The following is a 144,179-nucleotide window of genomic DNA, read 5'->3' as shown; positions in this document are numbered from 1 at the left end:
ACTTTTCTTCTCCACATGTTTTCTTTCTTTTTATCCAATCTCTCATCCTCTTAACTACCTTTTTTGACTATTCCACTACTCTCTTCCCTCTCTAATTTTCGTTCTTTCTCTCTTTCCTATAACTTCCCAGTTCACTTTTCTCATAACCTCTCTCACATGACTTTCTCCACGTAAACCATCAATCTCTCTACCACTTTCTCTCAAACCGTCCACGGTTTATTTTCTTTGTAACTGCATGTTTTCTTTTCCTTTAAAAGGGCTACGAGCCTGTTTGTATGGAAAATTTTGCTTGAGAATTAATGTGAAGTTTTTTTGTGAGAAGAGAGTGATTCTACGGTGAATTTCTGGTGATAACGGCAACGGAATGGTTATGACGGCTTCTCGTCTTCAACACTGATTAACTCCTCTTGGGTTCCTCCTTCCCTATTCTCCATACCTTATCTTCTTCGTCACTTTCCCATCATCTTTCCCTTGACCTCATTGAATACATCCCTTCATCTCACCCCCATAATCTCCACGTCGTTTCTAATTATCTCCCTTCTTATCTTCATCAATCCTCACTCATTATCCCATCTTACATGTAAGTTCATTTCCCACACTACATCTTCACCCCTGTTTCATTACACATCAACATATTTTCGTGCCGACCAATTCTTACACTCTCATTTTATCCGCTTCCCACACCTTCTCCTCTCTTTATTCGCACCCATTTGTGGAGCTGCAGATCAACATCAATAAAGGTCATTCAACATCATAACAATTAAGTTTTTGGCTTCCGTCTCTGAGGTACCTTGTGACACCTTAATTTTGAGATAATTTGTGGTTCATGATAATTGTTGATTTTCTCTGAGTGGTTGTTTACCTTATAAATCTGTGTGCTAAACTTTGAATCTCCTACTTCCATTAATTTCGGGATATAATAGGTATTCCCTAATTACCATGGTTAAATCTCTGCCCCATTGACTTAGTCCCATTCTATAGGATTAAACTGAATTCGTATCACCCTCAAGGAATACTTAATTAATATTATTTTGGTGTTAATTTATCAATTTCATGAATTACACTTTTGTGTCCCTCATCATTGTGTAAGTTATCGTTTGACTTGAAAATCAACAAAAGATCCAACTAGAAATACTAATTGGCGTTTAACAATTGATGATACCCATAAGTCATTCTATAATTGAAATATTAGACAATACACTATCAGTAAGCCCCCTTGAACGTGTTGAAATAACGACATTTTTGTTTCAAGACTCTCCATGTCGCTTGGTAATCTTTTGTGATTACAACTCAACCTATTGATTGGGCTCAATTGATCTAGGCTTTGTTGATCTGTACATTGGACTCAGTGATCCAACAAATAGTTGTTGGGATTTTAAAGTTATTAACCAAACTGCTACATGCCGTAGAGGGTCATATGAATAAGGTATATTAGAGGTTGTATGATGTAAGTTAATTACAAGGGTTTTATGAGAAATACTCAGTTCAAGTATAAAAGGACAAATGCTACTGGAGATAACACACCTAGGAAAGTATCAATATGTGCCCCTCCTTTTCATAATTACAAGGGTATTATAAGAACTTCACTCTCCTATGATTCTACGTAAAAATACCAAGAACCATGTGGGAACATGTTGATGGCAAACAAATGTGTGGCTTGAAGAAACTTTTCAAGGAATTATCTAGTTGTGTATCCAACTCCACAAATTTATGATTGTCGACATATTTGGTTTAAGTCAATTACTATAAACCTAAAAGCTATTAGTGCAAATTGCCCTCAATCATACCACTTGATATGTGCACTAATTCTAATGTTCTCTATAGGGACAAAAAGCACTTTGTTTATCCAAGATAGGAACCCTTGGAAATAAGTACCCATACTACTGTCCTCTGAAGTCGGTCTTAGATTGTCCTAAAGTTTCCGTATGGGTTGTATTAGTGAAAGATTAAATGATGGTGAGGCTGCCCAGTCTATGATGGTACTAAAAGGGAGAATTCTTCCTTTAAAAGCGCTTGGCATTAGCTAATTCAAATTTCAAGGAGTTGAGAACTGAAATCTTTAGGATTCATAGATTCAACGATTATTCAGATGTTTAACGTTTGATCCTATATGAGATGGATCAAATGATATTTCCAATATTCATTTATTAAGGGATATATTTGTGCGTGATAGTTAACAAATATAAAAACATAATGTCAAGAACGTTCGTATCTCCTGTATAGTGTTATTAACACTAGGTAGCAATCCCGTACAAGATTCTTGAAAACAGTCTCTACATGTAACACGAGCTGTTGAAACCAGGGAACTATCCATAAATTGCGCTGCCACATGCCATAAATTGGGGCCGTAATGTATAATTGATGTAATGCATTACCCTTTCTTATATGCAAGGAGAAGTTGGGCTTATGTGTATAGAGGCTCTGCCCATGCCTCACACTTTCATGAACGCTAGAAATATTATTTAATAAACTACCCCCTATCTGGACCTGCTGGAGTTGCCAATAAGATATATGGAATGCAAAATGTTTTAACGTTATTGAACCAATATATACAGAACGTTATTTAAGGTATATGTCAGGAGCTGGTGTGAAAATATATACACAATGCAATTCTATGTTGAATGCAGACTATCCTAAATAAGAGTCCATATCAAATCCATCATCTTGCGACTCTTTGACGGTAGAAAGTGACATTTTTGGAGTACACTTAGACGTGATAAATTAAAAACTATAAGAGATCCCATACCCTTGAAAGAAAATGAAACTAAGTCAAAATACTGAGACATTGATTGACATTAGAGATTGTTACAATAAAATATTCTATTCAAAGTCAAAGCTAAGCAGGTTATGCTGTACAACATATAAAAACTCATTTATTAACAGCTCAAGTGTTTAGTGCCATACAGTGTTTATGGCTTACAGGGGTTGGCCTTGGGGGTCAAAGCTAAGATTACGGCAGGATCTCGTTTTAGGCAAAAGTGGAGTAGATCAGTTACTGAGTGATCATATAGTTCCAGCCCTATCAAGTTTTCAAATGCTTAATTTATGCAAAAGTTAAATGGATTCGTCTCCAGATAAATTAAGGAGTATCAAACCTTAAAATATAGGTCGGGACTGAGATGGGAGTAACTGAATGATAATCAAGTTACCCCCAAGGCAACAGTTTTCTATTGCAAAAAATCCGGATAAATTAGCTCCTCTCAAACGATTCATCGAAAGCTAAACCCAAACAATTAAAGATAACCTTTTGAATGGATTCGACTTCAAGTAATAATCAAGAAATATTGGTTGGATTTCCAAATAAGCTTGAAGCGTGGATTACACAAATCCAGCTTTTATATCATACAATAATCAGTGACATACAAAATTAAGTCCAAATAAGATAAACAGAAATAACCCCAACTTATGATCTAATAAGAAAGACATCTTGATATGGATCAGAACCAACAAGACAAAAGCTATCGTTCCACAGAAGTAAATATTCATAAATATGACGAAAATATGATTAACCAAAAGTTTTTACAATAGACGGAAACACAGCAAACAACCGATCCAAGGAGTCCAGACTAACGGAAATTTCCCTATGGATAACTAGTAACCTAGACCAACCTAAGCGGCCCATCGCATAACGATCTTTATATATCACACTAAGACGGTACTTGACCATTTATACAAACAGTTACCACGCCATCAGGAGTCACCATCGGAGGTTGCCCATCTCCAATTTCTACTACGGACTCAACCTCTGCATAATCTAAGGCTCAGCTACACAATGTACATCTCTCTCTCGCTTTCTCTCTTCTCTCTAAGTACAACATGCCACAGTACAAGGCCGAGCAATTCAGCCCTTGCCGCCCTAAACGCTTAAAATAGACGACATACTAAAATACTAAAGTGTTGGTAACTTAGCTCGTAAATGCCTCCGTTAGCTGTACATTCTCCTCAAGACGATTGCACTCCAATCCTTCTCTCTGCATTCATTCAACCAAGAGACATTAGAACCAAATCAGTAAAGCAGCCGATTTCCTCATTAAATCTCTAAACAAATAACTCTTTAAGTCTTTCTAAATTTCACTGCACTGTAATTCTAAGGTTAAATGAAACTCATTTCTATATTATCTATAGTTGCAATATAATGAATTTTCTATTTTTTCTTACCCCCAGCAGCGACCAGTTTCTCCACGCGGGCAACTATGTGTTTTCCGTAAGTATATTTCTTCAGAGCGTTGAGGTGCACTTTAATTCGCGAGAGGATAAGTTCACGCTGTTGGTCATCGCAGGTCTCAAGCACCTTCTGCACGACGTAATTTCCAAATTGATCCTTCATCATCGCCTGAGATCATAAAGAATAACCCATCAACATACAGTCGTGGAATCGAGACAAGAAAGAGATCATGAAGAAAGAAAGAGAGAAAACCTGAAGCGGTTCATTTTCATCAGTTGATCCAAGCATCTCGCTGACCAAGATCTGACGTTCTGCAAGACTGCCGTATGTGAGACACTTCTCCACAACGTTCGATGCAAACTTCTGCTGGCTCATTTGAACAATCTGCCCGGCCAGTTTGGTGATTATAGCGGACCGCTCGTGCGGCTTCCCATGCTCTAGTACATGCTGAGACATAAAACAGAGGAAGTTTAAGGTATAAGGTTGATTGACACAGAATTTACTATTCATCACATCCCAAAACTGTCATCGCTGTCTTCGTCGTCGTCATCGTCATCATGAGAAGAATCAAAAACGATGAGGACTTCATCATCATCATTGTTGAGTGGATAAGAGACACAGCGTGGAACTCATCCTTCCAGTGCCATTCTCACCGCCATCGTTTGCAACTATGATGATGATGCTAATTGGAGCGAGTGAAGAGTGATGATGAAGACTTCATCATCATCATCATCCTGGCATGGGCACAGAATGAGGCCAATGAAGACTTCGCCATATTCCACTCCTCGCCGTTATCTAGGTAAATCCTACACAAAGTAACATAATTCCCACCGAAAGATGGAATTCGAGAGACATCAAACCGTACCTGCACAACATAGTTCCCGTACTGATCTTCTGCCAGCATACAAACAGACTGAAGAATCTCGTCCATCATGATGCGCTGGGTTTTCAGATCATCGCAGTACTCCAAAACTCTCTGCACATACGGCTCAATTTATTATTCAATACAGAAATCTTAGTTTCCAAAAGTATGTGGTGACTATCATACAATCGAATCCGGAAGAAATGCAAATTTGAAAAAGGATTTTCGAACCTGTATCACCCGACAGCCGTAAGGATGGGTCGAAAGCGTAACAACTTGATCATAGAAAGAAGAGATGATGAACTGAATGGCGTCCTGGGGGATGCATTCGATACATTTCTGAATCACATGGTTTCCATTCTGGTCCCGTACGCAGCGCATGATATTGCCTTCAAGTTCAGCCACCATCTTAGTCTGTTGGTCTATGTCCACGACTTCTATAGCCTGCGAAGAAATGGAAGAAAAAAATTAATAAACTATTAAATTTCGGATTGCGTGTTTAAAAATACAGCTTACCTTCTGAATGACTCGACATCCATACATCTGAAGGCTGAGAGTCAGGACGTGCCCAGTAAGTTGATCAGCAAGTTCTCTCCTCTGAGCCGGAGTTCCATGCTCAAAAAACTGAATAAAAAAGAAAGCAGATGAAAAAAATATAATACAACAATCAGAATTTCAAGATATAAATAAACTTTCTCAGTAACAACCTTCTGAATAACATAATTGCCAAAAACGTCAGTCATTAACGAAAGAGCCTGCGGCATTATTTCTTCAAAAACCATGTTCTTCTCCTCAGTTGTAGCCGTCTCAAGCTTCTGCTGAATAAACCTACTTCCGTATTGGTCGGCGCTGGATTCAAAGATATAAAAAGTAATAAGTAATCTATCCCATGAGCTTAAAAAAATGAAATCCTACCTAAATTCAACAACATGACCGGTAATCTCCGACAGTTCAAAGCACTTAGTCTTGTTGCTTTTGAACTCCTCCAGGAGAGACGAAGCGAAACCCTCGTCGAAACCACCGCCGACGTCAGACCGCCAAGATCCGAGCACGCCGCCGCCCAAGTTTCTCATCCCACTTGGAAACCGGCTGTTACGGTCACCAGGCCTATGAGGACTGCCCCCTCCCACTGGAGATCCGGGTATAATTGGGCTAGTCAACGGGCTCCCTCCAAATGCAAATCCAGAATTTCCATAATACCCATGATTCAGACTGCCCAGCTTGTTTCCCTGGAATGGCATTCCGTATTGCTTCTGCGTCGAGAGCAACGAGCCGAGATAAGCTTTCTGCATGTTCTGCTGACCAATCGCATCCAAGTAAGAACTGTTCATATATCCTTTGTCGAGTGACGAGCCGCCGTATGTAGCAGCCACCTGAGCAGCGTATTCAGACATTCTTACATACTGTAAATACATCGGATCCACTGCAGGCATCTGAAGCTGAGAGGCATCATTGAAACTCCCTATCCGACCAAGATTTTGATGAAAATGGTCTCCAACTAAGTTAGATCCTGTTCACAAATGATACCCGTTAGAAAATGCAATCCGGATTAAAAGAATAAATCTTTATGAGAGGTATGGCGTACCCATCATGGGGGCAAACGCAGGATTCAAGGCCAACCCAGCAAAAGGCTCGCAAGGAGCTTCCAAGTTCTGATACTGAACAGGGGACCCAGCGTTGTTGAAGGAATTTGCCTTTGAGAAGGAGCTTGAAGCAGGGTTGGGATTCAACTTCTGACCCTCGCCATAAGATGAATTGCCAAGATGGGCAGACGCCGATTTCTTAAGATAATGATTCTGCTTGACCTGATGAAGGTGTTTGTCGTCGTCACCTCTGGCCAGGCTCAAATTTGACAAGGCATTCAAAATATCGGCAGGCTCAGCCGTCGCAGACGACGCGGGATGGAGAGAAGAAGAACCGTTGCTATTGATCTTCACGCCCACAGGAGGAAGACAAGGGCTGGGGGCCCTCGCCAGAAGCTGAGGATCTAACCCTTCTACGCTCTCTTCGAATGCGCAGCGGCTGGCAGGGCGAGAAGGATGCCTAGAGAGCGAAGAATTTCCTCCCAGATCATCCTAAAAAGAAGATTAAAACAGCGAATAAGGAATTGCCCATCAAAAGATGAACAGGAAGAAGACGATCACCTGAAAGATATCGGCAATGCTCTTCTGCCGGCCGTCGATTCCGAGTCCCGATAGCCCGATCAGGCCATCGTTGCCTCGATCCAGCCATTCGCCGGAGCTCGAGCCCGGCTCGCCGCGATCCTCCTGAGCGTACCTTGCTTGGGCGGCGAACGCCGCCCGGGCGACGACGTCGTCGGCGCGGCCGGCTTTGCGCTGATCGCCGATCCCGCCCAGCGCCGAGCTCCCCGCCTGCAGCCTCTGCGTGAACCTCCAGTCCTCTCTGGAGAGCGCCGGCGGGGGAAGCCGCGGATTGAGATTGACGTGGGAGTAGTAGTAGGAGAGGTAGGAAGGATCGGATCGGATTTCCTCTTCGGAGAGGAATCTGTGGCCGTTCATCCCACCATCAGGAAACCCATCGCCCCCGAAGAGCCGACCCACCGCGTTGATCGAACCCTCCACCGTCGGAGGAGCCGACCCGCTCCTGTAAAGATCGCAAGCTTCCTGGCGACGCTGTTCTCGGAGAAATATCCCCAAATCCTTACCGGATTCATCGCCATTGAAACCATCGCCCCCTCCGCCGCTAGCAATCACCGTTCTCATTCCCATGTCAGAAAGCATTCTTAGGCTCTCCGTGACCATCCCAGGAGGCGAAAAAAACGATGGCGGAACCAGTAATCAGCAAAACCGAAGATTTTCCGAATCGCAGACCACTCTATGTCTGACCGAACGCGGCGATGCAACCCATTGGGGATGAAACACGACTCAAATCAATAAAGTTGTGATCTTTCCTCGCGAAAACCTAATTAGCATGGTACTCGAGGCGAAAAAATCTAGAATACGACGACTGAGGCAAAATCAAAGAGCGATCTATGGACGATGAATCGAATCTGGGAGATCAGAGCTCGACGGCTTGATCTCTACCGCGCACAGCCTGTTGATCGGCGAGGAATTGCGCCATCGCAGGGCGTAGAAATGAACATGAAACGAGTAGCTGAAGGAGAAAGAAGAAGGACAGTGACAGGCGAGCCAAGAGTGATAAGCACGAGCCCTTGTCTCACCACCGCCGTCCGATCTCAAAACGGACGCTGCAGATTCGCCCTCGCCCCCGCTCTCTCCCCTGTCAAGGCAAACACGCCTTTTCTAGGGTTTTATGAGACCAGACGCCAAAATCGCAGAATATTATTATTATAATTAATATACGGTTCCCGTTTCTAAATGAATTGCAATTTTTAATCTGCAAAAATATTTTACTGCTTCATCGACTTTATAAATATATTTTTATTGGCCCCAAATACCTACCCTTAAATTATTAATTCAACGGGAGCTCGCACTTTCCGCAGCAGCCTACCTTATTTTTACAGTATCATAATTGATATTTTCAACGGCTTGGTAATTAAATATCGTTATTGCTAGCTGCAAATCCCTAGATTTTAACCTAATTACGGCTCTATTATTACTATTATTAATTCCACGGGGGATAACGCTTTTCCCTGGAAACCCTAGCACTGTCATCTACAGCGCGTGCTCAACCCGCACGTGCGGAATGGCCTAGGGTTTAACTTTTGGAGCAGTGCGAAATCTGATTGATCAGATATTCAACGGTCTGGATCGCTGCAGTTTCCACGATCTTAAAATGCACCTCGAGAACAGCCTACCGCTTCCTCTGTGGAGAGTCGCGACTGGCCACGGCCACCGGACCATGTTAAATTGGGAGGCATTTAAGTATCTCCGAGGTGTAGGGGACCACCTTCCTAGTATTGGGTCCACTGATCACGTGGAAAGTAAATTCCGAATAAATTAAAATTTGTTCACACGTGCGGCGCCTTCGCAATCAAGCTGTTGACTTAGTCAACGAGTTTATCTTCTTAAAAGTATAGACAATTATTTGCTGATGTAGAAGGGTAAATCTATCAACAAGTTTAAGTTTTATTTATAACCATCCTAAAACAAAGATAGCCATATCATTAATGTTTTATTTAAGTTTTATTTTCACTGCCACATTTCCTAAAACTTATGAAAATGTGGCAGTGAAAATGTCTCATTTCCAGGAAGTCCAGACATCCAGTATATATTTCTATGAATAAGTATTATGCCTGGGAATACCTCTGATACTTAGAGAAGGGTGCTTAATGACGTTTTTTGTTCTTTTCCAAAACCCTTCATTTTCAAGGTTTACTATTATTATTGAGCTTCTATATTATTGGGCATATGCTCACCCGTGTGTAACTGAAGGGGCTTCTCTCGTTGGTCCACTATATATTATCAACAGTGTAGTTTGTTGACCTTCCTTGTTGGCACTTTAGCAGTCTAAGGCTCTATAGATTGGGCTGTTGTAGATTCAAGTGTCTTTGAACTCCTCGTGGGAGCTCTTTTTGTCTTTTCCATGCTGGCTTTGCAGCATGTGGTCCAATACTGCAAATTCTGTGGGAGGAGCTCTGTCCATCATGGACTTTTCTTATTCTTGTCTATCCTCGCAAGCCTCAGTAGATTTAGTAACCTGTAATTATCAATAAACTAATGGAAGTAAAGGAAAACTATCCTTAACTATCATTCCCCTGCAGAGCATGCCCTAAGCCAAGAAGTCAATCCCATAAACTGTGATTGTCTTGGTCAAGAATGACAGGTATCTAATTCTGGGCTAAGAACCCACTTCCAGACACTCACTGACTAAGCTTAATTACAAAGGCAATCATTTGTTGGATAAAAACTTAACTTCTTGATCTATGGAGTCAGTCCACCAGATCGCCATCTCTCTCTCCCTCTCTCTCTCTCTCTATATATATATATATATATCTTTCTCTATATCTCTCTCTCTATCTATCTCTCTTTCTCTATCTCTCTCTCTATCTCTCTTTCTCTATCTCTCTTTCTCTATCTCTCTCTCTATCTCTCTTTCTCTATCTCTCTCTCTCTCTCTATCTGCACCTCTGTCTCTGTCCGTCTGTCTCTCTTTGCCGTAGGTTTAGTTCAAGTACTTAATGGAGTTAGCGCTGGTGGTTAGTAGACAGAGCCACCACACCGAGTCATTACCTCCAACCAAGTCCACTTAATACTTGACACAGAGAACGAGGGGACAGTCTCTTGTCTCATTGAAGAGAGAGTGAGAGAGAGAACTAGAGACCGAGAGAGTAACATTCTTCGCGGATTGGGTAAGAGATATAATGAAACGGGGAGGAGGGGGAGGAGGAGAGGGACAGCCGAAGAAGTTTGAACGAGGATGGCGAAGGTAGAAGAGATCCCCATGAAAACGACGCTAGAAGGGACGCTGCTCAAGGACTCTGACCCATTCCCATACTTCATGCTCGTCGCCTTGGAAGCCTCCAGCCTGCTCCGCTTCACCATCCTTCTCCTTCTCTGGCCGCTCATTTCTCTGCTCCGCGCCGCCGGCCGCGGCGGGCTGGCGCTGCGAGTCATGGTCTTCGCCGCCTGCGCCGGGGTAAGGGAGGCGGAGCTAGCGGCGGTGGCCAGGGCGGTGCTGCCCAAGTTCTACTTCGAGGACTTAGACGCGGCGGCCTGGCAGCGCTTCAGCTCTCGCCGGAGAAGAGCCGTGGTGACGGCGATGCCGACGATAATGGCCGCCTGGTTCGCGAAAGCGCACCTCGGCGCGGACCAGATCTTCGGCCCCGAGCTCGCCATCGGTCGCTTCGGCCTCGCCACCGGGTTCCTCCGCGAGAGAGCCGCGCCTCTCGACCTGGGTCGCAGCGTAAGCTCCACTCCTGCAAGTAACGAGGCCGCCCCGAAGCCGGTTATCTTCCACGACGGCCGGCTGGTTCGCCGCCCGACCGCCGGCTCGGCGCTTCTCGTGCTACTCTGGATACCGCTGGGGATAGCCCTCGCGCTGGTTCGCATGGCTGCAGCCACCCTCGGCCCGTTCCACTGGATCCGACCCATGGCGCGGATCTTCGGCGGCGAGCTGACCGTCCGCGGCAAACCTCCCCCGACCGGCGTTCTCTTCGTCTGCAACCATCGGACCGTCATGGACGGGATCACCATCGCGGCCTCTCTCCGCCGTCGGATCCCCTCCGTCACCTATTCCGTCTCCCGACTGACGGAGATCCTCTCTCCGGTGAAGCTCCTCGGCCTGACCAGAGAGAGAGAAGCGGACGCGAAGATGATCAAAGCCGCGCTTTCCATGGGCGACCTGGTTATGTGCCCCGAAGGAACGACCTGCAGAGAGCCCTTCCTTCTTCGCTTCTCCATGCTGTTCGCGGAGCTGACGGACAGAATAGTGCCCGTGGCGGTGGACTGTAGAGTCGGCATGTTTCACCCCACCACGGCGAGAGGATGGAAGGCCATGGACGTGTTCTTCTTCCTCATGAACCCCCGCCCGGCTTACGAGATCACCTTCCTCGACCAGTTGCCAATGGAGGAGACCTGCGCGGGAGGGAAGCGGCCGCAAGAGGTGGCCAACTACGTCCAGGGCGTTATCGCCGACGCGCTTGGGTTTGAGCGCTCGGGTTACACCAGAAGAGACAAGTACATGTTGCTCGCCGGCAACGAAGGTCTCGTCTCCGCGGCTAAGCCCTGCACCCCGGGTTATCCTCGGATAAGGACTTGATTCTGTTTTCTCGTTGAAGTTCTGCACTTTCTGCGTATTTACTTGTCTCCACGCAGAGAAACCGCGAGGTTGATCTTCATGGAGTCGTGCTTGTTTCTTACTCGCCGAGAACTGTAGATTCTGTATTTTCCCGCGTCGTCGTGATCCCCAGGGAATGACAGTTTCCGAGGAGCGCAGAGACTGATTATCGTTTTCGTTCCCGCGCGTAGAGGATGACAATAGATCGTCTCTCGACTGAGAAGACGTCGCTAATGTTCACCGAAGAACATAAACCCGGGCGGCGACAATGGATAAGGTGATGTTAATGCGAGTCGGTGGGAAAGTTTATGACTTTGTTCGTTTGTGTTTAGAACATGGAGTTCGTCTTTTGAGCGCCAATTGAATTTCAAAACTTCTTTTGCGGCCTCTTTCGAAACGAAATCAGCATCCCTCGTGAGTTAAAGAGTTTTAATTTCTGCGGGTGGGTGGCTCGGTGCAGTCCCTTGGGACCCGGATTGGAATCTAATTTCAGCAATCCAAATCTAAAACGAATCTCTCTCTCTTGCTCTCTCTCACTCGCTCTCTCTCTTCTCTCGTTCTTTCTAGCTATTCTTTATGTTAAAATCCTGATCGTCAGCGTTGCTGCAGACTTGGCGGCCAGCCGGCCAGTTGCGATATGTCCTTCACATCAGATGAACTGGATCTTTGACCAAGTTTGTGGTACCTTTGTGGTCGCATCATAATATTGGAGTCGAGGGCGTTTGAACGTGGATATTTTTCAGGAGTGATTAAATCCATAACACCTCAGCATCTGTATTTTGATACATTTTGATAATATTTTATACTTTTACTTATTAATTTTAGTATACAAATGCTTCGCATTTGGCTTCAGTGCTTGATTTGATGATTTTTGGTTGCTTCTTGGAGCTCCGGAAGATCAAGTTTCGTTCCATATAGATTAAGAAAGCTTTGCCTCCTTTCACATTCTGCATCACTAAACAGATTGATAGTGAGATCCAAGTCGTTCTTAATTAGCAGTCCATAGAGAAGAGTTCCCTTTAGATTAGAGAGCAAGTGTTTTAAAGTTTTCCAATCATCACAACTAGGTGAATGCATCTTTTGACCCGTTTTATTAACCATGAAGGTTATGTCTGGTATTGTTAAGGCAAAGGATTGGAGAGATCCTACAATGTCCTAATCAAAGTACGGTCAACTGAGTCACTTGAAGATACTGATAATAGTGTCGGATCACGAGGGGACGAATGCTTACTATGCGTCATTTTTAACAAGGTAACATGTGAGAGATGTATTTGAACTGTGATAAAACATAACCTAATGAGCAAATCATGTATCTTTATTTGCAAATATAGTATTTAAATATGAGGAGAAATGATCAATATTTCATCCAAGTAGATCAAAATAAAGCTGGGATAGTCAGACAATGAACCCATTTGCATCTAATAATATGAAGATTTGGATTTCTGAGAACCATATCTCACGTTTTGTCATTCTAAGGCATGACTTTCTGAAGTCATGGCATTCATCCATTCATTACTCTTGGACGCAGTAGTTAAAAAATGGTTATTCTGTGTTAATTACCCTGGCAGTTAAGCAGTGTGGGAGTGCGCTTAATAACAAAGTGTGATCATCTCTTGGGGTTTGGCCTCTTTGAGATTTTCTGACGCCGAATGGAAGTTATATTCACAACCTCTTCTATGTAAATATTTTGAAGATTTCTAGTTTTTAAGACAGCGCCTAGTTATGGAGAATGATCTGGTGTGTTTAGGATATTTAGATACGATTAATTTGAGTTGTTGGGATCAAATACAACATTATTTCATGATGCGCTTCATATGGGAATATGATATTCTGAAGGACCCTGACTAGACAGTACTAAATAAATGTTCTAGACATCTAGTATCTTCTTCACATTATCTTCATTCACTAATGAATGAGATGTTAACTCAGTTGTGTATGATGGAGTTGAGTTGAAAGTTTAATCAGTAACTATGCTCCCTTTATCAATGTGAATATCTATGAGGAGTCATCTATCATCACACTTTTCATACATCGAAGAAAAAGGAAAATAGTTCTCAAAGAAAATTACATTGTTTGAGACAAAGAATTTACCTGTAGGTAGTGAGACATCGATAGCCATTATGTCTTTAACTGTACCCAAGCATTTATATTTTTCAGATATCGTCTCTAGTTAATGCACTGTGTATGGTCTTCAGATTTGGATATAAAAAATGCAGCCAAACATCTTGAGATGAGAATACTTTGGTTCACATTTAAATTCAACTTTTTTCATAGGGTGAATTATTATAAAAATTAGGGTTAGTCTGTTGATGAGATAAGATGTAGTTACAGTTGTTTCATTCCAAAATTTGATGGGAATTTTTCCATGACGAAGAAGACTAAGTGTGGTCTCAACCAGATACTTTTGTTCTTTTTGGCAGTTCCATTTTATTTCAGAGTGTGTGGACAAGGCACTTTGTGAATAATGCCATGAGATTTGAGATAGGTGTGGAGAGATTGATACCCTCCACCTCAATCGGAAGCTATTTAATCATGGAGGAAAATTGATTTTTAACTCATTTCTGAAGTTGTATAAATGTTTGTGTTATATCATTTTTCTGTTTAATGAGATAAAGCCATGAGCATTTGATAAATTCATCATAAAAAACGACACAGTAGGAGTATCCTGAATGTGATATGATTGGTAATGATCCCCAGAATTCTGAGTTGGAAAATTTTTAAGTAGTGATGAGAAATATGTTGAGTAGAAGAGAAAGATGGCCTATGCGACTTATATTGCATGAATCACAGATAAAATGTCAATGACGATGTCTAGTAGGAAGCCCAAACTTTTGAAAAATGTTTTAAAGAGTTTGAAGTTGTGGGTGACCAAGCCTTCAATGCTGCTTCCCTGAAGAGGTTCTTTTCCCAACATATGTTGATTTTGGTGGAGGTGATCCAAGTAGTAAAGTATGTCTCTAGTTGTTTCAGAGTGCACACGGATGAGCATGAGCACCATATGGGTGTTGGCTTTAAAGATCAAAGACGGGTGTCACTACATGTCATGTGTGCGGTGGTTACATGACAGACTCGGTCTCCGTGATCCTGAGTCTAAGTATCCAGGATTTCCCCTTACGCAAGTCCATGGCGGACCACTCACATACTCCGCGTCGCATGCATTGGGGCCATATGGTTACCTGTGTATGGTTTAATCCTGGCCTTATATATTTGATCCTATATATTTTAAAACTTATATTTTATCCTAGTACTTACTCTCTTAATGAGTATAGGGATTGTATCACAATGTTACTTTCTATTCTTTACTTAAAATTCAATTGGTCAGCATTGATCTGACTTGGCGACGAGTTGCTGACTCCTCATCCTCAATATTGCTCTCATTCTCTCTCACGTGTTCTCCCTCGTATCTCTCTCTTACCCATTCTCTCTCTATATCTCTCTCTCTCATTCTTTCTCACCCTCTTGCTCACTCTGTTTTGATTTCTCTCTCACTCTTTCTCTTGATCTCTCTTTGGCCCTCTTTCACTGCTCTCTCTCTCTTGTTCATTTTCTCTGTTTGGCTCTCTCTCATTCTCTCTCGCTTTCTCTCTCCCACTAGCTCACTCTCTCTCTTTCCCTCTTGCTCATTCTCTTTATCTCTTGCTCTTCTCTTTCTCTCTTGCTTGTTCTCTCTCTCTTACTCATTCTCTCTCTCTCTATCTATCTCTCTCTCTATCTATCTCTCTCTCTTTCTTTCTAGTTTGCTCTCTCTCGCTCTCTTTCTCTCTATCTTTCTCACTATCTCTCTCTCCCTCTGGATATACCTCATTTCATTTATTATACTTATTAATTTTTTAAATTTATTCAATGAAACCTGAACAGTTCAAATTGAATTGGTTCAGGTTATTCAATCTGAATGTTAGCTGGATCATTTTATACAATCAGACCCAGTGGGTTATAATGAGTCCAAATCATTTTTCTTACCTGAATTATCAATCAGATCTTGAATACCAGAAGCCTTGCCAGTCCATAAATATTGCCACAACAGCTTTAGTTTATGGAATTTCACTCCCTAGAGATAAATGAGCATTTTTTTCATTTCTTCAAAAATATTTTTCCCATTACATCTAGCGATTTTTAATTGTTCCTTTTGTCATAAAAATTACCTGCCCCTCAAGGCACATGTATCTCTGGTTGTTTCTCCAACTATGAAGAACTTCAAAGAATTTTATACAGTAAATATCTTGCTCTGGATCCTTGATACTGATTGGGATTTGAATTCACCTCTTCTACTAATTAAAAGAATAACTCCTCAAGTTAGGTATGAAATATCTCATTAATTTAGGTTGGAAGAGAGTTCACTTCACTTACTGAGCTTTTCACATGATGAAGCTCTCCCTTTACAGTTGGAGTAGATATAACTTCCTCTCCTTGGGCATCTCCTTTATCTTGTGTTGGTTTCCTCTTGTGGGATATTTTACTAAGAACTTTGATGTTTCTATTGTTTACACATTCAATTTTATCCAAATCGGAAGAATACGTCACTAGTTTTTATTTGCATCAAATCGCTATTCAAAGCAAGTGGTTGTGAACACTTTTCAGCGCAATATTTTCTCTTTAACAAAGATATATTTCCAGGATTAACGTGTGAGATTTATAAGAGGGAAAAAAAATCAATCTCTTTGGAAATTTAAGAGAAAATTACAGGTCGCCGTAGATTATTGACATTCTCGGGATCCTACTAATGTAGTTAATGAATTTATTAATGAGCGTCCATGTGCAAGACATGTCAAGAACATAACTCATAAGTCATATAGTTTGTCACGAGATGAAATCTATCCCCATAAAACTAATGAAATGAGAAGCTTAAGCCAAAATTCAATAAGAATTACTAATAATCCAGTTGATCTGAAGAACAAGGGTCCGAACATATTTTTATTAAACTATAATCTTAATCAAGACACCTAAGGCGATACAGACTGATGTGAATCCAGGAAATTTCTAATATGAAATGTTGTGATGCACTTCCTTCAAAAACAAACATTTGATTTCCTGGAATTATAATAATGATTCATATTCTGTGTGACTTACTTTTGTTCAGTTTTGTACAAATAATTTGGGAGCGATGCCTGACATGTCTCACTTACGGGGGTGGAGAATCCATTAAAACATGTGCATATTATCTTAAAGGGGCGTGACAAGGTATTTTCATCTTACTAAACTTAATTAGAGGGGATTCTTTATCTAATCATTTCTAGGGTGGATTAATCAAAATATTCATTGAAAAAATATGTTAACACATAATATATTTATCAAACATTAACCAATTAAGTTTCCAAAATGAATTTGTTTCATGGTGCTTAATATATTGACATGAGGTAATGTCTACAGTTATTTCAAATTACTGACATACGAAAATCCATAAAAATAGTTAATAGTGATGAGGGTTTATCCAAATAGTTAAAAATACATACACTGCTCATATCAAGAGTGAGATCAAGTGAAGAGAATTCAATCATCAAGAAAAATAACAATGAATATTGTTGCCATGGGAGGAGATTCAAATTTAATGTACCAAAATATTTTTCTTATCAAAGTTATTTCAATATTATATATGAAAAAATATATTGATGTGACCGAGAGTATGAGGTATATAAAGAATAGTAATAACAACACATATAACTAAGTTTCTTGTTCAAATGCCTACATCACTCCATCCAGTATAGGCATCTAACGAGTGGCAAAGTTAATTTCATGTAGATAGATTTTTTGAATATAAAAACTATTTTGGGATTGGATATATGAGATCAGTAATCAAAGTGAAGCTTATGTAAGGTTACCATATGTCAGCTTCTAGCTGATCCTGCAGTTGTGGAGCTTCTCCATCTGCCCAAACCCTAGCCGCCAGAGAGAGTGAGAGGAGGAGAGAGATAGATTCAACAAAAAATAGAAACCCTTAACGATGCAAAAAGGTTTCCCAGTATTTAACTGGGTTTACCATTATTGGGTCTCGTAGACCCAATACGATGGATCCGCCATCATAAGGGTATTTCTACAATAACAAGACTTCTAAGGTTTTAATAAAAGAAAGTAGAAATAACATAAAAAAGAACTAAAAGGCTGTCTGCTGACACCATACTATCTAATATTTTCCTATCCCAAATTCTCAATCTTGTAAGAATTCCCTATTTATCATCAATGGCATCCAAGCCTAAGCCTTCTCAATCACTGAAATAAAATGTATTTCACAATTCAAAATATTACTTCAGAAAATGCTCTCCCATCCGGAAACACCATAGCTTTTGTGAATCTGTATGACATATTCTCATCATTTTACACCAGCCACCAAGCCTCCTTAAATATTTTTTAACAGAAAGATGGAATGAAATTCTTCATCATCATGAAGGAATATGATATTTGACCATGAAGTCAAAGTATGAACTATTTTTAAATAAAACTGACTGTATGTGGGAACTTTTTCAGCACATTAAACATCATTGCCCAAATATTCAGGTTAATTAGATGTCATCTAATTATTCAAATGTGGTTGTTAATTCACAAGTATCCACAATGGATACTTTGTATCTAAATTCATTGATTGTTCCTTGGATTCGAAGGGAGAGTGATACAATCAATTTAATATAATCATGACAGAAATGAATCAGAGTGATATGGAAGTTTTTGAAGCCAAATTCTTTGAATTGATAATTACTACTGATTTCATCCTTTAATGTGTTATGAAAAAAGGGAAAAATCATATAACCCAAACTATGAAAACAAAAAGGTCACAACTAACCCACTTTCTTTCTCATATTTAATTAATTTAACCAATTGATACATATGAAAATTACTGACTTTACCCTTTAATTTTTTAAAATATACATATTTTTAGATACAAATTTCTTTTAGTCCATTAAAATTCACAATTACCAAGGAAAAAAATCAGTAATATTAGTTTAGCTATTTCATGAAAAATATTTCCAATTAATTACAAGTATATAATATAATATATCAAATTGAATGTTTAAGCATATGTCATATAAATACGTATAAAGTAAATGATAGCATGGATTATATCCATTAGTCTAATACATGAAATGATGGTAAACGTAAAAAAATACATGATAACAATGCACATTATTATGAGTTAATGGAGTATTTCACTCTTCTTAGTAACACACAATCCATATGTGTTATCACATATTATGTCAGTTGTTCTTGGTACTACAATTTGTAAAGACATGGTTTGAACTCATAGCAAGGAACATTTATGTCAGCAATAAAGTATATCATTCATAATGAAATAATCCTCAACCTGTGGCAACTGAGGAATGAGAGATCACAACGACATTAATATTAGCTGCAAAATTACTCAAAATTATCCTAAAGCATGTGCTTTACATGTTAACAGTATTCCTTAAAATAAATAAAAATACAGTAAAAGTTTAATATCAAGTGATTTTGGATACAACAGTACTTGCAAAAAATAAGTGTAACAAGCAAAGGATCTCAATACTCTAAGGGTAACGATCACGGCAAAACTTAGGTTTGCATTAGGAGCTATATGAGCCTTTCCATTTTCTCTCTTCTCTAATTTGTGTTGCAGGTTTCCAGCCTGAGCTCAATACGAGGAGTGTAAAATCCATCAAATCCCTTTTAAAAATTTAAATAATTATTTATATATTCTAAATTATTTTTTTATCTTCTTCATGAATATAATATATATAATATATTTTCATAAATATAATATATATGTTATGAAATATAAAATTTATTTATTCATAAAATTAATGTCAATATTTATGTTAAAATACCAAAAAATCAAGAAGTTTCAGAAATTTAATTATAAGAATGTAATAATTAATTTAAATTTATAGCATATCTATATTCTCAAGTAAATGAGAATAAGTGCATACCATGTTATTTTTCTCAATAACTACAGATATTGTGTTCTACTGCCTTTTATAGAATGAACCAGCATTCACAATACGGCTCGCCCATGAACATTGTTACACATTGATTTGATAATCCTTAAAATGGTGTGATTAAAAGCAAATAAAATCATGTTACAACATCCAAGTAAATGAGCCATTTTTATAAAAGACCAACCATAACAAAAATAGAATCAAATTTCTTTGGAATTTTAGGGAGTCGTAAAACAAAGTCCATGCTAATATATTCCCATGGTTTTGTTGGAACGGGTAGAGGAGTATATAACCCAGTGTTTTGTTAATTAGCTTTGCCAAGAACACAAGTACGACACTGAGACACGATTTAAGAAACATGGTGCTTAAGACCAGGCCAATAAATCATTCTTCTACTTCACTTATGGCATTATGTTTACCAAAATGTCCAGAAAGGCCTCCTTGATGTGTTTCCCAAATGATGAAATCTTGCACGGATGTTTTCGGGAGACACAACTTGTTCCTTTTAAAAAGATAACCATCAATAAGATGATAATATAGGTAAGTTTCTGAAGGGATGTCTTGGACTTGAGCACATAATTCAGAAAAAAAACATGAAATTATTTATTTAGTTCTTTCAACACTTTCAAAACCAAGAACTTGATTACTAAGAAAGGATAATAGTTGGACATTTCTACTTAGGGCATCCACAACTTTGTTTTCTACCTCCGGCTTGTGTTTGATGACAAAATTGTAAGATTGGATGTCTTCTAACCATTTTCCATGGCTAGCATTCAATGTATTTCGGGAATTCAAATATTTAAAAGCCTCGCAGTTAGAGTATAGGAAAAATTATTATGACAAAAGATAGTGACGCCAATGTTTAAGTACTAGAACCAGTGCATAGAGTTCCTTTTCATAAGTGGAAGATTTAAGTTTATCATCATTTAATTTCTCACTACGAAATGCAATAGGATGACCCTCTTGGCTCAAGACACCGCCGATACCAATTCCAGATGCATCACATACAATTTCAAAATTTCTTGAAAAGTCAGGTAATCTAAGGATTGGAGCTTGGGTCATGTTGGTTTTGATGGTTTCAAAGGATCTTTGGGCATCATACATCCAAATAAACTTCCCTTTCGGTAAAAAAATCATAATTGGAGCCATAGTTGAACTTAAGTCCCCAATGAATCATATATATAAAAAGGTTAGCCCATTAAAGCTTCTAATAACATAATGTCTAGAAGAGAATTCATGCAAATTATATCGTGTAGTAATTAGTTCCAAAGCATACTCCATGATTACATTTAAAACTTTTGTTGTTTCAGTCTTGGTGAAATTTTTATATTCACATTTGTGTTATGATATTTGGATATTCAAAATTGTGGTATTCAAAGTGAAAATTTGATATTCAAAGTAGTGATAATATCTTTTGGTGAAAGTGAAAGTGAAAAATGGAGTAATTACCGCTGGATATTTTCACTTTCACTGAAATCAACATTTTTTTATATTCAAAGATGCTATCTCCAAAGTCAAATAAGTTAAGGTTCAATGGGGCAGTGAAAAGTAGTGGTTCCTAAAACATGGTCATCTGATGGAAAAATTGTTACTTAGACCATTTAGTTCATGTGGAAAATGGAGAATGGTTACTGACTTGGTGTTGTATGGTCCTACAAACTATTAAACTAATAAAATATTTAATTCATTCCTGAAATGCTATTGCTTGGAATTAATCCTTGTATTTCATGATTTCAATTGATCATTTTAATCTTAATTGTTCAAGAATAATCATTATCCTGAAATATTTCCATTAAAATCCATTTGAGTCGTTAAATTACAGAAATGAAATTTAGATCATCTTATTTAAACATCATTGAGAGATAAGATTATGGATATTTTGGGGATTTTCTTCTGGTGGTGTCTGAATAACTCAGGTCCACGCATGTTGGCCTATCAAGTATCCCCTTTCTCATGCCTTGGACCAGTTGGTCCAATTAACTCAAGGATTGTAAGCTGAAATGGGTCGTGGTCAACATACTGAAGTATTTATATTTTTGACAAATACTAAAGACAATTCAACTTTGACCATGAAAACCAATTATAATTACATAAGTAGAATTTTTGAAAAAAAATATGGACAATTTTAATTCAGTTTTAATAAATAATATCAAATTGCAACTCCAAAAACTGCATTATGAGTATACAGATTAAATGATTATTTTTCTTGATTAATGGTGATAGGTCATGTATGGTAACTTATCATGATAAATTAAAGCTAATATTAATCATGTATAACGTGTTATCATTGTTAATCTAGATATATAAACCAAATGAACTCAACAAAAATTACTGAATCATGGACTTAGATAACTTTTTTATTCTGTATTGACCGGCTTACATAGAAAGTCCCTTCACATTTACTTTTAAGAACACTCGGAGACAATTTCATGAATGAGTGGATATTTCAACAGATTGATGTAAATAATAACACCCTACGTGTTAGAGAATAATAATGCACAAGGAAAACATATTTTTAAATGTATTGGAATTCTTGCCACAATAACAACATGTGACAGTCATAAACATAATGGCTCCTTGATAAGTCCAATTTTAGAGGTTAAAATGATTTTTTTTATAAAGATTACCTTATCCTTATAATACTAATTACATAGTAAGAAAGGGTAAAACCACAAGGAGAGGGATTTTCTAAATGTGATTTTTAATTTTGATAAAAGAGTGAAATATTTGATAACAGATATATAATGACAAGGGATAAGGTGGGAGATAAAAGACTTTAATGCCTGGCACAAGTAGGAATGTGTATTGGGACACTCGACATCCCTACACACAGACACATAGATAACATGCATATTACCCTAGAAATACCATGCATAATCATATATATTCATCACAATGCCCATATTTTCATGTCATCAGATTTTAAATTTATCTAGTATCTGTTGGTGCGATTTTATGGATTTTGCCAAATTTTTGGTATTTTGTCCAAATTTTCTGAAATTATACTCAGACCAGAATTACTTCTACTAGTTACAGAAAAGTTTTCTAATTATTGAAGGCACTCATTTGTTGCTACATATTTTCTCGTATTTTTCACAAATTTTCCAACAACTGATTCACTAGAAAATTAATTTCTAGGGTTGAAACTAATATTTTAAACTTAGATGCGGCTCTACATGTCATTCCGCCACCTGTAGTTTATTATTCTGTATTTAACTGAACCAACGATTTGAGATGGTCAAATTGACCAATATGAACTAATCATTGGTCTCTTTATGTTTTGTGGGAATATGTGGCGAGATTAAAGGGCACACAAATTAATTTTAAAAGGCGCATCAAGATATGTGGGAAAATTTTAAAAAATAGAGTATTTTTGTGTAATAAATGCACGTGGAAACATGCAAAGTGGAAGAGTTAAAATACTAACAAACTTACATTTTTATATTTAATGCGTCCGCAGTTCGATGAGAGCAAGACATATGGTGCATGTTTAGATGTGGATCAGGTATATACTCTATCTCATTATCTAATGCTCTTGGATTTCCGATCAGATATCAAGGACACGTGGCTGCACGGATGATATTTCCCAAACCACCTGACTGCATTGAGTGAAGGTGGGAATTTTTATGCCAATCGGGACACGCTCTTCTGAGAAAATCAGCAGCACAGAAATAAGGATGAGCTGGCAGCAAGAGAGAAATAAAGAGATATAAGACAGACATAATTTGCTAATTTTCAAGCCTTGATATATTGATATATTTCCTTATTTTCTTACTCTTTCCATCATGGTTGGATTGTAAAAGAGGTCAGGCAGGAAAAAATACTTCAACCTAGCCTCAATCCTAGTTGGCCTGCAAGGACACAACAGGGTTTCTAAAGCCAAATTTTCTTGCATTACTTGGGTTGATATGGTGGGTTTCTTCTTCCCTTCTTTATTCTATTGTGCTTATTACCAAAATGCCAAGCTTGGGCAAAACATTCATGTTCTAAAAGAGGATCTTAAGGGAGAGCATCATCTTTAGTTCAAGTGTGCATACTAAACTTACAAAAAATAGGTCAACTTTCTTTAATTTTGGATATCACGGTTTAGACCTATCCGTTCATAATAACCTCTCATTGGATGTTTCTGCTCATTCTCCCCATCAAGATCTTGCCCCCCCTTAAGTGAGGAGCAAGATCAAGGAGGTCTGGAACCTTTATCAATATTATTCTTCCCTTAGGTCATAATACTTCAAGAGGATCAAGCCCCAAGCACCAGTCACCGCCCTCTTTCATCCCTGAAGTTACCGAAATCATCAAAAGAAGGTTTATTTCGACTTAAATTCTCTCTCTTTTCTCTTTTAATCATCATCTCTTTGTGCTAAATTTACATATGTTGATAACATAAAGTACATTTCTGATTTTTTTTGTGGATGATCGTCTCCCTGTGGATTGACCCCTCTTTATACTACATTCTCCATATTTTGAAAAAGGGAGATTTAAAAATATTATTGCATAAGCTTAGATTCCACATGTCACTCATATTTTCTTTGATGAAATATTCCACCTCGATGGTATTCTTAAAAGTGTTGTTTCTGATTGTTATGTTAAATTAATGAGTTACTTTTGGAAAACGTTGTGGCATCACATGGGCACCAAATTGGGTTTTAAATCTGATTTTCACCCTCAATCGGACGATCAAACTAAAGTTGTTAGTCAAAGTCTTGGGAATATTCTCCTTTGTCTTCTACATGAACATCATGGTACTTGGGATTCTCTACTTTGTCGCGTTGAATTTTCATATTACAGCTCTGCCACAAGGTAAAATCCTTTTGAAGGTACCAATGGTTTTAATCCTAAAAAACCAATTGATTTACCCCTGAATAGTCTGCATGATCAAACATATTTTTTGATGAATCATTTATCCAACATATTCATGCCTTATATGTTGAGATTGAAAATAAATTATCTTCATCAAATGAGATTCATTAGAAATTGGCCGATCCGCCATCGTCATTTTAAGGAATTCCAAGTGGGGATATTGTAATGATCTAGTTAAATCCAGCTAGGATGCCCAAGTTATATTCTAAACTTCATTAATGAGGAACTGAGCCCTTCAAAAATTTAAAGAAAATAGGGATGAATGCTTATGTTATTGATCTACTTGAGGATTAAAGTATGAGCTCCACATTCAATGTCTCTGATTTAATTGAGCACAAAAGATCAACTAATATTCTCAGTGAGTTGATTGAGCCTTCCCCTTTTCTTCAAAGTGACACAAACCCCATTCCACAGAATATTGAGCATTCAAGTGAGAAAGAAAAAATTGATTTTAGTATCACCAACCAATTTATCTCTATTCCTGAAGGCGGTCAACATAGGTTTCTAGTGAAATGGGCTAACCAATTTCAGATGCTTGTTGGATCTCATTGCCCACATTACTTGATCTTGCACCCCACTTGTGGGAACATTCTTCTACAACACCAATGAGCCCTTCGTTAGAATCAAATTCTTCAAACCTCGGAGAAATTGATGGGAATGAAGACATCATTGCCGCTAATGGAGATCAACAACCATTGCATGAGGAATCACAAGTTGATGAGCCAAAATCATCATTAATCATACCAAGTTAGCCTATAGCATGAAGGAATTCTAGAATGAGTGTCGTGCACTCAATTCCAAGGTTTGTACTCCTTGTCTGAACCTCATCCCAAAGAGGTAACTTTAATGACATCGATGATGGAGCTATTACTGAACTTGAAGATCAAGAAGAAGACATTGACCTTGAAGACCAAGAGGAAATGACAGATGATGGAGACATTGAAGAGGAGGAAAACATGGAAGATATTGAGGATGAATTTAATGACGATGAGACAAGTGATCTTGAATACAAAAATAAAGAACTGGTTGGATGCTATGACGACTTCGATGACCCAGAGGAAGTGCAAGATGATACTATGTTGGTTCATGAAAACCGTAAGGAGCTGAAGAACACTAATTCTCTTAAAGCAGAAGGATTTACCTACAACGCAACAGAAGAATCATGAGCTCCAGATTGAAATCATAAACTCTTGTGACACGAGTTTCCCCAACACAAGGAGAATGTGGGAAATGTTTAACATTCGCCTATGTTACGTTCTCTACCTTTCTTTTTCTATCTATCTTTCTCTTGCCTTTTCTTTTATACTCTCTCTCTCTCTCAACGTTATTTTTCTCTCTCTCCTCACTCAGCCACTTTATTTGACTTTTCTGCTCGCTCATACTCTTAGACGTCCACTATTATTAACTATTTCACTACTCTCTTCCCTCACTAATTTTCTCTCTCTTCTTTGTAATTTCCAAATTTGACTTTTCTCATAATCTCTCTCCCTTACCTTTATCCCATGACTTTCTTCTACGCAAACAACCATCTCACCTCTTCTCTCTACCACTTAATCTTTAACCGTCCATGGTTTATTTCTTCTCTAACTACATGTTTTCTTTTCCTTTAAAGAGTCTATGAGCCTGTCTATAGGAACACTTTTTTCTTGATAATTATTGTGAAGTTTTTTTATTATAAGACAGCGAATTCTTTGGCGATAACGGCAGCAAAAATAGCTATTGCGACATCTTGTCTTTGACATCGATCAGCCTGGGTTCCTCCCTCCCTTTCTCATACCTTGCCTTCCTCCATCCTCTTTCCAACATCTAACCCTTAACCTCACTGGCCACACAACTTTGTCTCACCCCCATAATCTCCACCTCATGTCTCATTTTCTCTTTTTTTCATTTATTCATCCATTCTCATGCCTTATCCCATCTACCTTGTGAGTTCAATTTCCACACCTTACCTCCCCCCTTCTCACACTACATATCAACATCTTCTCTCACCAACCAAATCTTTCACTTCGATTATATCCGCTTCACACACCTTCTCCTCTTCTAATTCATATCCATCCTGGAGCTGCAAATCAACATCAATCAAGGGCATTCAACATCATAACAACCAAGCTCTTGGCTCCCTTCTCCGAGGTACCTTGTGGCGCCTTAACCCTGAGATAAATGTTGGTTCATGATAACTATTGATTTGCTAAATATTGATTGGGTATTTTGAATCTTCTACTTCCATTAAGTTAGAGATATCATAGTAATTCCCTAATTGTCCTTGTTGAATCCCTTCTTCTCCGACTTAGTTCCCTTCTATAAGATTGAACCCATTTGGAACTCTCAATGAATACTTTGTTAATTTTATTGGATATTAATTTAAAATTTTCACAAAATCCGATATCATGTCGCATGTCAGAGTACCACATGGCCTGGGAAATGTCATTCCTTTGTTCGTCACACCCTTCTTAATCCACTAGTTACTTTAGGTCCTACATGACACCATCAAACCCAAGTTCTTCACCAGCCATCAATGCTAAAATCATTACACTCTATGAATACTCACATATTGGGTGCCCCCACTACATACAACTTTACATTCAATTGAAACTTCTCGCCTACCCCGGCACTATTGATCTGCTAACAAACAAGTCCTGCATCTCACTATTCATGCATGGTGTTAGTGTACCTTTCTAATAGTCACTTGCATGCTTCATTTCTTATTAAATTGAAACTTACACATTTCACCAATTGACCTTTTTTTTATTGCCTTTGTCTTTTATTGATTGTGCATGCTGCCAAATGAACTGTTTTTTTGCAGTAATATTCTTAAGATTAAGGTTTAAGGGAATTTTAGTAAAATACTTTAATATATGTTTTGATGAATTTTCAAAGTAATGCATGCCTCAATAGGGGTATTGATCAAGGACAATAGGTCCTCACTCAACTTGATTAATTGTAAGTGAAGATAAAATAACGACCTTAGTTATATTAAAATGTTAGTTAGTTTGACCATAGGTTAGCAGGTAAAATCATAGATTTGGAACTTGTATTTTTTTTTGACATGAAGATAAACACATTATCTTACACTGTTCAATTGTTTGTGTGAATTTGACTTGATTTGATTGGTTTCATAAGTTCAAATTCGTAAATACTACCTTGGGGTATTTAAGGCTGAATTTATTGATGATTTAATGAAAATTATTTACATGAAGATATTTCTATTCAATGGTGATATCTTGATTAAAATGAATTATCAAACATAACTGACATTTTCATATTATTTTAAAGCTAACATTGTTGGCACAACGGCTAGTTTTTACTCTTAACACTTGACTTGTATTTTGAACTTATGTCAAATTCGTAAATATAAATATTTGAAATTAAAGGATCACTAATTCATATTGTCTAATCATAATCAATACTTGTGACTGTTGGGCTATTGAAAAATTACCATTATACCCTATCAATTTTATAAGTCCATAATTACATTTTTGAGCCCTAATTTCAACCCTCTCTTTTCTCCTTGCCCTTTGACAATCGCAATCCAAAAGCTGGAGAGATCTTTCAATACTTGAATAAATTTTCAGGCAGTTTTTAGCATTCCTTCAAGATTATATTTGTTGCTAATATCAATTTGAGTCCATAGAACTTATAATCATGGTTTTTGTTGCAGGGTGAATCATGATTCAAAGGAAAGAAGAGCGGCCTCTGAACTTCTCACATGCTTGATTAACAAATTTTTTTATTGATTTTGAGATTTGGTGCCACTTATGAATAGTTTCTAAAATCTATACAAATCCATATAACATAGAACCACATTGTTTAGTTGTGTTTTGAAAAAATTTCAGGGTTGTATTTGATTTGACCTCTGGAGATTTATTTGATTTGATTTTTAATATTTTTTTTGAAATAAGAGCTGTTTTTAATTGAGTTATAAAACCTAACTAGGTAGAATCATCTCATTTGGTTCAAGACTGGAGAAAATATTTTATTTTTTCAAGCACCAAAGGTCAAACACAAATTAATGAATTTCATCTAAGAAGAAATGTAGGGAAGAAGAGGACTTGAGGAAATAATGACCACAAATAGGGAGATATTTCTACAGGGAGGTCATAATTACATTTAATTTTTTTTCTCTGATAAATTTATGATCTAAAAGTATTTATGTTTACATACATGAAATTAGGCCTTGTCTTAAATAATACTTAATGAATTTTTATACTAAGTTTTGTTGAGGAGAACTTATTGTTTATAAATATGTTGTTCTTTCTAGATATTTGTGGTCAGCCAGGTTAAGGCTTTGCGATGGTCGGGCCATAAGAAGGCTTTAGGGGCCAAGTTGAAGTAGGGCACGAGATATCATTCCATCAAAAACTTTAGGGGTTGAGGAAGATAAAGCTTCATGGAATTTTTCATTTTTTGGTATCCTTGTTCAGCCTATTTCCAAATGATTTTCTTGGGGGGCACTCACACAAACACAGTTAGGGTACATCATCACCTCCGGACAGATACTCCCGAAGAATATTAAGGATTAGCCTAAGCTATCTAATAATAATTGTGTCTCCCATTTTGTCTACCACATTTCCTATGCAGAAAAAACCTAGGTTAATTAAACAATGAAAAATAATTTTTCAAAATAATTTATATAAAAAAAAAATTACGCCCCTCTTTGGTTTTTCTTTCACCACTTAAACTAACATCCGCTTATTGACCCAAAATTTACATGATCAACCTGAGCTCATTTGCATCATCCATAATACATAAATCATGCTCCATGTTTCCATTTTAAGCTGTCAGCACCATTTTTACCGCAACCCAAGGTTATTTGTAATTTTTTATATTTTTTATAATGTATAAAATACTGTTTTATATGTTAAAAACAATAAAAATAACTTGATAAAATTCAGTCCCCGTGCACCCTATAGATTGAGCCTTGATGACATTGTGATAATTAAGGGAAAAATATTAACCGATTGCATTAACTATAAATTATTAACAACACATTCACTCCAAAAAAATATTTCATGAGCGTCCTTCAAAAAAATCATGGTGATACTTTACCTTCACTTACCCAGTTACGAGTTAGTCAAGAAGAACTTTGAAGAGATGACAAAAATAATATAAGAATTTGATGTCTAATTTTAATTGTATTTTTATCATAATTTAGATTATATATAAATACTTCTATGATTTATGCTTTGAATCACACCATTTTAGTGTCACCAAATAAATGGGTTGTTCCTCATGGAGACCTGGTATGAACTTTATATAAAGTTTGCGGTAGTTATGGTGGGGGGGGGAATTAGGGTTGATGACTAATAAAATCAAAATTAGGGTAAATTTTTACATCGTTGTGGATTTGAGTTTAATTAATGAAATTTATAAGCCTTTACTCATAAAAAATTTGACAAGCTAGTGATGAGCAAGGGAAATCTCCAAATGGAATGTATCTTAGGGAATAGCTTCCTCTATATGGTGAATTTAAGAGGATGAGAAGGGACACTGAACAGATGAGAAGGGGCATGTATGGCGTAAGAGGTAGCGATAAGATAAAGAAGGTGAATAGATATAGGGATAGTAACGATTCAATAAGAGTAAGAAGAGTGTTACATGAGTGGTAGATAGTGGATCATGAATGAAGCAAGTGAAAACAAGAGAGTAGGATGGAGGACAACATGAAGAGGTGACAATAAATCAGGATGAGAACTAAGGAGAACTAATAATAAGAAATATCTAATTTACGCTTTACTATTTAAATTAGGGTTTAATATATGGCAGGCAGTTTTGAAGACAAGATGTGATGGAGCTAGTGGAGTGTGACCTAGGGATGAAGGATGTGGATGTGGGGAATGAGGGAGAAAAAAGATGGAGGAAGATTGTTGTATAGGGTTATTCAGGTGTATAGAGGGAAACACGTGAGGAGATCATTAAAACATAAATGATACATGACATAGGTGGAATATGATACATGACGTGGGTGGTAGATGATGATGTATTGTGATGGGTGATGGTGGATAGTGATGAACCGCCTAAGTGTGGATGATAGGTAGATTGATCAACAAGTCATCAAGAGAAACATTACATGCTGCCAATGGTAAGAAACCCCATAGTATAATTTTCTTCATAAAATGATGTAACTATCTATTTTATACAATAATTACATCATTTTATATTAAATAGTATAACATCTAAATGTTCTCATTTCTTTTCCTCAAAATTTTTAATTAATTAGGTGAGATAGAAAATACAAATATATATTATAATGTAGGTGGTAGAGAATAATATATATACATACATATCATTACAAGATATATCCTACATTCTAATGTATAATTTTTTTTTTCTATATCACCCATTTCATTAAAAAATCAAGTATCCTATATAACAATATTATATATATCTTACTATTCCCTAATTATTATTGTTATTAATAAAATCATAACAAAATCTATTGGCTAGTATTTATTATTGTAGTGTTGTTACAACTTCTTTTGCGTAATTTTGATGTATTTTTCTACCATTGGAATACACATTTTCATGAAGCCAATGCATATCATCTATATTTATATATTGTATAATAATACTTATCACCTTTGTTGGCTATGGTACATGGATCATACAATGATTGTGACTGAAATTTAAGTTACATATTTATGCAGTTACAAAACTATTTTTTACTGCAAAATGATTTATTCTTTTATTTAATTTATTTGTTCCAATATACACTAATGTATATCTTGCAATGATGGAAAGTAACCCTCTCTTCATCATATTTGGTTTGTATGTGAACAATGACAACCTTTAATAGAATGGTTTGTGAACCACAATTACACTAGGAATAAACATGTTGATCATGTAAATTATAACTTATGACAAGGAGAACCTACCTCCTACAACTATACATCTCATGGACATGATTCATTGGATCATAGCCTAGGGTCATTTTATTATGTTAGCCCTCTAAGCCTCAAAGCTAACACTCACACATGCAGTTTAGATATGATTATTTAAATGACCCTAGTTCTGGGCATCATCTTTATGGGTATGATAAGTCCAGTCATCTCTGAAAACTGAATCTAGTTTTCTCTCTCTTAAATTCTGGTGAGACAAGTCCTCACAACCGAATTCTATCAATGACTCCTACTTAAGTAATGTATTGCATCATAATGACAAATAATTTGATTGTGGGGATCAGGACAGAACTTATACTTCATTAGTAAAAAATATTTGTATTTATTAGATTCTAATTTTTAAATCACGTCTTCACTGTTGACTCATGAAATAAAATATAAAATCTTTATTAAGGACTGAAAGTCATATCTGAGAAATGGCCATAACTGGAGAGCCCTTATTGTGAGAATGACAAGATTTATGGATATGGAAAACACAATGCACATTGATAAGGAAAAAAATCCTTGAGAAAGTAAAAAATATCATATGAAGAGCTGGTGATAGATAACAAAGGATAAAAAAAATATTCATAAGAATACTAGAGACAATTGAGGTATCAAATTGGAAATAATGTAAGGAACATTTGAGCAAAAATATGAAAAATGAAAAACAAGGATAAAATTACCTCGAGCACATATAATCAGTTAGTTGATAAGTTCCATGGAGAAGAAGTGAGCTCAAAGTTATAACCTTGGTTGCCATGTAGAAAGAAAAACATGGTTAGAGAATGAGCATGAAATATACTAAAATCAAATTTTTTATAATTATTTTTGAGATTTATCATAATGATTATGGGGTTGAATTTTATAATCATTTTTCTAATATGCATTCACATTTTCACCTCGCCAGGGTAAATATATTTTTCCTTTTGATCAAATATGTAAGTCAAATGATGCAGCACTTACATCATTAAGTGATTTGACTCGCAGCATAGATGAGACTACGTCAACTGTATGGAATACTTAGCAGGACTATGTGACTGATATTAGTGAAGGGGAAATGTATTATAGACCTCTTGATGAGGTCCCATGTTGAGGAGGTAACCCTTATAGGAACACCTAGAAGTAGAATCTCCAAGCACTAAGATAAAGAACTAATTTTAGTTAAAAGGAAATAAAATAAATCTTAATAGATTGTATTTATAATTATACCGATATTTCTATCATTCTATGTGGTCTAATTCGTCTATTCTCGAGTATATAAGGACTTGATGCTTATTGACGATGCAAGCATATCATTATTACTTTATTATATGATCAAGAGTGTTGACACGATAAAGTTAAAATTATAATTTACCCGATGAAGTTATATGAATTTTTTGGGTGAAAATTTTAACCAGCGCTCTTCTTGGAGATACCCTGTAACATATATCAGTTTCCATTTTGAAGCGAGCATCATCAAAGAAATCCTTGGTAGATAAATAAGGACCATGAGAAGTCAAATGTCACAGTATAAAGATAGAAAATGACTTATGCGTGGGTAATTGAGTATATTAGTTTAAGAATTATTTTTTTTATTTTACTTATTCAAAGGGCTAAGTATTTAGTTCTCTAGACTAAGACTATAGACAAAGGATTGTAAATGGAAGGCTCAGGGGAAGAGACAGTACCCAAAATAGGATTTGGAAATAGGCCAAACATAGGGAAGAGATTTTGTCTTTACATCCTAGTTCTATTCCTCAGATGGGTGTTCATTTACTTACCATTTATCTAAAAATTTTCATTTCTAATTCAACATCATATTAGGATTTTCTTAACAACTAGAAATACAAATATTTTTGTAGCCATTGATAAATTAGTTATATTCATAATGATTTATCACGTTTGGAATGGAATAAAAATGGGTTGTTAGAGGCTTAGAGCACAGATAAAAAAGTGAAAATATTATAGATTCTAATTAGATATTGAAGAATAAGCTAACTGTTAAATAGGGCATTAGTTAGATACCCATGAGATAGATTATGAAGATTCATATACCAGGAGGCAATAATAAATGTCATTTAAGTTATATTAGCATTTTCTTGCTCGTCAGAATGGATACGAATAGTGCAGTCCTTAAAATTTTGGAATAATATTAAATGAAAATCATAAAATAACTTATAATCCAAAATTATTCATATTGCAGTTTAACGGATAATTATATTTAGTAATTTCATTTGAGTAAAATATTAAGCTAAGATAGACTGAGTTGAATATTCATCAAAATGAATACTTTTGGACAATGTCTTGACATTTATTCTAAAAGAAAGTGACAAGGGGGTTGGTCAGCGATGACGAATTCCTAAGAGAGGACTGTGGCAGCAGCAGCGAGTATGGGACTACGGTTAGAAGTAGCAGGAGACGATAGAAGGCTCCAAAAATAAACGGCGGATGGTAGTGGCAGATGATGCTAGCACTTGCCGACAGTAAATGATGGAGTGTGTCAGAAACAGAGGTAACGGTGAATGAGAGAGGTATGTAACGTCAGCGAATCTATAACTCTTTATCCGATGAATACGCATGATTATGTCTAATTGGATTATGTCTCATAATAACTCGTCGCCTTGAAAACCCATCACAGACTGTGATTCACAGTGTCCCCCTAAATGGACGTGAATATATATTTTATGTGAGAACTTAGAGAAAAGAATGATAATAAATAATAATCAATAGTAACCATCAATTTTCGCGACTATTAGTTCAAAGGTTTCTAATATTTGACAATGCTAGTCCGAGCTCCACGGAGACTTGTGTATGATCCTTCGACAACGGTAGAGATCTTTGCTCCTTTTGGATCGTCGTTCCAGTGGAGCAAGACTAAAACTAAAATCCTTGACGCATTACAGAAATCCCCTCAGCTCAAACTCCATTGATTGAACCCTGGTTTTTATACAAGTCCCGTCGGCAGGCACATAACAAAACGCTAAACTTTAACGTGTTTAGGAGGAAATTGAACGAAAGGCCATAGAGACGCGTCAAAATTCACCAAGTGGGCAACGTTTCTGCACACCTTGTCGATACTCCATCACGTCTGTTTACTTCATAAAGGCTGGGGCCTGTTGGAGGTAGGGACTATCGAGTCGGCAGATCCAGTAAATCTCCTCCTGCACTCGAAATGGAAGATGGGTCCTCCTCGGCAGTCCCGTAAATCTCCTCCTCGGCAGTCCCGTAGCAAGGCTCATGAACTCGAAATTCTGGCCCTTATCGTCCAAGGGCTAGCCCTATCCTCCTCCAATGGAAGATGGGTCCGTCATCTGTCCAGTAGCCTAACTTAACGCCTTAAAGAAGGCTGATCACCCGTGTCACCTGCCTAAGGATGATGCAAACGGTTTCCTTTTTGTTCACGGAGTTCTCGGCGGCTAGCCTACTCACACCCATTCACTGAAAGTCTCAGCTTCTTCCTTCAGTGGGGTCGATGACTTTGACGGTGATTGCCGCACGGCAGCAGGACCTTAACCACACCTTAATGGAGGGATCTCTAGCCGCCAGATCCTTCGGCTCCCGTCTTTTTTCCCTTCTCTTCATGTGCACTTAATGAATGCGCTCGCATTAACTCCTGCAGATGCAGAAAGGAGGAGGAGAAGAACAGGGTAAAAAGAAGAAATAGGAAGAGAAGTTTCATTCCTCGCGTTTCAGATCCCTTCCTTAGCCATGATCCCCCAGATTCTGCTTCGAATCGCTGTGCTCATCGTTTTCATCCCAGCCTGTATCTCCGAGCAGGCCGGAGAGAGCTTCGTTTTCTATGGCTTTGCCGGCGCAAATCTGACCCTTAGCGGGCAGGCCACGCTTACCTCCGCAGGCCTCCTCGAGCTGACAAACGGCACGAAGGAAGAGCTCGGCCACGCCTTCTTGCCCACTCCTTATCGCCTCACAGATTCATCCTCCTTCTCCACCAGCTTCATCTTCGCCATGGTGCCCAAGTACGAAGACTTGGGGGGCCATGGCATTACCTTTGCGCTATCCCCGACCGTAGATCTCGCCGGGTCCATGCCGAGCCAGCACCTCGGCCTCCTCAACACGTCCGACAACGGGAACCAGTCGAACCACATCGTCGCCGTCGAGTTCGATACTGTCAAGACGGTGGAGTTCCACGATATCGACGATAACCACGTTGGGATTGATGTCAACAGCTTGGTTTCTATCAGCAGCGCCTCCGCCGCGTACATGGACGGCGGGATACGCAGAAACTTTAGTCTCTTGTCCGGCCGGCCGCTGCGCGCTTGGATTGAATACGACGCTCTGCGGACGATAATAGAGGTGACGATAGCGCCCGCCGAGCTGCCAAGGCCGATGAAGCCGCTCATCTCTGCCTCCGCCAACATCTCCTCAATCGTGAAAGAAGAGACCTTTATCGGGTTCACGGCTTCCACGGGAGCGGCGACTGAGAGTAACATCATTCTCGCATGGAGCTTTAAGCTGAACGGCGAGGCCGAGGAGCTCGACCTATCCAAAATCCCAAAGCTCCCGACCCATGATCGACGACGACACCTCGTCTTGCCCATCGCGTTGTCCGTGGGGATAGTCTCGGCGGTCCTCGCCGCTGCTATTTCCGTTTTTATCTACTATTTGAGGAGGAGGAAGTACGCGGAGCTGCTGGAGGACTGGGAAAAGGACTACGGGCCGCAGAGGTTCTCCTACAAGGATCTTTACGTAGCCACGAGAGGGTTCGGGGAGGAAGAGATAGTGGGGGCGGGGGGATTCGGGACGGTTTACAAGGGCGTGATGCACTCGACTAAGGCGGAGATAGCGGTGAAGAAGATAGCCCACGAGTCTCAACAAGGAATGAGAGAGTTTGTCTCGGAGATCGCTAGCATGGGGAGGCTCCGCCATAGAAACCTGGTGCAGCTTCTCGGGTATTGCCGCCGGCAGCGGGAGCTTATCCTGGTCTACGATTTCATGTCAAACGGCAGTCTCGACAAGTTTCTCTTCGATCAAAGCAAGCCGAGGCTCAGCTGGGAACAGCGAATAAGAATTATAAGAGGGGTAGCGGCGGGGCTTCTGTATTTGCACAGCGGTTGGGAGCAAGTCGTCGTGCACCGCGATATCAAAGCCAGCAACGTCCTCCTCGACGGCGAGCTCAACGGGCGGCTGAGCGACTTCGGCCTGGCGCGGCTCTACGACCATGGGACCAATCCGCAGACCACGCGAGTCGTGGGGACGCTGGGCTATCTCGCGCCGGAGCTGACCAGGACCGGCAAGGCCACCACCATGAGCGACGTCTACGCGTTTGGGGCCTTTCTTCTTGAGGTGGTCTGCGGGAAGCGGCCCATAGCCGCGCACCCTGACGAGCCCATGCTCGTGGACTTTGTCCTCAAGAGCTGGAAGAAGGGCGCGATAACGGGGGCAGCGGACCCGGCCATGGCCCCCGGGTCCGGCGAGGACGCGGCGGAGATCGAGCGGGTGCTCGTTCTCGGTCTCCTCTGCTCGCACCCGGACCCCGAGTCCAGACCCACCATGGCCCAACTAGTTCAATACTTAGACGGCGACACGCCATTGCCTGAGATGTCACCAGAGCGGCTCGACGCCAGCGCCGCGGCCCTCCGCCAGAGCGAAGGCTTCGACGAGTTCATCATCACGTTCCCTTTCACCTCCGGAACGCCCTCCACGGGCGAGTCCCTCTTCTCGCAGAGCCGCTGACGAGTCCATGAACCTCTTCATCAACTACGAGTTCTACAGTCTGAGAGAAGAAGGGCGGAGGACTAGAGGGGATCAGGAGGAAGAGGAGAGCTCATAGCAGAGCTGGAAGCTGGAGTGTAGAAGAGAGAGGCGATGGCTTCATTGAGCTTCTGCTTCCTGGGGCTCATGGCCGCTGTGATGAGCTCGGAGAGAACCTTATCCTCATCCCCCGGCTCAAGCTTCTGCAACAGGTACTCCTTCACCGAGAACCCTTTATCTTCTGTCTCCGCTTCCTCGTCCTTAACCTCGGCGGCGATTTCACAGGGAGTTAGCGGATCGCCGGCGGGCAGAACGTGCTTCTCGGCGGTGACTTGCGGTTCTTTCGGGAAACTCGCTTCGCCGTTGCAAGGTGTCCTCTCCGGCATAGGAACCACTTCGTCATGAGAAACCGGCGGCAAGATCGAGTCTTCCACCGTCAAAGCTGCCAAAAAAGTACCAAAATTAGGGTTTCGACGAGGAAGAACGACGATCAAGTGTGAAGACCTACTTTGGGTTCTTCCCTGACAGTCTCCTACGACGCCCTTCTCTTCAAGGCCGTCTCCCGCGGAGCTCTTTTTCCTGGACAGTCTGCGCTTCAGTCTCTTCGCCTTGTCCTTAACCTTGGCTAGCATCGACTTCTCATGGCGTCTCCCGCGCTCTTCCGGCGCGTCCTTCGTCGTCCCATCGCATGCACGTAGAACCACGTCGTGGACTTGCGCCATCCCGGCTCTCCTTCGGGAGGAAAAACCTTCTAAAGAGGCTTTAATGGCGGTCTCCCCGCCTTCGCCGCTCCTCCGCCCGCAACCAACGGCGCCCCCCCAGCCGCTCGTTTCCTTTCCTCTCAATCTGCCGGTCACTATTCAATCCAGCTCCGCCCGGGCTCTTTCTTAAGGCCTTCTTCCGCCATCTTCTTCCTGACCGCAGCCGAGTTACTCCAAAGATCCATCTCCGCGAGAAGATTCGAAACCAAGACGAAGCCGGAGGTGTCGCGAGGATAGAGTTCAAGAAGCCGCGCCGCCGCCCGCGCTGCCATCGCCGTGTCGCCGCGGGACTTGGCGGAGGAGGCAAGAGCGCGGAAGGCTGAAGGCGAAGGCCAAGCCTGGAGAAGCAATTCCGCTTGTTCCAAGTGTCCCGAACGAGCTAAAAGGTCGATAATGGCGGAGCAGTGCTCCTCGCCGGCGCCATGCACCAGTTTGGAGAAGAGCTCGGCGCCCTCTGCAACAAGCCCGACGTGCCCGCAAGCGGAGATCAGGGAGAGGAAGGTGATCCGGTCGGGTTCGACGCCTGTAAACCGCATGGTCCGGAAGAGCACGAGAGCTCGGTCGCCATGGCCGTGCATGGCGTAGCCGGAGAGAAGAGAGTTCCATGAGACCCGGTCGGGGGCAGCGATGGCGGTGAAGGCTATCTCAGAGTCGCCCATCTCCCCGCACCTCGCGTACATGGCCACGAGCCCGTTCTGGACGAAGGCGCCGGAGATAAGCCCCGTCTTGATGGCCATGGCGTGTATCTGCTTCCCTTCTTCCAGCGCTGAGCCTACTCCCGCAGCCCAAACGAGGCTGCCGAAGGTGTAGAAGTCCGCCGCCATGGCCCTCCGCTTCATTCTGATGAACTCCTTCACCGCTTCTTCTAAATTACCCACCAAAGCGTTCCCTGTGATGATTGAATTCTGAAGAACTTGGTCGCCGCTTGAATCGGAGACGACGGACTTGGCGAATTCCTTAACGCCGCCGTGTCTGGAGTACAAGCTCATCAGCGCTGAGGAGACGAACGGGTCTGCTTCGATGCCCAGCCGGATCGCTGTGCCATGGACGCGCATGCCATAGACGACGCCGCTAGTTCTCGCGAAGGCCGCCAACACGCCGCTGATTGTCACCTCGTTCGGCTCGATTCCTTCGTAACGCATCTCTCCGAGCAATTCCATGGCCTCGGCGTGCTTCCCGTGTGTCGCGTACCGGATGATAAGCGAGGTATAAGTTACTGTATTCCTGTCAGACATTTCTTCGAACAGCTTCTGCGCATTAGTGATGGAATATCCGTATTTCGCGTAAGTGTCCACCAGAGAGGAAGCCACGACGACGTTGTTGCAGAAGCCGAGCTTAATGGCGACGCCGTGGATAGCGGCGCCCGTCGGCTCTCCGGCGAGAAGCACGGCGGAGATGGTGAACGGAGTTGCCCGGATGCCGGCCGCCTTCATCTCTTTGAAGACTTTCATGGAGGTTTGAGGAGACCCGACTCTCGCGTATCCGCCAATGAGGGAGTTCCAGGCGACGGCGTTTCTAAATGGCATTTCGTCGAACACGTTCTGGGCGTTCGCCATTCTCTTTGATTTGCTGTAGGCGTCGACAAGGGCGGTGGCGACGAAGACATTGCTAATAAAGCCCAGTTTCAAGACGGCAGAGTGAGCGGAGAAGGGCCACGTCGTCGCAGAGATGAGCTTGACGAAATCGTAGGCAGAAGGAGGCGTCATCTCACAGTGACAACCAGACGGCCGCCATAGCTTTCCAAGCCAAAGCTTCGATCTTTATAAGAACCCAGAAGTTGAATTTTCAAGAAAGTCTTCTTGGAAAGCATGATATGCGAGGCAGGCGACCGGGGCGTCTTCGCCTGCCCAGCCTACTGCGAGCCTGCGGCAACCGGGGCGACGTAAGAACGGGCGAGAGTCTTCACGCGGTCGCCGTCGTTTCATCCCTTGACGACGATGTCTTCGTTATCTCCTCTCTGATCGACATGTACTCTCGCTGCGGCCTTGGCCGCGGCGCTCGCAAAGCTTTCGGCGAAGCAAGAGAGAGAGATACAGTCGTCTGGAACTCGATGATTGCAGGCTACTCACGACTGGGCTTACCCTTCGACGCCACGCGCGTCTTCGTCGCCATGGCCGTCGCCGGCCCTCAGCCCGATCTCACCTCATGGAACTCCCTCATCGCTGCGTTCTCTTCACGCGGGCTGCTCAGAAACGCCGCCTACTTCTTCAATTCCATGGAATTATACGGGCTCAAGCCGGACGTCTTCTCGTGGACTTCTCTCATCGCCGGGCTTGTGAGAGATTTCCGTGTTGAACAAGCAATGGAGACTTTCAGAAGAATGGTGGTGGTCGATGGAACAAGGCCGAGGTCGGCGACGATCAGTGCTCTTCTCCCCGCTTGCTCTCTCCTCGCGGATTTGCGGCGTGGGACGGCGCTTCACGCGCTAAGTGTTGTCGTCGGAGTAGAAGAAGATGTGCACGTCGGCAGCGCCCTGCTTGACATGTACTCGAAATGCGGGTCGTTGGAAGAAGCAGTAAAGGTGTTTGAGAAAATGCCTGAGAGAAGTACTATCTCCTGGAACTCCATGATATTCTGCTACGCCAACAACGGGACTCCGTCTGAAGCGCTGGCTCTCTATGGAGAGATGAAGAAGGCCGGGGCGGAGCCAGATCACTTGACTTTCATGGCGCTTCTGACCGCCTGCAGCCATGGCGGGCTTGTGGAGCTCGGATTGGCGTTCTTCCGCGCCATCCAAAGAGAGAGGAAGATAACGCCGAGAGTGGAGCACTACGCGTGTTTAGTGGATCTTTTAGGGCGTGCAGGGCAGGTTTGCAGGGCCAAGGAAGTCGTCAAGGAGATGCCTTTGGCGCCGGATCGGTTTGTGTGGGGAGCTCTTCTTGGGGCTTGTAGAATGCATGGTGAGGTGGAGACCGCGGCTATGGCGGCTGCGCAGCTTGCAAGACTTAGTTCAGAGCGACGGGGGAGTTGCCTTCTGATGTCTGACATCTTTGTTGGGTTTGGGAGGTGGGAGGATGCTGGGAGGATGAAGATGCTGTCCAAAGGCCGGGGATTGAGAGGTCTTCCCGGTTGCAGCTGGGTCACCACGTCATGATCTTGGTGGTCTTGATAATGGAAGAGCTGAGGTTTTTTGTAAGATCGTTCATTGATAAAGAAAGCTAAACGTCTCTGATGTCGGACGACGTCGCTGTCATCGGACGGGTAATTCACTAAAGTGAATGTACCAACGTGAATGCAGATGACCTAAGTAGAATGTACGTGCAGGTCCGACTTGCGGGAAGTTGTCGAGTTTCGAGCTCTGGGGCGGGCGACCGATAATGATTACGGTGACCTTCTGACCTTCATTGGAGCGACGACGGTGATTACGGCGCCGAATGGAATAATTCCGTAGGCTCGCACGTAACGGACGGGCTCGACCCATACCTAGGCGATCGCTCATGACATAGTTTTCTCGGTAATGCCGTCGGTCGAAGCGGCTATCGCGGTGCTCTCGGGTCGGCCAGACCGCGAACGGCGATGACCAGGTGGGGAGGACTCCCAGCTTCACATGGGTTTGCTGCGGCAGCAAAGGGTCAAGGGTATCCTCACAGCAGTGACTGGCGCAGTGGACTCACGGCGCCGCGAGGGTCGGTTACAGCGGTGGACATCGACATCGCAAGGGCTTTCGCGACGTTGATTGGCGTGGCAGATCTGTCACGACCACGGGAAAATGGTCTTCGTGCAAGACAATGGGAGGCCGGCGAATCACTAGGGCGCGGGAGTCCACGGTGGTGACGGTGGGTTTGGGTGCTTCAGTTGATGGGAAATGGGGGGGGGATGGGGGAGGACGATTTTTTCTTCTCCCCTGACCTATTCTCTTCCCCCTCCTTCTCCTTCTCCTTCTTCCTCCTCCTCTTCTTCTTCTTCTTCTTCTCCTTCTCCCTCTTCTTGGTGAGACCTGGACGTGGGCAACTGCCAAAATGAAAATTCAGATCTGAGTAGAATTGTCCCCGTCATGGCCTTACATAGGACCATGATGGGTCCTTACGAGAGGGTCCAATGGTCCATTAAGGAGGGTCCTTTAACACAAGGACCCTCCTTGCAACAACATTAAAAGTAAGAACGACTCAAACGACACGTAGACGGCGATGACGAAGATGAAAATGATGAAGGTGATGACGGAGACAAAACAATAAGACAATAACGAAAACGAAAACACCAAAAGAAAGATGAAATCAAAACAGGGGAAAGATATCGACGCGCTTTTCACCCGGGGTGCGTAAACTCGGGTGCCTTCATTTGCGCCTTGGCGTGCCGGTCGGGCGGGACGCGAGCTGGCTGGAGTCCATGAAGACGATGACGATGGTTTTGACTGTTTTGACGACGTGACGACAATCTCAAACGGGCGCTCTCCATCAAACTCTAGGGAACGACACCTCCGGGACGTGACGCCCCAGACGTGACAGAACGGATGACGAAACATGACGGACAGTGACGTGAAAAAACTTTCTTCACTTGATCGTCCTGTCACACGTCCCAGCGTATGCAAAAAAAACTGTCATGTTCTCGTCACGTGTCTCTCCCCAGGGCGTCCCGTCACGTCCACGTCACCGTGTCGGCGTCATCGTCACCGGTGACGTGAATGAAACCCTTAATGAGATAAATTCTTCTCTCTTGCTCTTCTCTCTTTCTTTCTCTTGAGCTCTCCTCTCTTTCTCTCTCCTCTCCGCTAGCTGGGCTGGCCTTCTTTGCTGAAGTTCTTTGATCAGGTTGCTTCATTAGGTTACATAATCTCCACTCTTGCGACGGCACGTTTCTCTGAAACCTTATGGCGTGGGTAATTTTTGATCTTTGAGACCCCTCTTGTCATTTGCTTTCATCGCAAAGTTTCCTGGGTTCTTTTATTATCTGTTAGGAACACACAGAAATCAACTGATGCATCCCCCAATTAGAGCCCTTCCATTTTTCTTGGCTTCATTTTCCAAGCAAAAATTTGACTTCTCAAGATTATCCTCGAGTCAACGCTCTAAATAGGGACTTCTGTCTAAAATGCCAGGAAATCAAAATGGTTAAAAATAATGATTTTTTTTCCTGTTTAACTTTTCAAAAATTCTGTCACAGCCATCATCCGTAACTGCCGTTCCGCCACGTCACGCGTCGTGGGCACCCCTTCACCGTCACGACCACCTTGTCATCCATCACCGTCACCGTCATGGACCCCTAAAACCGTCACCATCACTATCACATCATCCGCCACGTTTCCATCTCCGTGACGTGTGACGTGACGAATGACGCAAGCCGATCCCTAAACATCTCCATTCTCTTTCTTATAGACCTCCCCAGCTCTGAATTTTAACTCATATTAGTCTTAAAAATAGCATGAGATAATTATGAATGGATAACACATTAAATACCAAGAATCAATCTTAATTGACGCTAAAGTTTCAGAGATAATTCTGAATGCTTTGTTTCAGAAATATGTGACGAACATGAACAGTCATTTGATGGAATTTCACCTCAAGCGTATTTTTTTGAATTCCATCTTATAATTTTATCTTTCGTCAATATGTGAATAAATACATCCCTTTGTCTATACAAGCAAATGTATCAATGCCATATGGCTCTAGATATTATAGAATATAAAACTCTAGATTTAATAATTTTTTGGACCAGTCAATGTGTGCCACGCGCACACTGCGCACCCAGGGTACCCCTTTCACAAGAGAATAATTTACACTGTTCCATCCTTTATGTTTACTTTTTATTTAGTGATAAAAAATAAATACCTGTAAGTGAATAAACATTACACGCAGTTCCACGTAAAAAAGATATGATAAAGAAAATATGATAGAGTAATAAAAATTGAATTACTCCTTTGTTGACCTTTTTAGATGTCAGTATTCTCTAATCAAAATGATGATACTAGACAATATTTAGCATTTTCTTCTTCAATGTGAATAACATAACCATTTATGAATGTTCAAAGTCATATTCAAAATGTTGCAAGGCTTGAATGTCTAAGGTTTTACGGTGGGAGGAACATGGATTGACCATGTTTTGACATCTTGTTGAATTTCTTTTTATTGAAATAATGTATTTAGAGACATAAAAATCTAAACAAATATTCTTCAGAACAACAAGCAAAATCCCTCTGGTAGAGATGTCCAGTAACCAAAATCCCTCTGGTAGATATCAGTAGGTTCGTTGGGGTCATAAAAATGTATTACTTATAACCATGTTGCCATTTCAAAATGCATCTGGGAAAATTTGAAGAAATCAAAACACCTAGTTCATTCAGCATCATCCAAAATGATATATTTAACAACATGCATAAAAGATCTCCTTGTAAGCTCTATGGAATAAGTGAGATGAAACATTCATGGAAATACTAATCACAATTTTTAAAGGTGAACTAGTGATTAGTTAGTCGTAAATGATCAAATGGTACTTTATTGAGTTGCTTATCGATACATCCAACATCCAATACAATTATAACAGGATGAGAATATGGATGGATATACCCTCTTTAATGAGAATTTATTTATATACTTCTTACGTCACTAACATACTCTCAGTGAGGTTTTTGTAATGATTCTTCGTCATAGGATTAAATGACTTGAAATTTCAAACCTTTTTTTTTTCGAGGGGAGTCTGAATTACTGCCATTTCAGCCGAGTCGCCATCTCAACCAAGGGCTTTATGTCTAACTTTGTATCCAAGAGAAGCATAAGTCTCAAAATACCGAGAACACATAAAAGAAAAAAAGTTCACATAAATTCTGAGAAATAAACGATTGGAAACTAGAGTAGTATGCCATCACAGACTAATCAAGAACATACATATGAAAGTCGGCTAGTTACAAGCTAGTTTAAATGCCAAGTTTTTTACCCTCTCAAAATACCGAGAACACATAAAAGAAAAAAAAAGTTCACAAAAATTCTGAGAAATGAACGATAGAAAACTATAGTAGGCCATCACAAAAACTAATGTGAAGTTTTTTACCCTCTTTTTCATGAATTTATAGATTTGAGACGTAATAAAGTTATTTGTTGAAGTACATCCCATCTTCTAAATTAGTTCATAGTCATCATTCTTTATTTTATCACACTGTGAGACATGTCTCTTATCCTGAAATTTCGTTTTTTGAGCTGTTAGACTATTTTTATTTTTAGTGATAATGGTCTTCTCAAAGTTAGCAAAGGCCCAGTTATGTGTTTAACTGCCCACCATGGAAGAGACAAAATTATTTGTTCTTGATGGCAGTACTTAAATGGGAGATGTTGACAAAGTTTGAACTTTATCATTTCCCTAATATAACGGTAAATTATAGCTTATGTAAATTTAATGTGAATGAGAATGGCTGAGGTGACTTGATTCGATGTAGATTATCCAGAGGAAATTCGACAAAAAACTAAATTGTTTCTCGATAACATGTGATGCGTCCATCATAAGATCATATATTAAGTATCATAAAGATTACCCCTTTTCTGAGTGCGAAAATCATCAGGGAGAAACGAATCTGAAAAAGCGGGTAATTGGGCAGTCCTTGGGCTCCATTCTAGATAATACTGAAATAAGAAACGTAAAATTTATTAGTAAATACTTAAAATGTGACATATAAAAGCTAATGAATAAAAAGGTCATGATTAAATTTTTTTTTTTTTTTTTAATAATGGCTAAGGATGAAGAACCTAGGGAGATATAATGAAAAACGCACAAGAATCTATTACTAATTGGGGTTAGATATCTTTTGCCTGTTCGAGGGGATTGTTTTGGAGGCTAGACGACGTAATCTCTCGATTAAAGGAATCCCCTTCAGAGAGTTCAACCAACGCAACTTTTCACAGGTAACAGCTACTATCCATTCCCTAATGTCCGTTCCATTTAAGACCATCATTAAACTGGGACTGCAATGAGCAAGTTAACCGATAAACATGTCTTAACGAAGGACACCTCTGCGCAAGTGCATGACCCATACTTAAAAACACGTCGCTATAACCTTAATCAGCATAAACGGACCACTTTAATGGCATTAAGTGACATCCACCAAATATACACTTGTCCAATCATGAAATTATCCCTACCAACTCTCAGGTTTGACAATATTTTAGACCGCTTTGCCCAGGTTTACTTACAGTTCTATGGCCGGCCTACCTAAGATGACACCTTCTCGAAGGACGACGAAGGGTAAGAGTGAACGAAGTCGTCGAACACGGCGGGGCTCCGGCCACCGTCGTCCGGCGGCGGGATACAAAGCGAAGGTAACCCAGCGCCGCCGTCGAGGTATCGGACGACTTCTCTCATGGTGGGTCGGTCGGAAGGGTTCGGGTAAGAGCACATCAGCCCAATGCCGACCACCAACGCCATCTCCTCCTCCGCATAGTCGCCGCCGAGGCGGCGGTCTACGGCCTCCGCCACCCGCCCCGCCGACCACAACTCCCACACCCAATCAACCAGTATAAGCTCCTCCGGCTGAGCCTTGGGCTCGACGGGGCGCCTCCCGCAGACCACCTCCAGCACCAACGCGCCAAACGCGAACACGTCCGAGCTCGTCGTAGCCTTCCCAGTCCGAGTCAACTCGGGCGCGAGATACCCCAACGTTCCCACCACCCTCGTCGTGCTCGCGTTTCCGCCATGCTCGTGCAACTTCGCCATGCCGAAGTCCCCCAGTCTCCCCCCCATTTCCTCGTCAAGCAGCACGTTACTCGCCTTCACGTCGCGGTGTATCACCACGCTCTCCCACTCCTCATGCAGATAAACCAGAGCCGCGGCTACGTCTCTGATTATCCTCACTCTCTGACCCCACGATAAAGCCCCCTTCGGCGGGTCCTCGAACAAGTGCCCGTCGAGGCTGCCGTTGGGCATGTAATCGTAGACCAACAGTAGATCTCCTCGCCGCCTGCACCAGCCTTGAAGCTGGACGAGATTACGGTGCCTTAGCCGTCCGATGGTGGCGATCTCCGCCACGAACTCTCTTATCCCTTGCTTCGATTCGTGGGCTATCTTCTTAACGGCGACCGCGGTCTTTGCACCTCCGGGAAGAACTCCTCTGTAGACCTTGCCGAACCCGCCCGAGCCCAGAAGGTCCTTGTCTCTGAACCCTCTGGTCGCCGTCTTCAGCTCCTCGTAGGAGAACCGGTGAGGCCCGTATTCTCTCTCCCACGGCTCGACCACGTCGGCGTTCTTGATTCGATAGTAAAGGAAGACGCCGCCTGTGACGGCCGCGGCGAGAAACGCCGCGGCGGCGGAGCAGGCGGCGGCGGTCAAGGTTGGGTTTTTCTTCTTGGGGTGCGGGAGGGCTGGCAGGGAGGAGAGATCGAGGGACTGGGCGAGGCCGTTGACCTGGAAGCTCCAGCCGAAGAGATAGTGCGAGCTCGCGAGGAGCCCCGTGGAGCTCGAGAATCCCACGAACATCTCCTCTAAGAGCACCGGTGACAAGTCTAGGGGGAAGGAGATCAGCGGCTTGGCGGGTTTCCGAGAGAAAGGCGAGACGGAAACGGTGAGGAGATTTTTAAAGCCGTCGTAGTCGATCCAGGCTTGAACTACGCCGCCGCCTTTGAGGTTTAGATAGTGATTAACGCCGCCGTCGTAGTAGGCGGCGGCGGCGGAGGCGTTGGAGCGCATATCGTAAATGTCCACGCCGACGTGGTTATCGTTGATGTCTCCAAACTCGAAGTCTTGGACTGTGTCGAACTCGACGGCGAAGACGTGGTTGCTGGACTTGCCGACGTCGCTGGCGTTGAGGAGGCCGAGGTACTGGCTGGGGAGGCCTCCACGTAGCTCCTTCGAAGGGGCGATGGTGAAGGCCAGGCCATGGCCGCCGAGCTTGGGGTATTCTGGGATGATGGCGAAGGCGAAGGCGGTAGAGAAGGAGAAGACAGACCCGTCGGAGGAGTTTCGGAAGCGGACTGGGAGAGGGTAGAAGGCGCGGCCGATAAGGCGGCTGGTCTCGTTCGTTAGTCGAATAAAACCCTCCGCAGCTATCTCGGCGATGCCGTTCAAGCGGATTGCTTGGTTGCCGGAGAAGCCTTTGTAGATGAACTTGACCTCCTGCGCAGCGATAGAGGAGGTGGTGGAGAGGAAGAAGAAGAACAGGAGAAAGGCTCTGCTGCGCATTTTCGCAGCCGTGGAGTGTTGAAATGGCCTGACGAAAGCCGCGCCAATATATGTCTTCTCGCAGGGAAACGTGTTGGTTATCTACGGCTGGATAAAAAAGTTTGTCTAACGGGCCCCTTAGCTCACATCCCGAACGAAAAAACTCGTCACTCGCACCGCTTTCCTTTGGTGCTTTCCGATCGTGCCGTTCATTCTATTCAACTCTCTCTCTCTCTCCTTCCCTCTCAACGAGTAGTATCGCACTTAGAACTCGGTGCGTAGAACCAGTCTGCTTTCGTCGTCGCTATTCATTTAAGACGATTCACTGAGGTCAAAATTTAATGGCATTCAGGCCTCGGGAAGAGTTTTCTTTTGTAGCCAAAGTTTACTGGCGATGGAGGTCCTGAAAAACCACAGTGCCCTTGTACTCCCGGAAGTCAAAAGTTATCTGCCACTTTCTCTTTCTTCTAGTCTCCCTCTTCCCTTCAAAATCTTTCTCAACCTCTTTTTTGTATCTATGGATTGACGGGCATAGAAGATAATATGTAGAGAGATAGATGGATGGATAGATATATATACTCATGTATAGACAGATATATTGATGAATGGTCCAATCAAGGGCGTCGTGCAGTGCGGTTTGAAATCTGGACTCGGCCTGAGCATTCAACACACCACACACCACGGCGGTTTACAAAGGCAGTTTGGTTGTTCAGGACAGTGTATCCACAAACCAAAAGATACAGTTAAAGTCGGCGGTTTTGATCCGTTTCTTATAAATAAAAATCGCAGATTAAACAAATGGCTCATGAGGGTGATTGGTCTAACATGATTGAGTCCAGTACTAGAGTTAAAAACCTATGTTAACAGAATTTTTGGGCATTAAATGTACGTAGATTTTTTGTTCATCAATGGGCACCACTACTTTAGTCCAGCGGGGAGTGGTTGTGGGTGGTGGATTTCCTTGTATCAAATTTACGTATACCATCACTAATCTCAAATGGGGTGGAAGAGATTGAAACCTGGGACGGTATAAAGTCAAACATCCCTGGCCTGCCAGTGACTCTCTTCATTCCTTGACAAATCTACGTCAATTTCTCCGGCGGATCCTAAGGAAACCACGTTGGCTTGTGAGCCGCGCGCTGGACTCACAAAACTTTGACCGAAGAGTTACAGCTTGCTGCCGCCTCGGGCAGGCAACTCCACCAAGAGTTTTCAAACGGTTAAAGTCAGCAAAGAATAAAAACATCGGTAAAAGAATCTGCTTGTGGATAAAGGTTAGGTGAAGCTTGGAGTTGTCCTCTGGAAGGGCTCGCTGACAAACGACTGTCAAGCCTAGACTTCTCCTGTAGCAAGGATAAGGATCGAGGAAGGAGTGTAGGGCGGAATCTGTTTGGTTTGGACCAGTCTATTTTACTTGTTGAACCTTATCCAAGTTTACTTGGAATAGAACCTGCATGTGCAAGCACACATCATGAAGACTAACGGACTCAAAAACTGCTCAATGATAGGAAGCCAAGTGAAGTCAGCGGATTTCGTTCAAGGCCTGGAGACTAACGTTTAACTTTGAACCAAAAACACGGAAGATTATCCGCCGAAATCAACTTAAAGAAAGTTTTTTTAAATAAAACAATTAGCTACATGAAGTCCGGTAACCTGTGGAGAGGGGTGAGAATCATTCAAAGGAGAAAGTGACCAAAAGTTGTATACACTCCGCTCGATATCACGCGAAATCTGGGGATAAAAATATTATTTCTTAAAATTTTTCAAGATAATATACTTCCAAGGTCAAAGCACAAAGCTCATGCTACAGCAACTGTCTGTCTAATATTACTGTTAATCATGCAATAAAATTTTAAATCTTTAAAATTTATATGAATTTCAGTTTGCTAATTTCGTAATTACTGCGAGAGCTACTTGCAGTGACCAAATAAAGACAATAAAATGGGTACAGTAGCTAGTTTTCAATTAAAAAAACCTGTCGAATTTATCTTTATATTCTCCACGTCTTGTTCTATCGCGTTCAAACATCGACCCCATTCTAACAGAGACAGATGCCATTATACATGTTCTTCACGCCTAACCTGAATACGAAGATTATCATTTTACTTTGAGTCAAGAGTTCTACAAACACAAAGTAAATGTCACAAAAATTTCTGAGTTATAAAGACGCTACATTTGCATTTTGGATATTTACCCTACATTCAACATATTAAAACTCTTATTCCTTTTTCCTTTTTCATTAATGCACGTTATTATGCTTGACATTGCCATTTTCAATTGATCCTTGAAAAGCGCAGTTTGGGCATAACTGGTTAAACCTTGGATTCATCTTAACTCATGAATAACATGATTGTATCTGATAAATCAAATTCCTATTTCAATATAACGGAAAAGAAGTAAAATATAAGATAAGAAAAGAGTTAGTTAAACCACATAAAATCACCCGATAGATACACATTCAGCATGAAGAGTATTTTTCAAATAAATTTTCAAATGGGTTCATAGCACGAAATATCCCAAATTTTTTCAAAAATCTGAGATATAACGTAAACTTTTTTTTGGCACGGTATATCCCAAACTCTCTAAGTCGACGCTGACATATCCTGGTGATGACGTGGAATCCATCGTGGCTGCCAGGTGGATTTCCGGCCAGATTTTGACCTGGCGAAATCCACCTGGCAGCCACGATGGATTCCACGTCATAACGGGGATTCCACCTGCCAGGTGTTTTCCGATAAGAGAGAGAGAGAGGGAGGCATTCTAGAGAGAGAGAAAGGGAGAGAGGCATTCTAGAGAGAGAAAGAGAGGCATTCTAGAGAGAAAAAGAGAGGCGTTCTAGAGAGAGAGAGAAAGGGAGAGAGTGGCCTTGTTCCTTGACTACGACGGCACGCTCTCGCCCATCGTCGACGACCCCGACTGCGCTTTCATGTCCGATTCTGTGAGTTTTCTCTCATTTCCCTGCTCGTTCCCTTCTTCTCTTCTCTCTCTCCAGAATGCCTCTCTCTCCCTTTCTCTCTCTCGAACGCCTCTCTTTCTCTCTCTAGAATGCCTCTCTATCTCTCTAGAATGCCTCTCTCCCTTTCTCTCTCTCTCTAGAATGCCTCCCTCTCTCTCTCTCTCTTATCGGAAAACACCTGGCGGGTGGAATCCCCGTTATGACGTGGAATCCATCGTGGCTGCCAAGTGGATTTCGCCAGGTCAAAATCTGGCCGGAAATCCACCTGGCAGCCACGATGGATTCCACGTCATCACCAGGATATGTCAGCGTCGACTTAGAGAGTTTGGGATATACCGTGCCAAAAAAAAGTTTACGTTATATCTCAGATTTTTGAAAAAATTTGGGATATTTCGTGCTATGAACCCATTTGAAAATTTATTTGAAAAATACTCTTCATGCTGAATGTGTATCTATCGGGTGATTTTATGTGGTTTAACTAACTCTTTTCTTATCTTATATTTTAATTCTTTTCCGTTATATTGAAATAGGAATTTGGGATTCATCAATATCTTATCTATGGATTAACTAAGGAATACATTTGGAACCATGTGCCTGATTTGTGTATGGTTTGAATTCTTGCATTCTCTTTCCTTGGGTGATTGTCCTTCTTCCTTTTCTTCTCATGTTCAGCCTCTCTAACCTTTTTATCTTTCTCCTACCATTATGTCCACCTCCTCCACTGATTTCCTGCATATTAGATACACAGAAACAAGAAAAAAATGGGCATACCAAGAGCATGAGCGCTTTTGCTTCCTTCTCCTTTGCAATCCTAACACAATGGTCACAATGGGGGTATTTGTTTGCGATTCAAGATTTTTGTGTTATGTTTGTAAATAGCGGCTGTTTTTGCTCAAGGAATTCCTAGAGAAGAAGATGAAATACACCTATTTTCATCCAGGAAGGTTTCCCTTAAATTACATTAAAATAGATAAAGAATGGCACACTTTTTAGGCCCATTCACCAACCATTGATCTTTCACAATGGAATAATGGAAATATATGTGGATGACAAGCTAATCACACATTCCATGCCTCGTTCCATGTTCATTACTAGAACAAATTCATTTTTAGTGCACATATGATGCTTATAATGACGTCCATGAATACACGATCATGTGTTCTAAATATTCCTATTTGAAGGATACATGAGAAGGACATCAAAGTATCCAGATAGAATAGCACTATCTAGCCTCACTCATATGATGAGTATGATCATTCCCATAGCCATTAGTGTGGAGACACCAAAGACGTCTTGTGGTCGGACGATTTTACTTTGACTATGGCCAATGAGTCCCTAATCATGGGATTCTAAATGGTCTGAATTTGGGTGCATCAAGAAGTTCACAAAGACAATTGAGTGGTCAAGATGGGATCGTCCACCCTCGGTATAAGAGGTGACAGCTCAAGGAAGACGATGCAATGAAGTCCTTGGCCAAGGCAATGCAATATCAGGAGAAGAGTTCTCTGATGATTTCCAAACGCATCATTACTAACTCGGATGACCGATTAAGGTTTGACAGTTGACCATACCCTAAGTCGTCCTAGGAGCGTCGAGTGGATGAGGGATTATACATACACGATAACCGATGGCTAAAAGGTTCCATGAGCGAGTCGTTATACCCTCATTTGTATCTTTTGGAGCATGAGGTGTAGCTTGGCACTCCAAATGTTGGAGACTCAACCTATTGATTGGGTTTAATTGATCCAATGTTAATTAATCTATATGATGATATACTTAATTAATTTGGAAGGTCAATAAAGGTTATTGGGCCACTTTAGTCATTAACTAGACTGATACATGGACCTAGAGGGTCACACACAAATGATCTTTTGGACGTCGGAATACATAAGTTTTTGGGGGTTTCTATGAAAAATACCCACTTAATATAAATGGGAGAAGGCCCTGAATGAAATTCACCCAAACCAGAATTTTTTCAGGGGCCTTCCCCTTCTTCTCCCTTTCTCCCATGAGTCTTCTCCATGCCTGATGCGATCGGGATCACGTAATGAAGACGTTGGAGGTGGAATGAGGCTCATCAAGAGAAGGAGGAGATCCAACGTGTCGAGGATGGAATGGATACATCTAGAGGCTGCACACTTGAGTAGCTCGACTCGTCTCACTCCGAGATCCAAGAAATCACAGATGTGATCTGTGCAAAAGAACTACGTTTCAATGATTTTATCGATGTCGTTACGATTTTGCAAAAGTCTTCTGCGATGGATCGTTATGATTTCTTCATCCAGATCTAGGCTACTAGAATCCAAGAGGAACTGTTTGATACATCTGATGGTTTGCCTTTCTTTTAAATAAAATTCCCCAATTAACCTACCTAAAACACTTATTAAATGAGAGAGGTGAATTCTTGACTTACCATAAAGGAATATGAGCTTTCCTTTGATTGGAGGAGGGGCAACACCCCATAAATGAGCATGTTTTTGAAATGAAGTTAAACATATCTTACATTTATTGACCTTCTCCTTACCTTTCTATGTGCACTTCGTGGAGGGTTATTTTTGGGGACAAATGGAGACCATAAGAATTCCATGAGGTGATGTCATATTGTCCAGGTAAGCAAGTGAATAAATATAAAATATAACAATCAAATCTCATGGTCAGCTGTCAACTTGTAGAGCACCATCCAACGTGTGAGACCTACATTCTCAAATACTACTCAGAAAATTATGATGAACTATTTATGGAAAGCTTATTTGAATTTTCAAGACTTTCATTTGGAGAATATTATTTGATTTAATATTTCTTAATCAATAAGAAATGTTAAATTAATTGATGCAATATTGAGACAAACATGCAAAAAACAAGCTTTGATTGCCGCATATCTACCTATCAGATAGTCTTTGTAAAATATTCTGTAAAATTATTAATTAAATGGTCATCGTTGATCTGAAAATAGAAAACATACAGTGGTTAATGATTTTGACTGAAAATCACACGGTACCTTTTCCAACTACTGCTTTGGTGTGACCAGAGCACCGACAAAGTTGGATATAGCTATTCTAATGTTTTTTGCAGAATAGAAATCCAAAAATATTGAATAAATTCATATAAATGATTCAGAAAAAAATATTTTTAGAAAATTTTAAATTGTTTTTATTAATCTGAAATTGAAATCATAATTTTGAAATCTGATGATCCAGTTATGAATTTTACATTATTCTAAAATCACATTGTTGACCTTCAAATAGTATTTTGAAAAATATGCTCTTAAGCCCCAAATTTCACATTCCAAATCAAATACTTGAAATTTTATGTACGATGTTGGATTTTTGAAACCTGATATTCATATTCTTAATTTGGAAATACAATCATTTTTTCTGAGTTTCATATTATAAATAATATTTCTGAAATCTGTTTTTATTTTTGGAATCTGCTGTTGGACTATTTAAACTGGGTATTGCATTATATCTCACTAAGCATGAATTTGAAATATGATAAGTTATATTGAATTTATATCATAAATTTAAAGACTATATTGCATTTTGATATTAATACTGAAATGGGAAATATTTATTCTAGTTTCTATCAATCTAAAACAGCTCTGTCGAGTTCAAATGTTTTTCCTAATTATAATTCTGAAAATGAGAAATAAAAATAAAAATTTTTCTTAGTTAATCAGAAATAAACTGAGAAAAAGGAAAAAAAAAAAGCATTTACGTGATGCTCACTATGCATCGACTTCTAACTGGTGATCATGGAGGTCTACATGGAAAAATAATTCCACAGAATTTGAAAAAAAAAGATTTGGAAGGAAGTTCTATCGTATATTATCTGATTGCAATGTTTTATCTAATCATTATAATGACTAAATATTCCATTAATTTTTGTCACTGATAGACATATTATTCTTGAGAAAACGGTCTAGAGATGTCATTTTCATCTATTGCTAGGATTACTAATTCTATTGAAAACTAATATGGAGGGGAAACAATATAAAATGTATTTCATTGAATTGATCACTTAAACACACCCTCTCTAATATACTAGAATTTATTTTTGTGCATTGATATGGCATTATGAATATGTATTGTGATTTTTTAATACAATTGAGACTAACCTGACTGTGAGGATTAAAAATGAGAATCATTGTTTTGTGTAATCCAAGGACATTACACATATAAACGAGAAAATGTGTCAGAGCGATGAACGTAGAAAGGTGGCAGTATGCTCATCACTATGGATCTTGAGAGTTAAAAGTGAAGGTAATGTGACTGTAAAGACCAGATGATTCAGCCAGATTTTCAGGCGTGAACAATTGTACTGGCTCTGAGAACCATGGACATTGTCAAGGTTGAGGGTATATGAGTCGGTGTAATGACTAGTTGGGAGAACCTTTGTAGGAAACCAAGGGTAACGAGGAAAACCTATCTTTGGAAGGCAGAGGCTATAGATGCCTAGACCCTAATTTAGGTGGTCGGTAATTGAGTATTCAAGAAGAAGAGTACCAAGATAAGACATACAAAAGTGTCTCCCTAAACATGGATAAAAAGATCATGTTACATCCTTATGGTCTACCTTATTTTGTAGATATTAAAACATAATTTAAAGCAATTTAAAATTCATATTTTAAAAAAATAATTACCATATTAGACTACCTAATTCAACATCCCATTCTAAGGTAATCACTAGTTCATTATACTAAGAATGTTGCTTTCCAAATAACTTCATTGAAAATTTCTAGATAGGTGTTTTGATGACTAGTGAATATTTATACTTTTTAAAGTTCACTAAACTGTTTGATTTTGGGGAGCATTAGATGGAAGCAAAGACTGCGTTTATCGTTTGATATGAGGTAGCTTGTATGATGCATCTATATAATTTACTAAGCGAAGACCCAATTAATTGGTTTTCAAATTTGATGACGGAAAAGATTGGTAAAATCGCCTCTAACGATTAGCACTTTCTTTGAGTACATGAAGGTTTTTCTCGGAATCATATATTATACAAGTGGAAGATTGTAAGGTTTCATTTCCTGTGTAGATACCTCTATAATGGTAACTGTAATCAAGCTCCAAATGATCAAGTCACTAATGAGTATTATCCTCACTCAAGAAAGAATTCTGTGCTCCAGTGAAGCAAATACGTTTCTCGGGAGCAACAAACTCTCACCACGGTCTATGCCATCTAACTATGACGGCAGACATGGCTGAACGCCACAAGGAGCTCAGCAATGGCCGCTTCTACTTTCTCCCTATCTGAGAACATCATCGTCTGCACCGCGAAGACCTTCACGTCCCAACTCATCTCTCTATTCTTGAGACTTCTCTCCAATTGCCACTGTAACGTGTCCTTGGCGATCGGCCCAAGCCATCGAAGGATCCCCTCCACAGCCTCCCTCCAGCCAACAGCAAGCTCATCTGAGCGGCTTTCCTTATCGTCTAGCTTCAGGTGATTCCGCAGCTTCGCCATTACGACTCCACGCAGCCCCTTTGGAAGCTTCTGGTACAGCTCTTTCCTCGTCTCCTCCGCGACAAAGGCTGGCGAAGAGACCAACTTCTCAACGAAGACAACGACCTCCGCATACCGCAGAGCCATGCCGGTGGCGCCCAACGTGTTCTCCGGCGGCTGCAAGGCTATATCCTTCCACGATTTCTCTTCAACGTCGTTCTTTGGCGTTGACAGAAGAATCGGCCCTGAGCTCCTTAGCTGCAAGTTCCCAGGGGTGGTTCTCTCTAGAGGCCCTGACGAGTAGATTCCTCCGTTGTTTTTGTCTTGATGGGTAGAGTAACACTGGCGCGCAGAGTAACTTGAGAAGACTTTAAGCCGTCCTTGGCGATCTAACGAGACGAGTGGAAGCTCTGGTACGAATGGCCGGAAAACCGCGTTCAACCGCACGAAGATTGAGACCAAGGACCGAGCCAGGAGCTCGGACACCTTATCGAAGCGTCGGCTCCATAACGACTCCTCGCGAAGCTGACGGACTTTGTTCCTCATCTGGTTCAACTGCTTTCGGAGGGAATCAGGGGAATGGTCCGTGTTCTTGGCCTCCAACTTCGATAGATCCTCCATGGCGTTGAAGAGCTTCGACGTGGTCGCCACGTACTTCTCCATCCTCTGTACCTTCTTATCAACTTCCTTGGGCGAGAATCCGAGGTTAAGGTGGACCAAATTCTCCGACCCGGATTGTAATTCTGCGTAAAGATCGTCGAATCCGAAGGGCCACAGGCCACCGCAGCGCCGCCCGAGGCGAGCGATTGTAGCAGCGGCGGTGTCAAGATCGTCCACCATCTCCGCGCAGGCGTGGCGGAGGAGCGATCTCTTATTGGCAGAGTTGAGATAAACCACGCCCTCTGTAGATAGAGTGCAGGAGAAGAGGCGGCGAATCCCTGGTTCGGATAGACCGTGGTGGAGACGAACTAGCAAGGACATGGTGCGACCTACCTCGAACGCAAGTATGCCCAGGAGTTGAGGGTCTGATTCTTCATGGAAGCGCTGGAATAGAGGCGCCAGCCAAGCCTTAGGCCCGGCAGACGATCCGACTGCCATTCTACACCAATAATGAACCCCTTTCTCGCTTCAATTTATATCTTGGAGAAGCACGCTGCGGCAGAGGAGTAAGGCAACTCCGCTGTCATATACTGAAAGAACGCGTCTTTTTACGTCGTATCCTAGCTTAGGAAGGCCGGCTGTACCGCCGGCCTGGATTATTAAGTCTACGTTTGCAGCGTCCAGTTTTCTCATTGCCCACGGAGTTCCTACGGTTTACGCCGCGCTGGATCTCAAGTCTACGTATGGGTCCTGAAGTTAGCTGAAAGTAGCTGTGAATGAGAGGATAGAAAAAATGCATTTATATTTGATTTTCCGCGTTTGAGTTGGAGTAATTCTTGATGATTATCCGAAGCTTTGACGGCAGGGAGAATCCAACGTCACGCATCGAACTTGGTCCAAATGGGTTGGAAGGCCGCCAGGCTAGTAGTTCCTGTAAGCGCGTCTTTCTTCGAATTAAATAATATCCGCCGACTCTCCTATTCCACTGAGAAGAAAAGGTAACGTGTTCATTAGAATTGGGCCACCAGTTTGAAAATTCCAAGAGAACACAGACAGAGACTAGAGAGAAATAAACAAGAAAAACCCATCATTGTCTCCGAAATTATCCATGAACTACGCGTCGAAAACGATGGGGTAACGGATGAGCACCAGCACAAGTTCAGACAGCGGAGACTTGGGTTGCGGTTATGAATTTATTGAAAATGTAAGCATTCAGCTACTTTAGTGCTCAACATGATTAGAATATGGAAAATAATAAGCGAAAGAATGATTCGAGGAAGGCGCATAAGACCAATGAAGCTATCCACCAAAATGAATACTTTCAACTTGGGCATTTGCGAGCTGTATAGGGCTTTTTGTGTCAGCGTTAGTTGTTTCTATTATGAGACATGCCCAAACAGCATAATATTGGCATGTAAAAATATGAAATCATATAATTCTTGATGGAAGTGTTCATTTTCAGCACCTTAAAGCACTCAGTCTCTTAAACGAAGCGGCTGGAGTTATTTCAACGATGCTTTCAATGGAACGCTGACTGAATGGCAAAATTTCCTCTTAGTCTCCTCAGCCCTGGAGCTATTAGCTCTCTTGTCTTGTTAAGCCACCAAAGGAGAATTGAACTAATTTGCTTCAAGAAGACTCCTAAACTTTTCTGTGGGATAAAGAATCGGTAAACCAAAACCACCAAAGAAGGTTTGATAAGAATCAGTTGATCCAGGTGGGGACGTCCATATTCCACCTAAGTAAATTCATAAATAACGCAAGTTTGAGGAGCTGAGCATGGGCGGTCCGGGCAATCGGGGGGGGGAATCCGGGCATGGGCGACGTAACTGGACATTCGGTAGGGCAAATGAATAGGATGAGTACAAAGGTCGGATTTTGCAAAAGAAAAACAACCGTAGCTGAACATTCATTCACCTTGTAATAATTTAAATCTGTCCTTTTTGTTTTATGTATTGAATAAGGTCGTGTAGCAAATGCAGGACAGAAAATACATCAGGTGAACATTATCCAATATATGCAAAACCAGGTTTGATCAGATCTAGATCAGTAATCAAAACCAACTTTTTATCAGTAGCAGGACAATGGATCCCTTAGCCTACTTCTGACGAGACAAACTCATCAAAATTTGACTCTATATGATAATCTGATTGTGATAAATGATCATAATAAGGACAGGCTAATAGATTCATCGTCCAGCCTTGTGATAAAGGAGTTAAAAACTTCTAAACACATCAGTGCCAGTTCGACAGACCACGTGGCGCCAAATCGACAGGTATGGACCAATAGGACTTGACTTAAAAGATTAGAGTAGAAAATTAAGCCACGCACCCCTATATCCAGTATGGAATTTAGCGGCTAGGATCAAACGTAGATAGGCAACAGATCCGACGGCTAGAATTTGTTTTAATATAGCCGTTATATATCGTTATAACGGCTATGATTAAAACGTAGTAACTAATAATATAACGACTATTAATATCATTATAAATACAAACACAATGTTTGGAGTTCGGCTTGCGGATTAAGTAAAGATCTTCGGCTTAGGCCGTTTCTCCTCCCTGTGTCCTCTCCTTCTCTCTCCTCCCTTTCTTCTACCTTCTTCTTCTGCGCAAATTCTCAAGATCGCACACCTTGTTTCTAATCAGATTCAGGTATCTGATTCTAAAAGTGGTCAGAAACGAGACGATGGATCCGTCATCCCGCTTCCGATAGATGACCCAGATTCTGATTTCTTAATCAGAATAAAATCCTGCTAAGGAAACATAAGCAAGATGATGGATGCATCAGTTTTCTTCTGATCAACGATCAGATTCAAATCAAATTTGGATCTATGATAAGAATTTGAATCTTACTCGATGTAGGGCGATGAATCCATTGACCTGCCTTGATTCCCTTTAGTGATCAGAATATGATTCTGATTCCTGATCATAATATGGTTGATAGATCGATTAGCCTGCCCCTGATTGGTCATCAGATTCAAAATCAGATTTGGATGTCTGATGAGAACCAGATTCTGATCAAAACCTGATACGGATCACTGGTCATGGTTTGTGGGGGGGGGGGGGGGCGGTGATAGATCCATCGGCCTATCATTATGATCAAGTTATGATAAAATTCTGGTATTTAATTAGAATATAATTCTGATAAAAGGCAAGTTGAAGGATCCAACGGCCTACTCCTAATTAGAGTCTGATAATAACCAAACAATTATCATTTATAGCCAACTGTCATTCTTTTGTAGGTTTGAATTGTAATGGCTGATAATGCCTCTAATAACTATAGGATGTTCGCAATGATCACAACTAAACTTCATGGCATGAACTTACACTTTAGCGCCAAGAAGTCACATATATCTTGAACCTCATTTTTGAGGTGGCATTTGAGAGGTTTTCCACTCCGCTGGCCATTGCACCCAAAGAGGAAAAAAGAAGATGTGTCTTTGGGTGTGACAGTGATTTTAAGACTGGAAATAGAGAGCTACCAAATGAAGATAATGAGACCTCCCATAGGCAATTTGTGCCCCCTAGAAGAATAAGTGTTGAAGGCACAAACACTTATTTGTACCAGTCAAAGCTCCACCAAGCGAAACATGAGATACGTCGCGGTGTCCAAGGAGTGTAATAGTGTGGACGACAACATAATGTTTTCACAGGAATCTTCAGTACGTTGATGAGTACTCATAACATTCTTGCAGCTCCAACAAAAGTTATACATCATTGACAAGCTTTCAAATATTTGGATAACCTTTCAAATCTTTGGATGGTTATGTATCTTTATAGAACATGTCAATTAGTCAAATGTTAGAGGTCTTCAACTTCACATTAATAATAAGGAACATGCTATTTCTAATAGTAATTTGATGCCTTTTATGTGCTTGTATTCATTCAAATGACTATAAATGAATATTATTAAACTGTAAAAAAACTATGATATTATTGGGATAACGCTCTGAATTTGATTGATTTATTGTATAATAACAGAAATTTCTGACATTAATGTCACAAAGAAAATAACTTTATAGCTTTAAAGCTTTAATTATATCCTAGGTATTCACTATCACACACAACATTCACCACTTGTCCATGAGTACCTGCCTCCATCTTCATCGCTACCAGTGATGATAAATCTGCATCACCTACCCAACTCTGCAGCTCGTCAACGTGTATCTGCAGACATCTCCGTCGCAATCCACATCGTTAATGCTCATCTACTCATTCCATTTGCACCACCACCAATAGACATTGATATTTTCTCATCCACTAGTATCCATTAATATTTTCTCCCTCCTCATCACAGATCACTACTGTGGCACAAAATCTTCAGAGCCCTAAAGCTTTTATATCAAAATATGTGTTAACAGAGATGCTCCAATGAATTACTAACATCTGCCCTTGTTTCATACAGAAATCTCCTATCATTTGCATCAATTTACTTATTAAAATGTTTCATTAAATCATATTATGCCACGTGTAATATAAAAGGTAAAAAATGAAAAGAAATTTTGATGCATTTAATTCTTTTACCTGTCATCAAATTGCATTGTGCCTCGTCAACATTCACATTTAAATTTACTAAGGTGAATTGATTACAAAATAACAGCCCATTTTCTGCATTCACCTGTGTGTGTGTGTCAAAGTGCTCTTATTTAAAAATGTATCCTTTTCTGTAATGGCTTCACGCTTTCTGAGTTTATAAGTAATAATAAATTACCTTGGAGCACTTGTGTAATCATTGTCTCTGTAATGATTGGATGTCGCCACGCATTCACAGTAGCTAATGGTTGGTTAATGATAATAATTGGCTGTAATCCAAATGAGTTGGATTGTGACACATGACAGAGCAAACTTATACTTCAAATTTCATTAAAAACCCATAAAATACTTCACAATTTTCCAAACTATATTCTGACTCATGTTAGTATGTTCCTTGTGAATTTAACCTCAAACAACTATGAAAAAACACCAAAAAATATAGGAAAACATAAAATTACTCTAAAAACTATTTAAAAAGTAAAAGTAATAAAATAGACCAAGAGTATATCTTTTCAATTATAAAAGTATTTTATTTATAAATTTTAGTTCACAAAATTATTTTAAAAACCAGTAAATTTTTTAGAAGTCAGAATTTGAATGTTAAAATATAATAAATTATTAGAAGTTTAAATAAATTGCATTGTGATTATTTGAATGAAATATGGGTTTGGATTAGATTAAGATTAGTGTCTCTAGTAAGGAACTCAACAAACCTATCCCCCTTCCAATCTTAACCAAGGTTATGAATTTACTTGAGGAATACATCAAGAAACCACATTTTACTTTGACGAGCGCAGCTATGTGACCATATTACCACCAACATAAATACAATATACAGTCATCGATTTCTGATAATCCAGAAATTGGGGTTAAATGCCATTTTAAAGATCTGATTTATGAAACCTAATTTCAAAAATATTCCATGCTAAGCACATAGTGATTAAGGGTTGAATCTACAGAGAGGGGTATTGAAAAGTTCAATCTTCAATCAAATATATATATATATAAATTATGGAAGTTAATTTGAACAATAAGATTTAAAGGAATCTAATTGAAGAAAATTTAAATAAATAAAATAAATACTACAATTATTTTTAATTAATACTAATATTTTTATAAAAAAATTGGATTGTTTGGGGTTTTTAATGAAATAAATGATTTAGAAGTAAATTCTTTGCCTTGACTGTGTGCTTGATAGACCCAAAATGAGCCATGAAAACATAGATATATGAAGTCCATTTTTAGATCATTTAACTGATGTTATGTTCATTTTAATATGTATTCTCATTCATGCATTAAACGGAGCATCTGGTCAAATCAACCCTTTTTAATGTATTTTTTATATAGTTCATAGGCCCATTAATTCTCATTGAAAATATGTTTTAATATTACTAAATATAAGGATATCCATTCCTCTCTCTCTCTCTCTATTGTCTTATTATATTATCTGCAGGGCTGAATTCAAATTTAGAGAAATATTAAAAAGAGAGATATGGAAGAAGGAAACACAAATAATTTGGTTTCTAAAGAGTGTTACCAGCGAAGCCCTTCCTTCAAGGGCCACAGTTCTTAAGCCTTTTGTAGGAAGGCAAACACGAGCAGACAAGTGGAAGCACCACATATAGTAGAGCACAAGTCTGAACACACATGGGTTCAATAGTAGGCTCACATGCAGGCTGGAGTCAAAAGCCCACAAGAGCGCGCAAGAGAATAGCTTATTTTATTAATTTCTTAGTTTTGCTTGACATTTATATAGAGCTTCATTTTTTAGAATGTTTTGAAATTGTATTTTGTTTCTTTTGTAAATTGTAAGCGAGCAGGGCTAAAAAATATAAGAAAAATATTGTGGCTGAATGGACCATGATCTTAACAAAAATAGAAAAACTTTATGGCTAGGCTTCGAGTTGCATGACTTGAAGCCCGTGTCATAAGGGGCTTCTTTAAGTACTCCGATATAATCTCGAGCATCCAATTTTCTGAAGGATGATCAGACGGTGAGTTGGCTGCGGCAGTTGACAAGGGCAAAGGAACCCTTTGACAAACAAATCAGGCTGTTGATAGAACATGTTGACGAGAATGGCTAACCTTGCAAGAGGGGTGCACCACTACTTATAGAAGTCCATGGTTGTGATTTAATCGTAGTGGCTGGATTCTCTATAAAGGATATCCAACAGCTAATGGTAGATACATCCATCTCTGCCCTGCCCCTCACCTCATTTAGTCGGAGTCGGACAACAGTTTTCAGCCACAGGGAACCGTGTGGGCAATCCTATGGCCCTTGGAGGACCCCCATGGCCAGACATCTTCATCTACAACCACTAGAGGTGCTCCAAAGGCTTCCAAAAGGGGGATATAATCCCCTCTTCAGCCTCTCTCAATCCACAAACATCAGCGACGGGAGACCCGTCCAGTGGTGAGACTAGCAGGGGAGAGGAGTGACACCTCTCCCATTGCTTCTGTTAGTTTAGGTGACCAAGGAATAACCTAGGGGGGGGGGGGATGAATTAGGTTCTCTATGTATATTATATTTTTATTTTTAATTAGCCTAGGATTTTTCTATCTAAGAAATGAGGTATGGGAAATGGGGAACACAATTATTTTTTCTAGACAGCTTAGGCTAATCCTTAATGCTATTCGAGGGGTATCCGCCCTAAGGTGATGATGTGGCCTAACCAAGTTTGTGTGAATGCCCCTCCCCAAAAAAAAAAAAATCACTTGGTAATAGGGCTGAAGAAGGATGCCAAGAAAAAGAAAAAGCCAGTGAAGCTTTGTCCTCCTTAACCCTCAAATTGTTCCACAGAATGATGTTGCTTAATCTACTTCAACTTGGCCCCCAAAGCCTTTTTCTTATGGCCCCCAAAGCCTTAACATGAGTGATAACAAAGATCTAGAAATAAAAGTATATTTATGAATAATTTCTTCTCCTCAACAACACTTAGTATTGATAACTACTTAAATTAGTATTCAAGACGATGACCAATTTTATATATTTCAACAAGAATACTTGTATGTCAAAATTTTATTAATTCTAATATAAAGATTCATAAATATAACTATGAATTCCCTTAAGTAGTACCTTCTTGTATGTAGTCATTCTTTCTTCAGTCCTCATTTTTCTTCGGATGAAATTCTTGATTTGTGTTTGGCGTTTGTGGCGTAAAACTCAAATATATTTTCAATACTACACCAAATGTGATGATTTCACCTTGAATGCTTTCGTGACACAATTTTCCCAACTTTTATCTCACACGAAGTGTTAAAAAGAAAATCAAATAAATATGTGGAGATCAATCTTTGAATGTCCTTAGTTTACCGCCCGATCCCTCAGTGTTCTACTTTAAACCCCTATAACTCTTTCCAAACTCAACCAAATGATGTGATTCAAAGTTGTTTTGGTTTTATGAATGCTAACAACAATGGATATGTTGAACAAACACTCAAAATCAGTATGAAAGGTATTCTAAATATTGTAAAATTATCACAAGGTCGAGGATCTGTAAAGTTTGGATGCGGGCCTTATTTCCTTCAAATCTTGAAATATCCTACATCAAAAAACACGATTCCAAGTTCTATGGACTTGGACTGATGTTAGAAACAAATGATCTCTTCAAATATTGCTCAAACACTGCTTGAAAATTGATCCACGAATTGAGAGATCTCTCTAGCTTTTGGACTACGATTTTCACAGGGCAAGGAGAAGGGAGTTTAAAATTAGAGCTCAAAACTGTATATATGGACTTAGAAATTCAAAGGGGCAGAATGGTAATCTGTTAAAAGTACAACACTCATATGCATTGATTATGATTAAGTAATATAAAATAGTAATAATTTAAAGTTTGACTTTTTATATTCATAATGCTGCCATCAGTTCAAAATACCTTTCAAGAGTTAAGAGGAAAAGCTAGCCGTTTTACCAATGATTTGAGTTTTAAAATAATGTTAAACTTTTAGGTATGTTCACCCCATCATTTAAATAAAGATATCACCATTGGAGAATAATATCTTCGTGTAATTCATTTTCATTAAATCATGACTAAATTCAGCCTTAAATACTTGAAGGTAGTAACCAGGATTTTTAATTAGTTATTTAACCACTCAAATGAATACAAATTCACACAAATACCTGAACAGTGTTAAAAGCTATGTTTATCTTCATCTCATAAAAAATACAAGTTCTAAATACATGATTTGACTTGTTAAGCGTATGGTCAAGCTAAGTAGCCTTTTAATATATCTAAGGCTCCTATTTTATCTTCACATTCAGTCAATCAACTACTTGACTGAGGGCCTCTTGTGTTTTGATCACAACCCTTATTGAGGCATGTATCACGTTGAACATTCATCAAAACACAGATTAATGCATTATGTTAAAAATGCCCTTAAAGCTTAATCTTCAGCTTTTAATGCCCAAGACATGCCTCACAAGTGCTTGAGCACCTTAGATTCATGGCAGCATGGAGAAAGGCAAGAGGAGACCAACACCAAAGCTAGGGGGCAGCAATTGTCGCCTGCAAGAGGAGACCAACACCAAAGCTAGGGGGCAACAATTGTCGCCCCCATTCTCTAACAGCTTGAATCAAGGCAATTCAGGTGAATGTTTGAACTCCATAAGGTAAATTTCTGTGTGTTTATCCTCTTTAGATGCATGTTTTGATTCAAATCAAAGTCGGGATTAGTTTTTTATCTTGATTCCTAGTTTGGCATCTTTGTGACATTTTGACTAACACCTTTTGAGCATAGGGTATTTAACACAGATTTTCCTCGACTTTTCTCTTATAAAAAATACTAAAAAATCTATCAAATATATGAACTACATAAATGGTGTTATGCTATTATATGACATTCTATAAATATATATTTATAAGCATAAATGATAATTAAGTAATACTATTCTTCCTATTATCTTCTACTACTCACTCCCTCTCAATCTAATCAATTAAGTCCCTCTAAACTAAATAAAAACTATCATATTATTCCTCTTATTCTCGAACTCATATGTACATCAATAGTCTCCCATCTTCCCTGTTAGACCTATCTATCTATTTTACCTCACATCCAACCAAAATATCACTTAAAATATATAACTATACTAAGTTTATCTCCTACTAAGGATAATATACATATTAATTTCTCTTCAATCGATTTCCCCTACTTCTTAGTAAAAAAAATCTAAACACAACTCTTGCAATCCATATCTTACTTCCTATTATTAGGAATATAATTAAGTCTCACTCTCCACTCACTCACTATCTCTAATATTCATATAATTATTAGTGCCTAAAAATAGTATCAGTAATATCTTATCTTATAAACACCTTACTTCTACCTTATTATTTCTCTCCAACTCTTGCAACTTCTTCCCTTTTACTAATGACATATCTTCCATCCTTTCACCATATTCATTATTACACTATTACTTCTCTTACTAAATTTATAACTAATATCTTTAATTACCTTTATTATCATCCTAAATTCTCCATTAGGCTAACTATTAAATTTACCTCTAAAGGCCAGTCCTTGTGGGACGACCTCACTTCTACTAGACATATATTTAAGTGAGTTTGTATAATACAAATTTCATTTTATTTAGGTGAGGTATATTTAAAATGACAATAAAAATACACATGTTGTTAATCTTCATCAATGCTATGGACTGCATTGGAGGGCGGCTTCACATGACACGTCAACAGAATTTGGTTATAGTGAGGGGTGCACAAAATATGTTATAAATTTTGCCAAAAAGTTTTAGGGGTAGTTGATGACTCTCTAAAGTTCTAGTTCTAGGCTATCACGTGTAATTAGAAAATTCCCTTGGGAATGCCTTACGCACTAGTGGTCTGCATAACAATGATGGCATATGTTCATATGGTACTGCATGCTTATTACGATAATCATATGTTGTGAATGTATGTATTATTGTGGAAATATTCCCCCATGGCACACTCAGAATATGGGGCCCAAAATAATGGAAGAGTTGGATCCAAAGCAGCGGTTGCTACGAGAATTGAATATTGTTAAGCATTTGCTTCAGAGAGTATTTGTACTAATTGGATCACATGGGTCAAATTAGGAGTAAAAATTAGGAAGGTTTTGAAGGTTTTCCAGCTGTGTTCTAAGAATGCTTACATTAGCACAATTTATCCATCATGGTAGAAATTAAAAATGGCAGATGAATTTTACTCAAGCTTCAAATCAATGTCCGCTGAAGCACGGAGTATACCTACAGAAAGAAATATATGAATGATAACCTAGAAATAAAGAGGACATAGACATGTGAAAAATTAAAAATAATAGACATACATTTTTGTTACACGGGTTAGGGCCCAAGATGGTTTTCTTTCTTCTTGCTTTTCTCTAAATCAACAGATTTGTCTCACTACTATCTCAATCTGATACCCTTAATATTGAGTTGAACCAAGCTGACTGGTGATGTAAGGCTACCAATAATGTATTGGGACATAATTCAACAATGGGATACAAATAAGGGGGAAGATAAGTTTAAATGAAGGATCCTTTATGTTCTAACCCATTACAATCAATTCCAAGGAATTAGGAAATTTTATATCTTGAAATCCTGCCTTGATCCAAATGTTCACTTACCCTCCAATTGGAGGGTATTTTATAAATTCAAATTATGGAACTAGTCCTACAAATAATGCCTCCTTTTGACATGGTCTCTAGGAAGGGTTAAGTTGGCCATTTTCTCCTCCTTGAATATTGGGCCTCCAATTTTTATCTAGGTCATGGATAGGTTTCTCCTTTTCTCTCCTTTGCATCCGAGTTTTAATATTTTTTGCCTAATTAATAATCCACTTTCAATATCTTTTACCCAATTTTTAATATTTCAATAAGAAGAATAATCAACTTGATTCAAGAGAATCAAAGGGCATTTGTCTCATAAACGAATAAGTAGAATAATTTCTGGGTCCATATGTAGTTTACATTTTCTTCATTTGTAATCATAGACATGTATGACGCGTATGTAGAACTAAAAATAATTAATTATATAATTCATATCAGACAAAATTATTACAATTTCTTTTATGTTATGACTTTTTTACCCCCTTAGTTCCCAACACATGTAGAACCCCAGTGTGTTTCTCTTTGATGATGACCCTGACACCGATAGATGTGTCCCTTGACTCTAGCTCACTTCGTGTGTGCAATGATTCATAGACCCCCTACAATGCACCTCATAAAGTTTTTGCATAGATTGGTTTAGAGATATGACTATATAAATGAGGTCTAAATGACTAACTAGGTTTCCATGGACTACGACCACATCTCTTCATGCCCACTGCTTTGGACATGTCTTGACAAAGACATGTCCAAAGCAGTGCTGTAGGCAGATTTATATGTCTTGACAAAGACGTACATCTGTTCAACCGCCTAGTATATGGCAGGGTATTTGTAGAGATAGATCTACTCAAGCCCATACATCGTATGATTCTCATTTGCAATGGCGATGAGTTGATCCGCCAGCCCATTGTGTGTGAGAACCTCCCATAGTTTTGTACACACAGTACCCTTTTGCATCACACTCTCCATACGTGTTGCCATAAGGCGTCCTAGGTGGCCTTACCCTCCTTGGAGGAGTACCTTTCCCCCTTGCCCTACGATGAATACATAGTAGCGACAAAGTCCACCCCGCAAGGGCGTTGACCTAACCAAAAACCACCTCCACCTACACGGCCCATCTCCACACTGCAGGGTGCGGCTAGTGTGCCACCTCCCCTACCATGGGATCCTATGTCGGCTAAGCTTGTCCTGGTCAAGCCTACATCTACAACTTCATAGTGGGTGAAGATGGGCGTTGATAATCACCATAACAACCTTCCTCGAGCTAAGGATGTTCCTTTTCTTAGCAGCCGATCGGTCAAGGGTAAAGAGGCTAGGGCACACACCCGCACCTCAAATACATTTGCCCTTTTGGACATACAAGAAGGACCCGATATGCAGGATTGCACAGAGGTCAGACGCCCCTCTAGATCTACCCCAACCCATCCCTCTCCATCCCCTCGACCTACATCCCCCTCTCTCCCCAATCTTCCTCTCGGCCTACACCCTCTTGCCCCTCATCATCCCCTTAGCCTACATCCTCCTACCCCTCACCATTTTCCCTTGTTCTTCCATCACCCCGATCATCATTCCTTATCTCATTCCCTCCACCATCTCCTCGTGCCACCTCATCATCCCACTCCTCCCTCATAGCCGTTCTACCTCCATCCCCTTCACCTCCACCCTCCCACAACCCTAGACCACCATCTCATCCTAGCCATATACCACCCCCACCCCAGATGCTCCCCTCCCTGCTTGACCTCCATCCATCCCATATCCCGTCCGATGAAGAGGAATGCTTGACTTACCGTCAAGCTTCGCTCACTAGTTGTGGGGATGCTTGTGGGGATACTAGCACTCACACTTCCACTGGAGAGGAAGAGGACGAGGCCTCCATCTCTGAGGACTGAGACATGTACACATCCCTTCCTTTAGAACATCATTCGGATGCCCCTCAAACACATCGCATATATAACACCCGATCAAGGGTGCGTCACGTGAGCAGATAGCTTTATGATCCCAAGTCTTGTCTGAAATTGTAGAGGGATTGACAACCCTCTAACCCAGCCACATCTCCTTTCTCTAATCAATAAGCACAACCTAGAGATAGTTGGGCTTATTGAGCTGATGACTACATTGGATCACTCCCATTCCATTATGAGGAAACTCAGAATGGACCACATTTACTGGTATCCTTCGAATAAGCTCTCGATTTTTTGGAAGTGGGATTATTCATTGGAATTATTCCTCGACGGGACACAGTACGTTACTTTTGCCTTATCGTACTCCCCAAAACCCTACATGCTCACGGTAATATATGCCTCTCATAGACATCTAGTGCGGGAGGCCCTCTAGGGGGAACTCATTCAACATATCTAGGCCTACCAATGGCTTGTTGATCTCCCCTGGTTTATAGCCGGGGATTTCAACTACATACGGGCAGTCATTGAATGCCACTGAGGTCGTCCTCCCAAGTCATTATCCATGCAGACGTTCAATGACTTTATTCATCATGCATCACTTGTGGAGCCTCACAATGAGCGCCATGCATATGCACGCATGTACGAGTGGCTCGACCATTATTTTACTAATAGCACTGCACTAATGCACTGTACTATTTCGATTGAGATCCTACCGAGATACTACTTGGACCACTCACCGATTCTCCTTCTTCCAGACTTGACTATACGAGTTCGTCATCCCCCATTCCGATTCCAAGCTATGTTGCTAGAGCATGAAGACTTCATAACTTTGCGCACAGTCATTTGCATGGAACGATATCTACATCGTCTATGGAGAACTTCAATAACAGATTGACGAACCTCAAGCTTCATTTGAAATGGTAGAATCAACATGTATTTGGAGACGTGCATGCACCGGTCGAAGCACTCAACTGGAGCTAGCTGCTATTGAGCGACAACTACATGATGGTTGGACGGACGAAGTGAGAGAGCGCAAGATTAGGCTTACACAAAAAGCTTGAGGATGCCACTCAACAACATGAGATTTTCGATCTCCAAAAATTATATATCCAATGGCTGAGAGAATGTGACAAAAACACATGTTTCTTTCATGCCTCGATTTGACACAGAGCTCATCCTAATTATGCATTCCTATTAGGGATGCATAATCAAGAACCCCAGCTAGCAGCAGCTAGTGTCGCATACTATAGCACACTCATTGCTTCATAGTTGACTACTGCGAGTGAGTATTCCATCCCTCACTTGGTGACTGACCAAGAAAACACCCTACTTACGGCCCTTCCTACGAGAGCAGAGATCAAGGAGGTGGTCTTCTCCTTTTTTCGAAACAAGGCCCCAAGACCAGATGGGTTTTCTACAGAGTTCTACATAGCATGTTGGGATATGGTAGGCACGGACTTGGAGCTTTCTATCAAGGAGATCTTACACGTAAAGTCCTACCGAGAAGTTGGAAATCCACTTTCTTGGCACTTATTCCAAAAGTGGACACTCCAACTTCTTTTAGAGACTTTCGCCCTATTAATATTTGTAATATATGTTATAAAGTTGCATCAAAGATCATTATAAATTGGCAAGGAACCTTCCTTGATAGACTTATCTTGCCTTAACAATGTGGTTTTGTCAGGGGTCGACATATCCATGATAATATCATGCTAGTTCATGAGTTAGGTCAGTCACTAGACACTCATATTCAAGGCTCGAACGTCATCATCAAACTGGACATGGAGAAGGCCTCTGATCGAGTTGAGTGGAATTTTCTTACCAAAGTGTTACGCCGCTTTGGGTTTACCGATACATTCATCGCTCTAGTGGATGCATGCATTATAGTGAATTATTTCTCTCTCCTAGTGGATAAAAACTCCAATGGCTTCTTCACAGCCAAGAGAGGTCTACGGTAAGGTGATCCCATCTCACCCACCCTTTTCATATTGATAGAGGAGGTCTTCAGTAGATCGCTCACATGAGAGATCGCCTGAAATCTCATCCAACCATATTTCACGAAAGGGGGATGCCTGATCCTCTCGCACTCTCTTTTGCAAATGGTGCCATTCTTTTCCTCAATGGATCAAAAAAATCTATTATGGAATTTAGGAGTGTCCTCACTGCGTACGAACGGGCTTCTAGCTAGCTCGTCAATGCCTCAAAAAGCACTTTTATGGTCAGCCCCTCCACCATCGCAAGGCACTCTCAGATTATCCAACAATATACCAGATACTCGCGAGGATGCCTCCCTTTTGATTATTAGGGATGCCCTATCTTTCTCGGAGCCGCTAGACATCAATATTTTGATGCCTTGGTGGTCAAGATAAGAAAGAAACTAGACAAATGGAAACTTCATTTTTTATCCTCTAGCGACCACATCCAGCTTATTTGACATGTCCTCATGGGTATCCCACTACACACCCTAGCGGTCCACTCATTATCACTCATAGTCCTCTGCTCTGTGGAGCGACTATTCACACGTTTCTTATGGTCTGGTCACCTTACGAGAGAGCGTCACCACCATTGGGATTCTTGGGAGAAATCTTGTCGGCCGACAAACGAGGGGGGGACTAGGGATCAAACGCCTTCAGGACGTTTAAGACATACTTAAGAACAAGCTCATGTGGCGTATGTGTTCCACGAACTCATCATTGGGCTCATAGAGAGTTGGACATTCGAGGCCCTCACAGATGGTGGGCTTGGCAGTGCCACTGGCTAGAGATAGTCAATGTCAACCGTTGGCATGTCATTCAGGGTGCGATTAGCACTTAGTATGATACATGGCTTGTTGACGAGCCTTTACCCCGCTAGTTGATAACATGCGTATTTAGCACTTCAATATGATCATATTTACATAGGTATTTGCATTAAATCACTCATATTTGCATGTTATCAAGCTGAAAATGATTAAATATATTTTTAGAAAAATTTTCTAAATTTTTTGCATTTTTGGGGATTTTTCTAACAATAGATTCGAAAAGAATATAATTTTTTGGAATTTTTAAACATTAAATTTGGAAAGATATAATTTTTCTAAGTCAAAAAATATATTCATAGGTATTTTTTGGGCTTTTATTTTATTTTATATGAACTTTTGAAGTATTTTCTTTGGCTTTTTTGTTGCGCAACGTGACATGGCACGCTCACGCCGACTCATTTAAAATAAAGAAAAAGAGTTTTTTTAATGTTTTTTCTTTTGTTTTCTTTGTCCTTTTTCAGGTACACACGGCACGGAATACGAAGAGTGTCCGCACGGAATATGAAAAGCGTGGAATATCATGAGCTTTGACTTCTTAACGGGCACGGAAAATGAGGATGATGATGAGGAGAGAGAAATAAATCAAGGGCTAAGATTGGCTCAACTTCAAACGGCCATAACTTTCAATTGAGCTAAAATTTGAACCGTTGCTTCGTCTTCCCCTCCTCTTTCCATCCATATGTTGTGATCTATAAGTAGAGGCCTGGATCATTGTGAAATTCATCTTGAACTTGCTTCCTACTTGTGTATGCTAATTGAAAGATAGTGAGTTTTGAAATCCATGAGTGTTCTTGGTGTCCTGGGTGTGTGGGGAGAGGCATTGGAGAAGAGGGGGAGCTTACTGACACTCGTAAATCGTTGTGATCCTGGTGAAATATAAGGAGCCGAGGTAAGTGTCTTCGCCTTACGTTGTCTCTTTCCCGACACCATAAGTTGACGTAAATAGGGTTTATCATCGTATCTTCACTTTCATTTTACTATCTTATGTCGTCTCTCTATCCTCGCCATCGTAAAACTCCACATCCTACCACTATTCTCGTTCATAACGTTGTTCATCACTGTGTGCGTCACATTCACTTACTCTCTTCTTTAAGTTAACTTAACATATAACTTACGTATTTTTTTAATCGATATCACTAGTTCATCTCCTCAAATCTAGTCCTCATCTATCTTCTTGATGAGCATTACTAGCATAAGAAGAGAGTTCCTTGTGGAGACGATCCGTATTCATCACTAACTAAGTACTTTTAAGTAAAATTAAATATAATTTTGGTTGAATAATCTCAATTACCAACGATGAATTAAACCCATAAAATTGAGATTATCACCAACACCACTTTGAACCCCATATCTGTGACTGACCGGGGCACAACTGCTCACATGCGACACGCGCCTCCTTTGGGAACAACAGAGCCTCCCCTTAGGCATGTTATCCTATGCCCCGAGTACTCACATCAGGACCACTCATAATCGTCCTATTTGGACGCTTACCCTCGATGGGTATTTCTCTTGTTAATCCTCTTAGGAGCATTTTCGCATCTGGCATCTAGCGGTCATCACTCGAGTCTCCTTCTTCCTTAGGAAACTCATGCATCGTGGCCTCCCAACTGATGATCAGGTGACTCGTATCGGTCACTCCCTCAGTTCATGTTGCCAGTGTTGTCTCGCATCTCCCTAGGCTGAGACTATGGAGCACCTTTTCTTCTATAGTGAGACAACCCTAGACTGCTGGCGGCCAATTACACATCATTTGCGTCCATGTTGAGTACCCCTTCCATTCTAACACCTTTAGATTGTTTTGGCAAGATTTTTATCTAGCCACCACGCTTTAAGTGGAGCCCATTCCGTCATGTCACCATAGCTTACTTACTATGGGAGATCTGGAAAGGGCAAAATTCTTCTCATTTTGAAGGGACCCCCATGCGAGCAATAGATATCATACGACTCACTCACCGTCTTATACCGCCCTCGCATGCAGCTCAGCCCTCACATGTGATTTTCTTCACACTTGGGGCATATCAGTGACCCTCGCCCCCATCACCATACGTCTACAACTTGTTGATTGGCACCCATCGCAAATTAGCATCCTCAAGTTGAATGTGGATGGTGCGGCCAAAGGGAACTCGAGACTAGCATGAGGGGGCAGTATCCTTCGCGTCCACATAGGGAGTATTCTCTTCGTCTTTTCATCTTTTTATGGTATCCAAACTAACACAGCAGCCGAGGCTATGGCAATTCATGATGGTTTGCTCCCCTACGAGGCGAAACCTTCACAATGTTGTCATAGAATCAGACTCATAGGTGTTAGTAAACTTGCTCTGTGCATGTGCATGCTCCTAGTGGCGGATACATCAAGTATGGCAAGACATCATACGTTAGCATCCGACACCAGCTGCGTGAGGGAAACCAGACTACAAATGCCCTTGCCAACCATGTGGTATGCACTCAAGCCCCTTCTACTCTTTACTCCTCCTGGCAGGAACTCCCTCGGGCAGCTCGTGGTTGTCACCACCTTGAGCTCCTCGGCTTGCCGGCTCTTCACACGCGTCTCACTCTATCAAAGTATAGACCCCACGACTGGCGTATTGCATGGAACACTAGAGGCAGGAGCTCTCGCCCTCTCGCCTGACTGATGTCCTGCCACGCGCCTCAATGATGCCACCTGTTGACGGCAGGGAGAGCTCCACACACTCCATGCATCATCACTATTGTGGGGGACTTGGTGAGATGTAGACACGAGCGCCCTTCTCCAAGCACCTGCCAGTTATCACTCATGTACCTTTTTCTTCTCTTGCACATGGCATGGACGAGTAGGACCCAAGTGTAATTGGGATATTTATGCTCGCTCCACGCGTATAAACACTTATAAACAATCCACTTCACATATAAAATCCCGTAGGTGTCATCGAGGGCACGGCTGGATCGGTCTACAGGCACAACAGCAGGGTTGGACGTACCCAACACTGTGTATTTTGCCATTAAAAAAACTGCATTGTAGAAAGACAAAAATACTACAAAATAATTATTCCAATGGTTCATCGTTTTTAGGAAAATGGTTAAGACAAGAAAATATGTTTTGAGTTGAATCATTATGCTATAAAATTTGAAAAATGAAAATTTATGTGGAAGAAAATTTTACGTTGGTACCCTCATAATTAGAATGACTTTGCCAAAGCGATCCTTGACATCAAAGATAAGCATCATGATTTTCATAGGCTTGAAATATTTCTAACATATTTATTAATATAAGAACTCATTTCATTGTAATAAACCTCTGAAGGTATCCTTTGAAGTATTTATGTACTAAAAAAATTATGATAATAAATAATATGAATAATTAAATTCAGTAAATCAATGACACCTGCTCCTCGAGAATGACACCAGTTGATAGACCATAAATAAGGGTTAACATTGCAGTTTATGGTTTCTGGTTTATGCAAAAATATTTATATTTTTTATTGCAAGCATAGGGTGAGCAAGGGTTGAATCCATATGGAGAAATTATTGAATTATTAAATTCATCTTTAGTTTCTTTTTTGGATTTTTGACTAAATTTAGGAATTAAATCTAGTTTAATGAAACCAAACTAGTGAAATTCATGCAAAATAATTCTACGAAGGTCAGAAGATATGAATCCTATTAAACCTAATTTATTCAGTTTTATGGAATAATTTTGGGAGTTTAAATATAATTTTATAATAGAAAGATACTAATTAGTTCTAATTTAAATACCTTAGCCATCAGTTTGGGGGTGTTGGGTGACCGTCGATGATGGATGTGAATGGAGTAGAGCAAATGAAAGAGATACCACCACTGATTGGAATGGAGATGAAGGTGGATGAGCCTAACAAGTGACAGAGATGAAGACATAAGTAAAAAAATGAAGATCACACTAACCTCTTCATCACATGCCCAACAGGCCAAGTGGTACTTTTTCTTTATGTGTCTTGATATAAACGTCACTCCTTCAATCTTTCACTATTGAGTACAAGAACAGATCCAAATAAGATTTTGAATAAGCAAATTACTTTACCAATCATAATTAGGAATACCATCTAGGGGGTATTACTTTTATAACGATCAGGGTTCTATTTAGAGATCCAAGATAGCTGCTAGATAGAGGAGGGAAACATGAAACTACTCTCAAAATTTCAGCCCAAAACTCCTTTTGGATCGTCAGACATCATCTTTAAATTTGAAACAATCTAAACCATCCAATTTTCTCTCTCCTCCAATTGGTGCAAGGGATTCCCAGTGTGGCACACAATTCTAGGGGTGGAAAAGTGAACAAATATTTAAAGAAATTCATATTTATATTTTATGACTTATAATATTATTCTCTTAATGAATTTAACTTTAGAATATTCCATGAAAATCAGAATATTATTCTAAAATTATTATAACCCCATAAATTATAAATAATTGTATTTTAACTTGTAAAATTATTTTATTTATGAAATTAATGTGAGAAAATTATTTTAAAATGTCATATTATAAAGAAAAACCATAAATTCATTCTAAAAGTGCAATAAATCATTGTAAACTTTAATAACATGCATTTATGATCAAAATAAACACACAAAATATATGAAATTACCACTAAAAATAACATGATTTGAATGATTGTTGATGTCCAAAGCATTAATTAGCCTGCTAATAAATATAGCAAAATATGTTAAATTGAAGAGAGTACTTTCTAGTTAGCTATGAACATAGAAATGTCCAAGAAGATTCATAGTCTAAAGTTAACCAGCTGAAGCTCGTGGAATCAACAAATGGGCTTAAGTATCTCAACAAAAGTCCTGGATAATATCTCAACAAAAGACCTTCGTGTGCGGTGGAATGTGCGAATCTCGCACTCGCACAATCGCTCGTTAGGACCTTCCCTGGCTGAAGTTGGTAAGCTGAACAAACGGGCAAAATTACCTGAAACAGGAATATTATAGAAGTCCCCGTAGTATCGCAACATGGGAAAGCCCTCCGAAGTCCAAACGCCGACTGGTGCCGCCACGTTGCTTGCCCACGTCAATGGCAGAAACACCCCTTCGCGATCGTTTGAGCCACTACGCTCTTAGAAACACCGAATTGCGACGCGGGATACTCTCTCTCTCTCTCTCTCTCTCTCTCTCTCTCTCTCTCTCTCTCTCTCTCTCTGTGAGAGCGGCGCGGACGCCGACTTAGGAGGCGGCATAAGATGGAGGGCGGCAGAGAGACAGCAAGCAGCGGATCGCAGCGATGTTACGAGTGGACTCAGCGGTGGGCGGCGGCTCAGGCTTCGCGCTGGGGCGCTGCGGCGGGTGCGACGAGGACCCGTTATCCCTATTCAGCGTGGAGAACGTCCTTCACTGCCAGAAAGTGAGCGACTTGCTCATCTCCCTCGCCTACTTCTCCATCCCGCTGGAGCTTCTCTACTTCGTCACCTGCGCCGCCATCTTCCCCTTCCGCTGGATCTTCGTCCAGTTCGGCGCCTTCATCGTCCTCTGCGGCCTCACCCACTTCGCCGCCGTCTTCACCTACGCCCCCCACTCCTTCCTCCTCGTCGTCGTCCTCACCGCGCTCAAGTTCCTCACTGCCTTAGTCTCCGTCGCCACCGCCATCACTCTCCTCCCTCTTATCCCGCAAGTACTCCGCGTCTTCGTGAGGGAAGGCTTGCTCAGGAAGAAGACGCGTTTCATGGACCGTGAAGTCGGGCTGATGAAGCGCCAGGAAGAGGATAGCTGGCGGGTCCGCGAGCTCGTCCGTGAGGTCCGCCGCTCTCTCGACCGCCGCACCGTCGTCGACACCGCTGTCTCGGAGCTAGCGAAGCTCCTCCTTCTCGAGAGCTGCGCTTTCTGGGTGCCCGAACACTTCCCGCGTAGGAAGCTCGTCCTCCGCCACGAGGCCCGCTCGCGCCGCCGCGGTCGCCCTCTTCTCGCCGCCTCCGTCCCCGCCGACGACCGCGAGGTCGCGGACGTGCTCGCCGAAACCCGCGTCGTCTTCCTCCGGCCCTCCTCCCGGCTCTTCTCCAAAGACGACGGCCCGGTCGGTCCGGGTATCGCCGTTCGCACTAGAGTTAACCAGGCCCACGACTTCGCCGTCCTCGTCCTCGCCCTTCCCAAGGAAGAATCGCGCGCTTGGACCCCTCACGAGCTCGAGATAGTGGAGACCGTCGCCGACGAGGTCTCCGTCGCGTTGTCGCAGTCCGCCGTGTTGGAGGAGACGCTGGCGGAGTGGGAGAAGGTCAAGGAGAGGAACGCGGCGCTGAAGAGAGAGCAACGGAGAGCGCAGCGCGCGGAGGAAGCGCGGGCGCAGTTCCGCCGGGTGATGAGCAGGGAGATGATGGGGCCGGTGAGAGCTGTGGCCGCAGCGTTTTCCGCGTTGCAGATGGAGAAATTGAAGACGGAGCAGCAGGCTATGGCGAGGGGCGGGCTGGTGCTGTCCTCTCTGGTGCAAGATATGACGGAGCTGTCCGCGGCGGAGGAGCAGAAGCCGGAAGTCAGCCTCCGGCCCTTCGCGCTACGTCCGGCGCTGGTCGAGGCCGTGGCCATGTCGAAGCTTCTCTGCTGCTGCCGGAGGGTGAAGTTCGACTGCACCATGGCCGGGAAGATCCCCGCCGGCGTCGTCGGCGACGAACGCCGCGTTGTCGAGGCGGTGCTCTGCATGGTCTCTCATCTCCTCGGTTCCTGCGATAGGGGGTATGTTTCTCTGCGCGTTTTCGTGGAGGAGGGGTCTCAGGGAATGTGGAAGCAGGGGCTGTGCGAGGAATTCGTTAAGTTAGTGTTTGAGGCGAGGCGATCGCTTCTTCCCGGGGAAGAAGACCCTTCTCAGGGAAGTGGCCATGGCCGGGGGATTACTATCTGCGAGCATCTCGTCCGGGTAAGTTCACTAAATCCTTCTTCATATTATCGCAAACGGGCCCGGTAATTGATTTTTTTGTGCGTGGTTGAAGATGATGAACGGGAGCCTGTCCGTGGGATCGGCTTCGCAGAGCCTGGGGAAGGTGATGAGCATGGCGGTGAAGTTGCAGAGGCGAAGGTCTCGCGAGCTTGGGGACGTCGCGCAGAAGAGGTGGACCTGACCAAATCCTAAGAATCCTGTACTGGGCTTCAATCTCTATCTCTTATTATTGAGTACAGTCAACAAAGAAATTAGTTTTGATGCAAGATGTGGCTGGGGCAAGCCCGGGGAGAAAGATAGACAGTGACGCGGCCCCCTAATGCGTGCTTGAGTTGGCTTCCGTAAGTCAACGTGCGGAAGGGAGATCAGGAGTGAGATTCGGAGAGATGGATGGATGAGTTCATTAGACTCTGACGAAAGTGGACAAGGAGAAGTCTCGATCCGCAATAGAGATAGAGATAGAGATAAAGGTAGAGGGGGATTTAACAGGAAGCAAGCAGAAGCAGACGGCGTGAGATTACTCGTCCCTATCGTCCTCTTAAAGTCGCAGGAAGAACGCCAGTTCCGTAGATTTTTCATCATCTCGCGCGGGCTGCCGTCTCCGACTTGTGTTCTCGATTGTTCCTGCGTTGGCGGCATCTTGAGAAGAGGGGAAGGCGAGGAGGTGCAACTGCGAGCTTTGATCGCCATTTCCTTCTCCGAAACTTTCCCAGGAGCCCTTGTTATCTGCTGCAGCTTTGAACGCCGTCGTAGGAGGACCTGGACTCCTCCTAACAGATGACCGCCAACGGCAGCCACAGCAACCACAATCTCCGCGACGAGGAGGAGGATCAGAGGGAGAAGGCCGAAGCAGAGGCCGCCGGGACAAGGGGCTTGCGGCCGCGGGGGCGGCCGCCGGGGTCCAAGAACAAGCCAAAGCCGCCGGTCATCGTCACCAGAGAGAGCCCGAGCACGCTCCGCTCCCATGTTTTGGAGATCACCAGCGGCGCAGACATCGTCGAGAGCATCTCAAACTTTGCGAGGATACGGCAGCGCGGGGTCTGCGTACTTAGCGCCACAGGCGCCGTCGTCAACGTCAGTCTCGCAGCGTCGCCAGACAGAGTTATCACGCTCCACGGCCGGTTTGAGATTCTCTCGCTCTCTGGGTCGATTTTGCCGCCGCCGTCGCCGCCGGGCGCTTCCCGGCTTGCCGTGTACCTCGCCGGCGGGCAAGGCCAAGTCATCGGCGGGAGCATCGCCGGGCCGCTTCTCGCCGCCGGGCCAGTAGTTGTGATCACCGCGACCTTTGCGAACGCTACTTACGAGCGGCTACCGTTGGGAGAAGACGACGCCTCGGCCTCCGCCGGGGTTAGCGGCGCCGCCGACGGAGGAATCTACGGCCATGACGATGATAAAAGGCTGGGGGGAACTCCAGGGAGTATCCCCCTTCATCTCCTGACGGCACAGGAGATGACCAATGGGCATCTGCAGCATGACCTCTTCGGAGGTTAGGCTAAGTGAGAGCCGCCGCCATAGAACCGCTGCTCTCCGTCTGAATAGGGACTATATTTCTTTCCTATCTTACTATATTCTTTGGAGTAACTTAGAGATAAAGGTACACCTTTGGGGTTCGCTTGGGAGTATAGATCTTTTCCCGGAGGAGAATCGGTCGTCTGTGGGTTTAGAGATTTCATTTTTACGGAAAACGATGGGATCTTTATGAAGATCTGCGTGGCTTGTCTCTCTCCGCCCGTTAGGGTCAAAGTACTAGGGCGCGGCCCCTCTCGCGAAGGTGGTCGGTAAGCGATGCAGGATTCTCATCGTTCAACGAAGATAGGCCTAGGTAGCTCCCTAGGGTATAGACTCCAGTTTTGATGCCACATGGTGTCGGTGCAGGTGTCTCTCCCCAGAATATATATATATATATATCTCTCTCTCTCGCCGTCTCTCTCCTACTACCTCTCTCCGATCTCTCCTATCTCTCTCCCTGCCTCCCTCCTCTCACCCTCCCTACCCCATTCCCTCTCTCGACCATTCCTTCACTACCTCTCTCTCTTTCCCTGCCTTCTTCTCTCACTCCTTCCCTACCTGCTCTCTTTCTCTTTCCCGCCGCAACCTCTCTCTCTTGTTCCCTGCGTCTCTCCCTCCCTCCTTCCCTACACCCCTCTCTCGCTTTTCCTCCCTTCTTCCCTTCCTCTCTCTACCCTTGCCTCCATCCCTATCTCTCTCTTTCTCCCTCTACAAACCTCTCTCTCTCTCTATATATATATATATCCGTGTGTGTGAGTGGGGGTTTTGGGGGTTGGAAGCACTGTGGAGTGCGTCCATGTTAGAATTGGGGAGGTCCTAACTCTCCCAAGAATTAGAAACTCTTTGGAACCCTAGCCAGTGATTTGAAACCTATAATTATTTCCCTACCAGTTGAAACATAGCTACCGAATAGTTCTTCAAGAAAGTTGTTTATATTGCCTCATCGTCTCAACATGATCACAACAACTCGGTGAACACTACTCAGATACTTTATCTTCATAACAAAGTAATATGTTTTGTTTTTGGAAACGAATAGAGCCTATAACAAGATTATATGTTACCTGGCTTGCTATGACATGGAATTGAATTAGGCTAATTTCATTTATAGACGTTGACTCTTAAAATCACTTGTTATTTATAAAATCACCAAAAATACAAATGAAATACATCAATGCATTGTATCTTGATATTATTTTTCCAAACATGGATTGTACCATGGTTACCAGTACAAATGAATCTGGCCATTAGGAACAATACCAACTTGTTAAAAAACATAATTCCAATCCACATAGAGATGCTTTTGTCAACCTCGTAGTTTTAAATGTGTGCAACATTTATTGTCGTTCCAACCAAACATAATATATTGGGAAAGTATGAATAAATAACAAATAACAATTTAATTCCTATGTTATAAATTCAAATCCATTCTATATTAAGTAGTTAACAAGTTACATTAAGGAAAGCAGACATCATTCGTCATGTCACACTTTATGGTGACGGACCCATGATGGATGACGTAACAGTGACAGGTGATGGGTGTCAATTTGTTGTCCCATGATGGTGATGGTGACAGTGATAGTGATGCAATACCCATGATGGGTGACGGAGGGTCTAGGACGGATGAGATGATGGGACGGACAACACGGATGACGATGGTGACAAAATTTTAAAGGCATTTAAAAGGGCAAAATGGGGATAATTTTTTTCTCCTTAGAATAATAGGATAAATAGTGTGGACAAAATTAATAAATTTCGTATTTTTACATTTTTAAAAGTTCATTATATTTTCATATTTTTATTCCACAATTGAAAATAAATATTATTGGTCATATTAAGTATAATATTTTGCCAAGATATAAAGAAAGAATTTAAATATAAGAGTCTATGAGGTATAAAACTTTAAAATTGTGGAAAAAATAAATTAAAGGGTAATTGATTTTTTCTCGATGTAGTAAAAGCAGAGATGTGATGGTGGAAATTACTATTTAACATTAATTAAAATATTTATGAATACATTATTGAAGTATTTGTGCATGCTTGCCATTATTCATGTACATAACAGTATATATATCAGTAGCCATGGAAACTTCCTAATTGGATGTAGGACTTTAACACATTCTTTACAGTTCCTCTCACTACACTTGTTTTCTTAATCATTTCCCCTCTTCAACCATAAAACTAAAGGGAAATTAGGTCTAGTTATTTAATGGAGCTTCATCCTTTCAATGTAATACTCTGTTTAGTAGCTTCCATTGCTTGATGGGGATTCATCTATTTAATATAGCTTGCCACATATTTGATGGGGAGTCTTATGCTTCCTTACTTTTATGGCAATATTGCGAAAGGATAGATACTTTGGTAAATATTGCCACATCCATGCATTAATTTTCTGTCTATGCAGTTAAAAAATAAAATTTATAGCTAGAGAGATGGGATAATAAATTATTCTAGTAAATATATTTTTCAAAAAAAGGATTGTAAAGTAATGAATAAAGCATTTTGTTGTCTACTGAAAAAAGATCCGCGTACTATTATGAATGATACAATTCTTTCTCCTTGGAAGCCTCCGAGAATGATATAGTCCACGCATCTTGGGCTTTTACTTGGACGCATCCAAGAAGCTCCTGCATCATCCTTTCTAACTGAAAGCCTTGTTTATTCTGCAAAAGAATGAACTAGATGGGTAAATATCATAAAATAATTTATATTAAGTGTTGTGGTATTTAAGATGAGAACTATTACCTCATACTAGTTATCATCGTAAGAAAAGCCCTTGTCATTATCGACATCACAAAGTTGAGCCTTCTCGGCAAGTAACCAACACTTCACAATGATAAGTGATAAGCTCAAAAAATATGTGGCTAATGTCGTTATTTAAGGGTTTTCAAACTTAATGAATTACATTTGTTTTATCCCATAGTGCTTAAGGGGTCGAACACTAGGGAGGCAATGGTGGTGATTGAATTAGGGTAGAGAGAAATAAAAATTCAGATGGTATGATTTTATCTATGTAGGAGATAGTATAGGCTTTTAAATTGCAAGTAAAATTCCAACCTTTGCAAATTCAAATGCACCCATTAACTCTGGGTTATTTATCAACAGAGACTCGAAAATCACTCAATTTTTATCTTTCAATTAATCACTAGAATCAGATTTATGATTACTTAGCAATTCTTTCTTAGCTTTGCCAAGTAATCAACTAACGTGATTTAATTATATGTCGACTGGATTTTTCAGACTTTTGCAAATTTAATAACTTGTAATCACTAACTTAATAACTTCTAATTCTACATAAGAAGTAGAAAATCGACCCTGAATGTTATTTGAGTAAAAAAAACTTAGTTGGATTTAATAATGTTTTTCAATTTATGAATGAATTGGAATGCTTATTTATAAAATGATTACATTCCACTGATTTATGCTTGTTTGTTTATAAAAAAGTGTTACTTTGTTATGTATTAATCAGAACTTATTATTGTTTTATATTTTCAAATCCAAATTAATTAAGAAAATGTTGGTAAATACCTTACGTACAAATCTTGATTAAGGTCTTCGTGGTCTTATTTCGTGTTGACAAGGGTTTTAACTCATATAAAGATGCTTAATCATTCGTTAATGAGCCTAAGACGATTGATTAACCTGAGAAATTCAAAAATTAAAGGGATTAAAATCAAAACTTCAGGAGAAAATTTGAGGTTGAATAAATTTATGATATTCACTAAATTAAAAAAACTTAGTGATAGTAAAGTGAATGCTAACTAAGCCTAGGAATACCGGGAGTGGATTTGGAGTCGACTTGGAAGGATTCCGCGCAAAGAACAACCAGAAATTCTAATAATCTTCACGTTGAATTGGGGAAGAACGGCGGGATCAGACCAACAAAGTTACGGTCCAAAACGGGCTCCAATTTGCTCCAGGGTGTTCTTGAGTCAGAGAGGGAGCTAGGCAATCTCTCCTCTCGCTTCACAATCATGAATGGCTTCTAATTTCATCTTCCCCCCCCCCATTTATTGCCGAAAAATTGGAAGAACAAGTTCTTCCGATTCTGTTAGTAACTCATCTTCTTTGCTTTGTATGCAAGTGAAGCAAAGCACCGTGAAAGGTCCACGCAGTGCATTGGAGCATCGAGCGTCGTCCGTGTGGAGATGCATATGCGTGCTTCACATGCATGAACATCACAATGAGCCTTTATATCTAAAATGTGATTGGTCCACACATGTCATGCATAGGTTTAACTTGATCCATCGCATGCAGGAAGTTAAATTGCTTCTGATTGGTTCGCGCAAGGTGCACGCCATGTACACTGTGGCGTACGTGCATATCATGCACTGGTGCTCGTAGCTGGCTTCTAATTGGCCCGTGCAAGGTGCACGCTACGTACGCTGTTGCGTACGTGCATGTAATGCACTGGCACTCCAAGCTAGCTTATCATTGGCCCGCATGCCTCTTCGTGTATTTTATGCGTAGTTATCAGTCGATTAGAAATTAAACTGGCCCAATAAGGGCCAGTTTCATAGAAAAAATGATTTTATTTAAGGAAAACAAATGAAATAATGTGTAAAACAAATTTATTAATGCATGGAAATGCTCTATTGATTTCTCAACATGTTTTATTATTAATTTCTTTTTATTATCGGGTTTTAATTTCTTATAATATTCACTTAAAAAACATTGAAAATGTGTTTCTTGACCTAATTATTTATTAAAAGTATTGCTTTGATTGAGAATTAAGACATCTCTTATTTTAACCTAAAATAATGATAACATGCATCCATAATTAATGTTCTTCAACATTAAAAGCCCACAAATATGATGAAATTAGTGCTTTAATAGCTCATATTTGCATGTTAGTAACAAGGAGCTCAATGCTTATAACATTAAGGTGTGCACTTTTGAATATGATGACTGCACATCCTATAGAGAATAAACAGTTTGTAGGGGGCACTATTCATGCATACAGAAAGAAACTCTTGGGCAATGTTAGTTAGTCGAGGGTAAGTCCATGAGCCTATGCGTGCCCACCATCCTAGTGTTGCCTCTGTGCCCTTCCTCTCTATTGCTTGGAGATAAGTTTCCAATTCCTCTCTTGGAATGAGTACTCGTCGCTCCCTTACTTTAGGGGGGAGTACCCATCGATGAGTTTAGTGAGCCAATCTCCATCCTCATTGTCATTAGATGCTAGAACTTGGTCCCCATGAAGGTGATGGAAATATATGTGGCCGGCAAGCCAATCACACATTCCACATCTCGTTCCATGTTCATTAATATAACATATTCATTATAGTGCGTGTGTGATGCTTATAATGAAGTCCGTGAATACATGATCAGACTTAGTCAATTATGATGAGATCGTAATACGGAGATCATTAGTCTTTAATCATGTGTTCTAAACATTCCTATTTGAAGGATATGCGAGAAGGACATCGAAGTATCCTGATAGAATATCACTATCTAGCCTCATTCATATGATGAGTATGGTCGGTCCCGTAGCCATTAGTGTGGAGACACTAAGGATCAATAGTGGGTGTTCTTTAATGGAAAAAGTTTACTGAATTGATCTGTACGAATCCTTGAATGGTATTATATCGAACTGTCAATCAGGTTGATTCACGTCACGGTTGTGTAAGTGGTCCTTAGGGCACGAAGACGATTGAGTGGTCAAGATGGGATCGTCCACCCTCGATATAAGAGGTGACAGCTCGAGGAAGATGATGCGATGAAGTCCTTGGCCAAGGCAGTGAAATATCGAAGAAGAGTTCTCCGATGATTTCTGAATGCATCAATACTAACTCCAATGATCGATCAGGGTTTGACAATTGACCATACCCTAAGTCGTCCAAGGAGCGTCAAGTGGATGAGGGATTATACATACACGGTAACCGATGACAAACATGTTCAATGAGTGAGTCGATACACACTCCTTTGTATCTTCTAGGACACGAGTCGTAGCTTGGCACCCCACGTGTCAAAGTCTTAACCTATCGATCGGGTTAAATTGATCCGACATTAATTAATCTATATGATAATATAGTAAATTAATTTTGAAGGCCAATAAAAGTTATTCGGCCGCTGGAGTTGTTAACTAGACTGATACATGGGCCTAGAGGGTCACATGCAAATGGTCTTTTGGACGTCGGAAGATATACTTAAGTTTTGGGAGTTTTTATAAAAAATACCCACTTAGTATAAATAGGGGAAGTTCTTGAACGAAATTCACCCAAGCTAGAATTGTTCAAGGGCCTTTCCCCTTCTTCTCCCACTCTCCCCACACCTCCTCTCCATTCCTGATGTGATCGGGACGACGTAACGACACCAACGGAGAAAGAACAGGGCTCATCAATGAGAAGGAGGAGATCCAACGTGCCGAGGACTGCGTGGATACATCTAGAGGCTGCGCATGTGAGCAGCTCGACTTGGCTTGCTCCAAGATCCAAGAAATCATGGATGCAATCTGTGGAAAGGTACATTGTTTCAATGTTTTGTTGATGCCGTTCGATTCGCAAAGTCTTCCACTACGAATCGTTCTGTTTTGTTCATCCATGTCAAGGCCTCTAAAACCCAACAGAAGGGGCATTAGTCCTCAGAAAAACATCACAGCATCATGATTGACACTAGGATCTAAGTGATGACCCATTGTTGAAAGGGTCAAGAATGGCCATTATTGAGGTTTGCATGGTACTTTGGTATAATTGTCTCATACTTCAATAACTCAATCTTCATACTCTCACAAGATTGTCAAACCGATGTGACTTGTCCAGTAGTTAGCTTTCTTGCTGAAGTAAAAATTATATACACATCAAACTTCTGTAGGATAGTATAAATAGGTCTCATCAACGCCTTCAAAATGCGAAGCACTTCCACAACTCTCACTAACTTCGAGCAACTAACATAGTTCATTGCCATGTAAAATGGCCCTAGGATATCGCAAAAGTCAGCCAACATTTCCCACTCGTCATGAGAGACTATCATGTCCTTCTTCGTTGCTTACAAGATTTTTAAAGCCATGAAATTGATGATATCTCGCTTCTCCAATGCAGAATGTAACATGTTATGCATACTGTTCCATCGTGTTGGACAATCCAATGGGATTTGATTATGACTATTTTGTCTTAGGTCTTTGCATTTCTTCACTTTCTGTTGGTGTCATTGAGTTGATGCTCGGATACATGTGCTCTCAAACGAGCAACCATATGTCCCAAGACAAGGACATGAGCATGTCTCCCTGGCTGAATGCGGCCTTGCGCATGGCATCTAAATCATTTATGTCAGTGTCACAAGCACAATCCTCTCCTTCGCCAACTACAATGTCATTCGCAATTGTAGGAGGAGGTGTATTTACTACAGTATGCAATGATTTCAAGGCATCTTGAACAATAATGTTCAACACATGGGCAGCACATAGGACATGTCGATCCACTATGCAATATTCATTCCCCTCCCTAACTTCTTTCGCTAGTAGTGATATCATCTGCTCGTTGCTTGAGGTATTGTCTGTGGTGATAATGCCAACCTACATTCAAAAATGGTGAGATTTATAATAAAGTGATATATTATAGAATTAAGACGGATTGGGTTGTTGCTGACCTTTAGTCTCAAGCAAAGTCATCCAATGCCTAGAGCACAATTGCGCTCATATTCACACCATCATGCTTTCCCACGAGCTCACATATTGTAAGCACACGTTCACATAGTTCCCATCTCACCCAATGAACCGTGATGCCCAAAGACCACAAGAATTCTCAACAGTCCACGCGTTCACCATCAATGAAAGCTTTGAGACATTTGCTAACAAATATACAAGCCTCCCTTTCATGACCCTGTATAGTTTTGTGTCGCAGCCTTTATTGCCTTCGAGCTTGCCAGGTCAACAGTGATCTTAGCGGCATGCTTCCACATGTTCTTGAACCCCACATTCTCCACAATGTTCCACGTGACTTTGTTAGAGAAAAAAAATTTGCGCTATAATCTCCTTCGTCCTATGTAGAGTTTTTGTCAATACACCACCCTGCCCCTATGCCTAAAAAATGAAGCAGTGATCAGTAGGAATGTTCTTCAACTTATTGAACTGCAGATGCCTCCAGAGTATGTTGTAGATCCATCTTTACACCTCTTCAACCTATTCTTTAACGAGGCAACTTTTTGGTTGCGACATAGTATGCACGCCCATATGCCCAACCCAACCTCCGTTAAATATTTCAATATTTCTTCTGTTTGGTACGAGATGTCCCAACCAAATGCTGAAGGGTTTCCTGCACATCATTTGCCAATTACTTTCCACCCGAGTCAACGCGCAAGTCACCACGTGTGAATTACATTCAAGACCATGTAATATAAGTAAGTATGCATAGAAGATGAACAACTAACAGTTAAATAAGAATGCATAACATGATAATGTACAAGTAAATTTAAATAGCGACTAGGTGAAAGAAAATAGTGTGTTGAGAAAATAAATAGGTGAAAGAGAGAGTGAATAAATAAAAATAAATAGGAGAAAGAGAGTGCATAGAGATGGATAAAGAGAAGAGGGAACGGGAGAAAGAGAGATTGCAGAGTGAAATAGATAAAAAGTTGAATTCGACACTATTAAAATTGAAATTCTATTGAAAAGTAAACTCTGATGAGAAAAAATCTCTGTTTAGACTCAAATAAGATAAGAGTTTATCTCTTATCAGAATTCCCCTCTAAAAATAATCTGACCCTGATCAAAGTTCACCTCTTATTATAATTCCTTTCTGGACAATATGTGACCTTGATCAGGGTCGAATTCTGAAAATGCTGGAATTACGATCAAAATTTGACTCTGATAAGAGGGCAGTTCTGCTATGAGTTCACCTCTGTTTCAGAATGCAACTCTGATTAGGGTGGAGTTTTGAATAGAATTATTTTAAGAATTGAATTCTGTTCAGGGTCAAATTATGATCATAATTTAGATCTGATCAAAGCTTGATTTAGATAGAAGAAAAAAAGAGACACTGAATTTCAATATAGAAGGAAAAAAGAGACAGTGCAGAGAGAAAGAGAAAGAAAAAGAAGGAAGAGAGTGTGTGGGGAGAAAAAACGTTGGAGAAAGAGAATCTGCAGAGAGAAAGAGAGAGTAGAAAAAGGGAGAAAGAGAGACTAGAGAATGTGCAGAGAGAGAGATAGGGAGAATAGAGAAGGGGAGAAAGAGGCATTAATGGAGAAAAAATGTTGGAGAAAGATGATGTGCAAAGAGATAAATAGAGAGAGTAGAGAAGGGGAGAAAGAGAGATTACAGGGCGAGATAGATAGCGAGAGAAAACACTGAATTACAGTATAGATGGGGAGAAAGAGACAATACAAAGAGAGAGAGAGAGAGAGAGAGAGAGAGAAAGAAAAAGGTGAAAGAGAGAGCACATAGAGAATATAATTTGGTGAAACCATGAAAGGGAGAGTGCATCAAGATAGATAGAGAGAAAAGGGAAAGGGAGAGAACGAGAGTGAAGGGAGAGATAGATAAAACGATAGAGAAAGAGAGAGTGCATAGAGAAGGTAGTTAGGTGAAACCATGAAAGACAGAGTACATCAAGATAGATAGAGAGAAAAGAGAAGGGGAGAGAGGGTGAGTGCCGGGAGAGAGATACAAAGATAGAGAAAGAGGGAATGCATAAAGAATGTAGTTAGGTGAAACCGCGAAAGAGAGAGTGCACCAAGATAGATATGGAGAAAAGAGAGGGGGAGAGAGGGTTCAAGAAATACCTAAGTCAAACTATGAGTGTCCACTTTTCTAAAGCCAAGTGAAAAGTCCACCGATGTTTAGACTTGTGATAAAAATCCCCAATGGGGGAAGTATGAAATGTCAAAATCTGATTAAACAGTAATGGAAGTGCATAAACGACGAAGAACAGCAGAGATGAGCATGATATTCGATGTTTACCTTGGGCTATGTCTGATATCCGTCAAGCTGTTGTAATATCTAATATGTATCCTCTTCAAACGAGGATTTTAAAGGGAACTCCACAGGAAAAACCCACTTACACAGATATTTCCATGAAAGTCAAAAAATAAAAAAGATGTCAAGTGACAATTGAGAAGACCATATAAATGAATTGTAATGATCACATCCCTTTTTTCACTCAGTACTTTCTCATGATCTAATGAAATTAAGGTCGTTTCATTCTGGTCATGAAAATTTAGAAAAGAAATAAATTTGTGACATCAATTAAATTATAAATTCTTCAAAAATTGTGATCCTGGTTTTGAGATGAAGGTGACTTGGATACCCTTCTCTGATAAATTTGAAATACCCAAAATTGAAGATCCTTCGAAGGAAAGTTCTTCATTTTTTTCAATATTTAAGAAATATGATGTGCGGTAACAATAACAGATTAAATTCCAAGAAGCGGGACGATCCGATCTGATTAAATTCTGATGATATTTTAACAATAGAGAGAAAACAGAAGTGAGAGTGGTAGAATGCAGAGACACAGATAAAATGAAAGAGAAAACGTGGTTTTCACCTTCGTCTGTGCCAGAAGACCCAACAGCCCTTGATGAGTGACGAGTTTCTATTTTTTTAGGCAAGTGACGAGTGGCAGACACATACGGAAATATTTCTTAAACAAGCTACATACTCGAGAGGGGGGGAAGAGTGAGGGGGAGAGAGACAAGAACAATGAGAAAAAGGAAGAGACAGATGAGCGACAGAGAGTGAGAGAGGGAGAGAATACAATCCAGCACAGAATTACAAATAAAGAATGATCTATTGATATCCATTATTTAACAATATTAGTTATGAAAACAAAACTAATTCAATTAACACTTCGTATTATATGCATCCATGATATCCTCCAAAATAAAAACAATGAGGTTGTAAAATAAAATATGTGTATAAAAAAAGATACTCCGTAATATAACATAAACAAACACACTTGTATAATTGATACTGCAGCAGCAACCTCACCATTGCATAGTCATCTTTTACCTTCATCTTCCTCGTCTGTAGCTTTATTAGGGTTCTTCCAAGCTTCCACGTGAAAGTCTCTCCAGCATCTGTGCAATAACTTGAGCTCCAAAGAGTCTTCTCCACGATCTCCAATCATATCTCACGGTTTTTCCATTTATCTCATCTTCCTGATTTCATTCATCCCTCTCTCTTGTTTGATTTATCTGTGTGTCAACGAGGTTCATCCCAATTTTGCTCATCTCTCTGATTAGTTAAATTGATTTGTACTTGAATGAGGTTTGTTCGTTTGTGATTTTTTTGTACATATCTAGGTCGTCGATGCTTGAACGTGGACTCTACATTCGTTTATGATCTATCTCAATATTCGATTAAATCTTTTAGATTTCGTTGGCACATTTTGGGCATTTAACTATCTGATCCTTGTTACCTCATATCTTCCTGTCTAGTCATCTGATTTGATAACCTTAAATTAATAATTCTTCTATCATAAATAGATTTAATTCAACATAATCTAACTATCTTTAGGCATATCTTGAGCTAAATTACAGTTCACTCCTTGATAGTTAAATAATCGTCTTCTCATAGTTGGATACTTGATCTCTCGTTGTTGGCTATGTATTTGCATTACCCTAAACATTTGAGGGAAAGTGACAAGTCAACCCAATTCAAGTCCACCATATCAGAGTCAGCCCCGGTCAAGGTAAACCATAAGTCAAATCAAAGTATAAGTCAAAGTAAACCCTAAGTAAAACACAACCCTAACTCAAAGCGAACCCTAGTCAAAATGATTAAGATTCATTGTAGGAGCTTATAGTGTCCTATCTAGGTCAACCACTGGCGAGGACATCTCTGCCTTTGTGTTGAGGGCTTTGATGGAATTCAGCTCTTGCTAAGTGGAATCGTAGGCTGCCCAAAAGAGGGAGCTTAAGCTATATATCTGCTGAGTGTCAGCCTTAACTTTGGTGGTCAAGTGTAAGTGTTGATGCATTGGGGTTCCAAGCTCTTAATGGGATAATGTGAGTTGATGCTGCAGTTGAAGATGTCAAATCCCACGACAATACTAAGGTTTATGCCAGAAAACAAGACTTGAAAATATGTCCTTGGGTAAAAGAGGTTTTCTATCACATATCTCTAAATTCACCCATATTCTAGAACATCACCAGTCATCCATATTCTTCAGGGCTGACATGCCTGTGCCGACCATCATTCCTGAATGAAGAAAGTTCTAGAAATCTTGAAGGTACGTTTTCATTCCATATACATTCAAACTGAGTTAGAAGACTGTTCTATTTGTTCCCATCATATGAAACCTTCTTTAACAATGATCCACGGCTCCCTATTTTAGGATATACTAGGGTATAGCTCTCATCATAGACTAGGGTTCAATCAACATCATCAACCCTAGTTACTGCTTTGGATGTTTTCAGTCATTTGCCAACAACATTATCAACATAGTAGGTTGACGTTCATTATGTATTGATGTTGACACAAAGTCCACATTACAGATTAATTTATTAAAACTTTAGTTAAAAGTCATCCACCTTGTCATGAACATCATCATTATTTCAGCAACAGCCCAATTGACAATGACAATGATGTTTTTCTGTAAAAAAATGATGACCATAATGTTTTTCTTTTTTTTTAATGATGTTGATGTTGTTAAAAAGTGTGAATTGATACCTCAAAAAGTTATTACAAGCATATATCTGTATAAGAGGTGATAAGATGAGAATCGATGTCTCATGTGGGACTAGGAGCCTGATAAGAACCTTATGAAGACATATCAAGGAAGAAACAGAGGAAGGTCAGCACATGTGAGATTCACTAAGGTATGTGTGAGAATTTGAATAAAGCAATAGAGAGGGGGGAATAAGATGGCTATTAATACAGGTCACGATCAAGAATTGGGTATTGGCTTTTCTTTAAAATAGAAGTTGCACTCATGATTTGGGGCCAACAAAAATCCTCACTGGATGAGCAACTGCGATCCAGGACTTTCTCAGTTCCTTTTTCATTTCTTCTATCAATCTCCTTTGTGAACTTCCACTCTGGTATATCCGTCATGTTTGTTTGCTGATCCTAGGGATCTGTGTACAAAGAAAGAGTCTTTTTTTGGATGTGTTCTCGAGGAGATTTTTGTTCTTAATTCTTGGTGGCATTGGGGACCTTATCAGAACCTAATGGGCTAAACCATTTGGACAATACTCTACCAAAAAGTATGGACAGATGATGGCCATGCAAAATGGCATTAGATACATGGTTTTCTTGTCATGTGGGATGATTGATTGTGATTTTTATGAAGTTAAGGAGTGTGATTGACCCCAAGAGGCACTACAAGAAGGGAGACTCCATATTGAAGACTATCCCCAAATATTTCCAGGTCGGCACTGTGATCGAGCCTCCACCATTTTCTTCTCTGCCAGGCTGACCAAGAAGTAGAGGAAGTTAACTATAGCCAAGGAACTGCTCTCTAATCAGTCCTTCCAAACCTAATGATCAGCTTTCTCGTGGGTCAACACTTGGCAAGGATGGATAATGAAAGCCCAGTTTCTTCACATGGCTTATTGGAATTTCCTACAGAAAGTGCAAGGTGGAAGATTCGGGGTGAGCAGACATTTAAGCGTGCCAAGGAGTGACGAGAGCTGAAGAGCAGACATGGGTAAACTCTAAAATGAACAATGATGACTTTGAGAGACTACAAAAAAAAAACCATATAATCATCCATTTTCCCATCTGATCAATGTTGGAATAGCCATAGCTTTGGTCAAACCCCCAAACCCACCATTTGTCCCAAGCAGATGCAATGATTTTATGCCTGAGGAAGAAGCATCTCTCTCACCAATAGTGATCCAAATTATTTTACTAATATCAAATTTGGCTATAAATATGGCCAAAGCTGTCCAAATTTTCACAATTTGCCAAGTATCTATTATGGGTCAGAGTAAGAAAAGCCAGAGTTCTTCAGAGGAGCTTGCCCCATTAGTTTCCACTTCCCCCTTAATACTGTGAATTTATGCCCGAGTAAGTTTTCCAAAGATAAAACTTTCCTACAAATAATGCCAGACTAAGACCCAACATGAATAAAATGCAGACATGTGTGTTTTCTCTACTGGACTTTGAGGTCAATGACAGACAAGACACCAATATGGTCAAACCCATGACTTTACTCCCTTAGTAGGCTTGTTGGATGGATGGCAAACCATCATCATCCATTTTGTTAAAAAATATCATTCTTTAAAAAATGTAATTCAGAGCGATCAATAGATGACTAAGTTAATTGTCTTAATTCATCAATCATCCATCACAGAAAATGGATGACTAATGAAAAAAATGACAAAAATGTGAAGGAAATATAATACAATAAAATAAAAGTATATAGTATCATTAAGGATCATCGACACTGCATGATGTGTATGAGGACCTACGATAAAGGGGATGGGGAATGATGATTATTCATGATCCCTCATGCCAAGGGTGAGACAAAAGTTGACTGGGGGGGATGATGGCCACAGATGATGACCATAGACAATGGGGACAATGCTGATCAATGGGGATGAAAAATCACATGACGATAATGGAATATGACATGGATGACGTTGACAATGATGTACACGGAGATGGTGACTAATGAGGAAAGGGATGGCAAGCATTGACAATGAGGATGATCACCATAGAGACAAGGATGACAATCGAATGGGAATGACAACCACCAACGAGTGTTGACGATCACGAATGCTGGGGATGACTACTGATGATGGCCACAGATGGGAACGATGACCGCTAATGATTGGGATGATGAACATCAAGGACAGGGATGACAAGCGTCGAGGACAAGGATGAGGATTGTCGAGGACAGAGACAAGGACCATGGACGACAAGGACGATGACCATCAATGATGGGGACGATGGCCACTACAGACTGGGATGATGACTGCATATGACAGGAAATGACTGCTGAGGCTGTGGACAACAACAACTGAGAACCTGAATGATGGTCTCAAATGACGAGGAAGATGACCTTAAAAATGGGACAACGACTTTCAAGGACAAGAATGATGATCATTCTTGTAATGCACAGCTAATTGTGATGCCATAATGGATCATCATTGACTTGCACAGAATTATTTTTCAATTCACAACCATGCTGTGGAAAATTTTTAAAAAGACCAGATTTTTTAGCAATAAATGTGATTTGGAGAAGCAAGATAGATGAATTAAATAATAGTAAATTTTTAATCCTTTGTACTGGTGAATGTTTGTGGTGACGGCCACATGGCGACACATAGGCAATCCATGCAAACACATAGCGCTCATGTGTATGTGTGGTGCCCATGTGTTGAGTCTTGAATGAATGGCAAAATACAAAGTGTTGCTCTATTACACAATAACATGATGCCACATCACACGCTTGTTATAATTAGTATAATGATTCTTTTATCTTTTTTTCAGTTGTCTTATATGTGCAGCCATTGATCAAAGATGACAAGTTTCAATTTGCACCAATAAATGAGGAGCATTTGTAGACTTTAGGAATTAACTTAAACAATGTGATTGTGGTTGAGTTACGTAGTTGAGAATTTGAGTATAATTAGTAAAATTTATAAACCTATACTTGTAAATAAGTTAATTAGCTAGTCATGAGTAAGGGTCGCCTCCACAGGGAACGATGTTAGGGAATGTAAGATCTCAGTTGGATGAAGCACGAAGATGAGAAGAGTTATGAATACGGTAGTGAATGTGTGATGACAGTGAAAGATAAGATGATGAGAAGAGAGAAGAGTGTATGATGAGAGGTGACTAATTAGGGTTTTAGGAGTTAGGGTTTACAATATATAAGGATGTAGAGACGAAGGGAGATGAAAAAGAGGGTGTTATGCGTAGTGGTCTGGATAATGAGAACAAAATAGAATGATGATTAAGAGGAGAAATAACAATACAATGTTGAAAGGGATAGGTGACGAGATCGTGATGGTGTAAAAGGGGACGTGAAATGGGGTGAGAGTGGATGATAGGAGATGACGACTGAGTGGATGAAAGATGGTAATGGATGAAGGTGATGGATGGTAAAGATGGTTAAACTAATTAAACATATTTGAGATGATTCAATGTAAGGCAAAAGGCTAACCTTAGATCCCTATATTCCACAAAGATCAAGGCATTTTTCTGTTGCAGATCAACCTCCCACTTCTATGTTGAACCTCTCCAAGCACTTGAGACACCAAGGAACACGTGATGGACCTTCAAAACTTCACTTTCTTTCAATCAGCCTCACTCAGAGTAAGTGAGCTTAAAGATGTTTTTTAAAAAGATCAGGGGCCCCATTTATAGATCTAACCATATGGGTGGCTAGAGGACAAAAAGACTAATCTGCCCTTAACATTTCGGCTCCATCTGAGTTCTGGATCGGCATGCATCAAGCCTGGAAGTTGGACGATTCCTTTGTACTCAATTTAATTCAAATATTTCTCTCTACTCATCCTTGTCAGGGTCATTACATCATTCAGTTAGGATTTTGTCTCATCTGGGCATTAAATGTGATGATTGGCTGAGATTCCTTCTCGTCATTCACAATTGACAGCTCTCATTGTGCCATGTGTCATGTGATCTCTCATGTGGTGTGCAGCTAACATGGCACCACACCAGTGATCTCCCCGTCTAATCCAATCTAAATGTAGCATGTGTGCCCCACGTGTACACTTGCGACCCACGTGTACATGTGGTGCCCTGTGGTGCTGCCACATCCCTAGGCCATCATTATTGACCGTTCCACATAGAGAAAATGGAAAAGAGAAATAATAATATTTTAATCACCTCTTCTTGGTCCACGGAGCACATTTATTGCAAACAAAAGGTTCTTTTTCTGGTTGGTCCACATCACCTATGCCAGGAAAAGTCAAACAAGCCAAAAAATATATTTAAAAAATCATATTTAATAAAATAAAGGCCTAAACAATGTCAATAAATATCTATTTCAACTTAGAAAAATCATATCTTTTAGAATTTAATGTCAAAAGTTTCCAAAAAATCATATTTTGACTCAAAAAACTGTATTCTTTCATAATCGGCTGTCAGATAATCTCCAAAAATATATTAAAATGCAGAAAATTTAGAATATCATTCTAAAAATGAATTTAACCATTTTAATCTCAATAAAATGCATATATAATTAATTTAATATAAATAAACATGTAAATATAGACATATTAAGCTACTAAAAATGTAAATATTATCAGTGATGAAGATGGGGAGAGAGAAATAAATGAAGATCCAGGAATTTTCCAAATTTATCTTATCTACCCATCAAAAAGGCCAATCGAGCTGAAATTTTGTGGGCAGTTTCATCTTTATCTTATCTATCCATCCATATGCTGGATCTATAAATTGAGCCCCAAATCTTTGTAAAAACCATTTTTAAAATCACTCCCTCTTAGAGAGGCAGATTGAAAGACAGTGAGGTTTTGAAGGTACTTAAAGGATTTTCTTGGTGTGTAGAGTGTTTTGAGAAGGTTAACAGAGAAGGAGAGTCTGATCCACATCGGTAAACCACTGTGAACTTAGTATATGGATCTAAGGTTAGTGTCTTGCCTTAAATTAGTTTATTTCTATCACATCCATTAGTTAGGTCAATACACTCTTTCTCGTCATCATCCACCATCATTCGTCACCGCCCATCATCATCCACCACCATCCACCATCATCCATCATTTACGTGATACATCACCTATATCATCTCAATCTCATCCCATATTTTTCCCTTCATTTACCGTATAAATCATAAACCATTATCTTACTTGATCTCATTTTTCAATCATCTCCTACATCCATCATCTTCTCATTGCATCTTCATCTAACTCATTTCATTCATTCTATTCTTGTCACCCAAACTACTTCTCCCATTGATGGTCACATATCCATTAAAAACCTAGGATCTCGCCGTGCATCTCACTATTTCCATTGCTATGATACCTCTTACTCTATGTGTATCCCTTCTTATTCTACCCAAATCACTATCTAACGATTGGTAAATCCCCAAGATCCATTCCATATGCAGATGACCAGCACTCATCCACTAGCTAGAAATTTTATTGATTAAACCAAATCATTAACAACATAAATTTAATGTTTAATTTGAGTTTATCACCCGCTTGCAGACTCAAGTTCAAAACATGCACCACACTTGGCAAGTGTCAATCATTGTTGAATGTTGGATTTTTAGGCTGAAATCTAGTTGCCAGAAAACTAATCATTTTTATGCTTTTTCATAGTGTTGTTGATGGTGATAAGTAGAGACTTGCATATTTATGAAATTTAGATATTTTCTTTATAAATACCTAAAAAAATGATCACACCTTTGACTGAATGTTAAAATCTTTACAACCTCAGCAATAAGCCAACTCATCGTCTTCCCATCGTAATGACATTCAAGATGTAGTAGGCTAAGGGCTTTCTCTTGAAACTTCCATCTAGCATCAATCCATTGCCTAGTGATGCCAAAAAGGTCATAACCATTCTCCATAGTCCAATCATCCATCTTGAGGGGCACATAGTGTACATCAGTGAATCTATTCATAAATACCATCTTTAATTGGGCGTACACTCTCATGCCGGTCTCTTTAATCCTCCATTGTTCATACATCTTTATGACGGCCTATGCTTTGTAACGCCGTTCCTGTCAAATTCCTTTGAGTCAACAAATAATCATGAGAGTACATTACAAACTAAATTTCATAAAATATCTTGCTTCTCATTCTCGAGAGTGTTGTGAGCATAATATTGTTTTGTTAACAACAGGTTGGAAAATAGATCTGCAACCGATTGTTGCAAACTCACTATTCCTTTGAGCTCATTGTGTAGCCCACAAGGAACTGTTCATGGATGTCACCAAAAAGATTTTTACTCCCATATCTACTTCACCGGAATCACACTTTGTTTGCAGAGTTTATGGGACGACATATTCCACATACATACTTTGAGTTGTCCACTAGCATAAAGTAATGCAAGAATTTTGTTCTAGGCAGCCTCCTTGCATTTGACATGGACCTTCAGGACAAGTTGTACTATCCTTTGCTACCTTGACGTTGCTCAGAGGCATCGTGATGGGGTAGCACATTTTAGCTCTAGATCCCACTAAAGTAACAATAGAAGAATAATAAAGAGGAGGGCTAAGATATAGGAAAGGAAGTTTATTCCATTTAAAAATTTTAAGATTTATTATTATTATTATTATTCATTCATCTTCATCTTCATTGACTTCATAACAAGAACATTATGTCATTTCTTCGCTTCGCCCGTTTTGCTCGTCATTCCTAAAGTCATGCCTTCAAGACCTCAGCTTAGGCTAGCATCACCACCTATCCTTGGACCAGAATAATTATCCCTGAATGTTGTTGGTTACTGTCCACATCCCAGTCATTCTTGTAACATCACTTGTAATCAGCACAGGTGTGTCTGCACCCCGTGAAGTGGACTAGAAACAACAGCTTTTTCAGAGTTATTGCAGGACCAGACCTAGGAGTTTGCTTTCACGTATGAGCATTGGGTACTCAAGTGAATTTTCTACATGTTTGTAGTAAAAAATGAAGCAGCTTGAAATGAAAGGGAATAAAATCTAATCAATAATACGTTAAGTTCATTCTATTTTCAAGCATGTTCATCTGGATTTTTTTCATAGTTCATAACCTTAATATGAATGAATCAGAAAATATGGCAGCGAAGAAGATTATCCACTAAAAAACTTCACTGCAAGAAGTTCAGTGGTCTATCATGTCTACCTCTGAAATTACATGCGAATTCCTACTATCAAATAGATATATAAATTAGAGTTTTCTTGTTGCAAATGTAAACCATCTACTAAGACTATCTCTACATTATGCCAATATCATTCATTAAATAGATAATGTGGTGAGCCCTCAAGTAGTAATTTTTTCTCACCCTTCTAGGATAAAAAAAATCCCACAAAAAAGTAAATTCCATAAAAGATAAAAGGTTTTGCCTATTTATTATAAAATGAAAAGATTATTGCATTGATGATTGATATATGTGACTAGAAATAATAATGCACAATATGAGAATTGGTTCCAATTTTTATTTCATCATACCTTTTCATTTTATATTCATCAAAATGTTTGTAATTAATTTTTTTTGTCAATCAATTCAAATAAATAATCTCAATTTGTCAAATGGTATGCATGGAAATGAATTTAGATCCTAGGTAATGTTAGATGAATGAAATTGTCTGCAAGATCATATGCATGAATATTTTTTATGCTGAAAATGAAAACTAATACTAATCTGATAAGCATTTAGGTATCCAAAATTGATACATGGGTGATATTTATCATGAATTTCACATTAAGAGTTCCAGAAATCTGTTGTGATCCCCCAAGAAGTTATTTTTCTCTAGCCTTCCCACAGCAAAAGCAACAAGAAATGGTGACAATGGTCTGCACGGTGATGGTGGCAAGAGGCAAGTTTTGGGGGGCATGCGGTGGAAACAACATGAGGAAATGGTGAGGGCATAACATAAAACAAAGAACTTAAATATGTTTATTTTGGCTTTAACTACATTCTATTTTTCCCTAGTGGAAGAATGGAAGAAGGGGACTCAATATTTATTTATATATAGTTTATGGAGGAGAGGAGCAAAGGCCCAAGGGCTATATTGACTCAAGTTTATTGTCAGATCTAAATGCTAAGATATCTACATCTAGACTCATGTTCACACAAAATGGAGGTGTGATATCTTGGAAGAGTTCCAAGCAAAGCACTAACGCGGACTCAACAACAAAAGCTGAATACATTGCAGAAGCTGAAGCAGCCAAGGAAGCAATCACAGAACTTGGCATTGTTTCTAAAATCTTAGAACCTATTCCATTATTGTATGACAATAATGGTGGCAGTAGCACAAGCAAAAGAGCCATGGTCTCATCAGAAGTCAACACACATACTGAGGCAATTTCACTTGATTAGGCCATTAATGTGGAGACACTAAGGACAAATGACAGGTATTCTTTGGAGAAAGAGCTTACTGAATTGATATGTATGAATCCCTGAATGGTATTATACCTAAATGTCAATCAGGCTTATTCATGTCATAATTGTAAAAGTGATCCGTTGACCTGACACAAAGGACATCTTGTGGATGGTTGGCTATGTTTTGACTATGATTTAAGAGTATCTAATCATGGGACTCAAGCTCGTTTTGGATCAGATATAGAAAGAAGTCCACAGAGATCGTTGTGTGGTCAAGGTGGGATCATCCACCTTTCGTGTACAAGAACATTGACTCAAGGAAGATGATCCATCCAAATCCCTGGCAAAGGTAGTGAGGATATTGGAGCAGATTTCTCCAATGATCCCCATGACACACTAGTACTAACCAAATGATGTATTAGGGTTTGACAATGAACCATACTCTAAGTCATACGGGAGTCTCACATGGATGAAGGATTATACATGTATGGTAACTGATGACAATATATGGGCTTAGAGGGTCGCATGCCTAAGACAAAGGATGTTGTAAGATATACTTTATTTTAAGGGTTTCTATGGAAAATCTTAAATAAGTATAAATAAGGGGGGAAGCCATTTTAGGTGGCCAAGCAAACCAGGCAGCAGGCCCCCTCCTCTTCTTTCACTAGCTTCTCCACTGATTCCACAAGTGTCTTTGATGGTGAGAAGAATCACAAGATCTTCAAGGAGTGGTAAATAAGGAGACAAGGTCCAGTAACCTTCTAGCCGCATGGGTATCGCTAGGGATCGAGCAATTGATTATCTTGAAGGCATTCTCCCTAGAAGAAAGTCAAGGGTTTTTAAAGTTCCCCAAGAGTTACTCATGGCATTGCATGTTTTATAGATCATTTATGAAATGATATACTGCTTTCGCTGATTAAATAAATAAAATTTCCATGCATCCAACTATAGCCCTTGAACCCAACAGTTCAGTCATGTTCCGTCTTCCAAAAAGCATTATTGGCCATCCGCCCGACAAGCCTATACCTTAATTCCCAAATTTACAATTTAAATGGAAGAAATACACAATGGAATATTTTTTCTCTACTTTCATGTATATAAAATTTATATACAATGAATAAAAAAATTTCATTTCCTTAACATCCTCCGTATTCTTTTCAAAATATCAAATTTTCTTCACACTCGCCTAAAAATAAGAGCTTAGTTCTTGAAAGAAGGCCAACAACAACTAAGATGGTGTTGTTGTCATTATACCTAGTTACGACAAGTTGGGCCAACAGCTCACCATGTCCTGACAAGCCTTATTTGGCCCATAAACATGTTCCTTTCCCATTTGGTTGGCTTCAGACTTGTGAAATAGCTTCCATCAATTTTTTCACAAGCACCACATTTCCACCCTAAAGGTGGCACCACTTGGTACCTCTTCCCACAGCCCATCACTTACAAGAATCAAAAGTTTTTCCTCTGTCATCCTTCTCACCACCTTTACCTTCAGTATCGACGTCACAAATGGCTTCTGTAAAATCACCTGAACACCAACACAAATTATAACTCCTAAAACTTATTTCATTTGTGGATTTGTACTAATCAATTCAAGGAGCTCTTTCCCAAACAACACCCATTATAGGGAGCTGTCTCCACACAAATGACTACATGGTTGGAGATAGCCGTTATATGAGTGGGACTAGACAGTGCTATTCTATCAGGATATTTTGATGTCTTTCTAAAGTATTCTTCAAATAAGAATGTTCAGAACACATGATTAAGGATTAATGACAACCAAAATATGATCTCAGCATAATTTTCTTCCTTATTGCATGTATCCATGGACATCAATAAGACGCATTGCACATGCATTATAATGAACATTTATTACATAAATGTTTATGGAATGAGAAATTTCCTTGAAAGCCACATGTATTTCCAACTTACAAACATATCCTCAATTCTCACATGTCTTTAACTTTTTCTTCCATCCAAAACGCAGCTACTTCTAATAAAATTCCTCTTTTGAGATAGATTTGAATTAAAGTTTCACACCAATTACACACAAATTATTCAATAAAATATTTAATTTACATATTAAAATAAATATATACGCTTGTTGTCAAACATAAAATGAATAAAACTGTTTTTGAGTGAAGTTATGTATTTTACAAATTTGATGGTATTTTTTATGGATTAATGTAACATAAAGAATTAATGTTCTGATTCATAATTATTTTTTATGAATTTTTTAAGATTATATTCATGGAGATATTAATTTCTAAGTTGGAATATATATGTCCATTATATGTTATGACTTGGGATTTATTTTATAGGGATTAGCTCATATATTTTATGTCTTAAAAATTACTAATCGCTACGTGTCGCCATTTGATTTTGGAAATTGTTAGCTCTATAATCCAAGCATGAATCCCTGATTGGTACTTTACCCCTCATAAACTAGATTAATGCGAATCATGGTTGTGTGAGTTGTCCTTAGACTTAAGCCACCAAAGGCGCTTTATGGGTGATCGATTGTGTTTTGTCTATGACCTACTAGTCTCTAATCAAGGGATTCCAAACATTCTTAGCTTAAATGTAGCAAAAAGTTTATGAAGGTGGTTGAGCATTGACCTTGCCAATTGGTTGAACTACAAAGTTCAATAGGTCTAATAAATTAACACTAATAATCATAATTTAATTTTTTTATATTTAGAAGGTTTGATGCTTAAATCATACCGTTATGAGGTTACTGTATTCTTAAATGCTAAACATTATCTACTAACTCAATAAATTTCATTACAAAGTGATGTATTTCTTATTTTTTAAGAATTACTTACATGATGTGGACATGTTCTCATGGTTGGTTTTGATTTCTCTAACACCAACTTGATGGCACACACCATCTGGAGCCGTCGACGACGTCGTCTACGCCACCCGCCACCGTCGTCAACAGCCGGGTAAGTATGTTCGTTTATCGCATCTTGTTTTCAATCGTCTTCGTTAGTCGTATTTCGTGTTTGTCACACTCATCGATTTGTTTTTGTCGCTTTGCTACACGTCCTTCGTTATCCATGCTCGTGTGTCTTTGTCGTTGTGTAGGGAGGGGTCCTTAGCCATTTGGACCCCCTCCCTTTTCCCCCTTTCTTTTATGTTGTTTTCTTCCTTTATTTTTGTAATGGGGGGAGGGGGGCATTATATAAGGGCCCCCCTGATGGACCACTCTTCCCCCCCCCCTTAAGTATCCATTAGGGGCCCATTAATTCCCCTACTTAAGGGAAGAATGGGCGCCCTAATGGACCAGACTTGTCTTTTTTTGTGAATTGGGAATTTTGTTTAAGGAAGGACAGGTCTCCCCCCTCCCGCACCAGGAAGAAGGGAGGGTGAAGAAGGGAAGAGGATGGCGGAGGAGGAAGAATTGACAGGGAAGTTGGGAGATTTGGGCGACAGCGGTGAGAAGGCTCAAGCCGACTAGCCTCGTCAAATTCACAACTCCCGTCCGCGCCGCCAATCTGCCATTGCCATTGTCCATTGCGTCTGTCGGACAGAAACGCCCCCAGCAGACGGTGAATTTGGGTCTTGCATCAACTTTGGCAACGGAGAATTGCGGATGCCCCGCCACCACCCTGGTCGATCCTCAGTCGAACCACTGCTCTGGTGGGTTTTGGTGGTGAACAGGACGTCGATCTTGGGTGGCAAATTGGCGGATGCCCCGGCCTCCGCCATGGTCGATTGTCAGGTGAATCTCGAAGCTCTGAGTATTAATTTCGAGATTCCCCTTTTGTGGGCGGTTAATCTCTCCTCGCGGACGTAGATCGTGCACACCTGCCACAGGCGCTGACCATCGACGACGGTCTGGGTCCTTGCCAAGCCTACTGACGACGGCCAGGTCAAGCCCAACCAACCAACATCGAGCAGGGTCTACGCCCGACGAACCAGTGCCAAGAAGTTCTGAATCGACCCACTATCGCCAGCTGTTCCGGCTCCATCAATCGAGCAAGGTCCACTAAACACAGATTGACCAATGCCCCTCAACCAGCACCCTCAACCACACCGTGTCCTCGTCTCCTCCGGACCACTGGGCCACACGAGTTTCTGCAAAGGGTCACCTCGGCCCGCGTTCCACGGTCGAGATGACTCATCACTCGTGGCCACCAACGCACCCAACCCGTACCAGTCCCGTCGAGAGGCGTTAGCGAGGTTCCTCGCCCGCTTGAGCTGAAGCTTTGCCTCGCGCTGCTCCTCCTCTGGCCCTCCTTCACCCTCCGTCGAACACTCTCCGGCTCCTCTCCATCGCACCCGCTCTGGCCACCGCATCGACGAATAGCCTGCATGACGAGCCACCTAACGACGAGGTACACCCTCTCTCCGCCGCTTGTTATTTACCTTCTGCAGTATTCTTTCGTCTTGATTCCACCGCGCTCGGGCTAGGTAGGTGAGAGAGGAAAGAATTGAGAGAAAACTATGAACGTAATCGAGCGTCGTATCAATACGACGAGTCTGTCCATTACGTGCGAGCCCTACGAATAGATTATGTTCGGCCGTAGACGTATTCGTCCCTCTGACGAGGTTTGAGAGGCCACCGTTGTCTTCCCCCGGCGACCCTGTCCAAGCGCGGAGCTCAGTGCCTCCTTCGAGTCGGAGCCTGCACGTACGATACATAGGATGCATCATTCATTACATCGTAGTTACATACACCCGTTAGCGTTTATCTATCCATCAGATGACGACACCGTCGACGTCCGACACCCCTATCTTGGTACTCCTGCTCCGTCATCAGTATCGATCGAACGACATCCCCGACGACGTCCAACATCACAAATCTATTTACCAATAGTTTGCTAGTCCATTTACAACTGGAGGCAATAAACCAGTAACTTGAATAGGGCTTTTAGCATGAATACTCAGGTGTATAGAGGCCTAAGCAAGTGCATGTGGCCGAAGGCTCATGCTGGCGTTGTGCAACCCATGGATCCTGTAGTGCCCATGGAAGAAGCCTAGCTTAATTTTCAAATATACCTGGTCAGCCCATTCCGTTGGACAGATGGAAACCATATTTTTCTCAGAGTAGCATAGGTTTTATGCATTGTGAGAGCCATTCACTTGTGCGTCCCCCTTAACTTTCAATCTTCCAACTACAGGGTAACTCTGGCCTATTATGAAAGACTCTCTCACAACACACTCACAAAATCTCAGTCACCAAATCATCCCTTCTCACACACACGCACAGTATCTCTCTCCCGGTCTCCCTCCCTTTCTCTCACACCCACTCATAGTATCTCTCTCCCGGTCTCCCTCCCTTTCTCTCACACACACTTACAGTCTCTCTCTCTCTCTCCCTCTATCTCACACACACCTCTCTCTCTCTCCCTCCCTTTCTCTCACACACACTTACAGTCTCTCTCTCTCTCCATCCCTTTCTCTCACACACACTTACAGTCTCTCTCTCTCTCTCTCCCTCCCTTTCTCCCACACACACTTCTCTCTCTCTCCCTCCCTTTCTCTCACACATACTTCTCTCTCTCTCTCTCCCTCTCTCCCTCTCTCCCTCTCTCTCTCTCTCTCCCTCTCTCTCCCCTCCCCCTCCCAGTCTCGCTCTCTCGCTGTCTATCTATCTCCTTCTCTCTCGCTCACATACACACATAGACTCACAAAATCTCTTTCTCTATCTCTCTTTCTACGTATCTATCTCCCTCTCTCTCTTGTCACACACACACAGACTCACAAAATTTCTTTCTCTATCTATCTTTCTATGTATCTATCTCCCTCTCTTACTCATACACGCATACTCCACAATATTCTCTCTCTCACACACTCACAAAATCTCTCTCTATCTCACTCTCTCATTCACACACACTCACAAAATCCCCTCTCTCACACATAAAACCTCTATCTCCCTCTCCCGCTCACGTACACATACTAGGGATCAGCAAACGTCATCCGTCCCGTCACACGTCACTGTGACGGACACGTGACGGTGACGTGACGGTGACGGTGACAAAGTCTATGGGGCGTGACAGTGACATGACGTGTGACGGGTTGTGCGTGATGGTGACGAGGTGGTCCGGACGCGTGACGTGACGAAAGGTCCGTCACGGATGATGTCCGTGACGGATTATTAATAAAATTTAATAATGAATTTGGGGATAGATAAAGTGAAAAAAAAATTATTAAATACATTTTAAGAATTAATTGCAACACTAACTGTAAGAATGGGAAACGGTATTTCTCACTAAGATAAAGATCAACCCCATTCAGTTTCACTTCAGAGCAGTTTCCCAAATCGTTATATTGTAGGTCAGAATGTGAGTGGAGAGAAGAATGGAGAGTTGGGAGAAACTAGATAGAACTTGATTGACAAGCTAGATCGGCTTTGTCCCCCTCTGACCAACCTCATTGGGAGCAACTGATTCCCAAGATTTGAACTCCAAATCATTCCAGTCCTCTTATTTGGAGACCACCTTTTTAGAATAAACCACAAACCCCACCTCCGATGCTTCTTTGATCTTATATAGGTATGGGGAAAACTCATATCACACTACGTGGTTTGCAAACTAAATTCCACCTTATAAAAAATAAGCGCAAGAACATTGTTTAACTCTATAAGGACATTAGCCGAATGGTAGCATTAATTCCATAGATCAAGTTATGGACTTTTCAAAAAAAAAAGATCAAGTTATGATCATTACGTTTTTTGTTGGCAGTCATTTTTGGGAGTAAACAGAGCAAAATGAAGGAAAATAAACGATTATTCTGTTTGTCCCTATTTGAATATTCCAATTAATAAAATCAGAATAGAAATAATTTCTAAAAAGGAAATAGAAGAAAATACACAGAGGGGATTGGGATTTGGCACTCACCATATGAATCTTTAAGGGGAATTAGACCGGAATAAAACAAGAAATCAAATGAGGATCTAAGATTTTCATCCATTCCCTTTCCCCCAAAAATCAACGGAAATCAAATGGGAATCTCAGATGAAGATCAATCCCATTTGAAATAACCCGATGACTAAAAGAATTGGAAAAGGCAATATCATTATATTGATACTCGAAGTGAGATGAGAATGCTCGGCCAACCTTCTAAGTGAAAATCCTTGGACCCATGACATGGCGGTGACGTGACATACATTTCGTCACGTCACCGTTCGTCACAGCTCGTCATCCGTCCCGTCACGTCCCGGACTTGCCGTTCCCTAACACATGCTCACAAAATCTCCTCACACTATTTCTCCCTGCTCTCTCTCATACACAATTTCCCTTGTCTCTCTCTCTTTATCTGACTCACTCTTACACTCACTCCATCAAAAATCTTCTCCCTATCACACACTCACTCGCAAAGTGTCTCTCTCTTTCCCTCCCCCCTCCCTCCCTCCTTTGTCTCTCTCTCATTGAGCTAACCCACATCGGTCAACAGCAGGGAGTACAGCTGACGAGCTCTTTCTTCTATATTTCAGCAGAGCACCCCTCAACTATAAAAGGCGACTTCTTCCTAGATCATTTTCCCATCCGACCTAGAAAAGAAAATAGATCCCAGCCCACAGACTTAAGCTTCATCATCCCCCCCCCTCTATCTGCACTGTACTATGGCGGCGGCATGGCCAGCGTCTCCCCTGACCGGCACCGCCGGATGCCCACCTCCATTACTGGCGACCAGTTCCACCACGGTCGCCGGACCTTAGCCTCGCAACACTGCCGCCGCGGCGCCTGATCACCCATGCCCACAAAAGCCTAGTTAGCTATGATCTGCCCATGCATGCTGGACTATGGCTCATGGACAGAATGGGACTGAACGGGCTTCCACTCAGTCATCCGCTATAAGGCTTGTTTCGTTTCGTTCCCATCCGAGGGTTGGCCGGAACGGATGACAGAGCAGCCCTTTGACACCTGTCAGTCGGTAGGCATCGTCGGCCTAGGACGATGACAATGACAACGATGATGGTCGATGCAATGTACGACGAAGAAGGCTTCCTCTACAATGATGATGATGACGACGGCGGGTTGAGGATGAGCAATGATGATGCACACGTTGTTGTCGGATGGCGCATCATGAGTTTGCGCATCACAAACGACATGCCTGTTGACAATGATGATGCAGTCATTGTGGCGTCGACATCCATTCGTGAATGTCAACATCATCATCATGTGTTGTTCCATCATCCATCATCCACCATCGGTCATCAATCATCAATCATCCATCATCCATCATCCATCATCCGTCATCCACCATCTGTCATCCATCATCGGATAGAAGGCTTATTGAAGGGATCTGCACGTTGCAAACGACATGCCTGTTGACAACGATGATGCCCTCATCGCAATTTCAACATCTGTTTGTCGACATCAACATCATCGTCAACAGGCATGTCGTTTGCAACATGCAGATCCCTCCAACGAGCCTTGTATCAGATGATGGATGATGGACGGTGGATGACGGATGATGAATGATGGTGGATGTCCGATGATGGATGGTGGATGATGGATGATGGATAATGGATGATGGATGACGGATGATGGATGATGGATGATGGATGATGGATGATGGATGATGGATGATGGATGATGGATGATGGATGATGGATGACGGGGTGACCTTCTTCCAGTGCTCGGGATCCATAGCCGAGGCGTAGACTCTCACGAGCCTCACCTTGGCCGCTGCCGCGAAGTTCTTCAGCTTACAGGCGCCGGCGTCGCCGTCTCTCCAGTGGACGGAATACTCGGAGACGGTGGCGCCGCCATCGCCGCTGACCTTGTCGAGGAAGAAGATGATCGGTTGGTCGCAGGGCTGGTCGGGGAAGGCCCGCGTGCTGAAGGTGAACGGCCCGGGTTGCCTTGTCCGCCATGTCGTGAAGGTGCGAAGCGGCGTTTCGAGCTCGCCGGCGGAGAGTAGCGTTGGGTAGAGTTGCACGGTGTAGCCCCAGGCCACGGAGACGGACCATAGGCGGTCTTGCTCGTAGCAGATGGTATGCGCCAGGGTCCGAGCCGGGTCCAGCCGGGAGGCTCGTACCAGCGAGCCGAGAGCTTCGAGCCGGTTGGCGCTGCGCGGGGTGATGGGCTCGACGCTGTCCAGGTGGTGCAGAGAGACCAGCGCCGCCGGCGGGTGCGCCGCCAGCATCCCGTATATATCCCCCCGTAAATCCACCTATGAATAATACGATAACGGTTACGATAATTATGATAATGATGGTGATGATAATGATCATGATGATGGTGGAGGTGGTGGTGATCATGGTGATGACGATGAGAATGAAGAAGAACAAGAAGACGATGATGCTGATGAGCAGGAAGCAGCAGATGATGACGATAATGAATAGGAGGAGAAGATGCTGTAAGGAGAGAAAGAGAGAGAGAGAGAGAGAGAGAGAGAGAGAGAGACCTGGTGGAAGCCGGGCTCGCGGGTGAGGGAGACGCCGATCTCGCAAAGACAAGCGCGGACGCGCTCATCGCTGCCGTACAAAAAGTTGTATCTTTCCAAGCAACTGTTCATGGAGGCGGAGAGCGCGGCGACGGCGGGAACGCTGAGGGCGAAGCCGCCACCGCCAAAGGCCATATCATACGAATGAACCAAGTCCTGCTCCACGCTCTCCGACGAGGCCCCCACATACCACATCTGCTCATGATCGTACTTACCCAACACCGACGCCAAGTTCTCCGGGAAGAAGACGGTATCGTCATCCCCTAAAGCCAGCCACCGCACTTCTCCCTGCTCTCCGGTGGCCACGTCTCCCGAGTACATCTCCGCCGCGATGTTCGCTATCCGCGCGGCCGCCGCGCGGCCGCCGAACCGGGAAGCGTTGGACGATAAACGGTACGGCGGAGACGACGGAGGCCAGGCGGCGCCGCCGCCGCTCGGCTCCTCGTCCAACCAGACGAACCCACGTGTCACGCCGGGGCGCCACCAGAGCTCCACGTAGCCGCGGCGCTCCGGCCAGGTCCTCGCTGACGCGCCGATGCCGAAGAGAATATGGGAAATGTTGGTCGGCGGCGGCGGCGGCGCCGCCGTGGTGGGATTATTTCTCGTCGGCGCCGCCAGCCGGATCGGGGGTTCGCCGGCGAGGTGGGCCAAGAGGCCGTGGGAGGAGTAAACGGCGGAATAGAAACCCAGCCCGGCGGAGACGAAGACGACGAGACAAAGGAGAGATCTACCCACCATGGTTCCTGTATGGGATCAAGGGAAGAACCCTAATAATGCTACAGACGAGGAAGAAGAAGGTGAAAGACGACTCTGAATGGCGAGATCGGCGATGGCGACTTGAAACTCGTGCAGGGTCCGCAACATGCGCGAGCCTGCTGGGTTTTCTGTGGCTTTGCGGGCTCAAACTCCGCGGCGGAGAAGGTGGACGGAAGAACAGCGGTTCTTAGCTTCAGAAAAAGAAATAAAAAACTAGTGTTTGGAAACCAAAATCCCAATTGAAAAGCTAGTACCTGCGGAAGAAAAAGGCTTAGATCTGACGGCAGGAGATCCAAAGGAGGAGGGGGGATCTTGGCCCACGTTCCAGACTGCAGTTTCTGTCCCATTAGGAGGTGGCAGAGAGACAGACTTACTAGAGTTTTTTTTTTTTTGAATTGGGCTGAAGCCCAGTTGAGAGATGTGGATGGAAGCAGACCTTGATGGAGTACTTAATTCCAACCCATCTGCTGCCTTCTGGGATTTGAGCACATCAAAGTTAGTTATACAAAGCAAATCAGGTAGGAACGTAGACTGAGAGTCACATCTAGAAACAGTTTCAGCAAATGGGAGCTCCCCATTCTGATTTGTGATTTAGGGCACCATGATCAGATTTAGGGCAAGAAGTCAAGGAATAGAATTACAACATCAGCACACTTGAGGAGAAGCGAACCGGAGGTTAAAATTGTGATCAAAGCTAATAATAATAGTCTATTCATATATGCATGTCCATGAAAAGCAGAAGGCATAATTTAATTCCACTTTAAGATTTGAATCTGACATCTAATTTGACGAGGATCACCAACCAATCATCGCTCCACTTATCTTACCCATTATTATGAGTTATTTACATGTTTTATTTGAAATTATCAATTTTTATATGTTGAATAATATAATGGTTCCATGTGATATAGAGTGGTATTTTATGATATAATTATATGTTTTTACATCTGTTTTTATATCTGTTGAATAATATGCATGTTATATTTTTCTTCTGACATAAATATATAGATCATTCTTCATTCTAGTTATTTGTATCCCTCTCAAATCTTTTATTTTGTCGTCCCCCACTTTCCCCAATCTTTTTTTCTCACATTCAGTACATTCATTAATCTTTTCCCTAAAAGTTTAATTCCTATGATATCTCTTCTAAAACCCACAATCATTTCTTTCATAAAAACTTTCCACTCATTCTCTCTCTTTTATTTCATCATCATTCTCTCACACCAAATCATGTTAGAAACTCTCTATAAAAGTAAAAATTTATGCAACATATATATTAAAAACTATTCATTCTCTATCCTCATTAAGAGGGAAACTAGATTTTGGATATTTCTCCCTTGAGCACTCACAAGTTTCCTATTCCTGGAACTCTGATATTTGGCAAGGACAACACCTCTTACCCCAGCCTTTAACAAATCTTCTTTCTCACTTATTCCACATCCATCAAGTTCGATATTCCTTCAGCCTTTGTGGCCTTCCCATCATCCCCCTAAATATTAATGATCCCAAGGGCATGTTTTTCAAATAGTAACCTTATAGATTTATGAAGAAAAGTTCAGGTCGTAGATCAAGTTATTTATTTGTTGTAAGTAACAGTTGTTGATTCATGGAGTTCTATGAGATTCAGCCTAACCGATAGCTTGTGAGGGAGCAACTTAAGGTGATACAAATTTCTAAGCTCAGCCCAAGGTGCACCATAGCCTCAAGACATTTGGTTTGTACAAAGTTTTACACGTGTGCATTCTTGTTCGGTTCTAGGGAATTTAATTGAATGGAAAAAAAATCATTCATGTAGCAGAAGACTTGGAACGGAATCAAAAACAACATCTACAAGGCAATGATCAAATGGCTTAAGAATTGTCAGATCGACGATTTCTTATATCCTCGAGACAAAACATATTGAGCTGATAAAATGGGTAGCCTCAAGACATATCCACATGATCATTGGCTCAACAAAATTCTTTATTGACCTTAACAAGCTCTGTCCATGCTCCATTGTTGTCATTTGTATCATATCAATCACATTGTGAATGGAGAGGAGGAAGTTTGAGAAGGGAGAAGAAAGGGAAGGGTCATGAAAAATTATGGCTTGGGTGTATTTTATTTAGAGCCTTCCCCTTATTTATAATAAATGGGTATTTTCATAAACCCCCGAAACTTCAATAAAATCCTTCGATGACCAAAAGACCTTTTACATGGGACCCTTGACTATCCTCAAAGTATCATTCAAGTGAACAACTATAATGGCCCAATAACCTTTATTGGCCTTTTAAATTACGTTGAGAAATTGATTTAACCCATCGTATGTATTAATTGATGACAAACTGATTTAACCTAATCGATAGGTTGAGTCCACAACCCGTGGAGTGTCAAGCTACACCTTGCTCTAGAAGATACAAATGAGTGTATTGACTCGCTCATATGACTTGTTTATAATCGGTCACATGGATGTATAGTCTTACATCTGCTTCGTGCTCCTAAGATGACTTATGTATCATCTATTGTCAAATTCTAAATGGTCATCCAAGTAAGTAATAATGCTTTCAAAAGTCATCAGAGAACTCTTCTTCAATATCTCCAGTGCCTCTGAAAAGGGCTCCATCATATCGTCCTTCTTAAGTTGTCTCCTCTTATACTGAGGCGAATGATCTCATCTTTATCACTCAATTGTCTTTGTAAACTTCTTGTTGCACCTGAACTAAGACTGTTCCTATATGATTAGGAACTCCTAGGGCATAATCAAAGCACATCCATCTATCTAGAAGATGTCAATGGTGTCATGCAAACTATTGAGTGTATCAACATGATCAACAATTTGGTATAATATCATTCAAGGATTCACACTGATCAATTGGTTGATTTTTTTTCTAGAAAAAGAGCACCTAATTTGGATACTCTGATGTCCTTTTCGAGAATGATTCAAATGGGAATATTAAGGAACATGATTAAAGACTAGTGATCTCTAAATTATGATCTCAACATAATTCTTTAAGTCGGACCGTGTATTCATGGAATTCATTACAAGCATCGCACGTGTATTATAATGAATATGTTGCATTTATGAACATGAAACGATATATAATGTGTGATTGGCTTACTGGCCACTTATGTATCCATCATTTCATAGTGAATGAGTTTTGACCAATTTTCACTAGACCCAATGTATTATTAATTTTAGATAGGAATTACAGGTTTGTATTAAAAAAACTTAAAATATATACCTTTTTTCCAAGTTTCAAGACCATTTTAGCCCAATTTCCTACAAAAATTTTAATTCAACTTTATCCCAAAAGTCAATACGATTCTTGCCTATGAAATTATAACATTATGCCAAGTTAGTAAAGCATGGAATATCTACCTAGTTAAGCCTATTTGGGGGGTTACATCAATCAATTTCCCGCACTGATTAGTGCGCTTATAGCTCATGAACTAAAATTTACAAATACATGTTACACTGAACAATAATCAAGCGCAAATTTTCTACTTCCACTTACCCTCTAACTTGTGATCCTGGGAATTGTTTATCTCTTGATAAATAGGACACTAAACTGAGCCTGTGAAGGATTATACCCAATACTCAGTCCAATATGTGAAGTAACCAGAGATCTGTGAAATCATTAAGAACCAAATTTCCCGAGGAACAGTCTAAAGGTGTGATCCCGGATAGTCATCCGTCCTTTCTCAGTTCACGGTAGACCCGTGGCAGGTCTTAGACAGAAGAAGTTATGTGGCGTGCGATTGGGCCACGTGGACCAGCGACGGTTACTCAGAAGCTCATTTCTTTTCCTCTTTTTATTTCTTGAAATAGAAACTTGGACGGTATAAAAGCCCCAACGTTGTTACAACATTTGATTAATCCAAGATTCATTTTTTGTTCATTCTTGTTCATAGGAGTGTCAGTTCGTTCACTGATTTCTGAGGGAGGACTGAGATCGATCTATGAGATTCAGATCGAATCTCAGCCAACAATTGGTATCAGAGCGTGTTCTGAATCCACCGGACCTGCGAAGATGCCGAAGAAGGGAGAAGTTTCATCATCAGCTGACAAGATCAGCTTCGGAGAAGCTGATGCTGCTCAGAGTTTGTCGTCTTGTCATTTCCCGTCGCTCATGCTGTCAAAAACAAACTATCGGCAATGGGCAATGCGAATGGAAGTGCATCTGGATGCTAGCAGATTGTGGGAGGTTATCTCCGGCGAGGAGACGAATCGGAACAAGGATCGACAAGCACTGTCAGTCATCTTATCTGCGATCCCTAAAGACGCGATGGATCAGCTCGACCCCAAGAACTCAGCGAAGGAGAATTGGGAGATCCTGCGGATTTCGAATCTAGGAGTGGATTGTGTCATCCAGTCAAGAATTCAAGGACTGCGACGCCAATTTGAACTTCTGACGATGAAGAAGGACGAAGCTGTAAGTGAATTCACGCAACGTTTTACTCAGATCGTCGGTGAATTGAGGAGCCTTGGTGAGAGACTCTTGGAGTGAGAAGTTGTTGGCAAACTTCTCAGGTCAACGCCGTCTAAGTATGATGCGCTGACATTGTCGCTGGAGCAGTTTGGCGACATGAGCTCTATGACAATGGAGGAGGTTATTGGCTCTCTGAAGGTTCATGAGTTGCAGCGGAATGAACGAGAACAGAGAGAAGAATAGCAAGCTCTGCTGATGCAAGCTCAGTCCAAGTTCAAGAAAGAAGAATCTGGACAGAATTCAGCAGGCAGAGGAAAGGGGAAAATGAGGAGCAGAGGAGGTGGCAGAGGTCGTGGAAGGTCCTTTGAAGATTCTTCAAATGACGATGAGAAGCGTGTCTTCGACAAGTCAAAGATACAGTGCTTCAAGTGCCAAAGGCTTGGTCATTACAAGTCTGAATGCAGATCAGGCAAGAAGAAAGAAGAAAAAGCAAATCTGGTCTAAGCTGGTGGAGACGAGGTCTCAGCACTGTTGATGGTAGTTGAAGAAGAAGCCTCTGATATGCTACTTCGGAGCTCTAGTGGGGATTCTCCAGCATCAAATGTCTGTTTCTTGACGCAGGAGCCACATCGTACATGACAGGTATTAAAAATTATTTCAGTTACCTGGATTTGTCATTGACAGGCACAGTCAGATTTGGCAATGGATCGTGAATCAGCTATGTCAGAAAGGGGACAGTCAATGCAAGAAATAAAGATGGAAGTGTGCTGAAACTGTAGAAGGTTCTGTATGCACCAACGTTGAAGGTCAACATCCTCAGTTTGGGTGTCTTTGATGATTTAGAGTACCCTATGAATCTCTGGAAGGGTACTCTATTCATCTATGACACTGACGAGAGATTGCTGGCAAAGGTGATGAAGTCAGTTGGGCTCTACAAGCTAGAGCTGGATGTTGTGGAGGCCTGTAATCTCTCTGAGGAAAGCAGCAGAAAGTCAAGACTGTGGCATCGCAGATTCTGTCATCAAAGCCAGCATACTTTGTGTCAAATGGCAAGAGATGCAGCACTCAAAGGTTTGCCAGAAATAATTTGATTGTGGGTGTGTACGTTGATGATCTAATTGTCACAGGTTCTGAGGAAGAAGAAGTACAGAAGTTCAAGCAGCAGATGAAAGAAGAATTTGAAATGTCTGATCTTGGTGTACTGTCATCTTACCTTGGAATTGAAGTTAAGCAGTCATCGACTACAATTACTCTGATGTAGAGCAGGTATGCTGCTAAATTGCTGAATGTTTTCAAGATGGAGGAATGCAATCCCTCTTTGACTCCTATGGAAGTTAGACCAAACTTCAAGGATGAAGAAGAGAGGGAAGTTGATGCAACTCACTTCAGAAAATTGATGGGAAGCCTGAGGTATCTCACTCACACACGACCAGATCTTGTGTACAGCGTGGGGGTTCTGAGCAGATTCATGCAAAAGCCCACTACTGTACATATGCTGGCAGCAAAACGAATTCTCAGGTATGTTAAAGGGACCCCAAAATTATGGGCTTCTATACAAACAAAGTCAAGGAACTGTTGCGTTGAAAGGCTACAGCGACAGTGATTTTGCTGGAGATACACTTGACAGAAAGAGCACCTTTGGTCAAATATTCTTTTTGGGTTCGATGGCAAGTGGTAGCTCTATCTTCATGCGAAGCTGAATACATAGCTCTCTCAACAGCAGCCTGCCAGGGAATCTGGTTGAGCAGATTGCTAGGAGAGCTGAGTGGGGAATCACAGAATGCTATCAAGATCATGGTAGACAACAACTCAGCAATACAGCCGAGTAGAAATCATGTACATCACAGTCGGAGCAAGCATATTGACACAAGATTCCATTTTATCAGAGTTTGTGTGGAAGCAGGACAGATCGAAGTGAATTTTGTGACGATTGATGAACAGATTGCAGATGTTCTCACAAAATCACTAGGGAAGATCAAGTTTCAAGAATTTTGAGATAGAATGGGGGTTAAGAAGATCAACTCTGGCATCCAGGATCAAGGAGGAGATTGAAGGTGTGATCCCGGATAGACGTCCGTCCTTTCTCATTTCTTTTCCTCTTTTTCTTTCTTGAAATAGAAACTTGGACGGTATAAAAGCCCCAACGTTGTTACAACATTTGATTAATCCAAGATTCATTTTTTGTTCGTTCTTGTTCATAGGAGTGTCAGTTCGTTCACTGATTTCTGAGGGAGGACTGAGATCGATCTGTGAGATTCAGATCGAATCTCAGCCAACACAGTCTGTCTTCCGCGGCAGCGTACAATTTTAATATCACCTAACTCCAAAATTTCAATTGGAGAAGGTTCCTGTCGTCTCGGTTGCGGCAATTGATGGAACGAAGAGCTCCTAATAAATGGTCACCACGTGATGTACTGAACAATAAACAAACGCAAGATTTCTACTTGCATTTACTCCGTGCTCGTCTTCTAATTTGAGATTCTAGGAATTGTTTAATCTGTTCAGAGACGACACACTAACCGAGCCTGTGAAAGGTTATAACAAATACTCAGTCCAATATGTGTAGTAATTAGAGTTATATGATATCATTACTAGAAAGTTTTCCGATAAACAGTCTGTCTGTCTTCCACCGAGACGTACAATTTTAATATAATTTCTAACTCCAAGTTTTCAATAAATGGCCGCCACGTGATATACTGACCAAGAATCAAACGCAAGATTCTACATCAATTTGGTCAGCGCGTACGTACCCTCCAACTTATGTTTCTGGGAATCGTTTTATCTCTTCTGCGACGAGACACTGACTTAGCCTGTGAAAGGTTATTATAACCAATATTCAATCCAATATGTGGAGTAACCAGAGTTGTGCGATATCATCGCTACAATCTAATGTGATCAACTTCAAATTTTCAATTGGAGAAAGTCCCCGGCGTCTCGATTTCGGCTGTTCATGGCGACGAAGACCTCCAAATAAAAACCCACCACGTGGATGATAACGCGTTTTCAAATAAGATAGTCAAAATCAAGAGGCAGACGACGGCGCCAAGCGCGGACACTTGGCGACAGAAGAGCGAGACGCAGCAAATTCTCTCCAGGTGGCGCTAAGCCGACAAACTACCCATTGAAATAATAATATGGTAAGAAACTCTCTCCATTACAACGTAGAACGCGCTCACGTATATTTAACGTAGAGAGGAAGAGAGGGGAGATTACAGGCGATACCATGTACGGGGTCGCAAGCTTGCGCGGGCGGCGGGCGGAAATGGAAGACGCGGCGGCGGCTCGGCCGGAATTCCTCCGCGGTTTACACTTCTTCGCCGTCTACGACGGCCACGGTTGCTCCCACGTAAGCCCACGTTCAACATGGAGATTTCTCGTCTTCTAAAGTTTAGAATAATTTTACCGGGATTATTGTAGGTGGCCGAGGCTTGCCAGGAGAGGATGCATGAAGTGGTGGCGGAGGAGATCGCGGGCCGTTGCTTCGCCGGCGGCGACGAGGAATGGACGGCTGTGATGGAGAGGAGCTTTGCGAGGGTGGAGGCGGAGATGGGGCAGCGCCGCCGCGGCGCCGCCGCGTGCCGGTGCAAGATGCAGCCGCCGGAGTGTCTTCGCGTGGGATCGACGGCGGTGGCGGTCGTGGTGACGCCTGATCGTCTCGTCGTCGCTAACTGCGGCGATTCTCGGGCCGTCCTCTGCCGTGGCGGCGCCGCCTTCCCACTCTCCTCCGACCACAAGGTGGGCAATTATCCGGGACTTGAATTTTAATCTTGGGAAAGTTTACTACTACTTCTTCTTCTTCTTCTTCTCCTTCTTCCTCTTCTTTACAATACTTGTTCTTCTCCTTTTTCTTTTTTACAATACTTGTTCTTCTCCTCCTCCTCCTCCTCCTCCTTTACAATACTTCTTCTTCTTCTTCTTCTTCTTCTTCTTCTTCTTCTTCTTCTTCTTCTTCTTCTTCTTCTTCTTCTTCTTCTTCTTCTTCTTCTTCTTCTTCTTCTTCTTTAAAATACTTGTTCTTCTCCTTCTTCTTCTTTAAAATACTTGTTCTTCTCCTTCTTCTTTAAAATACTTGTTCTTCTCCTTCTTCTTCTTTACAATACTTGTTCTTCTCCTTCTTCTTCTTTACAATACTTGTTCTTCTCCTTCTTCTCCTTTACAATACTTCTTCTTCTGATTCTGATTCTGATTCTGATTCTGATTCTGATCATTGTTTGGATGCTGGGCGCAGCCGGAGAGGCCGGACGAGTTGGAGAGGATTCAAGCGGCCGGAGGAAGAGTAGTCTACTGGGACTGCGCCAGAGTCCTGGGGGTGCTCTCCACGTCCAGAGCCATCGGTGAGCTTCAAGCTTCCGTCTTTCTCCTTGGTTTCAAACACGGGCATGCGTGATTTTCCAAAGTTTTCCTTCAAAAGTCGCGAGATTCATGGTTTACGCCGGCCTTCTTCAGGCGACTGTTATCTGAAGCCGTACGTGACGTCGGTTCCAGAGGTGAAGGTGGTGAGGAGGACGACGGATGACGAACTTCTAATTCTGGCGAGTGACGGCCTGTGGGACGTGGTGCCGGGCGGCGCCGCCTGCAAGGCGGCGAGGTGGTGCTTGCGCCGAAACGGACGGCAGATCTTGCCCAAGTCTGAAGGCGACGGGACGGGAAAGGAAGGCGTTTATGGGCCGAATAAGGCCTGCCGGGACGCGGCCCAGTTGCTGGCCCAACTCGCCGTGGCCCGGCAAAGCGAGGACAACGTCAGCGTGGTCGTCGTCGACCTTCGTTCCAGAACTAAGCTCTAATTTTCTAGTGGGTTAGCATCAGATTTAATCTTTGGAGAATAACGCCGAGTTTTTATTCCTTGTATATAAGATTGGGAACTAATGAAGCAAAGTCGAGGGTTTGATTGAACATGTACCGATGTCTTCAGACTCTGCCGTTGACCTCCGATTCCAGCAGAGAAGCAGACGTTTGAGGGTTAATTAGTCATGTCTGACCTTAATTTGGCGTGATTTGTATTAAATTTGAAGCATCAGCCGGGAAGTGGGAACTAATGGCGAGCAAATCTGGCTTTTTTCAGGCGATTTGACCAGAAGAGAAAACGGGCAATTTATGGACTTCTGGATTAATATTCGCCAGATTTTAAGCCAATTTTTTTGGTTCAAGACCATAAATATTGATAAATAAAACTTAACTTGAGAAAAAAACTTGGAGAATGATTAAAGGCGAGATTCTTGTTTGTCGGGCATAAAACCGTTTACCAGAAGAGAAAACGGGCAATTTATGGACTTCTGAATTAACTTTCGCCAGATTTAAAGCAATTGTTTTGGTTCAAGACCATGAATATTGATAAATAAAACTTTATCTGAAGGAAATAACTAGGAGAATGATTAAAGGCGAGATTCTTGTTTCTCGCGCATAAAATCGTTGCATCAGCCTTGGACAAATGTGGGGGTTGCGGGTTTGACCAAAGCTGTGACTTTTCCAGCGTTGACCCAGATGACAAAATGGGCTATTTTATGGTTAATTCCTTTTTTTGAGCTTCTCAAAATTACCAGTGTTCATTATAGGATTTACCCATGTCTGCTCTTCGGCTCTCGTCTCTCCTTGGCTCGCTTCAGGGTCTGCTTGCCCCGGATCTTCCACTTCTCGTTGCCCCCCGGCTGGAGAGCATCCTCGATCTCCCGCACCTTGCGCTTCCTGCAGAAAAAGCCCAATAAGCCCATTAAGAAACTGGGCTTTCATCAACCAGCCTCACCAAGCGTTGACCACAAGAAAGCTGACCTGTAGGTCCGGAAGGTCTGATCAGAGAGCAGTTCTTCCGCGATAGTTGACTTCCTCTGCTTCTTGGTCAGCCTGGCGGAGAAGAAATCGGTGGAGGGCTCAATCACGGTGCCCACTTGGAAATATTTGGGGAGAGTCTTCAATCTGGAGTCTCCCTTCTTGTAGTGCCTCTTGGGATCAATCACACTCCTTAACTGCACAAAAATCACAATCAATCATCCCAAATGACATGAAAACCATGTCTTTTATACCATCCTGCATGGCCATCAACAGTCCATACTTTTTGTAGAGTATGGTTAGCACATTCGGGCCTCAGTCCCACATGAGACATCGCTTCCCATCTTAGCTCCTCTTAAAAAGATATAAGCTTGTAATATCTTGTTCAAGTAACTGATTATTGATTATCATTATTTATCAATTCACACTTTTCAACATCATCGTCATGGTTTTTTTTCAGAAAAAAAATTCATCGTCATCATTTTTGTCGCAGAAAAATATCACTGACATCATCAACCAGGCCTTTTGGCAGTGACGATGATGTTCACGACAAGGTTGACGATTTTTAGCCAGAATTTTACAAAATCGATGGCTGATTTAAACTTTGTGTCAACATCGATACGTCGTCAACATCACCATCATCCGATCATAGACTTTGTAGGAAACATCAGCGTTAATTAGTCTATGATGGGATTCGGGAGAACAAATACAACCGATTTCTGCATCAGTTTAAATATATGTCGGAAAGAAAACATACCTTCAAAATTTCCAGATCTTTCTTCACTTCAGGAGTGATGGTCGGCGCAGGCATGTCAAACCTGAAGAATATGGATGACTTGCGATGTTCTAGAATATGGATGAATTTAGAGATATGTGATAGAAAAATGGAATTACCAAGCACTTCCAGAGTTGTCTTTCTTGTTCTCCCTCGCCAATTTGTTCAATTTTCTGGGATCTCTGGGTGGAACAAACAACCCATCGACAAGCTCATCTCTACTTTTAAAGGCTGAAATCTGCGGTTGACTTTGAGGTGACGTTCTTTTAGTTTCAGAGGATGGTAGCGAGATCTTGGGAGCCCACGAGAGCCCAACGACTGAATTGCTTCCAGTCATTCTAGCTTCGCAAATGTACAGAGACCTGCAAACAACAATGGGGATAAAAAATAAAACGAACATTCAGTCTGATTCACTGCGACACAAGTAGCTGCAATTACAGAACGCTCTTGATCCATCAATATTTCTAAAACAATCAGATTTAAAGACTTCGATGAAGAAACTCGCTGTGAATTTGACAAGAAATTATGAAGAATTCCGGGTTCAGGACCGACCTTCCAGCCGAACAGTACGCCTTTAGGCTCTAGATTAGAACAGCTAGTAGCCCGGAACGGGATCGAAGACCTACCCAATTTGAACAACTCTCGAAGAATCGCCGCCCGGGGATCGAAAGCCCTAAACGATTTTAGGGTTTATCCAAGTCTCTCTCCGGGGAGGCTAATATTTCATTATTTTGTAACCCATCGAATCTTTGTAGATATATTTAAAACATTTATATTTTAAGGCGCGGCCAAAATGGGAAAAAAATCGTTGATTTGTCAGATTTGATTGACGGATCCTGAATTTCTAGCCTCTCCAATGGTTTCAGGGCACGCTCCATCAATCTCTCCAACTTTTTTTTTGAAAATTCTGGAGTTCTTTAAGATATTCATTTTTTTCCAAGAATTTTTGTGACGGTTTGCTTAACTTTAGAGCTCTAATCTTTGGAAATTTTATATAACATAACTTATAAGTTTTCTGTACAAATATGATGCCGACATCCTGTATATAATATACTTTAAGATATTTAAAATATGGCTTTCCATAGAAATGCCATTTAAAAAAACATCGGATCATTCTAGAAATATTATCATTTTAAGCTTAAGAAAATCCATTTGTGAGCCTTTTTACATAGAAATGCCATTAAAAAAACATCCTATCATTCTAGAAATATTATCTTTTGAAACCTAAGAAAATCCATTTCTGATCCTTTAATAATATTTAAATATACCTTTCTAACTGAATCTAGCAATAATTATAGCTGTTTCTACCTATGGACCACTCTTATCTACCCATCTGCTTATGTCTGACTATGTTTTTCTGCTCACCATCAATACATCTCTCTACATATCTCCATCTCTAAATATATTCCTTTTTATACATGCCTTCTCATCCATCCATTCACCCATCTATGGTTGGGGTTGAACATTAAAGTTTTTGTTTACTTTATCCAATATCGTCTTTATCTAGCAATTTTTTATAAAAGTATTTATGGCATGCAAGCCAATTACGCATTCCATATCTCGTCTTGTGTATATTAATCACGTGCACATGTGTGATATTTATAATGATGAAGTACATGAATACATGATCAGACTTAGTGAATCATGATGATATCGGAGATCACTAATATTTAAGCATGTATCCTAAATATTCTTATTTTTAGAATGACACTCGATTAAGACACCGAAGTATCTGGATAGAATTGCACTATCTAGCCGTACGCACATGATGAGTACAGCCGGTCATGTAACCAATAATGTGGAGACAGTAAGGATAGATAGTGGCTGTTATTTAGTCGACATAATTCACCAAATTGTTCCGCACAAGTCCCTAAATGGTATTATACCAAATTGTTAATCAAGGTAATCCACGCATAGTTGTGGAAGTGGTCCTCAAACTTGGATGAATGGTTATAGTTTGACTATGACCTATAAGTCTCTAATCATAGGATTCTAAAAAATCTTTGTTCGATTCCATCAAAAAGTTCACGAAGACAATCAAGATGGGATCGTGTACCCTCAGTATAGGAGGAGACATATTAAGGAAGACGATGCAATAAAGTCCTTGGCCAACGGTATGAAATGAGAAGAGTGCTCTAATGAATTTCAAATGCATTAGAACTAACTCGGATGATTGTTTAGGGTTTGATACTTGACTTCCTAGAAGCGTCAAGAGGATGAAGCACAATCCATGTCAAACAAGTCCATGAGTGAGCCGATGTACACTACTATGTGTCTTCTAGAGCACGAGGTGTAACTTTGCACCTCATTGGGTTAAATTCATCTGACATTAATTAATCTATGTGATGATGTAGTTAATTAATTTAGAAGTCCAATAAAAGGTTATTGGGTTGTTCGGATCATTAACTAAAATGATACATAGTCTAAGGGGGTCATACACAAATTGTATTTTGGACATAGAAAGATATACTTAAAGTTTATGATTTTCATGAAAAATATCCACTTGGTAGGAATAAGGGAACTCCTTGAATAAAATTCACCTAGTTGAGAATTGGTCAAGGGCCATCCCCTTCCTCTTCCTTCTCTCATGGCTCATCTCCATTCCCCATGTGATCGAGACGGTATAATGACCACGAGAGAGGATGAACGGAGATTGCCAAGGTGAAGGAGGACATTTAACATGACATGGACTACGTGGATACGTCTAGAGGCTACACACATGAAGCAAATCAATTCGCCTCACTCGAGGATCCAAGAATCACAGATGTTATCCGTGATCATGTGATTCGTTTTATAATTTTAATGATGTCGTCTTCCACTACAAATTATTTTGAGTTCATCCAGATCCTGACATCTAAAACCTGACTGTTTTCCCTTATCTCTTCTTTATTCTCCATATCTCTCTTTAGGGCTTATGTCTGACTATACTTTTAAGATCACCATCTATATGTTTCTCTCCATATCTCTATCTCCAAATTAATTTCTTTGTATATTTTCCTCCACATCCATCCATTTCCCCATCTATGATTGGGGTTGAATAGTTAGTTTTTGGTTGATGTCTATTCAATGTCTTCATTCTTTTGTACTATTTATGTCTTCTCTTCTCCAGTCTCAATAAATCTCTATCGCGGTGATCCTTTATCTTCTCCATTATCTCCCTTCTTACAACATTGACCTCAGATAGATTCAGACATCTCCATCCGCAACAGCTCGTCATTCTGATGCCATCTATCAGGTACATCCATCGCTCTCGCTCTTAATTGAGCAGAGCAAGGTGGGCTTTCCATTCATTTAAGTGAGTTTCATTAATCTCTCTCTATCACCAGCTATTTCGCAATCCCTCGCCGACATCTGATAAAACTGGAATGATACAGAGAAGATTAGCATGGCTCCTGTGCAAGGATGACATGCACAAATTGAAAAATGGTCCATTGGGTACTTCACAGTTTCTCTCTAGTGGAGGGGCTTGTCACAACGCATCTGGCGACGGCTAGAAAATGGGCCTTCCTCCGTGTTGCCGATGTCGGCCCGCCAGCCCATGGCCTCGACGATCTGCTTCACCTGCTCAACCACACCGACAGTATCGCGAACATACACACGTCCTCCTGGCCTCAGGATCCGGTCCATCTCCAGCAGTATGATCGTAATATTGCACCTGGTTCATTATTCTAGTTAAATGAATACAATTTTTTTTAACAAATCTCATTATTACCGCTTCTGTTCCTTGAAGAAAAGCCCAGACGCTAGCAGCAAGTCGTAGCTTCGGGGGTATGTGTCAAATGCTTCACACCTACAGAGCAAAAAATGAATTTTGGTGATGTAAAAGTAATTAAAAAAAAACTTGCAAAGTTTTGTTTTACTAAGAAAATAGCTTTCATGATAAGGAAATTTACGTTTAAAGCATTTGATTACCTTCGGTGAATTGTTTATCATAAGAAAATAGCTTTCATGATAAGGAAAAATCGCAATTAAAGAATTTAGTCCTTTTGAAGTTTTGTTTTACTAAGAGAAATAGCTTGGATGGTAAGGAAAAATGCAATTAAAGAATTGTTTACTTCAAAAGTTTTTTTTCTTTAGAAAAAAAGATTCGGAGCTATTTTTTAAGAAAAGGTCTTGAAGATGAGAAAACTTTTCCAATAAAAACTTTTTTTACCCTCAAGCTTTGTTGGAAAGAAATGTTTGCAGTTAAAAAACATTATTATCTTTTTTTTTAAAAGAAAATTAGTATTATCTTCAAATTTTTGTTTTACTAAGAAAATAGATTTCATGAAGAGGAAAATTTAAAATTAAAGAATCTAATTATGCTCAACAGCAGCTTAATTCTTTCAAAACAATTAAGGTTAAACGGTACAGAAATAGAAGATATATTAATTAAGGTTGTTCCTGCGAACCACATTGAGAAGAAAACGATGCACCAGAAAATATCGAAATAAAGAATAGAACCACATAAAAAAGCTGAAGCAGGCGATGGCATACCAATCATGCGCGGCTCCAATAAGCCCACGATCAAATATCACAGGCAGAGTGTTGGGTCCACTTGTCGGAACAATGTTCATCACCCATGCATTGATTTGTTGATTAATCAATGCCGCAGCAAATCTAGCGTATTTTTATGAAAAAATATATTATCATATTTTCCCACAAATAAATCAAATGACTGGGAATAGTTATTTGGTATTCGGTATCTATGACAATAGATTCTATAATCAATAGTACTACTTGAGAGAAAAAATGAAATATACCCTCCAAATCCAGCTCTCATGTCCATGATATTTCGGAGACGTAAATTTTTCCACTTGAAGGCCTTAATATACCCTTCAACGAGGCTGCTCCAATACCGGGTCTCCGCCATAAAAATCTCATCTTTGGCCATAAATGCGTCCATCTCAACACCCCGCAGCCTATTGGGGGGATGCTGCAGACGAGCTGGCCATGCCGTCAGGTTTGTCCCATCATTATTTTCAGGAATACGGCTGATGCATGCTGTGAGATTTACATACCTGAAATATGATTAAGTCAAATAAAAGGAGACCAATGGTCCGATGACCTGAAATATTTTAAAAAATTATACTCTTGAAGACTTTTTAAGGCTTTAAGATGAGCGTTTTATGATTTTAGACTTTGGGTACCAGGGTTCTAGGGATTTAGCATTTAGAATATAGTATTAGGGGTTAGGTTTAGGCATCAGGTAATAACATTTTATCCAATTAGGGTCCTAGTGGTTGAAGGTTTTAGAATTTTTAGGTTATAATGATTTGGGATTCAAGGGTTTGAGCTTTAGGGTTCAAAGTAAGGTTTTGGGGGAGAGCAGTTACCAAACTTCGTCCGGGTTATCATCTGCATTGCATAGAGGAGGACGAGTTCCAGTATCACGAGTGACGTAACAGCTGTTGTCTACTGGCTTCTGCCAGATGGCGATATATCCGCCCTTCTGCACTAGTGTCCAGCACATTCGTCTGGTAAGGTCCTCCATCTCTGAGTGCACATCCTCAAATGTCACATAGTTGAAAATATAAACCTTTATTCTTTTGTCATCTAAAAATTTATTTGTATTGTTATTAAGTGCCACGGGGAATTACCTTTCCAGGCCTCCTGCTGTGCCTCTTCGTGCTTATAAACAGGCTGTGCAGCCCATACAAAGTACCCACCACCCCTCAGTAATCTGTTGACCTCAAGCAGCAAGATTCCATCTGAACAATAAATAATAATAAGGATTCAAAATATATCAATAAAAAGTCAGCCTCCTGATCATGCAAAGAGTTTAGTTGGTATTAAAATATTAAAGAAGTAGTGATGTTAGCCAGCACCTTATTTTCTTCCTTCATTTCCTCCCTGTTTAATAAGTGGGTCATGATGTATGAGTGGCCCATGTGACTTTTAAGTGGGTCACTAATTCTCATGTGAGGAAATGAGTGACCCTTAATCTTTTGTCTTTTAGTCACTTTTTCTCTCAATCAAACTTAACATAGGTTGGGCCCAGCCCATTACTATGTAATGCAGGTAGTTAAACCAGCACAGGTTAAAACACTGAATCGACAGAATATATATATATTTCTTTGAAAACAACAAAAAAATCACCACGACATACCTACCATCACGGGTCCAATTAATCCTGCACCGCGAGCAATGAATCAAGTCAAAAGCTTGACTTGGGTAGAGCAAACGACGAGTCGCAAATGCCGCCACCATGGCAGGAACACCTCGCTCAAGGGCAAACTGGATTTGGTTTTCGTGCACATCTTTGGGTGCAATCGACATAGTAATCACATTTTTTGAAAACAAGTAAGCACCGAAGCTGGCCACCCCACACCCAACATCAAGCACAACTCTCGTGCGTTGACCAAATGAAATTTCTGGCAACATCTGCATTAAAACATAGATAAATAATCTCAAAAATCATATTAATTTTTTTGATGTATGGATGGATAGGGTATGAATAACCTCTGATATTTGGTCTAAATACTTATCCGCCCCGTGTATAAATTGGGTTCCACCTCCAGGAAATTTGAATTTATCCTTCTCCCTGGTGATCCAGTTCTGTCCCCCTTTGTCTTCCACAAGGCGTGTGTGCGGCACATTGGTAAACCATACCTATTAAAAGATGGGAATAATAGCATTTCCATTTAATACTTTCTCAAAAAAAAATCATTTCATTCCCGCCATAGGGATTATGACGAAAGAGCAGAATAACACAAGACATTCTGGAATTACAACTACATTTTTCTCTACCATGGACCACCTACAAGTAGTAGATTACGGGGAAATGATTGGTACTAATTTCCCTATGGCGGGAAGAAACTCAAAGATTGTGAAAGAATTTTATTGCCTCCTCAAAATTACTTCCGATAAACATATTAAAGGCGATGAAATACTTTGAATTTTTCGAAATTTAATGAGGGAATTACATCCAAAATCTTAAAGATAAACAAATAAACCAGGATTTCTAGCAAATCATGACTGGATGTGAAGCAGTTTACCTCGTCTCTGCTTCTGGGCCAGGGAATTCGGTACTTGTAGCCATTAGGGGCTGGAACCAAGCAATTCAACGTTTTCTCTCTCTCTGGACAATGCCTCTCATACTTCTCTCCCTTGGCTGTGGACTCCAATTTACGGATTGCTTCTTCATTATCCAGGCACGGTATATACTCTTTCATTCCCACTGGACAAAGAGGAAACTTCCGAACCCTAATCCCTAAACCTTCAGAACTGGACGTGTTCCATAAGTCCAAATCAGTATCATTCTCGCCAGCCCCAAGATCGAAATCCCCAGGATCGAAGTCGTCCCGCATAGTTCCATTGCCATCAACAACTCCAAACGTATGTGGTGGGGGAGGACTGGGAGGTGGCGGAGAGGGCAAGGTTTGGTTATTCACAGAGTCTATGAGCGACGAAATGTTGAATTTCTTGTTGGCATTGGGGGAAATTCCCACATCAGAGGAGCGAGGAATCGCATTGGAAGAGCCACTGTTGTAGAAAACAAGCTTCTCCGGGTAATGTTCGGACCAGCGCTTACCCAGGAAGAAGAAGGCAAGGCAACCGAAGGCGAGTAGAGAAACCTTGAATACAAGCGGCGAACGTAGTCTCTCTGAGAGACCCTTCATCGCGAGCAATACCCTTGATCGAAATCCACACAAATCTTCCCTTCTCCCGAGCTTACTCGACTCCAGCGAGCGCCATCGCTGCGAAATTTGCGTTCTTGGAGCTTCCTCGATCGCACTGTCGGCACAGCGATGAAGAGAGAGATCTGTGAGTCTGCGCCAGATCTGAGGGGAGAAGAACTAAGGACTTGGATAGGGAAGCCCAAATAAAGGCCCATTTAGGCCCAATATCTAGAAGCATATGAAAATAATCCATAATACAATCTTGGATAATACAGACTCGGGATTGGAAATTATGGGAGTAGATTTTTAGGCTTGTGTAGTACCAAACTTAACTACCTTTAGAATCACCCCTAATGATTTGCAAGCCAGGGAGAAGAATGTTACAGAAGGCAATTCTTGTTTCAGATGAAGCACCATTTAGTAACAGCCAGCCTGATATAGATGGATAGTTTTTCTCAACTCATGATCATAATTTAGGACATTATATGAGTGCATCTCTTGTTTTTTAGTCTAAAAAGGTAATTAATATTTTTTATTATTTACTGAGAGGAGTATCATGTATGGTGATGTTTTGAAATGTCTTGCATGATCTTAATGCAAACCATGACACATTGGCACAACTGTTAGAACCTGATGTGCACAAAGACATAGTTTTCAAGTCTTTTTTTGGTGTAATACATAAGCTTGTCAATGGATTTTCTTTCTGATATTTTCCCCATTAACCGTTTAGACCTTCAACCTATCAACACTCACCCTTGACCACCAAACTTAAGGACGACATTCAATAGGTCTGTAACTTAATCTTCCTCTATCCTCATTAGCCTGAGATTTCACATAGAAAGCATTGGATATCTTCAGAGCCCTCAGCAGAAAATAGAAATTTCATCTTCAATGATTGATCCAGAAAGATCTCTTTAAGCTCAAATTATGCCTCTTAATCCTTTGATGTTTCCTTCTTGTGCTTCTTCTATATTTCCGTGTTACAATCATCCCAAAAATACACCCAAAAAATATATAATATCATTAGATGGATTCAATAAACATATTGATGGAGGACCATCTCGAGGACGACGCCACGATGACGAAGAACCATCTCGAGGATGACGCGACGGGATGTCGTCAGCCACGCCGAGCAGCTCGCGCGCTTCGCCACCCGGGTTTAAGTACCCGCGTAAGAACTTTTATCTTTTACTTATGCTCATTTTCATGTGTGTTTGTATTTTTGGATTCGTGGACTGGGCCAATGTTGTTGGGCCCGTCCTCGCCATTTTACTTTTATGTTTGTATTTTGAATTTGTAAGGGAGGCCGAACCACGTCTCGCGACGGTTCGTCCTCTCCCACGCTCACTTGGCACCCATCCTCACTATATAAGGATGGCATGCCCAAGAACACCTTGGAGTCATTGTTGAAAAGTTTATTCACAATTCGTCTCCCCTATCGTGAGAGTAGTGTAGGGGTTTGGCTAGCCCCACCCCACGTTGAGATCACTCCGTGGGTAGAGCCCACGTCTCCCGTCGAGATCACTCCGAGGAGATGTGTTAAGCCGCGCCGTCGAGATCACTCCGGTCACGAGGAAAGAGTTTCAAGAAGCCGCCATCAAGAATCGAAAGAGGCCTTCGTCGAGATTACTCCGGGGTCTTGGGAGATTCAAGAAGCGTCGCCGACACGCCATCAACCGGGAAATCTGCTCCGTCGAGAGCACACCCCAGATCCGTCAAGAACTCCTCTTTCTTGGAGGTTCTTGGTTGTTACAGTTCAAGAAAGCCATTTCTTGGTACCTTTTTCCACCCTTCCACCATTTCTTGATCGCCCACCCCCCTTTCCCCATCGTTTCTTGATTCCCAACCGCCTCGTCTTGCCTTTCTTGATCGCCCACCCTCCTTTCCCCATCGTTTCTTGATTCCCAACCGCCTCGTCTTGCCTTTCTTGATCACACCCCCCTTTCCCCTCCGCTTCTTGATTCCCAACCCCCTCGTCTTGCCTTTCTTGATCGCCCACCCTCCTTTCCCCATCGTTTCTTGATTCCCAACCGCCTCGTCTTGCCTTTCTTGATCGCCCATCCCCCTTTCCCCATCGTTTCTTGATTCCCAACCGCCTCGTCTTGCCTTTCTTGATCGTCCACCCTCCTTTCCCCATCGTTTCTTGATTCCCAACCGCCTCGTCTTGCCTTTCTTGATCGCCCATCCCCCTTTCCCCACCGTTTCTTGATTCCCCACCGCCTCGTCTTGCCTTTCTTGATCGCCTACCCTCCTTTCTCCCATCGTTTCTTGATTCCCAACCGCCTCGTCTTGCCTTTCTTGATCGCCCACCCTCCTTTCCCCATCGTTTCTTGATTCCCAACCGCCTCGTCTTGCCTTTCTTGATCGCCCCCCCCTTTCCCCATCGTTTCTTGATTCCCAACCGCCTCCTCTTGCCTTTCTTGATCGCCCACCCTCCTTTCCCCCTCGTTCTTTGATTCCCAACCGCCTGCGTCTTGCATTTCTTGATCGCCCACCCTCCTTTCCCCATCGTTTCTTGATTCCCAACCGCTGCGTCTTGCCTTTCTTGATCGCCCATCCCCTTTCCCCATCGTTTCTTGATTCCCAACCGCCTCGTCTTGCCTTTCTTGATCGCCCACCCTCCTTTCCCCATCGTTTCTTGATTCCCAACCGCCTGCCTTGCCTTTCTTGATCGCCTACCCTCCTTTCTCCCATCGTTTCTTGATTCCCAACCGCCTCGTCTTGCCTTTCTTGATCGCCCACCCTCCTTTCCCCATCGTTTCTTGATTCCCAACCGCCTCGTCTTGCCTTTCTTGATCGCCCACTTTCTTTCCCCTTGATTTCTTGATTTCTTGATTTCTTGAATTCTTGATTTCATGATTTCTTGATTTCGTGATCTCACCATATCTCCTTGATTCCCCTTCGTTCTCCCCTTCGCCCTCATCTTTCTTGATTTCTTGATTCCCACCCTCTACGCCATAACTGATTACTTGGTTTTCTGCCCCACCCCCACGACTATTCCCACGATACTTGGTTCGCTGTCTTGCCCGCCCACACGACTACGCCGTGCGCCAGCCAAGCGCGCGCCTTGTGCGCCCTCTGCTCCGACTTTTGTTGTACGCCACCCGTGGACTCAGCTCTCTGCTAGTAGTTACGACCGCACCGTCCGCACCCGGTTTTGTCCTCGCCAACGACACTCGTCCGCACGACCCGACACTAAGCATCCGCTCGACGACTTGGACGCCTTGGACTAAGCGATACAAAGGTCAGTCTCGCTCCCTCTATAAACTCCAGTATTATTATCTTCGACAGTCTCGTCTTCCCCTATCGCATCCGCTACCGTGATATTCTCGAACATCATCGGATAGGACTAGCCACCTTGTCGAGCATAGGGATTCTTGTGGTAGACGGACTGTCATCCGACTTGGACGCTGAACGCTCCAGGGCTGTTAGATGCCCCTCACTTAGTAGACGTCTAGTAGGTCCAGCGGGTCATTGGGAGTTTGATCTTAGGTTCACTCGTCTCTCATTGATCGGTACGGCCGACGTCGCTATCCGTCAAGTCCTTATCTGCTCATTCGTATTTTCTCATCATTCGGCTTACATCCCATACATTCGCATCATAACCCTGTGACGTGAAACGCGCCGATCGATCTCGGCCGTCGTCGTATCACATCACATATCCCAGCTGTCTTTCCTCAAGATATAATCTCACTTCTATGCTTAGCTTCTTCAATAATATCTACTTCATTTTGATAAAACATTTCCGTGTCCAATATTTCCTCTATAATTTTTAGACTTCACAAAAAATGCTCTAAATTTAATAAAATTTTATATATAGAAATTTTAACTATCATTTTGGCTCATGTTTCAAAGAATCAACTGGATTTAACCTCCTAAAACTTACTATATTTGAAATACACCTTATCTAATAAAAAAATATTAATCACAAATTTCCATAATTTTCTCAATGTTTTAGTATATTTATTTCGACAAATGATTTATATTTTCATGAACTTATTAATACTTTAATCATAAAAATAAGCTTAAATAGGCATACATGAAAATTTTCCAATATAATAAATGTAAGTTTTTATTTCAAACAAACCTGAACTCATTCTGCATAATATTATACAGTTTCTTTAGCTTCTGCAGTAATTATGCTAATGTTGGACTGTCTGCTCTTCAAGATACTTTACGGGGAATGTTTTCAACTTTGGGATCAATTGGATGTTTTTGTGTACTCTTAATTTCATTTTTAACCCATTAAATCCTCTCAAATCTCTCATCTATCATTTTATAAAATTAATTTATCTGGGCCTTTACTTTGAACTTCTCGAAAGTTAAATAAGCTGATCCCTGGTTATTCTTGACCTTCCATGCTCTAGTTACCATAAAATAGTCTTTAGATCAAATAATATAATCAAATTTTATTTACTTATGAAAAAATTCTGTATATTTTGGATCGTCTTCTCTTGAGATACATTATTGAAATTGTTTGAACCTTAGGATTAAGTGGTGATTTTTTGTATACCCTGTATAAATTTGTCTATAATATCCATAAAAGTATTTCAAATATCTCCTTGATGATTTATGAATTTATTTTATCAGGTAAGTCACTTTGATATACTCAAATTATTGGGTTGCTCGAGGGCCTAGAGGCCCACACGCAAATGGAGTTTCGGACTGGGAAGATATGCTTAAGGTTTGAGGGTTTTGTGAAAAATACCCTCTTATAGTGTAAATAGAGAAAAGCCTTGAACGAAATTCACCCAGGCTAGAATTTTTCAGGTGCCTTCCCCTTTTTCTCCCTTCTCCCTGATTATTCTTGACCTTCCACTGTCTAGTTTTCCATAAACTAGTCCTTAGATCAAAATATATAACAAAATTTTATTTACTTACGAAAAATGCTAAATTCTTTTTATCGTTTTCTTTGTGACATGCATTATTGAAATTGTTTGAACCTTAGGATTAAGTAATGATTTTTGTCTAGCCTGTATAAATTTGACTATAATATGCATAAAATTTCTCAAAGATCTCCTTGATAATTTATGAATTTATTTTATCTGGTATGTTACTTTGAATTTATTTTATGTGGTTTATAACAAAATTTTATTTACTTACGAAAAATTCTTAAAATTTTGGATCTCTCTATGACATGCATTATTGAAATTGTTTGAACCTTAGGATTAAGTAGTGATTTTTTTTTGTCTAGCCTGTATAAATTTGACTATAATATGCATAAAATTTTGTCAAAGATCTCCTTGATAATTTATGAATTTATTTTATCTCGTATGTTACTTTGATTTACACAAATTTTAAGTAGGCTACACACTATTTATTTTTAATATCACATTATTTAATTATCATTATTTAAAATATAATAAATGATAGTTGATTAATGAAGGAGACTGCACATCAGACAGTTTACTATAAATTACTTTTTTAATTTAAAATTTGAACCTTCCTCTCTACTATTTGACAAGAAATTAAGAGAAATGTAAGTTCTTGCACCGTAGAACTATATTTGATATTGGCCACACAATTTCTCTTAACTTCTTAGAAAGTTTCGATGCCAAAAAATACTAAATTGTGCACATCACTGTTACATATCAAATATGATTTCAAGGAAAAAAGAGTTTCAAGTTACTAATTTCTCAAGAATATCCATTCATGAAATTATTTTATCAATCAAAGTGCACCACACAGGTCAACACCCAATCCTAAGGGTCATTCTCTTCAGATAGTCAATCATTAAAATGAAGGAAATACTGATATTTAAATTAATATCCCAGTTGTGTCATTTTTTAGAGGACTGATATAATTTTTTTATAAGTGACTTAATGTCCCAATAAATGTTTTAGTAACTTTCAATTTAAACAGATCCTAAATTTCCAAATAATAAACATGGATAAATAAATATAATATATTAAAAATATATTTAAATAAAACACAAAAACCCTTATACTTTAATTATCCTCAAACATCCAATAGTTTACCTCAAACCCTTATACTTTAACCCTCTTGGTCCATATATGAGTCTAATTAATGACTCTACAAGCCAAAAAGTGATTTCCCTAGTAAACTAGTTACATGACTATATCCAACAAATAGCTTATTTAATTTTTTTATTTAACATTATCAATGGATCGGGACACGAATAAGAGATGTGACAAGCTACAACACTTGTTTCATAAGGTAAATAGTTTTATTGTCTTTAATTGTAATAAATTTGATTCCTAGGTCCATAAGAAATATATCTAACACAGGGTACCATGAATGTATAATACCTCTTCAGCAAGTCACTCCTGGAATGAATCATCCTAATTAGAATGAATCAACATTAAAACCTTAGTCAACCACTCCAATTAGGACTGATGTATTTGAAATCAAGAAATATACATCTGATATTTCCATTACATAGGCTAAGATCATCAACACATCATTTTCTTTGAGTAATCTCCTCTTGTACTCGGGATAATCAATCTCCTCTTCACCACTCAATCATCTTTGTAGGCTTGTTGCTGATGTGATCTGGACCAATGTCATAGAAAATTATGTATAAAACCATTCAAGTATTTTAATGAATAAATTAAATGAAATATATTCTCAAGTATCACTATACATCTCTACTTACTGTTCTCATATGAATTGTTATGATATCAATCTTTCACGTCATAGAGCAAGAGGATATAGTGATATTCTATGTGGATACTTTGATGTCCCTTTCAAATATCATGAAGATAAATGTTTAAGACACAGGTTAAAAGATGAGTAATCATCAGTATGATCTCTTTATAATTCATTTACCATTGTACCTATACACAGACTTCATTTTAAGCATTAATGTGTGATTGGACTAGTGTCACCATTTATAATTCTATCACTCAGTGACAGCATACAAATGGTTACAAGATCGACCATCCTCATGTATGAGCGCAAGTAGATAATGTCATTCTCGCAAGATATTTTGTTGTCCTTCTCGGATATCCAAAGAGAAAAAAATGTCTGGGATACATATTTAAAGATAAGTAATTGTAATAGTATCATCATAATTTAATTATCTCTTCACATATCGATAAACCCTCAAAATATTGCACATGAATTGTAATGAATGTGATTTGTATTAATGAATTCAAACAAGATGTGGATGTGTCTCTTTTACAAACCATAAAATTCCATAAAAGATGAAAAATAATTTGGTTTTTATAGCTTCCATCTCTTTGGATAATGTTGCAACATGACATCATCACTTGTGAGAATCATGGACCTACTACTTTGATGACATTACAACACCAACCAAGATGTGCAACCATCTCAATGCTAATAATACATTGGTATTGGTCAATTTTACAGTATTCTCATGATTATTTGCATTAAATTGATTATATATAACTGTTATCAAGCCAGAGGTGATTAAATATATAATTGGAAATTTTTAGTTTTTTTAATTTTGAGTACTTTTTGGGATTTTTAACACATAATATTCCAAAAGCAAATATTTTTTGAGTCAGACATAAATTTTCATGTATTCTTAGACACCATATTCATGAAGATATTATTTTACAAGTCATAATTTTGTACGAATTAAGTAATGACTTTCTGGGGTTAATCTTCAATAACGACATGTGTGACAATATGAAGTGTCAGTAAGTAACAAGTTGGGATTTTACACAATGATTGGGTTGCTAATCACTGTCAAAAGTATCATTATGACATTGTAAAACATGATGCCATAATTACCGATCATTACTAATAATTTCATATTTTTTAATTCCAAGTGGTGACGTGGCCAATAAAGAAATACATGAATATTTTCATAATAAATTAGATAAGAAAACCAATAAAACATTAATATGATATTTAATACTTCAGTATACTTTTTACCTTTTGATTGTTAAAGGATTGCACCTCTAACACATTGCTACACACAAGTAAAGCCACACGTACATAGGCCGCTAACGTGCATATGAGTTGCCCATGTGTTGACCATTCAATGGATATAAAATTGAAAGTTCAGATGTGATGTGCGATAATGCACAGCCATATCACACACATTTTCTTTTTTAATACTATTTACAGTATATTGCTGTTCCTGTCTTTTTCCTCTAGGGACACAACGACACGACACAAGCCATTGATAGAGGCTGATGTGGGAGCATATGAGCTAATCATCACATTTAATGTGAGGTAAAGACAAGACCTTAAAAGTGACATGGCAGTGGTGGCGAGGACAAGGTGAGAGAAATATTTAGTTTAAATCAATGGCTAGGGATCGTCTATCTTCAAAGCTTGATATCTAAAGATCTAGAACGACAATCGAGCTGAAACTTTGAGGACAGATTCATCTTTCTGTCCTCTATCCATCCGTATGTTTGGGATCTATAAATTGACCCAAATTCTTTGTAGAAAGCCATCTTTGAACTTGCTTCCTCATAGAGAGTCTGATTGAAAGAGACTGAGTTTTTGAAGATCCATGAAGATTGTCCTGGTATCTTGAGTGCATGGAGAAGGTCAAGAAAGAATCAAATTGTCATTCATCATGATATCATTTAATTAGAGCATCTTATGGCTTCCATTTCAATCTATCATCATCCATCATCACAATCACACATCATCCACATTATCACAGTCACACCCATTCGCACACATGCATAAATGGCACAAAACCCTAAAGTACTCACTTCCTCACCTTCCCTTCTCATTCTCTGTCCACATCAGTCATCTCCCCTTACATTTTCATTTATCTTACTCCCTCCTTTCCATTCATCGTGTTCATGTCATCCTACCTACTTCTCCTCTTATCAACTGCCACATCTTCATCAAATAATTTGGGCCACCCTTCTCATTTCACTATCTCATTTGCATCACTACCTCCTACCCTATTGATAACCAAAAATATCATGTTAGTTTTCTTAGAAATTTCATATACTCCATTTATTTATTCACACTGGAATGATCATAAATTCATTTACTTAAGGCTTAAAATGATTTATAACAATGTTATAATAAAGTTCCATTTTTTCTGTATTGTATGGTGTTTTAACCAAAATGTTTTGACCTAAATTCCATAAATGAAATATCTTTATGGGTCAGAAAATATAAATTGAGATTTATCTATTTTCATCAGGATTTATTATACTTTAAGACTAATATTTTCATTTTCTTCCAGATTTTCTAGTAGTTGAAATGTATTTTTTAACTTCTTATGCCTTCTAGATTGCTAGTGTTCGCCCCAGTAGCAATCTGCATCATAAATTAGAGGAAAGAGATATCAGATGTCTTGGATTGCTCCAAATTCGTACGATGATATCTAATGAATCAGAAGGATTTACATGCTGAATTTCTTAGGGTAGTTCCTTTTTCCCTCTTCTATCAATCCACCTTCCGGATCTATATAAAACCCTCCATACTTATAAAAGGCACCCTTGGATTTTATTCCTAATTACATTAGCGATGTGATTTTCTCATTTAAAATATTGTTTGGGTATGTTCTTATACTCCAAGAGTGAATGATTGAAGGAGTGATTTTCAGATCAAGACACACGAAGAAAAAACACTATTTTTCCCGTCGTTAATATGATGATGAGGTTTGTGTGATCTTTGTCTTTTTCACACTTATGCCTTCATTCTTTTTCCTAGGTTATCATAACCGATAACATATATTTCTAATATCAAGCACACCATCTTCAACAGTGACACTCATTGTCACATATCCACCTCCATCTTTGTCGCATGATTGACGATAAAATTGTCATCATTTGTCCCACTCTGCCACTCGTCGGCGCGTGCGTGCCATTATCTTTGTTTCACTCAGTGTGGTATCTCTTTCACCTACTCTCACCCATTGCCATCAATCATAAGAATTTTTCCATAAACTATAAATATGAGAATTAATTAGTATCTTTTACTATATGTTTAAATTAAAATTCTTAAAACTATACCATGAAACTTGAATAAATTAGGTTAAATAGGTTTCATATTTTCTAGCCTTCCAATAACTATTTTAAATTTCATTTTCTAGTGTGTTTTGGTTAACTATTAAAGTTAAAATTCTCTTATTTAATACTTTCTCCATGTGGATTTGACCCTCTCTTGCCCTACTCTCTAAACGAAAATTATAAATATTGTTGTATAAACCAAAAGCCTTAAATGCCATTTGTAACCCTAATTTCCAATTCATCAACTATACATGTTCATTCTCATCTAACCTGAATCATATCTAGAAATAGTTAAAACCCTGATATATGTTCATTGTGCATATGACTTGTACTCATCCACTGGCTAGACTTATTGTTTAAACTGAAAATCTTATTGATTAAACTGAAGTTTTATTGATTAAACTGAAAATCAAGAATGACCTGATGTTAACCCTGAAGTTGAGTTTATTCAATTCCTCCCATGTTTGGCATTTGATTTTGGACCATTGAGCACTCTTATGGGTATTATGTAATCATCAAGCCAATCACACTTCTATGTCATCATTAAGTTCACTGAAATAAACCTATTCGTTAATACACTTATGTCATGTTTAAAATGAAGCCATTGAATTCATGCAATGATTTGGAAAAAATATGATTTGCTCATAACATAACTATCAATAATATTTAAAAATATATTCTAAATTTTTATATTGCAGGATATTAGAGACGAACATCGAACTATCCATAAAGAATAAAAATATTTGATCATGTGGCCATTAGTTTAGAGATACTACGGACAAACAGTGGGTGTCCTTTAGAGAAGTGCTTCAATAAACTGAATTATATTAATCCAGAAATGACATTATAACTAAACATCGATCGTGATAATTCATGTCATTGATATATAAGTGGTCCTCTGACCTAGAATGCCAAAGACATCTTGTGGATGACTATGTTTTGACTAAGATGTATGAGCCTAAAATCATTGGATTTAAAGTTTTCATAGCTCATATATATCAAAAAGTACAAGAAGGTGATTGAGTGCTCCACATGTAATTGCCCATCATTATTATAAGAAGAGATTGACTCGAGGTAGTGGAGATATAAGATAATACATTATGTAATGATTGTCATTGCATCATTATTAAGTAAAATGATGGATTATGGTTTGATAGTAAACCATATGTTAAGTCATTTAGGAATTAATTAATCTATATGTCGATAGGGCTAATTTTTATGGTGGGCCAATAAATGTATTGGTTTATCAAAGTTATGAAATAGACTGATACATGGGCCTTGAGGGTCACGTGCATAAGATTTATGGATGTTGGTAGATAAACAAAAAATATAAGGTCTTTCGTGAGAAGTTCCAAAACAAGTATCAATGAAGAAGGGCTCACACTTTAGATGTGCATGCCAACCGTATTTATGAAACCCCCCTATGTTATCAAGATTAATATCATTTATTTACTTTTGTATTTGGATTTGAATGATTATTTGTGTTATCAAGATAATATTTTTTAAAATTATCTTAGAAATTATATTATGATTAACATATTTTTATTGAATTTTTGACGTTATATTCATAAAAAAATATCCATTTCAGGATATACTTTATCGAATAAATTTGTCATTAAATTCATGAAGACAATAATTTCTAGGTTAAGATATGTATTTTTAGAATTTTTTGACATTATACTCAAAGAGATTATTTCAAACTGAATATATATATACATATATATAACTGAGATTTTGAAGAATTAAAACATAAATCAGAACCTTTTGTAGGTTTTGAAATTTTTGTTCCACGTTGGCAATTTTACCACATCAATCAAGGAGAGCAAAAAACGGATGGCTATAATGGTTAACTATAAACCATGATATCTGATGATGAGGAAGGTGTTTTAGGCCAAAGACTTGAACATGGCTAATTATGTCTATTGACTCCTATCTATGTGTAAAGCCAATCACACCAACATGTTTTTATTTAAGTTCATTGAAAAAATATATATTTGTTATCATTTCAGTGTGATGTTTACAATTAAGTCAATGAATAAGTGGAAGGAAGAAATGAATTGTGATGATATCCTAATATAGTGATCAACAGTCTCTTAAACGTGTATACAATGGATAGTCGAGATGGACATCAAATTATCTATGTAGGAAATCACTATATGATCCTACTTATACGATAATTATGGCTGATCACATGGCAGTTAGTGTGGAGACACTAAGGACATACAACGGGTACTCTTTGGAAAAAGAGTTCATTGAAGTGATACGTATGACTTCCTGAATGGCATTATACCTAAATGCCAATCAAGTGGATTCCTGCCAACGTTGTACAAGTGATCCATTGAGCCGAGACACCAAGGGCGTCTCATGGTTGGATGATTATGTTTTCACTATGAATTATTATTCTCTAACCATGGGATTTAGAAAAGTCTTATATCAGATATAGTAAGTAGCACATAAAAGTGATTAAATGGTCAAACGAGATCATCTGCCATCAACAGAGGAGGAGATTAACTCAAGGAAGATGATGCATGTAAATCCTTCACCATGGTATTGAGGATATCAGTGAAGGCGTCCTCTAATGATACCCAATACAATCAGTACTAACTAAATGATAGATTATAGTTTGATAATTGACCATACCATAAGAAATTCAGGAGTTTTGCACAGTTGAAAAATTATGCATATACAGCAATTAATGACGTTAAAGGTTCTATGAGAGAGTTTGAACACTAGTTTGTATCTTTTAGAGCGGGAGGTGAAGCTTAACCTATCGATTGGGCTAAATTGATCCTTAGTTAATTAACTTATATGTTGATATAGTTAATGAATAAGGTTGGATTATAGTTTCTAATAGGCCATCAAAGTTATCATGTAGAATGATATAATGGCATAGAGGGTCACACACATAAGATTATAAGGGTATTAGTGGATATTCCCTAATTTTTTTGTGAAAACATTTAACTGAAGTATAAATAGGGGAGGGGTACCATTTTGGGCACCATGCTAGACAGAGCTGAACTCCCTTTCTTCCTTCTCATATTCTCCATCAACAAAGAGGAATGTCTTCATGGTGAGAAGGTGAGAAGATCTACAGGAGCTTCAATAAGATTTGGAGAAGAGGAAGTTGAGATCCAAGAGCAACTTGATCTCATGGACACTTCTAGAGGCCAGATACATGAATGGCTTTAAACCATCTCCAAAGGGATAAAGTCAAGGGTGTAACAAGTTTCCCACAAGGTACACAAACTTTAAATTTTGTATGGATTGATTTGAACTTGAACATAGTTTCCCATTCATATAAAAAGGTTTTTACCCTTATATTAAAGCACCAGAAACATCACCTACTTTAGTAAGCCGAGTGAAATAAAGTGATTTGAAGATCCATCAAGTTATCTTGATATTCCTTGTTGATCAAAATAAGAAAGTGAAAGAGTAGGCACTGTCCCCCTGTTGTAAATATCCTTGATCATAGCAAAATACAAGGATCTACATTGAGTTTTCTTGTACTTCATTTTCTTCTTCTCTATGTTTATCCCTTCACATCTATTCATCAATAAATTCATATTCA

At 40.5% G+C, this 144,179-nt stretch overlaps 12 protein-coding genes, 1 non-coding gene and 1 pseudogene across 15 annotated transcripts; 7 read left to right on the top strand and 7 right to left on the bottom strand.

Annotated features, from left to right (window-relative positions):
* Nucleotides 1-3,464: 3,464 nt before the first annotated feature.
* Nucleotides 3,465-8,223, bottom strand: LOC144700688 (pumilio homolog 1-like). The gene is made up of 10 exons (XM_078572164.1): nucleotides 7,172-8,223; nucleotides 6,613-7,102; nucleotides 5,943-6,537; nucleotides 5,735-5,876; nucleotides 5,544-5,651; nucleotides 5,259-5,471; nucleotides 5,031-5,141; nucleotides 4,418-4,612; nucleotides 4,159-4,333; nucleotides 3,465-3,971 (listed from the first exon to the last, which is right to left on the bottom strand). The coding sequence occupies exons 1-10, from the start codon at nucleotides 7,787-7,789 to the stop codon at nucleotides 3,943-3,945; spliced, it is 2,676 nt and encodes an 891-aa protein (XP_078428290.1). The 5' UTR covers nucleotides 7,790-8,223; the 3' UTR covers nucleotides 3,465-3,942.
* A 2,086-nt stretch (nucleotides 8,224-10,309) lies between these two features.
* On the top strand, nucleotides 10,310-11,833 carry LOC144700678 (glycerol-3-phosphate acyltransferase 5-like). Its single transcript, XM_078572153.1, has one exon. The coding sequence runs from the start codon at nucleotides 10,368-10,370 to the stop codon at nucleotides 11,706-11,708; it is 1,341 nt and encodes a 446-aa protein (XP_078428279.1). The 5' UTR covers nucleotides 10,310-10,367; the 3' UTR covers nucleotides 11,709-11,833.
* A 22,818-nt stretch (nucleotides 11,834-34,651) lies between these two features.
* On the top strand, nucleotides 34,652-39,610 carry LOC144700656 (L-type lectin-domain containing receptor kinase SIT2-like). 2 transcript variants are annotated; one of them, XM_078572112.1, is made up of 2 exons: nucleotides 34,652-37,268; nucleotides 37,342-39,610. In XM_078572112.1, the coding sequence occupies exon 1, from the start codon at nucleotides 35,053-35,055 to the stop codon at nucleotides 37,036-37,038; it is 1,986 nt and encodes a 661-aa protein (XP_078428238.1). In that variant the 5' UTR covers nucleotides 34,652-35,052; the 3' UTR covers nucleotides 37,039-37,268; nucleotides 37,342-39,610. The 2 variants fall into 2 exon arrangements, with proteins under 2 accessions (XP_078428238.1, XP_078428244.1); XM_078572118.1 differs by having other exon boundaries at nucleotides 34,652-39,023; nucleotides 39,116-39,610.
* LOC144700673 (pentatricopeptide repeat-containing protein DOT4, chloroplastic-like) lies at nucleotides 37,041-39,523 on the bottom strand. Its single transcript, XM_078572141.1, has 2 exons — nucleotides 37,565-39,523; nucleotides 37,041-37,498 (listed from the first exon to the last, which is right to left on the bottom strand). Exon 1 carries the CDS (start codon nucleotides 39,521-39,523, stop codon nucleotides 37,913-37,915), a length of 1,611 nt encoding a protein of 536 aa, XP_078428267.1. The 3' UTR covers nucleotides 37,041-37,498; nucleotides 37,565-37,912.
* A 20-nt stretch (nucleotides 39,611-39,630) lies between the features above and the next one.
* Nucleotides 39,631-40,911, top strand: LOC144706543 (Tetratricopeptide repeat (TPR)-like superfamily protein). Its single transcript, XM_078579547.1, has one exon. The coding sequence runs from the start codon at nucleotides 39,631-39,633 to the stop codon at nucleotides 40,909-40,911; it is 1,281 nt and encodes a 426-aa protein (XP_078435673.1).
* Nucleotides 40,912-45,218: 4,307 nt separating this feature from the next.
* On the bottom strand, nucleotides 45,219-48,074 carry LOC144700668 (Concanavalin A-like lectin protein kinase family protein). The gene is made up of 2 exons (XM_078572126.1): nucleotides 45,932-48,074; nucleotides 45,219-45,364 (listed from the first exon to the last, which is right to left on the bottom strand). The coding sequence occupies exon 1, from the start codon at nucleotides 47,910-47,912 to the stop codon at nucleotides 45,951-45,953; it is 1,962 nt and encodes a 653-aa protein (XP_078428252.1). The 5' UTR covers nucleotides 47,913-48,074; the 3' UTR covers nucleotides 45,219-45,364; nucleotides 45,932-45,950.
* Nucleotides 48,075-56,028: 7,954 nt separating this feature from the next.
* On the bottom strand, nucleotides 56,029-57,390 carry LOC144706447 (protein PSK SIMULATOR 1-like). The gene has a single exon (XM_078579405.1). The coding sequence runs from the start codon at nucleotides 57,388-57,390 to the stop codon at nucleotides 56,029-56,031; it is 1,362 nt and encodes a 453-aa protein (XP_078435531.1).
* Nucleotides 57,391-77,813: 20,423 nt separating this feature from the next.
* LOC144700639 (ethylene receptor 2-like) lies at nucleotides 77,814-79,849 on the top strand. Its single transcript, XM_078572089.1, has 2 exons — nucleotides 77,814-79,562; nucleotides 79,636-79,849. Exons 1-2 carry the CDS (start codon nucleotides 77,943-77,945, stop codon nucleotides 79,762-79,764), a joined length of 1,749 nt encoding a protein of 582 aa, XP_078428215.1. The 5' UTR covers nucleotides 77,814-77,942; the 3' UTR covers nucleotides 79,765-79,849.
* Nucleotides 79,850-79,981: 132 nt separating this feature from the next.
* On the top strand, nucleotides 79,982-81,202 carry LOC144700648 (AT-hook motif nuclear-localized protein 20 pseudogene; annotated as a pseudogene).
* A 28,182-nt stretch (nucleotides 81,203-109,384) lies between these two features.
* On the bottom strand, nucleotides 109,385-112,380 carry LOC144700624 (uncharacterized). Of its 2 annotated transcripts, none has more exons than XM_078572079.1 (3): nucleotides 111,349-112,380; nucleotides 110,620-111,114; nucleotides 109,385-109,679 (listed from the first exon to the last, which is right to left on the bottom strand). In XM_078572079.1, the coding sequence occupies exons 1-3, from the start codon at nucleotides 112,123-112,125 to the stop codon at nucleotides 109,557-109,559; spliced, it is 1,395 nt and encodes a 464-aa protein (XP_078428205.1). In that variant the 5' UTR covers nucleotides 112,126-112,380; the 3' UTR covers nucleotides 109,385-109,556. The 2 variants fall into 2 exon arrangements, with proteins under 2 accessions (XP_078428205.1, XP_078428199.1); XM_078572073.1 differs by having other exon boundaries at nucleotides 110,566-111,114; nucleotides 111,349-112,377.
* Nucleotides 112,381-119,728: 7,348 nt separating this feature from the next.
* LOC144700615 (putative protein phosphatase 2C 49) lies at nucleotides 119,729-121,445 on the top strand. The gene is made up of 4 exons (XM_078572062.1): nucleotides 119,729-119,898; nucleotides 119,970-120,287; nucleotides 120,781-120,886; nucleotides 120,999-121,445. The coding sequence occupies exons 1-4, from the start codon at nucleotides 119,776-119,778 to the stop codon at nucleotides 121,334-121,336; spliced, it is 885 nt and encodes a 294-aa protein (XP_078428188.1). The 5' UTR covers nucleotides 119,729-119,775; the 3' UTR covers nucleotides 121,337-121,445.
* A 604-nt stretch (nucleotides 121,446-122,049) lies between these two features.
* On the bottom strand, nucleotides 122,050-123,811 carry LOC144700606 (rRNA-processing protein fcf2-like). The gene is made up of 5 exons (XM_078572051.1): nucleotides 123,643-123,811; nucleotides 123,210-123,452; nucleotides 123,073-123,133; nucleotides 122,319-122,512; nucleotides 122,050-122,234 (listed from the first exon to the last, which is right to left on the bottom strand). Exons 2-5 carry the CDS (start codon nucleotides 123,425-123,427, stop codon nucleotides 122,108-122,110), a joined length of 600 nt encoding a protein of 199 aa, XP_078428177.1. The 5' UTR covers nucleotides 123,428-123,452; nucleotides 123,643-123,811; the 3' UTR covers nucleotides 122,050-122,107.
* A 2,608-nt stretch (nucleotides 123,812-126,419) lies between these two features.
* On the bottom strand, nucleotides 126,420-130,845 carry LOC144700597 (putative methyltransferase PMT12). Its single transcript, XM_078572040.1, has 9 exons — nucleotides 130,068-130,845; nucleotides 129,532-129,681; nucleotides 129,183-129,453; nucleotides 128,670-128,780; nucleotides 128,406-128,565; nucleotides 127,833-128,090; nucleotides 127,567-127,689; nucleotides 126,803-126,880; nucleotides 126,420-126,745 (listed from the first exon to the last, which is right to left on the bottom strand). The coding sequence occupies exons 1-9, from the start codon at nucleotides 130,689-130,691 to the stop codon at nucleotides 126,544-126,546; spliced, it is 1,977 nt and encodes a 658-aa protein (XP_078428166.1). The 5' UTR covers nucleotides 130,692-130,845; the 3' UTR covers nucleotides 126,420-126,543.
* LOC144714252 (U6 spliceosomal RNA) lies at nucleotides 126,421-126,528 on the top strand. The gene has a single exon (XR_013584295.1). It is a non-coding gene; the product is annotated as a U6 spliceosomal RNA (small nuclear RNA).
* Nucleotides 130,846-144,179: the final 13,334 nt, after the last annotated feature.

The sequence above is a fragment of the Wolffia australiana genome, chromosome 1 (assembly GCF_029677425.1).
Source record: "Wolffia australiana isolate 7733 chromosome 1, ASM2967742v1".
Classification (NCBI taxonomy): domain Eukaryota; kingdom Viridiplantae; phylum Streptophyta; class Magnoliopsida; order Alismatales; family Araceae; genus Wolffia; species Wolffia australiana.
This window is presented reverse-complemented; position numbering and strand designations above follow the sequence as displayed.

Coding starts and splice junctions, on each gene's coding strand:
- LOC144700688 (XM_078572164.1), bottom strand. CDS start 7,789: ATGGTCACGGAGAGCCTAAGAATGCTTTCTGACATGGGAATGAGAACG. Junction 5,472..5,543: donor GATGTCGAGTCATTCAGAAG/GTAAGCTGTATT, acceptor ATTTCTTCGCAG/GCTATAGAAGTCGTGGACAT. Junction 4,334..4,417: donor ATGAAAATGAACCGCTTCAG/GTTTTCTCTCTT, acceptor TTATGATCTCAG/GCGATGATGAAGGATCAATT.
- LOC144700678 (XM_078572153.1), top strand. CDS start 10,368: ATGGCGAAGGTAGAAGAGATCCCCATGAAAACGACGCTAGAAGGGACG.
- LOC144700656 (XM_078572112.1), top strand. CDS start 35,053: ATGATCCCCCAGATTCTGCTTCGAATCGCTGTGCTCATCGTTTTCATC.
- LOC144700673 (XM_078572141.1), bottom strand. CDS start 39,523: ATGACGCCTCCTTCTGCCTACGATTTCGTCAAGCTCATCTCTGCGACG.
- LOC144706543 (XM_078579547.1), top strand. CDS start 39,631: ATGCGAGGCAGGCGACCGGGGCGTCTTCGCCTGCCCAGCCTACTGCGA.
- LOC144700668 (XM_078572126.1), bottom strand. CDS start 47,912: ATGCGCAGCAGAGCCTTTCTCCTGTTCTTCTTCTTCCTCTCCACCACC.
- LOC144706447 (XM_078579405.1), bottom strand. CDS start 57,390: ATGGCAGTCGGATCGTCTGCCGGGCCTAAGGCTTGGCTGGCGCCTCTA.
- LOC144700639 (XM_078572089.1), top strand. CDS start 77,943: ATGTTACGAGTGGACTCAGCGGTGGGCGGCGGCTCAGGCTTCGCGCTG. Junction 79,563..79,635: donor TCTGCGAGCATCTCGTCCGG/GTAAGTTCACTA, acceptor GCGTGGTTGAAG/ATGATGAACGGGAGCCTGTC.
- LOC144700624 (XM_078572073.1), bottom strand. CDS start 112,125: ATGGTGGGTAGATCTCTCCTTTGTCTCGTCGTCTTCGTCTCCGCCGGG. Junction 111,115..111,348: donor GCGAGCCCGGCTTCCACCAG/GTCTCTCTCTCT, acceptor TATTATTCATAG/GTGGATTTACGGGGGGATAT. Junction 109,680..110,565: donor ATCCCGAGCACTGGAAGAAG/GTCACCCCGTCA, acceptor ATGGGTGATCAG/GCGCCGCGGCGGCAGTGTTG.
- LOC144700615 (XM_078572062.1), top strand. CDS start 119,776: ATGTACGGGGTCGCAAGCTTGCGCGGGCGGCGGGCGGAAATGGAAGAC. Junction 120,288..120,780: donor CACTCTCCTCCGACCACAAG/GTGGGCAATTAT, acceptor TGCTGGGCGCAG/CCGGAGAGGCCGGACGAGTT. Junction 120,887..120,998: donor CTCCACGTCCAGAGCCATCG/GTGAGCTTCAAG, acceptor GGCCTTCTTCAG/GCGACTGTTATCTGAAGCCG.
- LOC144700606 (XM_078572051.1), bottom strand. CDS start 123,427: ATGACTGGAAGCAATTCAGTCGTTGGGCTCTCGTGGGCTCCCAAGATC. Junction 123,134..123,209: donor GACAACTCTGGAAGTGCTTG/GTAATTCCATTT, acceptor CATATTCTTCAG/GTTTGACATGCCTGCGCCGA. Junction 122,235..122,318: donor CAGACCTTCCGGACCTACAG/GTCAGCTTTCTT, acceptor CTTTTTCTGCAG/GAAGCGCAAGGTGCGGGAGA.
- LOC144700597 (XM_078572040.1), bottom strand. CDS start 130,691: ATGAAGGGTCTCTCAGAGAGACTACGTTCGCCGCTTGTATTCAAGGTT. Junction 129,454..129,531: donor ATTTAGACCAAATATCAGAG/GTTATTCATACC, acceptor GTTTTAATGCAG/ATGTTGCCAGAAATTTCATT. Junction 126,881..127,566: donor ATTGGAGCCGCGCATGATTG/GTATGCCATCGC, acceptor TTTGCTCTGTAG/GTGTGAAGCATTTGACACAT.